This window comes from Acanthaster planci, linkage group LG03 (assembly GCF_054643075.1).
Source record: "Acanthaster planci isolate LZ-2023a linkage group LG03, COTS_SCS, whole genome shotgun sequence".
NCBI lineage: Eukaryota > Metazoa > Echinodermata > Asteroidea > Valvatida > Acanthasteridae > Acanthaster > Acanthaster planci.
Window position 1 is genome coordinate 19,286,017 of NC_141779.1, and position 137,500 is coordinate 19,423,516.

At 39.7% G+C, this 137,500-nt stretch overlaps 8 protein-coding genes and 1 long non-coding RNA gene across 18 annotated transcripts; 2 read left to right on the top strand and 7 right to left on the bottom strand.

Moving 5' to 3' along the window:
* Positions 1–7,404: 7,404 nt before the first annotated feature.
* LOC147799705 (uncharacterized) lies at positions 7,405–16,159 on the top strand. Of its 2 annotated transcripts, none has more exons than XM_087134789.1 (6): positions 7,405–7,522; positions 9,071–9,258; positions 11,237–11,572; positions 12,189–12,545; positions 13,030–15,347; positions 15,476–16,159. In XM_087134789.1, exons 1-6 carry the CDS (start codon positions 7,476–7,478, stop codon positions 15,743–15,745), a joined length of 3,516 nt encoding a protein of 1,171 aa, XP_086990915.1. In that variant the 5' UTR covers positions 7,405–7,475; the 3' UTR covers positions 15,746–16,159. The 2 variants fall into 2 exon arrangements, with proteins under 2 accessions (XP_086990915.1, XP_086990914.1); XM_087134788.1 differs by having other exon boundaries at positions 7,409–7,522; positions 8,905–9,258.
* A 130-nt stretch (positions 16,160–16,289) lies between these two features.
* Positions 16,290–36,197, bottom strand: LOC110973136 (uncharacterized). 3 transcript variants are annotated; one of them, XM_022223695.2, is made up of 28 exons: positions 35,961–36,197; positions 34,986–35,068; positions 33,796–33,971; positions 33,108–33,323; positions 30,597–30,719; positions 30,008–30,115; positions 29,390–29,635; positions 28,924–29,154; positions 28,599–28,691; positions 27,777–27,890; positions 27,019–27,255; positions 26,591–26,686; positions 25,880–25,972; positions 25,467–25,574; positions 24,719–24,826; positions 23,970–24,062; positions 23,328–23,429; positions 22,723–22,950; positions 21,878–22,126; positions 21,550–21,699; positions 21,041–21,160; positions 20,851–20,901; positions 20,474–20,598; positions 19,800–19,867; positions 19,490–19,662; positions 19,072–19,252; positions 17,974–18,189; positions 16,290–17,687 (listed from the first exon to the last, which is right to left on the bottom strand). In XM_022223695.2, the coding sequence occupies exons 3-28, from the start codon at positions 33,863–33,865 to the stop codon at positions 17,630–17,632; spliced, it is 3,657 nt and encodes a 1,218-aa protein (XP_022079387.2). In that variant the 5' UTR covers positions 33,866–33,971; positions 34,986–35,068; positions 35,961–36,197; the 3' UTR covers positions 16,290–17,629. The 3 variants fall into 3 exon arrangements, with proteins under 3 accessions (XP_022079387.2, XP_022079386.2, XP_086990916.1); XM_022223694.2 differs by lacking the exon at positions 34,986–35,068; XM_087134790.1 differs by lacking the exon at positions 35,961–36,197 and having other exon boundaries at positions 34,859–34,997.
* A 2,046-nt stretch (positions 36,198–38,243) lies between these two features.
* On the bottom strand, positions 38,244–41,663 carry LOC110991257 (phospholipase A2 AP-PLA2-I-like). Its single transcript, XM_022256565.2, has 4 exons — positions 41,509–41,663; positions 40,642–40,798; positions 39,355–39,491; positions 38,244–38,890 (listed from the first exon to the last, which is right to left on the bottom strand). Exons 1-4 carry the CDS (start codon positions 41,549–41,551, stop codon positions 38,742–38,744), a joined length of 486 nt encoding a protein of 161 aa, XP_022112257.1. The 5' UTR covers positions 41,552–41,663; the 3' UTR covers positions 38,244–38,741.
* A 9,859-nt stretch (positions 41,664–51,522) lies between these two features.
* On the bottom strand, positions 51,523–57,122 carry LOC110991246 (phospholipase A2 AP-PLA2-I-like). Its single transcript, XM_022256550.2, has 4 exons — positions 56,977–57,122; positions 53,009–53,165; positions 52,689–52,825; positions 51,523–52,197 (listed from the first exon to the last, which is right to left on the bottom strand). The coding sequence occupies exons 1-4, from the start codon at positions 57,017–57,019 to the stop codon at positions 52,049–52,051; spliced, it is 486 nt and encodes a 161-aa protein (XP_022112242.2). The 5' UTR covers positions 57,020–57,122; the 3' UTR covers positions 51,523–52,048.
* An 11,619-nt stretch (positions 57,123–68,741) lies between these two features.
* LOC110973077 (phospholipase A2 AP-PLA2-I-like) lies at positions 68,742–74,309 on the bottom strand. Of its 2 annotated transcripts, XR_015424841.1 has the most exons (5): positions 74,115–74,309; positions 73,418–73,574; positions 72,093–72,223; positions 69,521–70,949; positions 68,742–69,296 (listed from the first exon to the last, which is right to left on the bottom strand). XR_015424841.1 is itself a non-coding variant. In XM_022223549.2 (4 exons), the coding sequence occupies exons 1-4, from the start codon at positions 74,155–74,157 to the stop codon at positions 70,801–70,803; spliced, it is 480 nt and encodes a 159-aa protein (XP_022079241.1). In that variant the 5' UTR covers positions 74,158–74,309; the 3' UTR covers positions 68,742–70,800. The 2 variants fall into 2 exon arrangements, 1 of the variants encoding a protein (XP_022079241.1); XM_022223549.2 differs by having other exon boundaries at positions 68,742–70,949.
* Positions 74,310–78,089: 3,780 nt separating this feature from the next.
* Positions 78,090–91,381, top strand: LOC147799706 (uncharacterized). The gene is made up of 3 exons (XR_015424767.1): positions 78,090–80,372; positions 80,978–82,211; positions 91,258–91,381. It is a non-coding gene; the product is annotated as an uncharacterized LOC147799706 (long non-coding RNA).
* LOC110973093 (phospholipase A2 AP-PLA2-II) lies at positions 85,065–95,048 on the bottom strand. Of its 2 annotated transcripts, XM_022223583.2 has the most exons (5): positions 94,996–95,048; positions 91,398–91,532; positions 88,958–89,114; positions 88,250–88,380; positions 85,065–87,026 (listed from the first exon to the last, which is right to left on the bottom strand). In XM_022223583.2, exons 2-5 carry the CDS (start codon positions 91,438–91,440, stop codon positions 86,878–86,880), a joined length of 480 nt encoding a protein of 159 aa, XP_022079275.2. In that variant the 5' UTR covers positions 91,441–91,532; positions 94,996–95,048; the 3' UTR covers positions 85,065–86,877. The 2 variants fall into 2 exon arrangements, with proteins under 2 accessions (XP_022079275.2, XP_022079273.2); XM_022223581.2 differs by lacking the exon at positions 94,996–95,048 and having other exon boundaries at positions 91,398–91,544.
* Positions 95,049–101,195: 6,147 nt separating this feature from the next.
* On the bottom strand, positions 101,196–109,928 carry LOC147799707 (phospholipase A2 AP-PLA2-II-like). Of its 2 annotated transcripts, none has more exons than XM_087134498.1 (5): positions 109,794–109,928; positions 108,086–108,214; positions 104,888–105,044; positions 104,280–104,410; positions 101,196–102,474 (listed from the first exon to the last, which is right to left on the bottom strand). In XM_087134498.1, the coding sequence occupies exons 2-5, from the start codon at positions 108,126–108,128 to the stop codon at positions 102,326–102,328; spliced, it is 480 nt and encodes a 159-aa protein (XP_086990624.1). In that variant the 5' UTR covers positions 108,129–108,214; positions 109,794–109,928; the 3' UTR covers positions 101,196–102,325. The 2 variants fall into 2 exon arrangements, with proteins under 2 accessions (XP_086990624.1, XP_086990623.1); XM_087134497.1 differs by having other exon boundaries at positions 108,086–108,226; positions 109,794–109,900.
* Positions 109,929–123,891: 13,963 nt separating this feature from the next.
* LOC110973095 (phospholipase A2 AP-PLA2-II-like) lies at positions 123,892–133,046 on the bottom strand. Of its 4 annotated transcripts, none has more exons than XM_087134848.1 (5): positions 132,893–133,046; positions 129,526–129,666; positions 127,058–127,214; positions 126,698–126,828; positions 123,892–125,584 (listed from the first exon to the last, which is right to left on the bottom strand). In XM_087134848.1, the coding sequence occupies exons 2-5, from the start codon at positions 129,566–129,568 to the stop codon at positions 125,436–125,438; spliced, it is 480 nt and encodes a 159-aa protein (XP_086990974.1). In that variant the 5' UTR covers positions 129,569–129,666; positions 132,893–133,046; the 3' UTR covers positions 123,892–125,435. The 4 variants fall into 4 exon arrangements, with proteins under 4 accessions (XP_086990974.1, XP_086990975.1, XP_086990976.1 ...); XM_087134849.1 differs by having other exon boundaries at positions 129,526–129,676; positions 132,893–133,021; XM_087134850.1 differs by having other exon boundaries at positions 129,526–129,689; positions 132,893–132,951.
* Positions 133,047–137,500: the final 4,454 nt, after the last annotated feature.

Here is a 137,500-nt window from a genome sequence, read left to right on the forward strand (position 1 = left end):
TCAATGGAGAAAAAAATTAAAAAGATCGCACAAACATTAAGGCAATTGTAAAATTAGGCTCTTAACTTCAATTGTTCAGAATGCTTTTATTTACATTATACTTATCATTTTAGTCGACACTCTGCCAGAAGAAACAAAGTATTGCGATGAAGACAACGTCCATAATATCAAAATGTAAAATGCAAATTAATTCCATATTTATGCTACAATAGGATTTACATTGTCTATTGTCGATCTTGAATGCAACAACTGCGCTGTTAACACCAATTAATATCACATAAGACAACTGATTCTATCGCATTTAAAATGGGTGGGGTGGGTATGCCGCGCGGAAGTTCTACACTACAAAACCCTCTCCGTTAGAGAATGGCATTGATATCATACATTTCTACTCCAAAAGAAGATGTGAACAGCTTTACACCACACGTCTAGCTGAACCAATCAGCAGAAAGTTTAAATGCACTGTCACGGTAAATTAACAAGTCGATTCTTTACATACAAGGCCACCACTTGTTTTTAGCATCATGATTCAAAGACTTGTGGCAGATAGTCACAAGTGCTGATACAAAAACGCTTATAGATGTATCCATCACTGACATATCGCATAAAGACTGGTTCATACTTTGCGGGAAAGTGAAAACGAAGTGAATTTGTGACATCAGATAAAATACCTGACCTGCGAATTCTCAGAAATTAAACACAATTGAGCACTATTTTGCTGGAAATAATCCGTATAAAACGTCCTTAAAAGTACTTTTTTTCGTGACTTTCACCTATAAACGCTGAGCAATATTTTTGCCTAGAGGCATATTTCAGGAAAATGCGAATAAGCGAATTTGACATCGCGAAGAATTTGCTGTGAAATCTAGAGTTGAAGTGTGTTCAACTTTTGAGAATATGTAGAGCAAATATTTGATCTGTTTGACGTCACAAATTCGTTTTCACTTTCGAGCGAAGTATGAACCGGCATAACCGCGGGTACAGGGTGGATTTCTTGCCAGATGGGAAAACATAGCATGACACTGGGTTAAAAAAGCAGTACAGTACAAATAATATTTTCTACAACTGTTGAGTAAAATGGGACACGTTTGCCGATACATCAGTAGACAGTCAGTGGTTGGGTTATCTGTCTGCTAAACAGTTAAGCGATTCACCTGGTACCCCAACGCTGGGGAAAAAAGCCAAGCGTTTTTAAAGTGATGGTGTGGTTGCAATCAACTAGACAGACAGGATTACTACGAGCATCGGCAGCTTTTGATTTGACTGCACACGCCTTTACAATCTTTTCTAAATCGTCTATTGGCAGTGCCATAAATCAATGGGTTAACTACACTGTTGATTAGAACAAGCAACGAAAGTTGTTCAATTATGTTCTTAAATGTCTGATTTTTTAACTGTGAAGGTGTGTGGGTCACGACAAAGTCCATCCAAAAGGGGAGCCAGGTCACCCCAAACACCACAGTGGTCATGAAGAGCATTCTTGTTGTCTTGCGCTGTAAGCCTGCAGCACCAACCCTTACAGGGGCTTGTCCTGCCCCGTGGTTGTGCTCTGGGTGAGTGCGTGGGTTGCCAGGTGAATCTGCTTCCGATTTGGCATTACTTTGGGGCGCTGTCTCATCTTTTGAAGAGGGAGTCGGTAGGGATTGGTTGTGGCTGGCACAGAGTTGAGTTGAATTTGACACAACTCGACAAGAAGGACCTCCATGACGATACCCTTTCTTCATGCCAGTCTCAGCATTTGTTGTTGAACTGGTGCTTGGCTGAATGATGAATGTTGACACCACTTCTCTGGCAGTCGTTATGTTTTGTTCACTAGTCCCCTGAAGTTTAGTTTTGTGGGGTTTTGTGGAGTCTGTAGTGTGGTGTTTGAGTCTTGGGGTGCGCAGTTCATTTCGCACAGCAGGTTCTTTGTTGGGCCCTACCGTAACATGTCTTCGGATGGCAGCATAAACCTTCCCGTAACAAATAAAGATTGTCAAGAATGCCAAAAAACACAAAACGCTCTCAACATAAAGTCTTATTGATATTACCAAGTGTCTGTTAGAAATGTCTGACGAGTAAATGCACAAAACAATATATGGGATTCGAATGAAAAGTGGAAACAGGGCTCCGAGCCCAGCAGCTATTTTAGCCCGTTTCGGAGTGAAAATGCGCCTCTGTGGACGGCACACGCAGTCGTAACGGTCGGCGGCAATAACGGTAGTGATACATAACGAAGAAGCAATTGGTACACTTGATGTCAACAGTAAGATACAAATTAAGTTATCTGCAACTTGCCCACCCAATTCTAGGGCACCTAAACAAATCGATGGGATTCTCAGTGCACAGACGGCAAGATCAGTCCATGCTAAGGCCATTATCAGAACATGGGTGCTAGTCCTACGAGCCTTGACCCAGTAGACACGGAGGATCAGGCAGTTACCCGGCACTCCAAGTAGAAACACGAAAGTGTCAAACACAAGCCGAATAGTCTGGACGGGATAATACCAACTGCTCCCTGTGTCATTAGAGGCAGACAGAATTGTCCCATTCGGCTTGAAAGTGGTCTCCATGGCATGGACGTGGTGCAAATCTATCTGCAAAACAATGTGACGGATGTCAGTAAAATGACGCAGTGCCGTATGAGCTGAGCGCAAAGAAAGTTGCCGGTGAGCACAACGAAACACCCAACGATAAAGTCCTAATGGAATCAGCCAATATTTTCCCCGCAAACAACGTGCTGGCTCACGATGCAGACAATGTCCCTTCACACCTTCGCTGGACCTATTTGTAGAGGCACCGTACATTCAGAATAATTGCCATGGAAACGTGTGTGCGCGGCGATATAAATCAACATGTAAATCAACCAATTTTTCATTCAGGTTTAAAGTCTAATCATTTTTTCCATTGTTATCTTCTTTTTGTCAAAGATTACGGTAAGTAACATTTTGGAATCCATCTCTGAAGTATTCTAATTTCAATTTTGAGGAGATTTTTTAAAGTTACATGCTGCCCGAGGCGCCCTTGTATGCCATCGGCTAAACCACGTTTAAATGTATTCATTATTCCACGCTTAATGTCTTAATCGTACAGCGCATTTGAACGTATCTATATGAAATTTGCGCTTTATAAATAAATAAGTTATTATCATAATTATCAAATGTTCCGTATTTGCTACCGTGGATCTCACATCTCGCATCTCCCCCCCCCCCACTCCGCGGATCCGCCTCGTACCCCGTGGATGTGACGTTTTATGTTTATGCACAATAAAACTGACAAATCCTAGAAGGATGTGTGCAGCCACTGACAGCGACGTATCCAACTTTTGGTGGAGGGGGGCAAATTCAAAAGCGAATGCGGCTTCGGACTTATAAAATATGTTGTTGGGGAAAAGAAAAATCAAAAGCCTTACGGTCCTGACATCACTGCTTTTATTTGCTGGTGTTTTCGTTTGGTACTAATGAAAACCTGCCCAGTGAGCAAAATTACTTTCAATGGTTTTCCACCATTACTATGGCTGAAGAAGAAACAAAGCCAATATGAAGAAGCGGTACCTAACGAGACCAGTGGAATATTAAAACCAACATACATATTAAAAAAATTAACTTGCACAGAAGTTTTCTCGTTTGAGGAAATTACTCATTAAAATAAATTGCCGATTTTGACGATATGACATTTGCCATCACGCCAGGCACACTCCGATATTTCGGGTTTAATGGTTATTGGTGGATAAAGATTGCGAATCACTAAGCATGAAACACAAAAGCGTGGAATATAAAGGTATTACCTTGCTCTGTGGTGTATGCGACATCTCTCAGACTTCGTGAAAAATTTGTTTTCAAATCTCCACATTTAAGAGCCACACTCGACACTAAAAGTTTCTTGCTTACAAGCAAGGAGAAGATTGGTCTCAAGCTGTGTAGGGACGTGAACTATGCTGATAAGTGAAACATCACTTTGTTGCATCATAATACAAGTTTAAAGGCGCTTTTTCTTATACCTTGTTGTTTTGAATGATGGAATGACAGCCAAGCGGGCAAGGCTAGATGGTTGGTTGGGTTACGCCCCAAATTTAACATCCCACCATTAGTTTAGTACGATTTTCTTTCTGTTAATTACTGGTGGGAAATCTGTCGAATCAAAGTTCGAATTGGAGCCTGCGAAAGTTCGATTTTTCCCCTCAAAAGACAGATCGGTAGGCTCAGGATAATATAGGCTTTCCCAGTCAATTTCGGCAAAGGAGCAGTTAAATTAACGACTGCGGAATTCAATTTCGAGCTAAATTGAATGGGACTGAGTAATGCCCATAGATGTTCTCGTGACATGGCCAAAGTACCGTTGCGTCATTCGACGTAAAAAACTAGCCATCCAATTTAACATTAAAAACCCATCCAATCTCGCAGAATCTTTCCTGCGTTTGGTCGTTAATATTCATGTTGGGCAGGCATTCGTGTCATTTACGGAATATAAAAAAACACATTGAGAATGTTGATGCCATCACCCGGCTGAAGTGTATACAGTGGTACAACCATACCCAAATATGTATGCCAAGATCTGTACTATATTCAATGTGAAATTGGTTATTGCAGAACGATTTAATACTTTTGTTCAGTTCCACTCTAACCACGGCTTTCCTATCACAGGACAATTTGCAGATCCATTTAATTCATTTGTTCCTCATTGTAACTCTGTATCTCACAAACCATTTTATTTTCAGCGCATTTTTAAGCTCAAGAACAGTATGTTCGATTTTCACAAAACTAGTGCCAAAATGACCACGAAGAGTGACTGTAACACTCTCCTAAAGGCTCAACTCATGAAAAATGCTTTGGTGCGATATCAGAAAAAATCTCTACGGAGGGGGCGAATTCCGTCCCCGATTTTCTTATGCTTAGAATTTGAGGAACGTTTCGCACGTAGGTGCATGCATGCATCTCAAGGCACACTGTGATGTCATGGCATTTTTGTCAGTTTTCAATATTCTGTTGGCCCTTAAATTCGGCGCATCACATGCATCGGAACATCCGGCACTTGGGTCGCATTATACTGGGTAGCATTTAAAGGTGTACTTTGCCACTGTTCTCGCCTGAAAAAATGTACCTCGCTCCCTGGTTTGCGTATATGAGGTCAGTAAATCTCCAAACTGTGAGGCTTCATTTCATTTGACTGTGAAGAGGCCGTCAACATTTCAAGCTTGACTGATACATGAGAGGGAATACGCGTTGTCATGACACTGTGAAACTGGTCTTCCTCCTATACCTACATGGCAACGTCATTGGGGAGCTTGAGAACTATAGCTGGCATAACACGCTGGTTCGGTGTTATATCGAGTGATAGTCAAGTATATCAACTGTCTTCACTCTTGACTGTTATTTGTACCAGCCATCAACTGGTGGGCCCCCCCAAAAAATTGCTCCACAATTTGAAAACCAATTTTTTTCACAAGTGTACACTGGCGTTAAATAATTTTAGAATTATCGAGACCTGAGGTATCTGTAGTGATTATTAAGTGGCTTATATTTGTGTCAGGGATTGGGGGATGGGGGAAGGCAGACATCAAAACATTGGCCAGCCATGGAAATTCGAAAAGCCATGATGCTAGGGCGCTGTTTAGAATACAGATGTTCCTCTGTTCATCTACTGGTATATGATAATTAGGTACACTTACACCTGAATTAACCTTACTGAAAGATATATAGGCTAGAATTTTTTTTTTTTAATTGTCCATTTTTCAGCGAACAATTCCTCGAAATCCGCCTTAAGGCCGATTCATGCTTCCCGCGAGATCAACCTCAAAGGCGAATTTGTGTTGTCAGATCAAATATTTGCGATGTGAATTTGCATAAGTTGAGAACATTTCAACTCATGCGACATTCCTGCTGCAAATCCTTCGTCATGTCAATTCGCTCCGCTTTCACATTTGCCTGCAGTATGAACCGGCCTTCAGATTTAATTTTACAACGAAGAGTGTGACGGCGGGAGAGGGAGCGATGATTCAATATGCTCCGGTCTCCCCCGGTCAAAAAGTGGGGGATGCTTACGATTTATGCCTGCTTCAATAATCGAATTGAAACAAAACTCAAAAATTTTCTGGTTGTGGCTCTTAACTAAAAGCGCTTGCCAGCACACCTTAGCTGCATGCATGTTGTCCGTCGACAGAATCTACATAGGACTACCAGCAACTTTTACCATCTCTGAGGTCGAGCTAGTGTGTGATTTATGAGTTGAATTTATAGTTTGTTACAACGGTTACCCATTGTATATATTTCACAAATACCAGTAATTCTTTCAACCTTGTTTGCGATTCGTTTTATCAAGAGACGGGCATTAAATATTTTTTAAAGATCTGATTTCAAGGATGTACCTGCTTCATCTGAGTTTGGGTCTAACTTTGAGATGGCTGTCCTTATTGTACAAAAATACCTTATATCCTAAAGGCTTTGTTTATTGTAGAGCACAGATTGCTAATATTCTTCACAATGCCTTATGATCCTATAAGAGAGGCTAAAAATAAATAATTAAATAAGCTCAGAAATATAAATACACAAACGACCAAAATAGGGAGGAAAGGTGATGCATGCTCCTGGCTTAACGGTTCGCTGCTCATGGTCTGGGTTAACAATTAAAGCCGTCAACATACCTTCAGTACCGCCCAAACACGCGAACTGAAAGAGTAGATATACAACGGAAACTAATCGCTATGTAGTTAATTTTTCTTTCTGAAAAATGAGTTTAACACTGATGGTAACGGTCCAAACTACCGGCACAGGCCAGCACGGAGTTGCACAGAAAGACCTAGTTTTCTTGAACGCTTCTATAACCCCATTTCCCCCAAATTTACGGGTTGTTACCACATTCGATAATTGATAGTGTTTTTGATGAGCACTGTTGGCGTGAAGACAGGTTTTTACCGACATGAACATGAAGAGGGCGCACATGCATTCTGTCACAATGGCCATGGTGGCGGTAATTTCACTGAATGGAAGTCAATTTTGAAAAATTACAGCAAATGCCTCTAATGTACACCACCTTTGAAAGAGAATACCGTCTTGTCCTCATTCTGTTTTGTAAGAAGTGACAATTGACCTCGGTGCATCGAACTTGAACTTGAAGATTGATGATATCGTGAACACAAATAAAATACTGGCGTGTCTGAAGCATTGCAATTGTCCACGGTGGGCAAACAGTAACTAAAAATTAAACGAAACATCTCTTAATATTTCGCTTTGCGTCATCAGTTGGCGCTTTGTGTCTTTACTTAAAATGCAGGATTGAGTTTTAGTCAATAAATTTTATCGCCTGACGTACAGCTTTCCCTTTACCAGGATATCTTAGGAGGTGTGATTTTAATGGTCGTTTTTTCCTTCGTATCACCGCTTATAAATTCTGTTAGTGATGCGTGTACATCCATTTAACGTTAAGTGTCTGCCACAAAAGGTGTCATGGTCAAGTTCTCACATTGACAAGTTTGGATCAGTCGCCAACATGCTGAAGAAATGTCTTTTGATCCTTGTGGGCATAGCATCAAGTGTTGTTGGCAGTGGTAAGTTAGTACAACTAAGTAATTGCAACGTTAAGGACAGATGTTTCGTCAACTCGCACGCATTAACTATTGACATCCCACTGTATTTGCGTGTATATAACTGATCATTTTGTTTCCATAAGCGACACTTTCCCCACAAATGCTCGGACTAGAACAAAGCTTTCTGAATTATTAGGCCAAGAGTAAAACCTTACGTGAAGTTTAGATGGACTATTAATGCTATATATCCACTCCAGTGCTCAATTACCAGTGATAGTAGACTGATTTTGGAATCTTCGTAGCCTTTGAGTTGAGGGAGATTTTAGCCTCAATTTGTTTCTGGTATTGGGTGGAGTGTTTTTCGCCCTGCGAAGCGACAAAATCAAACAGCACAGATATTGACCTTATACGGCCTCACTCCCGCAGGAAACCAGGAAAAACTGACAAACACGGGGTGGTGAGATATATGTGGCTGAGCAAATGGACACGGATGACGTTTCGCCTTGCGGATACTCCGGATAGTCCTCGTGATGAAGGGCAATATCCGATGAATCGATGAAATGCATTGTTTGTATTCTTTACGCTCTTCCTGCAACTTGGCTGAGCCTGGAAGTAGTACTTACGACTGTTGCATAGCAAATAGATTGGGCAGAGATCCAGGATAGGGTACCCCCCATTTTTCGTCCTGAGGCTGCGATCGTTCGTTTTATCCATGCAGCCATGCAGTCTGGATCCACTACCTCCGGTTGAAAGAGTTCAGTTAAGGGGCACCGTAATGAAGAGCGACTTACAAGGCCGTTCCATGCGAGAGATGTTAATTCCCTAAATATTTGTGATGTAAGATACAAAATTTATCTGTGGACTTTGGCGTAGAAAATCCCTCTCCATGACTTATCCTATATTCATACAATTTTTACGTGCATCAGGGTATTGTATTATCTTACACAGTGTAGTTGAAGTTCGCAGATACCACTGGTTCGCTCTTACACATGTAGGCCTGGAACAAAATACGACCAAAGACGGGGAACATCCCTTGTTATTTACATGGTCCAGGTCACGTGGGACAAATGAATTACCAGCTTGTGTTTCACAATTATTGAAGTGGATTAGTTTCTGCCGTTTCTACATGTAATGGTCACGCACCATAGGCGCAGTAATATAGCTTACTAAAAGGCCTCCTTGCTAAGTAGATGTACACACTGATATTTTTGTAAAGCTTATGTCGGGATGTCAAGCAAAGTTTCTCATATTTTTTGCACTTCTGTTTTAACACGCTATCGGAAAAATGGGTATGAAAGATCTACCTTGTTGTTCCTGTAGTAACCTTTCTTAACCATCCAATTTATTAAGGTATATTTTGAAGAAAGTGTCAAGACTCTTAAGGATTTCGGTTCGTTCTCTAGAGTTGAATATCACGACTAGGCTAGTTGGAGGCCCGTTTAGCAACGAAGGTCGACTAGAGGTGCAGGGTCCCGACGGGGAATGGGGATCATTCTGCCGTCGCACTTCGTCTAAAGATAATGCTGATGAAATTACCTCGATCAACGATCTGGCATGCGGCCTGTGCAGGTCCATGGGCTACCTGGGCTCATTCGAGGCTTCCAATCACCACGACGCGTATGGCAGGTCCGACGGGGTGATATGGTACCAGGGCGGCAACTGCCACTGCGGAGAGGATGTCTGCGAGCTACAGCCTTGGGCGCTGGACTGGGGCAGTTGCGACCATCGCTGGGACTTGAGCATGACTTGTTTGACAAGTAAGCTTTGATAGATGGGGGTGTCTTTGTCTTTATGGGTTGTTGAAATGGAAAATGAGGGCAATGGAGAATTCTGATCTGAAAGTCAGTCTTTTTAATGAAATAAACATAGGCATAGGGGCTACGGCCAGAATTTAATTAGCTTACAGAATAGGAATAAAGCTAAGACTCCGGGCTAACACCTTATTGCAGCGTTTAATGTCACCGTGTGCTGATCTTACGAAATTCTTCTCATGATGTGCAAATGCGTCACGTTCGTTTCATATTAACTTTGATATTTAGAAATCATGCAAATCCATTTTTCTTGTAGTGATATCCACAGACGTCCACATTAAAAAATGATCTCACCAATAATTATGTTGGATGTTTTACTACCCTTCATCACTCAGACCATGAATGTTTCCTTAAAATTGGAATGTTTTCCAGAAATCTGGAAGTCATCCTTTCTGCATGTGCTTCCTCTCCTAAAAACCGGGTTTGGATGCCAAAATTGAAAATTATCGTCTGGCTAGCAACTTACAGTTTATCTCGAAGATACTTGAGAAAATTGTTTGTGATCAGTTGCAATTGCATCTTACTTCGCATAATCTGTTTCCTACATTTCAGTCAGCATATCGTAATTTCATAGTACTGAAAATGCGTTGCTGAGGGTAAAAATGACTTGCTAATGCCTATGAACAATAAACAGGCTACCTTATTCGTTTTGCTAGATTTAAGCTCTGCTTTGACACACTTGATCACAGTGTTCTCTTGAGAATTTTGAGAAAGAACTTTGGAGTTGACGGCATTGTTTTGAGTGGTTCAAGTCATACTTGTCCAGGAAATCTCAGCGTGCATTAGTTAACATCACACTGTTGGATAAGCATAACCTTGTATGGGGGGGGGGTTCTTGCTTGGGCCCCTTGTTGTTTATTTTATATAGGCCTACAAGTGAACTTTTTGACATTGTAAAATCCCATAATCTTCAGGTCCACTGTTACGCCGATGACACACAGCTTTATATTTCATTTTCACCCGATGAAGCTAGAAATCAAGCGTCAGCCTTGTGTGTCGTGGAATAATGTGGAAAGGATTTACGTTCTTGGATGACTGTTATCAGAATTCTTGGTGATTGGTACTCGTCAGCTACTAGCTATAAAGTTAAGATCGATGGGGTTCAGGTTGGAGAATCTCTAATCAGACCTGCTACTTTTGCACGGAATTTGGCGGCGTGGTTTGATGTTAACTTGTCCTTGGGCGATCATGTGGTTAAAACGTGCAAGTCTGCATTCTACTTCCTGCACAACATTAGATCTATTAGGAAATATTTAACATATGGCACTACTGCAACAATATTTGTACACCTATTCGTAGTTGGACCTGCTCAGTTGATCAGTCCTTTTTACATGCTGCCCCATATCTGTGGAATTAACTCCCAGTAAAGGTGTGAAATGTCACGAGTTAGTAGACCGTTTAAGGCACTGCTAAAAACTCATCTGTTTAGGATCACTTTTGAGCTGTGATGTGTTTTTATCAGTATTTTAATGAATTTTATTGGTTTGCACTCTTCTGTGACGGCTTTAATGTCCTATTGTATCTGTGTACTTAATTTATTTGGTTTTGAAATCTGTGTGTAATTGTAACTTAATGTTTGTAGTGATTCGGTGTCTTTTGAATTCTGATGAAATTTTAATATTACACAAGTTCACATATATGTCATTGTCAGGTTGTACAGCGCATTTGAATATTTTTAAATAGAATTTGCGCTTTTTAATAAATTCATTTAATAATAAAGGTCATGTTATGCGTGTATATCATGATGTCATCACAGGGGAAAAATAGCCCCAAAAGTCTCTTTGTTTTTAATTACAAGATCACAGCAAATAGTTCTAAAGGGAAACACTCAACTGGCCTTATTTTGTTACAAGTCCCAGACACTGAAATCATTATTACATTTTGCTTCGTCTTTGAATCCACTGATTTTCTTTTCTTCCAAAAGCGGACCTCCGACTTACAAACGGCAGTAGCCAACGTGAGGGCTGGCTGGAGATTGGTCTCGGTGGCGACCGGGTGGTGAGCGTCGTAGAGAACCCACCTCACTCCCTGATCGACGCTGACCTGGTGTGCCTGCACTTCGGCTTCCCTCTGGCGCTGGCAGTGTTGGACGGCGTCGATCTGCCGAGACCCGCCGATCCCCCTAAGCCCACAATGGTGAAGTTGGCGTGCAAGGCTAATGAAGCGAGAATCACAGACTGCTTGAGTCGATCTGTCTGTAATAGTTATTGCGGTCGTGGTTACAGCCAGTCGATACCATTTGGCGTAAAATGTGCAACGGGTAAGTCTGAAATTGAACTGTAACATCACCTGTTGCTTTAATGGAAAGGTCCTCTCCATCAATTTCAATTTTATCTTCCCCCAGGTTTCTTTTTCAAAATTGTGTTTGTTTTGAATGCATTGGGTATAGGGAGATTTGTCTTCATAGCTTTCGTATAACCGGCAAAACGATTTTTGTATCTGACCCATGATTATCACGTTGGTAAGGTATGAATAATTATGTGATACTCAGGATTAATCACAGTCAGGGGTTATATGGTATCCTTCCTGAATGAAAATAAAGTCTCTGTTTTAATTAAGCCAGAGCTTTCCAGCTTTTGCAGCTATCCGCCCTAAGCAGAAGCATCCCCTCATTCGTTGTCGGGAGTGGTTGTAGGAGTGGTCATTTTGTTGGTAGCGATGCGACTACAACGCTTGCATCTCATATTTGTTTGTGAACTAGCGATGCACAGTTTATGCCACCAAAGGAGCCTCCGTTGTGAGGAAAATTGCGCCCTCTGTTGGTCCAGCTCGAGGCTCAAGGATATGAGTTTTGAATCTAATTAGCATAGGGCCTATGCCAAATCTAACAGAGTCACTAATGCACGTACATATTTCCGTCTCAAAATATAACACAGATGATGAGGTTCTCGCAGTGTCCGCAACACAAAAGGTATTTCCGGATGGACTGGAAGTCCGGCTTGGTGACAACCACGGCCAACTGAGCGGACTTTTACATGTCCGCCACAACAAATCCACTTGGGGTCGCGCGTGCGTTTACGGCACGGAGCAGACCCGGGCTATGGCTGAAGAAGCGTGTCTTCGCCTCGGCTCTCCCTACGTTCAGTCGACTAGTTTTCTCCCGGCCCTTGAGGGGAACGCTGGTTTGGAGTTGTTGTTCCGGGTTGATCGTCAGAGTAAAATACACTGGCTGCAAGTGGAGAAACACTGCGCGAAGTATGGAGGAAGAATGTTCAACGTGACTTGCAAAGAAGGTAGTGATATTAACATGATGTTCTTATTTATATCGAAAAAATAAAACTGGCTAACGAATTATAGCAAATGATCATTAATTTATAACGCCTAATTACTTCTGACATTTTGTCACATAGGCACCAAATCAGTGTCTCATATTATCTCATTAAAAGAAGATGTCATAAGAGGGAAATGAAACTATCTTATAGCATACATGCCACATGTAAATGTTTGAAACGTTGAACAGAAAAAATCTATGATAACAAGATTTAGAGTGTGAACAGTGAATTTCTAGAATAGTGAAAGACTAGAATGGTAGGATTGCTCTGGCTCACTGGACAAGGTAGTTTATTGGGATACTTCAGGGCGTCTTTTGTCTTATTCAGTCATAGTAGCTGTCACTTCTCTCAGATTGGCAACAAAAATGTTTCATTTTTCATCCTTCCGAGTCGTGCACAAAAAATTGTCGGAATGAAATAGTAACCGAGTTTTTGTTTCTGGCAGGATTCACACTGAATGGTATTACCGTGTTCCTCCCCGACTTTGCCACGTGTAGAGGCTTCTGCGGAGCGCTTCCCTCCATAGTGCATACTTGCGGATGCGACGCTCTCTGCCACGAGTTTAAAGATTGTTGTTTCGATGTAAAGTCCGCGTGTCCACTCCAGACCAACCAGTCACCAGCGAATGCCAACCAGACACAGGGTCTTCCTTGGTTGACCGGCAACTCGCTGTACTACGAGTGTCATTACGATGAAAGCCTCCGCCACTCCTACCAACTCGTTAGCAAATGTCCGCAGTCGTGGTCGGATGTCGCTGTACGGGAGTACTGCGAGGAGCCGTCCTTTCAACAGGCCATTCTCTATCATTCCAGGAATGAGACCTACATCCCTTTCAAGAGTGCCGCGTGCGCTCTCTGCCATAATCTTGCAGCAGTCCGTGTGAGTGAAGGTGAGCCAATCATTGTGCCTCCGGACGCAGGCACGCCGATGATATCGCCAATGGGAGACAACGAGAGTGTGACAGCTGCTTACTTCGCCCAAACGCCTATCGTTCCGACTCCGATTGTCAAGGAGTTGACATTTCATCCGATCGACAGCCAGGGGGACTCCGTACACCTCCGTGCCTGCAGCCTTTCCGGGACTGTTACCAGTGACTGCTTGTTGGTAGACACCTCCGAAGACTTGCGCGAGGCTTGCAGGGCTTATTCTGCGGAGGTTCGGTCAGGTCGGGACCTTCGCGCGTTTAAGAATCCGCACTGTGCTCTCTGCAATGGAATATCACAAGAAGAATTAATTTTGGCTCCTACATCCATCGATATAATTCCATGCTGTGACGGAGGAGACGGGTACAAACTAACATTATCGATACCGGAGCCAATGCAAACCAGGACATCCTTAACAATCACCATCGGAGAAGAAATCTCCTGTCTCTTGAAAGACTTTAAAGTAGTTACCAAGGTGGGCGAGGCCTCTCCTGATGCTGCTGCAGATAGCCCTCATTTTTCACAAACGGCATTTTCGGCGCTGGAATGTATTCTGCGAGCAGTGGCCTCCTTTCACATTGAATTAGCACTAGTTTTCAGTAACTCTCTGAAACAGCTAGCCTTGATGTCCAGGAACAGTACAGAAGACACGGCCTATGTGTCTAGCCCGGCGTATGCATATTCCAGTGAACTGGAAAATGTCGTGAGTGACATCCTCCTAACGGGTGATACTCGTGGCGACAAGGTAGAATCTTACTGGAGGAGAAAGTGCGATGCTACAGAGATCACGCTAAAAGAAGAGTGCGTGGTCCATGTAAATGACATCTCAGGCGCGGAATGTTTCCGAGTTGTGGGAAACGTAACCACAGCTACCATAAATGGTACCCAGTACATGTATCTCGGCGAAGGTATTTTTGTGACTCCTTCCAATGTATCCTTGTTTGTTACCTACGAAAAGGACCAAACAACGAAAACTTTTACAAAGAGAAAGTTTGCTCAAATTTGTGGGGTTGTTCCCAAGAATATGGGCTGCGATATTCTCCCGGAGGATCAAGCCGAATGGACTAAAGTTGCCGATCAACAGGTGATATGGTATCATGGGTCGGCACTGAATGAAAGCTCGTTTGTCATATTACCAGATGGTTATATTGTCGTGTGTACAATCACCACTGTGTCATACCCAGATCCATTCGAGGGCCCCGAATATGTTATACAAATGGTGTGCACATCTCTGTCACTCTTAGCACTAGCTGCCACCATAGTGACTTACTGTGTTTTTCCCTCTTTGCGGAACGCCCACGGCCTAACGGTGCTCAGCATGTCGGCGGCGATATTCATTGGCCAGTTCTTGCTTCTTTTCGGTTTGAACCAGACTGGGAACCACGTTTTCTGCACCGTGGTGGCGATCATCACCCACTACTCCTGGCTGGCAGCGTTTGCTTGGATGACTGCCATCGCCTGGGACCTGAAGCGCACGTTCTCAGCCCCTGTCGGCAGTCTGCGAGCTGCCCACAACAGTCACACCTTCCTTTGGCTCTCGCTGTTCGGCTGGTGCTCTCCGCTGGTGGTACTCATCCCGTGTCTCGTCGTGAATTTCTGCGACTGTACAGATCTCAGCTTCAGTTACGGCCGCAAGGAAACCAGAATTTGTTGGATCTCAGATGAAGCGGCCATCCTGGTTTCCTTCGGGCTGCCGATTGTCTTGTCACTCTGCGCCAATGTTGTTCTCTTCTCCTTAACTGTCAGGGCTATCCGGACTACTAAGAGAGCCTCCTCTTTAGTTAACGAGGACAAAGACAAAAGGACGGAAACCCTTCGGGAAGTGGTTATATATGTGAAGGTTAGTACATGGATCTGGAATAACCAGATATTTAATGTTGTGATAATGATTCGTTGTATTATGTTGTAAATACCGATATCGATGGACACAAAGTGCACTTTTTTGCAATCAAATTTTGTTTTGAACAGATATCGAGTGTCATGGGCTTTGCTTGGATCATCGGTTTTGTTGCCCTAGCAACCGACGTCAGCGTGCTCTGGTTCCTGTTTATTATCTCAGCTGCACTTCAGGGCGTCTTCATTTTCACGTCCTTTGCTTTCAACAACCGAGTCCGGGATATGTGGAAAAAAAAGCTGCGTCCAAAGAAGAAAGGGGCACATGTTGGTGGACCTGCCCCTTCTGATAAAGGTGTTAATGCTAACGAAGTGACTGATGGAACGGCCAGTGCCTCTGTTTAAATGTACAGAGTTATACCGTAAACTAGGGCACCGGTAACTTTGGTGCAGGAGTGTAACTCCTTTTGGGGTTGGGTGGGGGTGTATATCCCAAGCCCTTTCTGACCAGGGTTGGGCTGTGGATCATCTCCCTATATTTTCGTGGTAAGAAAAAAAGCTGATTCCGATGGTATTATTTGAACTTCCTAGCAATCAAAATGTGTTCAAAAAAGAAAAAAGAGAAAAGAGCACAAAATCTTTGAATACGCTCTATGATGTATGGCCCAGAGTGTGCGTGATGAACACCACCACCTAGTGTCATGTAATTTCCAGCTACCACCCTTGCCTTTCGAATATCCACGGTCGGGTAAGGTTTGTTTTAAAGCAATCCTGAACAAAGAAATAAATCATGGAAGGATCCTTTTCACAAAGCTATAATACCTAGATATTAGAGTTTTAGTACGGTGTTCCGAAGGTTGCAAGATCAAATTCTGCTCCAATCAACGGTCTTATCTTTACAATTCTTAGGAAAGTCAGTTTTCCAAGAAAGTGTACACCTCAGACGACGTACTTTGTGGAACGTCATTGTTCTAAAACGAATTCGATATGTGCATTAAAACAATAGTATATTGATGACAGATCATCAGTATAAACCAAATATTCATCTTGTGTTTTCGGTGGTGCTGGTTTAAAATTACATTTCCAGTGAACTAAATGGGACATTTAAAGGACCAATGACCGACATCTTGAAATATAAATTGTGTAAAAGTGTCGGTTGTGTTTAGGTCCTGAATATCCATAAGCAATGTAACTACTTGATACAGTTTGCTGGTCTGCATAATTTTTGTAATACTGGAAAACCACCAACATAATTAATATCCTTAGGTGAATAGACGTTTTAATGGATCTTTAAATGCAGAAAACATTATTCTAACAGAAAAACACGTGAAGCGGAACAATATGATAAGTCATTCAAAAAATTACACTTGGTTTAGAAACAAGATAGGTTTTTCTACGAACTTCGTCTACAAACAAGATGGGTCTTTTGAAAACAAAAACTGTACAACGATATGAAAGACGTATTAACACCTATTCCACATTAAAATACAGTCACAATGACTTCAAATACATGCCGAGATAACTAACTACTGCGAAAGATTTTCCTAAAGGAAGTTAATAGGAATTTCTGGGAATGACATCAGCTGACTGCAGAGGGACTGTCTGGTACAAGTACTCCAAAAATGAACCAAGGATGTACTTCTATATTAAACAGCATGTGCAGATGTAGGTATAATCATATCATTAAAATTGAATGCTTGTTTTGAAATTATTAAATTTCCGTATACAATGTGCAGAAAAGAGAGGGAGGGAGAAGAAAATGCTGAATATTTGAACTGGCAGAACTGAACTGTTTAATGAATGAAAGTTAAACAACGAATCAGAGCTGAATTAGTATTTAATGTCTATTAAACATATCGGTGAAAATACATCAGTTGATCTCAAATCTCTGAATTGATAATTTATTGGAATACTGGGTATAGGTAAAGGCCAAACGACAAATATCCGGAAGGTAAGGAGAAACTGTTGCATTAGAATTATAAATTATATGGAAAAGAGTAAAATGGTTCGAAACCATAGAAAACAATTGTTCATATTGACAATCGACATATCTACATTGGCCTCTCCCGTAAAATGTGAGACCTCCAAACATCTAAAAAGTCCAGCGCCATTTTGTTGACTCGCTCCAATCAAATGACCAAATGCTTCGGTGCCTCTCTGCAAAGGTCATCATAAAAACTACGTATATCCAGTGAGCACTGGAGTTAGCCCTATATTAATTTCAGGAAGAGTTTCATTTGTTCTGTAAATACAATCCCAAACCAGTAAGCAAGGAAGTTCGCTTCTATTCTACAGTTGTTTACTATCAACACTTTTTTCCATAGCAAAGTCTTCATTGATGTGACCACTGGAAAAGAAAAATACATAAGATCAAAACTCAGAAGCCACCTGATTCTTAAACTGATTATTCACGTCCCTCAAAGGAGGTTCACTCCATACGGGTAAGGCTACATGCCAACATGAAAACATCTTGAAAGACAAATGCTGGAGAGCTCTTTGCATTGTTTGGGAACAGTTAACAGAGTAAAAAGAGAAAAACTTTTTCATATGTGATAAACTAACAGGAAAGTCAAAAAGGATTTAAGTACGACGGTGCATTTATGTATTCAAGGTTAAATAACATTAAAGCTTACCTTTTTTCATGATATATGTCCTTTTTTGCATTCTTATTTCTTCTGAAGACAAAATACCCGATGGCTGCCAGGATGAGGAGAAGAAGGACGCCCCCTGTCACTGAGCAGGCAATGATGACTGTGAGGTTTGCCGGGGTATTTTTGTCACCGTTGTCACCTCCCCCGTCTGTGACAGTAACAGGTTCGCACTGAGGTCCCACTGTATTCGAAGGGCATCTACAAAGCCAGTGTAAAAGTGGGACTAAAATGCTGAGCTTTAGGCTCCAAGTGGGTCTATGCTGCTCTTTAACCTTTCACAAGCAGCCGCTGCACCTTCAGCGAAAGGAGTAGAAACTGCTTGAATGGAGACTAAAATACGGTACCTAAAATGATTCCGTATCGGAATCACTTCGTTAATAGAGCTGATGGTAACTGACACGACGAACGTTATCTGCCCCAGTTTTTAGGATCAAGTTCAAGTGACGACCACTTTGTCAAGCACCGGTCAAAATGTTGTCAGGTACCACCCAGTAAACACATTGTGCACGGGCTATCAGGCAAATTCCACCATTGGTGGTCAACATCGGTCGTCGCTCGAACTCGATAGTCAGTAGCGTCAGCAGTCTTGCGTGACATTGTTGGCTAAAGGTAAGTGAACCAAACAGGCCTTAAACCTAAAATAAGGATAATGGCCTGTAAGTAATAATTTGCGAAAAAATAAATATGATTCAAAGCTGTAACTGCCCCAAAGCACATCCCTGAAAAACGTTGTTGTACTCTACTGCCTTTGTCAGTAGTTTAGGATACATTGCCATGATTTCTAGATCTTATAATTTGTAACATTACCATAACCTTGTACATTTCTTCACTTGAGGAAAGACAAATTAATTGTCGTCAAAAGTTGCAGTTTTTCCTTGTCCTATTGTGAATAAGACGAATGTCGTCCCCATGGTCTTTATATCGTTAGCTTTACCTCATTTAGATTTTCATAATTCAGCAATAATGCCTTCCTTCCGTTTACCAACCAACACCAACAATTAACTTCCAAGACAAGCGTTTTGAAACAAAATTTGTTTCACTCTCAGAATTTCATGTTGTGTCTGAATGGGTAATCCTTACCTGCACTTGGGTTCGTAAGGAGGGTGGTGCGTGCATGTACCAGCATTGCAGAATTCCGTAGAGCAGAGTGATTCGCAAACGAAGAGGCAGCTTGTATCGTCCTCAGCCTTCATCTCTTTTAAGAAGAATCCGTCTCCGCAATCGGGCTTTTCAAGGGAGTTGCCGCACAGATTTGTCAACTCTTCAAAGGAAAATATAAAGTTTTAATACCACTCGGCGGTCTCCATTTCACTGGTATAAGAGTGCTTCCAGGGTGAGCCAACAGGGGCCATGCCTCCTCCAAAAACAGCCAAAATTTGTTTCAAAAACCGAGAGACAGGTAATGTTGGGGCCTCAGTATGTATCCCTAGCCATCAAGGGAGCTTTCAAAAATCACATAAAAGGATCTATAAAGACTTAAGCAGGTTACGCCACTTACCCTTCGGAGGGCTGCATTCTGTGCAATCGCTTACAAGTTTCAAGCCTCCTAGGTCTCCATCTGTGACACTGGAGGCCAGTGTTTGGTCATAAAACACTTGAGCAGATGTTGCCCTTTGACTCGACGACAATCGCGAATAGTCGTACACTGCCACGTGGCCGAAGCTGCCCGCTCTATATAAAGAAAGTGGCATTCTACAGACTTCTATTTCCAGGAAAAAAGGTTGGGTCCTCATGAAATTGACGATGAAAGAAAATCAGCCACGTCAATCTTAATCAAAATAACAACACTGTATGATGTCAAATCTTACCTCATTCTGTTCTGGTCAAATATAATTTGAAGGAGTGCTGGGGAAAACTCAGTGTACTTTTCCCGTAACTGGAACATGAAAACATGAGGGATTTTTGAGTTAGGAGCAAGTTTTCCTTTGTCTAATTTATTATTCACAACATCTGATTTATTAATGGCTGCACTAGAAAAATCAGTATGGTCTTACAGATTTAAACTTTGCACGGAAATGCACTTCGGATTAATCCACAAGAGTCTGAGCTCTTTGGTCCATTTGGCAGCTGGGAGTGGACGCCTAAAATCTTATCTGCTCCATGCCTAATTAAAACATTCATTGTCATTCTATCCATCAAGTTTTGATTCAACCTCTCGGAAGCGTAAACTAGTATCTTGATGTTGTTTCGTTGTTCATACTAATTTCATTTTTGTTCATAGTGCCAGAAATTTGAGCTTATGCGTGTGATCTACCTCCGGTAAATTGTAATGATTTTGTGCGTATACAGTTGCTGTAATATTTCTCTGCCTTCAAAGACTGAACAGAATGGCAACTACCAATGTAGAATTTCATGAAGTGGCTCCAGGACAAAGCAAACTTGTTTTGCACCTTAGCAGACTATGTCTGCACGGACTTGTCATAACCCTGTCTCAAGAAGAGGTAGGCCTATATGCATTAAATTGCTACAATGCAAAACTTGCCTTTTGGTTGAAAACAGTCTGAAGAATCTGGCAATCATCTGACATGGGATCATTTGCAAGGTCACAACCAAACATAGATTCACTGGCCAGTCTTACATCAACGGAAAACATTTTCTCGAGAGGTCCTGCAAAAACAAAGTTCATTATTCGTAGCAAATGAAACTTCAGCTACGATTAAAATGAAACATCAAAATTTGGTTGATACACAAAATACATTAGGATACAGAATGAGCTTTAAAATCAACATTTAACTTCAAAATACTTTTATGAGCAAGATACAGCTAAGCAATGATGAATAAACAATTATAGCAACGTAAATGTAACAAAAACAACTTAAAGTTAAGCTCATTTGCCTCAGAATATAGACTTTTACTTACTTTTATCAGCTTCCGGGTTGGAAATGTCTGGATACATTGGGTACGGATACTCTGTAGTGAAAAACGAATGCGATAAAAACTTACAACGACCATATGAGCTTTTAAATGATTTTCTCCGTACCTCATGAATATTCTTGAAGGTTTCCCTTTCTGGACACTCATCAACTTTTAAAAACAGAAGTAAGCATACCTCTGCAGGTAGTGCCGGACCCAAAGAATCCGTCGGAGCATTCACACCTGTAGCTGCCGACGGTATTTACGCATTCCGCATTGGGTTCGCAACGGCCCTCCTCATCGCACTCATCAATGTCTAGAACAACATACCGATTAAAAAAAAGCATGCTGTCATTGGACGAAAGAATGCTTAATGCGACAAAATCTCATTTGGATTGGGTAGAGGAACTGCTCCTATGTTAACTCTTTTATACCTTAAACCTCACCTTTAAACATCAAACCGAGGCTGTCATAATATACACGTTCAACTAGGACTTCATATTAGTGAAATGACATGGAAAAAATTCTTTTTTAGATTGTTGAGGACACAGTTCCTTCATACCAAAGTGGAACCACCATGTGGAACCACTCTTGAAAGGCCTAAACACACCTAAACATTTCATATTGAAAATATCCATACATTTAGGCATGAAATGATCTACGTATATGTAAAAATGTAGAGTGAAACCATAACTTGTAACCTACCTTGACATTTGCCATTGGCATCTGTCGTAAAACCACTAGAGCAGTAACAGACATACTCATCTTCATTCTCATCGTATCTGCACCTTCCGTTTGGATTGTTCTCTTGACATTTTGCACAGCTCAGTGTTGTGGGAAATCTGATTGTATTACCTGATTGAAGTGAAATAGATAGTACCGCTGTCTATAACGTTGAGGCTACTACGGCCTACGACAGGTCATGCATGGGTTTTAAGGCAAATACACTCGTGAAACAAATTTGATGATTAAAAGTTTTATGAAGACGAATTTTGATCAAAAACTTATTTGATGAGCGAAAATTTTTCCTTACCCCGAGTGTACACTGTGACTTCAAAAGTGCAGAATCCTAAGTTCATTGCCTGGTCAAACGCAGTGCACACCACAGTGGTCGCACCAGGTTGGAAGACGCTACCACTCCTTGGTATGCAGCTGGCTGCAATGGTCCCAGACACCTCATCTTCTGCCGTGACCCCTCCCCATGAAATCTGAGCAGTGTCCTTCCACCGTTGGTGATAGGGGTCTAGGTCAGGCGGGCAGTTGACCAGGGGAGCCCTTCCATCTGCGCAGCGGAAAGATAGTGGTTACTATGCTCCCTTAAAATACCAGCGTGCGCTGGCACGGTCGATGTCCTCATTCATCTTAGATATTTATGTTCCAAAGACGAAGCGCTTGCTGTGCCCTGGCTAGGTCTGCGGGGGGATAGTCCTGATGTCACCGCCTACATGGATTGGTGATTGCACCACCAATTGAGTCCTGTCCATTTCATCTGGTATAAGAGCGCTGGTACTGTTCCTACTTACCTCTCTATTACAAAGTTTTCGTCGTATTAGTTGGGTTTAAAAACTTAAACTTTGACCGTTGGATTTCTTATTAGACGTGTACATCACCACCTTAGCATGACGTATGGTGAATACTGCAAGCGCACAATTCTGTATAAGGCGCCAGCGCGACAACCAGCACGTGAACCTACAAGTATAATAGCTCACGTACGTGCGTTCAGACAAGTCTTTGCACAAGGATAGTAACTGAATGTTTTATACATGTAGTCCTTTGAAATTTCCCTGTGCTGACAAAATTAGGAAGTAACATTATCTAATTGAAGCAAATTATAGTCAATAGGCCTACTAGTAGACTTTGCATCAAGCAGACTCTCACCGATGAAAACCTTAAAGCTGCATGATGAGCTATTCGTTCCGGGGTCCGCGTAGATTGCTGTGCAAGTGACCTGAGTAGTTCCCACTGGGAATTGGCTACCGCTCGCTGGTTGGCAATCGACGTTTGCTCCAGACTCCGTTGGATTAGTCCAGGAAACTTTAGCTGTCGTCTGGCCCTCGTCCGGTCGTTTAATGATGTCGATGGGGCATTTGTATTCAAAAGTCACCTCTGGAAATTTACAATACTTGGCTTTTAGATCGACCTTCACATAATTTCAAAATTGACTGATATTTTCATTTGATTTTATTTTGATTATTAGAATATCTTTGGTATACAATCCATTATCTATTTGCTATACATTAAGCTTGGGTGCCCGAACTTATTTTAAAACACTTAAAGAAAAACGAGAATCAAAAATGAGTTTACTGAGAAAGAGAAAAACGAACTACCCTTATTTCAATCCTGATAAAACATCCTGAAAACAATGTAAACAATGGCATAGAAAAGTGAAAACAACATACTCGTCCCCGTCCCGGATGTATAAGGTTGGAAATTATCCCGAAAATTGAAAAAGTAGAAAGGGTTAAACTGACAGGAAATCTTACCGTCTGCGCATTCCTCTCCTCTCCAGCCGCTAGCACAATGACAAGTACACGTGATTTCGTCAAGTGTTCCTCCATTCTGACATACGGCACTGGTATCACACTCTGTCAAATTTTTAAGTGATTGATGAATCAAATTTTGGTCAGCTATAAAATTTAAATGCATATTTAACCAAATTTCTTTTCAATACGGACAATTCACAATAGTGTGCCTCCAAAAGTTTTCAACGCGCTGACGAATCAAATGGCGCGAAATTTGTCGACCCTTTTCAAACGCGCACTGGGTCGAAAGATATCGCATACTGTGGTTGGTCAACACGTTGCAAACTCTTGGAGGCGCACTATTGTGAAATGCCCGTGTTAGGGATTTAATTTTTTTTCGAAAACTTTTGGAAATTAAAGACTGTCAGTCTTGGTCTTAAAAATTCAGATTTTTCTGGTTTTGTCCTGGTAAATCGAAAACATGACATCAACACCAGAAGTACAAAGTATCTGGAACAAAGTAAAGTAATAACAAGTAAAGCAATGTTCTCTGTAAGAAGCAGTTTCCAGCAGTAATCAGAGCACTTCAATACCCCCAAACATTAGAAATATGAAGTTTCCACATTTTTGATATCCGAATATCTATGACAATTCTCAACACACCTGAACAGATGGGTGGTAAGTAGAAACCGGGACAATTACAGACGCAGCTGTCTGGCTCCTGGTCGCTGCCACCATTTTGGCAAGCTTTACAAGCTGAAAGAAATTGAAGAAAAAAGACTGTTCATTTGAAAGGTTGGAAACATTTTCAGTTACTCGACAGTTCAACAAAGGTTTTGCGGTTTTTAATTTTTTTCACATGTCTTAACTAGTCACCCAAACCGACTTCAAAAAAGGAACGAGAAAAAAAGCATTGAAAAATCTGTGTTAAGTGGCAATGTTTTCTATTGGTAAGCATATTATTATAGCGCCGCTTGGAAAAAAAAATATCATTGAACTCCAAAATGACTGCATTCATGAAAAGTTGTAGAATTAGATGCTACATTAATGAAGAGCTCCCTGTCATAGGTGTAGCTATCAATAATCAGTAGTGCAACCTGTCGATGAATTCATCTTAGTCAAATAAGTTTCACGACCCAGTTGTTTTAGTTAGTCACTGATCCTATATATGTGGTATAAGATATAAATGTTTAGTCTGGAGTCAGTCTGAATCATTGCAATCGTTGCGACAGGGTTGTTTGAAATGCCTTCTTTTTTCTACGTCGAGTCATTTTCTTCGCGTCCCTCTGAACAGAAGAAAAGATGACTAAAATTGCAACAATGTAGAAAAAAGGGGCGTGACTAAAAAGACAGGAGCTACTTTCATGTAAAGCTTCATGAACATTCAAACAAAAAGCTGAAAGGAACCTTACAGTCGCATTTGGGTCCCGAGTAGGCGGGCTTACACGTGCACTCTTCGTTGCTACAAGAACATCCCAGGCTGTCATTTGCAGAGAGATTTGAACATTCCTCTCCAAGTTCTGTACAGACCACACGGCCAAAGATAGTTGGATCAATACTTCACAGATCAGTGAATCATTTAAATAATACACAATTAATGTGAATTCTGTCCTTTCATTATTTAACTTTTCCTGTTGATATACCATTAGCAAAGGATCAAACAGGTTTTACGGTCTTTTGGCCTCAGCTAATTTGGCTGGGACCGGCCTAACAATGTGCACGGATGTGAGACGTATAATACTTAGAAAGTTGCCACTATAATTCTTCAGGATTAGTTCATTTGGGCCATTTCTTGTTTCTTGTTGATAGGAGAGGTTTTTAATCAAAGATTTAGAAGATGAAACCGCTATGTTGTACCTTGAAGTTCTGGTTTGGTGTTATTTTCCAAAACACATTTGATTATTATTTATTATTTTGGAGAGCGAGGGAAAAATCTAATTAAAAAACTCTAGCACTGATGCATCTGTCAAGCAAGACTGCAAGATGAACCGTGCCTCCTACATTATATATACCTAACTATATTAATTACAGTGTGTACTAATTTGAAAAAGTGACATACAATACGCACGTCTTCTGATCGCCCCCCTGTTTAATAGTGTTATCGACTGAATTCCCCTTCTGCCTCAAAACCCATGCTTCGTTTGAAAACAATGATCTTACTTTGCTCACAATGGCGGCCAGTCCAATCACCTTCACATTTGCAACTGCATGTATCCATAATGAAGGTGCCCTGGTTCATACAGTGATCAGCATTTGGCTCATAGCACTCTAATGACAAAATAAGACCAAGAACTTCTGGAAACTTGTAATACCGAATAAGGTTCTATCAAAACAACTCCACAAAAAATACAAAGAAACCAACTTCTTAAGCGACGGCATTCAGCTCTCTTCCAAATTATTCTTAACTATAATTGTAGATTGGTTTTTTTACATTCTGACAAATACTGAGTCTGCCGATCTATAAGGAAATACACCTTATTAAACACCAAGATATTTCAAATGACTCAAAATTCATTTAATTCCTGATAATCACTAAAACTACCGAGCTCCCACGGAGACAAAGGAAACATTACCATCACAGTCCAGACCATGATGCAACGTTGGGCATTGACACTGACACTGGTTTGGATCTTCACGGGTGCCTCCATTTTCACAAGTGCCACAAACTATCATCAAGCAAATTAATTTTGTTTCGAATTTAAAAAATAAAATCATCTGTTGATCAAACTTGCTTAAAATCAATGTTAAGAATTTCATTTTTAAAAACATTGAGCACAGAAGTAATTTCTTGAGAGAGGAAGCTCGCTCGGAATGACGTGCAGGCCGTTATGTTTGATCTGAATTAATTTTGATGCGTTCACGAGTGGCTTTTTCGAACAGGCTAAGGGCTGTGCCCATAAAAGTTAAAACACGTTTACTTTTAAATATCAAATCTTAATGACGCCGCTAACTGTAGGTAGTAAAACTGCACGCTCTACGGACGTTTCAGCACACTTCGAGCCTCGTTGCCTAACTTTAGAATTCAGAATCATTCACTTAGCGTACTTCTTCTCGTCATGAATATGGCTGAGATACCTTTATGCATGGCAGTAAAGAAATTGACATTTGCGGGAGTCGCATTTACAACAAATCGAAAGCCTATTTTGGGGCCAGGTGCGCTGCTGTTATACTTATGTTCACTTGCAGTGCCATGTGCGTGAAACCTGCGGTCTGACGTTACTCTATTAATGAATTTGTCTTAGTGATTTTCCTATATCAAGTCTTATTTTTTCCATTCAACATACCTTGGCAGTTTGGACCAACGTAGCCAGGCAAGCATCTACATCTACTTTGACAATTGTAGCAGTTGTTTCCGTCTGACTCGCAACCACTTCCTGAAACTAAATGATGGAAGGAAAAAAGACAGAACCCCGGGTCAATCTGTTTGACTCTGAAAGACTTGCCTTACCATGGCAGGAAATACAACATTTCTAAAAGTGTTATGAAGTAATGCTGAGGGTTATTTGATGGGCACTCCTTGCTTTACAAACTAAACCAATCCAAGTCAAATCAAACGAAACTATACAATCCAAAATGTTGAATGAGTTATGCTGTGAAGTTGTAGGCTAGTTTAAGATCATTCCAACAAGTATTTATATCTTTATAGTCAAGTGGAGGTTAGAATCTGAAACCTAACCTAAAGTAAACCGGGAGAATGGCGTAAAAAACGTACTTCTCATTACGGGGAATTCGCAGTCCAATTCCTTATTCCCCGAAGCATCCTCAGCAGAGCAGGTCACATCTGTTCGATAGGCGAGGAACTCCGACCCTTCTTCGGGGTAACACACGACCGTTGTAGGAACATCAGTATGGTTGTTATCCTTTGTCCACATAGGTCGGTAAGTCACCATAGTTTTCCGCGACCAAATTTCTCCAAATGGGCAGTTTGAAAGTTCAGGGGGCATAAAGTCTACGAGAAGATAATGAAAGTTACCTTTTCAAAGCAATCTCAATTAACTCCCTCCTGAAACGCTCTGTCGTCTTTTAATAAAAACAAACCTCTTCTCAGACCCAACACGGAAATGTTACGTGGTTTACCACAAAAACCCTAAATTCTACCTTAGATATGCAAAGTCTAGGCTTGTAGATGACTTTCCAGTAGTTTGTGACATGATTAGAGACAATCCCAGATATCTTTTCATTATAAGGGTCAAACAGGTTCACATGTGGAGTCACTTAATTGTGATTAATCGGGAAACACGATGGTGGTTTATGATTCACTCAAAACGTCGATTATGCTATCAGTGGAAATGAAAGTATTTCAGAAACACCACGAGCCTTTGTATGGTACTCTCAACCAATTTGAGAGAGTGCAAAGCCTTTCAATAATATATAACACAAGAAAGGGAACTGATGATAGCTCATGCGTCATAAGTCTAGGTTATTTCTGTATAAACTCTCATAAAAAACCCTGGTAATATTTTGTTTTACCAATTTCACAGCTTGCTCCCTTGAATCCATCTCTGCACGTACAATTGGAAACACCATTACAAACACAGCCTGGCCCCGGCTCACCAGAGAATGCGCAGATGCTACCGTCTTCGACTACGAAAACAAAGACGAAAACGATGGAAAACTAGGGATCTGTTTGAATTCGTTCCAAACTTGACAAATCATACTCCTGGCCTATTAGCCACTTAAAGATGGAAGCAGGCTGAAGCGACGTGGTATCACAATGAGCGGGGTAACTGCCACAGCATTTTCCAATAATGGAGTCACTGGGCAATCATTTGTCATTGTTACATGCCTAATAACTGTGGCAAAAGAATTAGAAGTGCTTGCGCTCCAACGCAAACAAAAAAGTGCAATGACCCCTCGCCGAGCCATTGGTCGTCGCTGGTATTCACCTGGTAATCGTCATGTACGTCTCTGTTCTTTAAAGTCTTTAACAATAATTGTTCATCAATCAACCTACAAACAGCCCTAATCTGGTCGCAATCTAAGTGCACACACAAAAATTATCTGTCGAGCTAGAATCTGACCTGAACTATTTGTTCATAGATAACCGTTGCTGTGAAACACTCGTTTCAAAATGAAACTTGACCGTTACCACAGAAAGGGTTGCAATAGTTCTGTTAGCTAATGCTGTTAGTAGGCTCTGCGCTATTTTAAAGCTTAAAAGATGGGACTTCGGGTCCCACAGTTGACGATGAATAAGCTTTGTAAGTTAGGAGAAAAACTTGGCAAAATTTAAATGAATTTGAAAAACGGAGAGTGTATTGATTATAGCAGACCAAAGGACCCAAGACTTACCTGTGCAGTCGATACCACTAAATCCATCAGCACAAGAACACGAATTTCCATCACATTCGCAGTTGATGTCACCATTATTGCAAGAACCTCCATCTAATCATTCATATAAAATTTTTAATGTCTGTAACTTTTTTGTGAATAATTTTGTTTCATTTGAGACCATAAAGACATTGTGGCATTGTAAAGGCATTAAAGTTGCAATCTTAAAACTTGACGAAAATATTTTAAAAAAGGTGCTTGGACATGAAACTTCACAACAACAAAAAACAAATCAGCTTGAACTATCCCACCAGGCAGAGATAGATTTAAACCACAGAGCATTCACCTAGGTATATCTGGAAGGTGCAGTTCTCTTCGGCAGCGTTACCGGCCTTGTCGTGGACGTAGCAGTTCACATTAGTTACGTAGTCGGTGAGTTCTTCACCGGGCGCGGGTTCACACGTGACGTTAAGAGTGGGATGGCTGTTGTCTACAGCCATATCCACGGGCCATTCGTGTCGGAAGTCGTTGGTATGCATGTTGCCGGGGCAATAGGGAATCCGTGGTGGAACCAAATCTTGCATTTTGGGGCAAAAAAGAAAGAATTAGTGAGTGAGATGAGAAACTGAATAAAAAAGGACTTTCGAAGTTAATAACTCCTCTAAGGTAATGGTGGGCAGTTATATACTTGCCAAGTCTTTATCGAACTCTCAAGCTATTTTGGAAGGTGGGTAAGGGATTCTATAAGGGAACCTTGCTTGAGAATTGAAGTAAAACTTCGACAAACACCAGTGTAATCATTCTAAACTCACCAATTACAACTTTAAACGAACAATCTGCTCTGTTGCCGGCACTGTCCCTTGCCGAACAGGTTACTCCATGTACTGTCGTGTTGCCTGTACCAGCTGTCACCACAGTGCCGAGGGGAGGGCTGCATTCGATGGCAACTTGATTCCCGTCATTATCAGTAGCAGTGAAAGAGTCGTTGCCAGGAAGCACGACAGATTTCTGAACGGTGTAAATATCCTGGGGGCAGATTATCTCGGGAACCTGGAAATCTAGAATCGTAAAAAAAATCATTATTAAGACCCGTATCAACAACAGCGACTCGTCGACGCCAGCAACAGCAAGGAAACCAACAATTATGACAACGACGATGACAACAACAGCGACACGGTAATAAAAGCAACCGACTCGAAGATAGACTTTTCGCAGCTTTTGTTGGACAGTTGATACCTCCAAATTGATTACAAGATACCCAATTGTCTCTTTTTCGAGCAGAGGCTCTGAAAATCAGGGTTAACTGAGTCTTCATTTGCTTCAACCCGGAGAGAAACTGGGCTATCCCTTGCCTCGATCTTGCCTGAATCTTTTAAACCTACTGATTCACGAATCCTTCTCATGTTGATTTCATTTTAGGAAAAACTCACCAAGCTCGCAGCTTTCTCCTTTGAACCCCTTGTGGCATCTGCATGGGCCCGCGTTGCAATCGCAGGACGAGGGGGTGTTGCTTGTAGAGCATTTGTTGCCATCTAGAACTACGATTTCAATAGAATTGAGCTTGTAATATGGATGCAGAGCCATTTAGAATTACAACTAGCTAAAAGGGTTTTGTTAGTAGGAACATACTTTTGGATCTTATAAGGATGCACAATATAAACACAGCACTGACTTAGTGACTTGCATCAAAAAAACAGTTGAGTCAACCGGTAGCTACAATCGCGTTAAACGCGTTATGAAGCTACACCGGTGAAAACTAACCATTTTCTTCCTCGTGGCTTTTGTGATGTTCCGTCTCAAATACATCTTCTTTAAAACCATCTTCTGCAATATCACCCTGTTCTATTGATTTCAACACTGGGATGAAGGTGAAGACTGTAAAGGGAAGTTTTATATAAATCTTGTCTGGTATACAGGGGCAAGCTGGTGTGGATGCCGTATATCGATAGATGCCTTTAGGACGTCAATGATTTAGGAAGTGGTAAGAGTGCGCCCCTTAGGTATGTCTTTTCATCCTACCTTGGCATGTCAGACCGCTGTAACTGTCAATGCACCCACAAGGATAGAAAAAGGGGCGGTACATGCTACAGGAACATTTGTCATTAGCGTTGTCTGGACGCTTGGGGCATCCAGCACCGTCCGCTGAAATGTTCAAAGAAAGGTTAGGGAGCGTATAGTCATACATGTATTTGAAATCTTCATCTGAAAAGTTCAAAATCAGTCTTTTCTAGAATGTGAAAACGTCTAATAATGCTCCCTTATTAGTTCTTTTATGTGGCTGGTTGATCTAAATAAGTTGAAACATTTCAGAGTTTCAATAAATATGTATTGGACGGTTTGACATTTAAATCCTTGCCATTATTGTTTGTAGAAAAGTGTAACCGGAGCCCAAACTCATGGTAATAAAGTGAAAGGAAAATTAAAGTTTTGTATGTTAATACCTAGTTCGTAAAGAGAATTTCCGTCTCTTCTGTGAATCGTTGCTCACTTATCAGTGTAGTAAGTTAAGACACGGTTGGTTGAATTTTTCCGCATTGATCCATTTGTGTTCCCTCTTATATACAAAGCCAATTCTGCAGTATCCAATTCAAATATTCCAAGTTACCCATTTCACCTCACCACCTTCTCGTTCTACCTAATGCCGGGATCCCCCCCAAACTCTGTTGTTACCTGTGGTTTGCGTTGTGCAAGTTGCACCTTGGCACCATTTTTTGCCCGTTAGAGCTGAATTGGTATACTTTCTACGCTATTAAGTACCGGGTTGAGTTTAAAGCTCAGGATACCAGTACCTTGGCACAGATAAGAGGGGGGGGGGGCTCCAATAACGAGGTCATCAAAACGAATGGACGATCAGTTCCCCAATTACCTTATAATTGTGTGTGCTGAATATTAAGGTAGACTTGACATACCCGGGGAATTAGGACACATGTGCCTCGGCTATATACTGCACTGTTTTAGGTTTAGGGCAACTATGACTTCAGGACAACGATCGTCGTTGAAATAAGATATGTTGACATATGCAATCGCTCTTCATAAATCGGGTCTATAAACGGTTTTTACGCTTGCAGTCATTTGGTGCATGCCTGCATTGCAAGGGATAGTATACCTTCATCTGTTTTATATTACAATTTCTTTAAAACACTTATTGGTACAGATTTCATATAAAATTGGGTTGCTCATGCGGTATGAAAATTAAGCGATTTTTGGCTTTAACAATAAACATTTCTCACATCATCAGGCAAATGTCAGTAGTTTTTTTTTGTTAAAAATGCAATTCTTCAAAATTGTCATTAGTATGGGATATTCAGCCAAAGTACGATAAGTAAATTACTGAAGGGACATAAAATTCACTACTAGTCGTAAATATTTGTGCAACGTCGTGAATTTATTGAAAACCTGTCGCGAATGTATTTGAGACGTAACGAAATTAGTCACGACTAATCGCGAATATTTTGCACGACTAGTGGTGAATATTTTTTGCAATGCCCTGAATATATTTCATGACCAGTCGTAAATTCTTTTCCGACGACGTGAATATTTTTCACGACATGTCATGAATTAATTTACTAGTTCAAACTTCGTTGCGAACATCTTTTCAGTAATTTGAAGAGTTCGATATTTGCCCAACCGGCACGAAAAGGCTTTCTATAGGCCGTCCAAAACAGGCTTCCAGAGCTACGGCTACATAGGTTTGTTCTCTGTGCGTCTCCGCGTATTTCCAAATGTGGTGAATGACCTAGACCTAGTTCTAGGAAACAGCTTTGGACGCAGCCTAAGTCATTATGTGGAAAGCAAACCTTGCTTTTCTGAGCCATGTCATTTGCCAGTGCCTGTTTTTCTCCCAATGCGTCGCACAACCACGCAATAGTACATGTTTAATACATGTATACATATGTATACTTGTGTGGTAATTCCTTTGTTCTCGTGTACAAAACTCCCATATAACACGAAAAAAAAAATTCAAACCAAATTCAGTTTCCTGGGTTGAAATTTCGACAGTATGACCCTTATATAAAACACTTCAATTTGCGAGGGATGAATGGCACTTGAAAATTCCTCCTTTTTGAGTAAATTTGAAATATCTATTTCGTTAAATTCTTGTGGGGCACCATTATAGTACCCCACAAGGATCAAAACGGGCCTCGTTGGGTACCTTCCATTGTTCCGGTACCCCACAAGGCACCATGTACAAGCGCACGTGTACATGCATCATTGCGCGCTGTACTGTGCAGAAGTTCAAGCCAGGCTAGACAGGCACTTATCATCATGGATTTGCCATTTATATTAGTGAACGTACCCTCCAAGCAAATCGGAAAATATTCCCAACTAGTGGAGAAAGAATGTGCGACGCGGCGAAAATATTTGCCACTAGTCGTGAAAATATTCACGACGTCGCACAAATATTTGCGACAAAAATATTTGTGAATTTAAATGTCCCTTTAGGGCCACCATAGACATACAATTATTTGATTTTGCTTAAGAATTAGGTAAACAATATGTTCATTTCATTACTCAGGCGTGTTTACTCACGTAAATATATGTTAAAACTGCAAGTCGCTATGTAACCATCCCAGTCTTTGGCAGTGCAAACCACTTTTGTAGTGTAAGCCGTGTACAGTGTGGGCTGATGAGAATGATCGCATTCAACATTTACGCCGAGTCCTGAGTCAGTCCTTGCTGTAGGAAGAGCCCATTCTGCTTCGCCTGTCTTTGAGTAAATGTTCCCTGGACAGTTTTCAATGGTCACTGAGGTAGAAGAAGTAATCAAAAGAAATACATTTTTAATTACTACATTCAGTATCTTCCCTCTTGTTATGTATAGGATGTCCATAACAGGGCAATGAGTTGGGATAAACTAGATTCTCATTGATATAGAAATGCATTTTAGCCCTTTTTCCCTTTGGACCAGATGCCAAAAGACCACGTTTACTGGGGATGCTGTTAGTATGATGGTTACCCACTTCCATGGATGAAGAGTGCAATTCCTTCGGGTCCTGATATACAGAATGAATGCTGGTAGAAAACACTGCAGCTGAATTCAGATAAGCTGCAGTTTATAACCTCTCGGAGCTTCCATGAAGAACCTGCACGACCCCAAGTGTCTCACCGAGGTTTCACCCTTGGTTTTCATTGGTGATAGGCCGTAATGAATTCATTTGCATAAAAACTTAGAAGCGGTTTGGCACGGATGTATTCATTCTACTGTACATCGACTCACCTTGCGACACAGCACTTTGGACCAATCCGGCAACAAATATTAGTTTGCAGAGCTGCCCAAGCGCCTCCATTTTCGCTGCACTCAAATTCAGTATTGACGATAATTAAACAAAAATGATGAATACCCTTCCGACGAGCCAAGGTCAAGGTGCAATACCGGGAAGGACTTAGTCGTTGCTGCGTGTTAGATAAATCAACCCCCAAAATACTATTAAAACACAAACAGAGACCCACACATACAGAGATTAAATTGTGATTGGAGCACACCTAAATAAGCAAATTGTGACAACTTCTATTGTTATAGAGTCCAAACTTTCAACGAAGTCAAAACGATAACGACTGGAGGTAAAGTGTGCACAATTGACACTAGTTGTACGAACATTGCGCGTATTGACTCATACTGGAGAAAAAATAAGCTGTAAGAAGCGATAAAATGACAAAGCCTCTTCGTGAGGTGCCTGTAATAGCACCAAGGTTAGGGGACAGTAAGCTGTCCATAAACTGACCAAACCTTAATGGATCTCAACTGATCCGGACATATTAGATGTAACCAATATCTCTCGTAGAGAATGTCCGAGGGTGCCAGCGGTTTTGTGCATCTAGATCTGTACCGCGCGATCTTGTGTTGCTAGCTCCCTCTGTGCCGTTTCTTTTGTTTCATGCACTCCTCTGTGTAGACTCGAAATAATTAAGTCGTTTGTCGGTCGTTTTTGTCGTGCATAACAACCAGTGCAAGCCAGCATGCCGCGTTGTTTTACAATAAGTGGTGAACCAGTGAGGTAGTCGGGTACTTTTTGAGAACCAAGTTCTCTACCAAATATTTAACTAGTTAGGAGGGAACAAAGCTGAACTACATTGACATTTGATGGTACATGCATAAAGGTAAGATTACAAAGCAATATAATGACTTCAGGCCTTCACTGTTTGGTTAAAATTAACTTGTAGGAGAAAAGTACTCGGAAAGTACTCGGCCGAGTACTTTCCGGCGAGTACTTTTCTCCTTAAAACTTAAAAATTACACAACTGGAAGTGTCTGAAGTCTAACATTTATTTTGTAAACTTACCTTTGCACATTTACCATCAAATGCCTATGCACTCTGGCTTTGTTCCCTCTTAATCAGTTCAGTATTTTGCAGAGAACATTGGTACTCGGAAAGTACTCGACTACAACACTGTGCTGAGCCCGTTCACCTTTCCCCGCACGTCCTGCGCAAATTCGGCCCTGACACGACGCGTGGTTGTGGGTTGTTCAGTAGTGGGTCTATTCTGGTACTCTGTTAAATACAAGATGTCCCCGAAGAAACTAAACCTTGAAGAAAGGGGTTAATATCCGAAAAGTAAAAGCAGTATTTCTTTCTAATGACACCTCGATGGTATCCCTCCTGTCATGCAGGACTGAACACCATCGTCTTGAAAATGGGGCATCCGAACTCAGATGTAACACTTTGGATAAACCAGTAAATGAGGTTGCCCTCTGTCATGCTTGTCCTGGTTGAAACACTGAGTTTGGATACCACATTTTCAAGACAATGGTGTTCAGTCATGTTTGACAAGAGGGATACCATCAAGGTATCATTAGAAAGAACACTGCTTCTACTTTTCGGAGATCCTTATACATTATAATGATATCTCATGGTTTAGGCATATTAACCCTTTTCTCAGGGTTTGTTTTTTTTCTGGCTCACCTTGTACAGCCTCACACAAATATTACCAGAGCAAACGCAGCTACGGATTAAATTGAGGGTTGTGGGGTAGGGTATTTTGCAATAATTGTACCGGTGATTTTTATCGTTTATGCCACATCATGAAAACTGTTATCTGTCCTTCTACAACGGCTAGTGTGATTTTATGATTATGCCACGTACGCAAGTTCTGCTCTATCGTCTACTGGTATCAGTATTCACTGCTTTTCAATCTTTAACTTTTCAGATGTGGTTTTCATTAAAGAATGTTTTATTTGAAATATGGATTTCTGCTAACCACAGTAACAGGGGATGAAGCCAATGGAGCCCTCCATCCCACATTTTTTTACCCTCTGATGTACATTTTGGAGGGGGAGGAGGTAGTGGTAAGTCTACGTTTTTTACACTTATGAAAATGATGAGAATTATGGACTGCCCCTAAGTGACAAGTTCTACCACCCTTGAAATAGAAACCAAAACTAACCTCACAATGAAACAGTAGAACCAACAAGCGACAGATTCGCAGCTAAGCCGTGACACCAAACGAAGTGAGCACCAATCTGTGGTTGGACGGACGTCTTTCTCATGACACGTTGCCAGTAATGGGAAATAAAGTGCTTCCATCAAAACAAAATTGTCCAACTTTTCTGTCTAAGTCCAATTGGTTTAACGTAAATTCACAGTTAGTACCATCATTATCATCCTTCCTCCTAAGTTATATAAGGTACAATGGTCATGTTTACAGAGCTCAATATGCATGTTACCACCTTCGACCCTGAATCAATTTGTTATACCCGTAACGTAAACAGACATTAAGATGCAGGGAAGGCTTGGGTGGGGTGCGCCCTCTCTAGATCCACCACTGAGGGTCGGCAGACAATAAACATCAGTGCGAGCGGCAGGACGTATGTTGAGGAAAATCTACATCAACGCACTTCCTTACGTCTTTGAGTTACCGATCGACGAAGGAGACAAACCCTTTATGCATCACTTCCCCCGACCATGCTTTCAGTTTGATGGAGTGTTACTGTTTGAAAGTATGCCTTTAAATTCACAAAAGTATACGAATTATCCGTAATCACTTGATTATTCGTTGAATGTCTGAATAAATCACGTTGTTGTTGAGGTTACCGGCAATCTAATTGTCAGGTGTCCTTGTTGCTGTGTAATGTCTAATTGGCAGAGAGCGTCACAGTCATCATAATCGGTGGTATATTACCACCAAAACAGATCTGCTCCCTCGAGTGATCTCAGGACCGAGGAGGAACCCAAGTTTAGGCTAGAGTCGAGACCCAAACCGGTTTCAGACTTGATCCTCCAACTTAGGATAGGCTTGGGAAACAACCACACCGCCACATAGACCTACTTAAACAAGTCCCTCTTTTTGGCACGACAGTCTAAGAATTTATTATGTGTGGTCGATATTTGTGATTGTCACAACCTTCACTGCAGGAAAGTGGAGAAGACTACATTCTTCTGACAGCACCACTGCTGTTGAGCTCTTTTCCTGGTGTTGCGATCCAAGTTGATCCAAATTTCTGAAGATTCGTCTCCCCGAAAAGGCATTTTTTGAATTCATGCACGTTTGTAAAACCTGTAAAAGACTCCGTAGTCATTTGTTCGCCCCCAGTCAGTGCCTATACGCTCTTAGCATGTACGTTCCAAAACAGCCAGCGCTGGGTCAGCACCTCCGTGCCGTCTTCTACCGGTCTGCTCCTCGTCATCGCTGGACCCAGGCGGAGGCTCCATGAAGAAGCCGAATCTGGGGGATCGACACGATCCCGGCCCGGTCCACAAGTGGACCGGGCAGGGATTTGAACCCGGGCCGCAGAGCTGGAAGGCAAGGAAAGAACCACTACGCTAACCTGACTCCACATTTTTACTTCTATGATTTTGCTTGTCCAAAACTCACGCTGTTTTTGCATGAGAAGTTTAAGTTGGAAAAAAAAGCAAAACAACCAAAAAAACAAAACAAAACAAAACAAAAAAACAAAAAAAAAAACCCAAACACAAAAACAAACAAACAAACAAACCAAACCAAAGCAAACCAAACCAAAACACCAGATTTACTTTGATTTATGTTATTGCTTTGCTAGTTTAAGTTCATAAATAAATGTTATTACAAATTAGTTCCTCTGCCGTCCCTTGCCCATATTTTAGTGTCCTTGTTCTGTCTTTTGATTTTCTTCTACCGTGCGTTCTCCGTACCAAACACTGGGATAATATTTTTCCAAACATTAAAGTGCAACACTTCTGGATGCCCATAACACGACGATACAGCAATCATTTCACAATCGCGCTAGCCATGCACCTGTACTTATATTCACCAACGTCTTTTGTGAGTGATACCAAGTCCTGGGTTCATCTTGCGGGAAAGGGGACAGAAGAGCCTGTGGTCTCGAACATGACTTGTTCGGCAGTATTTGAGCCCAGGCAGACCTTTTTTTTTTTTTTTTTAGTTATTAGTCTGAAAGTGATACGCACTCCTGTCAAGATGACTTAATTATGTACATCATCCTATTGTACTCCTGTCATTATTGGGATCTGCGCATGTGTCAAAATGCCTTAGGGAATTTGTAGTGGTCATTAGCTGGGCTGAGGTCCGATGTCAAATCTGTCCCTGGTACGAGTTTGTCTGAACATTAGATTGGGTCATACTGTCGCAGGACTGGGTCTGTTTAGTGGCTGTCTTTACCGAGTGTTCACATACACCCTCAGAGAAACTTCATCCACCACCTTTACCCAACAAACCATTACATTCAAAATCTTTGCGTACAGCATAGTCTATTTTATTATTCTTAAATTCACCGACAATTTGAACACATCTTAATTCAGTTCCTGTAATTCGTTTTCATTTTTGTGTAAGATAGGCATTGCCTTTATTTTGTGAGACCCATGGTGAAAGGCACACACTTATATTGTTTTCATTTCCTTCATATTCTTTGAAGCAATGGGTAGTATGTAGAACAGATCCCTCCATGATCATTGGTGATCTGACAGCAGCAAACCCAAACGCATATATGCTTCAATAAAAACTGTTTTCATATTTTACTCCTTGCTTCATAAATGAAATAACGTTCGGAAAAAAAATAATCTGAGACACTCTGATTACTTCAATTAAAAAAAAATATTGTGCGCCCTTTACCCTTGTTTCTGCCAAATTGTTGCCACATTGATTAAACAAGTACGTTTAATATAATTTCGGTAATCTTGATAAAGTTTTCATTGCTTTGGCTTCCACTCAAGGAATCCAGCAGCATACGAACTAGCAGTTGTCGTTATCGTAGTCGATGAGCTTGGGATTGAAGGTAGACCGCTTGTCGGCAAAGCACTGCGCCCCAATGCGGTCGCATTCACACATGAAGGCTTTGCATTTGGTTCTTATGACGTACCATGGGTAATCCTCCTCTTTAGCTGTAAAATGATAAAACTGAAGATTAACGGCTGAGATATGGAAAAATATTCTCAAATGACGCAGCTACCCTGTCCTGTGTTAGCTGGTGTGAACATAACTGGAGTGTGTCCAGTTGATCATAATCAGGACAAGGTATAGACCTCTCTCACAATCCCAATGAGGTCTTCAACATACCCCTGAACAAATGACTACAGACACTACATTTGCATACATCAGAAAACCTTACCCAACACAAAATGAGCAACGAGAGCGTTGAATTCAGTCGTATACACTTCTACGAATTAAATTCATTGATGAAATGGAATTTTGGTAAACAGATTTCACTTTCGTTGTTTCACTATTTAAATATTATTGTTCATTTGAAGTAGCGTAGTTGTAACTACATGACCACAGGTGTGTCCAACTGCAGCAAATTATAAATCCAAATGTAAAGAATATATCAAACTGAATAATTATGACTTACTGCATTTGATGGCACAATTGCCAGATTCGTCGGTGTATTTCTCGTAGTCGTAAATGGTGCCATAAGTTTCTATGGCCCAGCAACCGATTTCGTCCGTTTTGGCTCTCCCGTAACATTCATCGTGCAGTTTACAACAGCTGAATAGAAAAAGAAATGTAATTTGATTAATAAAAAGGTTTTTAGGCCCATATCATGTATAGTGGAGGTGGATTCAGGGTTTTTATTGACTTACTAATTTGCTGTAAGGACTAAAAAAACATGCCTGTGACATTAAAAGGGAATCCGGATCTATTCTGTTTTATAGGGGAATTATGTCTTAGAGTGTTGTCTGTGTTACTACCGCATATCTCATTTGGCAGAATGCGCACTTCAGTGTGGCAGAGGGCGTGCTTTGTGTGCGCGGCAATGCAGCCCAACGCGACGAGTTAGCAGGCCGAATGTATCTATCACAACCACATGCCAGCAATCTGCACAGAATCGCAGGGTTTTCAGGGTTCAAAAACATAATTTGGGATGAATGAAGCAAACGTACGACTGTCATCATTGGACATATAAAGTGGTTTTTCAAGGGCTTAAAATGAAGTAGGCTTGGGCCTTATTTCTTCAGTTAAAAGAGCTTCAAACCAGATTCATCTCTATGACCAAATATCAATTTAATACTTGGCTTGTCTCAGGGTTATGTTACTGTCTAATTGAAGGTTAAAGTTCATGTAATACATTATTGCCAGAGGCTCAATCCTGTAATTCACCACTTTTATGTTCACATTTAGCTTTTCAAAGCAGCCTACCAGTCCAACTCTAACAAGGGCGGGCTACTTGAGAGGAGGGACTGATGACGCACTGCTTGAACCCATGTGTCAAACCCATGCAGTGCTTGTACATGTGTACAGACGGATTAAAACTGCTATCAAACGACAGAATCCTGTCCTCTTGTTTGTTATGACTGTATAAGTTGGATAGAGCCCAGGATAACAGTCCTACAGTCTGTCTAGTAAAAGGATGCTGCAGCCATTTCATTGCATACCTGGCCGACACAAAGCAATATTCACTGAACCAAGGAGTAAACCTCAAACCATCTTGAGGGATAAGCCTTTGAAATATTGCACTCCCGCCCTAAATCGACCAAGTGTGCCATTTAGAAATTAACCGGAAAATGACAACTATTCGCATTGTTTTTAGGCCTAATGTGTGATTAAATGAAGTCGTTTTGTTTTTGTTGAACCTTAAGGAAAGAGCGTAGCACGAACCAGCTTGAAAGGGTTGAAAAAAAGTTGTGGTATTACGTACGTGTCAGTTTCGTCCAGCGGTGTGCCCTCCCCTCCATAACCACAGTAACAGCCGTAGCCGTTGTATTCTAACCCTTCAAAGTACCCGAGGTCTCCAAGGCACATGATCATCTTGCCAAATTGGTACACGTTCTGAATATCCCCTGTTGATGCAGCCCCTGTCAGGTCAAAAAGCACACAAGTATTGGTTGCATTTTATGCAATCCGTTAGACTTTAATAAAGAAAATCTGACATGTTAAGTGTAAGACGTATTTTATAAAAACTCATGAAATCTTAAACAGTTCACACAGCCAGCAAATTATAGGAAGCTGCAGGAAAGGCAACATACAACTATATACTGCATACTTAGAGACCTCCCATGGGAAAAATCTATGGTTCGCAACAGCCAATATTATGATTTGTCTGACGATCGGTTTGAAATCCAAATATATTAGGAATTCATCTACTAATTGATCATTGGAAGGGTTCTGTTGTGAACATTACGATGTCTACTACGATTACTTTTGTTTCGTCCTGTTCCATTGGTCAAAACCTTTAGTTTCAGGAGTTTATAAAGTATTCCATGATAGATAGATACTGCAGTAATGCGTAAGGTATGAGTGCGTTTATGTTGGTACATACTATAAGTTGTTACAAACATTTTGTAAACTAATTTGCAAATTAAAGTAAAAGAACGTGCACCCTCAATTGATGCAATGAGAATGAGCTATTGGCTACAAACGTACTCGCTAGAGCAACTGTAGACGCCAGGAAAACAAAAATCTTCATGATGACGGAAACATTTTGGAAACTAATTTGCAAATTAAAGTAAAAGAACGTGCACCCTCAATTGATGCAATGAGAATGAGCTATTGGCTACAAACTTACTCGCCAGAGCAACTGTAGACGCCAGGAAAACAAGAATCTTCATGATGACGGATTGCAGATGATGGCCGAATCAATAACGTCGTGTCAGTTACTCGAAGCTTATGGTATGAAAAGCTTCCAGGTCAGTGATTTGTCTCTTGATGCTAGACTGGCTTTTATACTTTTTTGTCCCATGGGTTTTCCATGAGTATTCAAAGACTACAGAATTCACAAACAATGAAACCAAAAACCTCGAAATTGTATGAGCTTCTTAAAATAGCCGAGAAAGAAAAATCGAGGCAATAAGATTCTTATCCCCAATTTATAGACTGATTTTGATATTGCATATCAAATGAAATTGGTAACAGAGCCTAGTTTGTACACGGTTGCTTCGAAATCTAAGTCTATTATGTTCTTGATCTCACATTATCAATAAGAGCAGAATGAAGGGCAAAACAATCAATAGGCCTACATTTTTCGACAGCTGAATACTGACAAAATGCTTTCCCATCACAGCCACAATAATTAACCACAGGAAAAGGATACTGAATTGATTAACAAAATAAGCGCATTGCTTTATTCTCATATCCGTCATATCGGAATTTGCACTAGAAAGTATAGATTACTTCCTGATTATGATTCACATTCCTTTTTTAAAACTCAATTAAAAAGATTAATTGCTTTGACATCTGGTTAAGTTCTGTGCATGCTTGGAGTTGTAGTAATTAGGTGTATTTGACAAAAGAACTGAAGCCCGGTGAGAGGAAAATTGGAACAGATATTGAACAATTTATTGTGTAGTTGAGTTTAACTGTCATTCCCGAAATGGAGGGAGAGGAGCCAGCAACCAGACCAGCAAGCCAGCTTATGACGTGGGCGAGATGCTTGAGAAATATCAACTCAAGCGAAGCATCTGGCCCTTACCAAACACCATCCTGGCTTCTCAGAAAATTCTCAGTTTATCTTCTTAAACCAATTTGTGCAATAAACGGTAACACAGGAGTGTTATCCTGGGGTATGACAATCTACGAATATTTTAGCTCTTCCTAAAATCCAACCTAAATCATCAATAATGAAAGTGATATCCTCCTCGTATCTATCCGCCTGCCAAAATGTAGCAACGTATGTTTATAAAGATTTCTAGAAAGATGAGCTTCGCCAAGACATGTAATTTGATCCAACTCTTAATTGGACACTTGGCATCATGAAAGTGGTGGGAAAAAACATACTGTTAAAGTTCGACTGTCGTTCAACAGATAGCTTCTGACCACATAAACCATAAAGCTGTTGGTTAAAAAGTTGGTTTATTTTTCAAGTCCCACAGAAATTAGCTCTACATCTGATTTTGTTGGTCCAAATCCTATCAGTTGCTCTCAGAACCAGTATGAAAATTGGCTGGCAAACGCGTGTTTAGTAATATGTACTTTAAATTCGAGCTTACAAAATAACTCGCAACTGCCAAGGAGAAACAAAAGTTAGCCTGCTGGTGCTTAACCAAATTAATTAAATAAAAAATTGCCTGCCGAGTTTATGAATAAATGTTACCATCAAAGTGTATTCAAGATAGGAATCGGCTACGTGCATGGACCCATTGGCTGTGAGGGGCAAACGCCGGCGACCCAATTTTCAAAGCCCACGCAGCTGTGACTGACAAACTTTGACGTAGAAAAACCACAGGGAGGTAGAACTCAGCGCAGTCGTCAAGAAGAGAGACTGGAGGTTTTGCAGTCCACGCTGAGCCTCTTTGTAAACTCATCACGCACCAAGGGTTGTGAATTTCAAGAATCGAGCATTTTTCTACCTACTGAAGTCTGTTTTTTTTCAACTACCACCTGGCCTTATGCATGGCCGCTATGCATGTATGCATGCAATGAATTCACTTCATCAGCCCCCCCCCTTTCAAATTACATTGACTTTAATGAAAACCTAGGAGTTGGTCTAGTTGAAGATGATTTTGATTCGAAATCTGCGTGTGCCACTTTCAGTCTGTCGACACTATTTAAATCGTGTTTACCGTGTCTAAAATAAAGTATTTGTTCCCTCTTTTCATGACACGATATGGACCACTATAAGATAGTTGTAGTAGTTTTTGACCGAGTCGACACGAACAAAAACGTGTGCAAGTGAACAGATCATCAGGAACATGGTTTGGACACTGATTACTTCGAGGTGATGGTAAGTGAAGCCAAAACATATATGGTGTCGCAAACGATCTACTTAACTATCTGGGTCAACAGATCATGTGACGGAACTATGAATTTTCCAGGCAGTCTTAATGTCAGTAATAACAAAACTACATTGAATATTGTTTATTTTGGGAGCAGAGCTTTAAAAAAATAATCCAACAAATCCAGTTATATTTTATTGATGTATCTGACGGTGGAAACTTTACCACATTGTTTCCTCCCATTACAGGTACATAGGCCTATAGTTTCCAGATAGGTAGTTCATAGACTTACAATATGAAGTAAAATGGTATGTAAGTTATTCTTTTACACTATGTAAGTAGTGACAGTTGACCGATGGCAGGTCCTTACAAACTTCACTGTGTATTGAGAACCACATAATGACAGGGAGAAGTCTGAGACACCTGGTGGAAATGGGTGTGCGGGTCCCATGTAAGCAGTCCACTAACGTTTGTGCCATATATGAGCTGCAGATGCATGCTTAAAGTGACGTTTATTGGGGAAAATCTGAATCGATTCATGCACCTACATCTTTGAAGTATGCTTATTTATTGACGGAAATGGTCAAAACGTTCATGCCTCGCTTTTACCGACCATATTATCAGTTTGACGACTTCGTGGGTTTGTAAGTATATCTCTAAATTCATATTTTCTCATCACAACTGTTTTTAATCCGCTGTAATAAAAGATGGCAAACGATTGTTAAATAGAATAGGGGGTTAAATAAACTTGCAAACAGTAATCACGTGACAATTTTGTCTACAATAGCCCCTGTAGTAATTTCATCACTCTCAAACTTCAACAACAACAACGACGACGACAACAAACAACCACAATAACTACATCGACCACATCGACCACATCGACCACATCGACCAGAACGACCACAACGACCACATCGACCACATCCACCACATCGACCACAACGACCACAACGACCACATCGACCACATCGACCACATCGACCACATCGACCACATCGACCACAACGACCACATCGACCACATCGACCACTACGACCACAACAAGAACAACAAAAAACAATAATGACAGGAATCAGTCACTACATTCTAAAGGTTCACAATCAAGGGAAGTGGAACGATTCCAAGTCAACGCTTTCTGTAATGTTGGCTCTCCATGGACATCTTTGAATAGGCTTAAGGTTTACATTTAAGATCCAAAAATCCTTTAAGGAGAAAGAACTTCGGTTCATTGTATAACGTCATGATGTTAACGACAGAGGAAGAGTGCCTTATTTGAAAACGCTGTAAAGTTTGGGTATAGGTGAACTTTCATGATTGATCCACGCCGATTCTTCGTTGATGGGGAGGACTTAAGGCTAGTTCATACTTCACGTGAACGCGAAAGCGAAGCTAAGTTGACGTCATGACAAATTTGAAGTGACAGTTCGCTCAAGTTGCACGAATTCACAACAGAAGTATTTGATCTGACGTCACAGATATACGCCTTTTTATTGCTTTCACACCAAGTGTGAACTGGCCTTTTAATTAAGACGGGGGAGCAAATGTTTCACATGTACCTGTAGTATAGAAATACGGGCGATTCACAATACTGCGCGTCCAAGAGTTTACAACGCTTTGGCCAATTACAACGCGCGAACTCTGTCGACCCCTTCCAAATGCGCAAGCGGACCATGCAGTTCGTAAGTGACTTCGTCATACACGTGCCACGATTTGCAGGCTCCCATTGAATAATGACTGAAATTGAGCGTTAGCTTCTCGTTCCATGTAAACGGCGATCAATGCACGTAACTCTATGTTAAACTGATGTGACGTCACACTTACAAACCGGATTGGGTCGACAGATTTTGCACGTTGTGGTTGGCCAACGCGTGTTTAACTCTTGGAGGCTAACTATTGTGAAACGCCGGTATTGTAAGTTTCCTAAACAAGTCGTTTGTCTACATTTTCAGTATTCTGACGCTGTTTTGTGGCCGTTTAATTATATAAACGTTGCACGAAACCCAGGAGCTTGTGCTAGGTGTAATGGCTGAATGACCTCTAGTCTTGGTTCGAAGACCTTGTAGTTTATTCAACGACACAAACATCATGCGACAAATTACACGAACCGTCACTAGACGAGTCGCTATCACAGGAAAGGTGGAGCGGTTGTACGCAAAAAAGAATGTCACAATGAATCGCATAAGCTATGCGCACAGACATATAAACACGTAGACCACCAGTTTTGCGTGTATAACCTTGATTTTAAAAAGCGTGGTCAAGCAGTGGGCGAAACGATGAATGGCAGCGCGTACATTGCAAATTGCGCGTAACACACTTAGATTGCATGCATTTGTTAACATGTGTTTTAAAAAGACGCTCCTTTTGTACTCTTTTGTACTGCTATCTCTTCTTTTCAAATGTTGGGACCGCATTTTTTTGAATCTGCAATCGCCAGATTAACTAAGAAGAGGACTTTTTTCCACAATCAGAAAATGTTTTCATATCATTTTATGGCCAGAATTCTTCAACTGTGTGTAAATTCCCTGTACCGATGGGTGAATTTGCCTACACTTTTGGATTTAGTTTAGTGCCGTCTCGACTACGGTACCCTGCCGTTGTCTTGAATAGGAGCTGCCCGTCTGTGTGTTTGTATGTTTAATCTCCATTATAAAAACTGGATAGGACACGGCTCCTTCCATCTTGGGTTTAAAAGTTTGAGTTACGATCGTCACATACCGGCGTGCCCGCGACATGTATGGTGCGCAAGGGGAAATTAGTCGGTCTGAAGAATGTGCTGCTCCTATTTCTTTAAAAAAAAATCATACAGATCGTAATAGGCCTGACCAATAATGACCAATGTCGGAAAGTGGCGTATCTTGACGTATAGTGGATTTTATTTATATGTAGTTGTTTTTGACAATACAACTGGTTGTCCAAACAAAATGTATTAGGGTGTGATCGGTTTCTAGTCAAATTTATGTTGGATCTTTTTACTGGAAACTATTCAGTAAGATGTATTTATTGACATCATTTGTTTTGATATCATGAGCAACTTTCCAAGCGTAGAGGATGAATGATATTAAAGTGATCTTGCTGATGCATAAGGTCCTAAATTTTGCCCAAGTGTGAAATGGTTAGCTTGTTGGTCTATTATGCCGATCAGTGTCTACGCTCATTTCACTTGTATAAACCTGTAACTTTTAAAGTAAAATACTGCTCTGTTTTTACTGTCTCAGTATTCTGTTATAATTTCAGTTTGTTGTCAAATCTGGAAACACGCATTTTTATTTGTGTATTTGGCGAAGAAATAATTTAAATTAAGGAGGGGTTTTCTCTAATGTATCAAAATCAAAGGCGTTTAACTTTATAGACCTGCAGTCTGTAATAAATTGAGGTGTGTAAAACAGAAAAAAGACTTTGTACCTAGTCCAGTGTGCATTTTGTACTACATGTCAGGGTGCTATCAATATGTACAGTTCTTTACGTCATACAGCTGTGCTTTTCGTTGCTTTTTGAGAAAAAAAAAACCGTCCGCGAAAACAACGCTCCACAGTAAAATCCTTCTGTTTTCTGTCCCGATTCTATGGTTTTTTATTTGTTTGCAAATGAGCTTTAATATAGGGAAAAAAATAAAGATCCTCGGCTCTTACTATTAATTTGTAAACTTTAATCTGTACTACGAAGATTGCACTCATTCAAGATATATCTAAGACTGCACTTAAAAGAACATCTCTGAGCTAAGACGTTTGAGATTGATTTATACAGCATCCAAACATACCTCTATGTTCCAAAATACGCATGCGCAGAAACCCGCAAACCCTCGCCGCCAGCTGCCCACATTTTCCGAGTCCTCACCATGCGTAAGCGTGAACATGTCCCAGTCAGTCTTATAATGGAGATCAATGCATATAAACGCCATGACCGCCAGCGCCGTGCGTGTAACCGTGATTTTTTGGAAAAGTATGGGAGCAACGCACCTATATTGTTTACATATGCCCCCAAAATACTTTCACTTATTTGCTTTTTGCTACTGTTATCTCTCCTTTTCACAGGCCCGTTGCCTGACCAGAGACGGGGGGGGGGTTCGTCAAACCCAAAATGGAACTTGTGGCACTGTGAACACATATTTTTATACAAAAGACTATCTTAATGTGCTTTGGAACACAACATTAACAAGTTCCATTTTGGGGCGAACCGAAGGATGCATGTAAGACTTGTATAGGCCCCTAACTTCAGTTTGTAGGTTTACAGCGTGTTGTAAATTGGCCTGGTACATGAATTTGCTCTTCACCCAGCGCGTTGAATTGGGCGCTGGGTGACAAGCGAATGATAATTATTAACATTATTATTTTAAAAAAGTGATACATTGTAGTAAATCATTATTACCTGTACTCACCTAACTAAAAATTGTAGTGGGTATGTGAAATCGAAATTTATTAATCAGAATATTTGGAGTTTGATTAAATTTCACCTTTTGTGAAATTGGAGGTAAAATGGTGCTCCACACACAAACGTTAAAAGCAGTTAGGCCGCGTTAGGTATATTCTACGCGGTGTTTAGTGACTGATTTCATTCTTCAAATGCTGCCTTATAAGCCTCCCGGAGTTCAGTATAAACTGCAGAGCTATTTTCAGAATGAGAAACAGTGTATAAACTGTGGCTTATATTCGGAAAAAATGCGGTATATTAGTATTAAATATATTAAAAAAAAACAAAGCAAAAAAACAAAAACAAATATTAAAAATATTAAAAAAAACACCCCCAACAGCGGAACTTGGAAGAGCGGGGGTTCGTTTGAACCTTCCGAACCTTCCCCCAGCCAACAGGCCTGTTTCAAGTGTTGCAACCGAATTGATTCCAGCTATATAGGCCTGATTAGGTAATTATAGGAATTTTTTTTACAATCAATTTGCTCCATAAACTTTTAAGCTTGGGAATCTTCAACATGCATTTAGTTTGTGTAGGCCCATCTGTGCATGCTCAATAGTGACATAATGGTCGTCGGGCTGAAAAAAATATTCTAGCAGACGACGCGCATCGGTGGTGACCTGTGTGAGGGATTTGTACTGCCCTTCCCTTGAAGACCTCGCGTGTGAATGAATTGCCAGGAGTCTATCAAATGGTGCTATTAAATAGCTTCTAGTAAGAAAGATCGCCGGAAAGTATATAATCAAAGAAAGTGGAGTATGTCAATTTTACAACAAAGTATAATTAGGAAAAATTATCGTTTCTTTACCTATTAAACTTTGTGTCTACTTTTCACAATTTTGCCGAGTTTACCTTCAAATAACTTTGTACAAAACAGGTTATTTTCTCTAGGAAGATAACAATTTTTTAAAATTCACTTCATTTTTCATTGGAACCCATTTTCGTCATTTTCCGTGTTTTTCACCTTACTTAGTGCCCAATTTTCACACTTTAGTCGAATTCCCCTGAGATCATCGGGGATATACTGTTTGGAAGACTGATAATTTTTTGTATATATCGGCTCATTTTTTCAAGATTGAGAGCCATTTGTCTGATATGCGGTTTGTTTTTCGTGCAGATTCAAATTTCTGCTCTGAGTTTGGCAGCAGTCAAATGTCTAGATTATGGGCATGGTGCACACGTAAACATACCTGGATACGAGTGCGTTTGGGTACGAGTTGACCTACTGCATTGCACGAATACACGTCAAATTGCCTGACTAAAAGGCACAAACAAAAAGTTTCCGTTTTCATCCATACGGTTTCCTTCTTGTATGATACTTTCTCATTAAAGTATTCATGATATTCTTCACCATTCACAAGTAGAGAAGTGTCAGGGAAATCTCAGCAGAACTAAAAACAAAACCTTTAAAATGTTAGCTTTGCTTTCAACTTCTGACTCTGTGCGTGACAAAAACGGCCAAAAATTTGGCAGATAATGGATTTCTATAGTGTGCAAATTAGCAAAAGGGACTTTGGATATTGAAATTCCAGTCGGTATGGAAAAGAGGGGCAAACAACTTTATCTGAGCTTGATGTTGATCAATTACTTTTGGGGTCCTCCTGCCGGAGTCAAGAGCCATTTTACTGGCTTCTGTCGCTACTGTGGATTCAGTGCGCATGCGCACAACTGAGTGAGGGGCATGAACATTATGTGTCAACTGTGCGTAAATTCCCTACACCCAGGGTTGAATTTGCCCATAGTTTTGATTTTAGTCGGGCGCCGCCAAGATCACGAATGTTCATGTAGTTTTGAATGCGATCTGGTGGTCTATGTGTTTATATCACTAATCTCTATACACTGGATAGGCAGCTCAGCAGTAACTGTCTGTGTGTGAACTGAAGGGACCGAGAGGCCATCTTAGGATATTCAATACAATCCAACTTCAGTCCATTTACTAAAGTGCATTCATGCATGGCGCTAAAGCCGGTAAAAATGCCATTGTATTGAATAACCTAAGATGGCGGCACAGTCGCTTCAATTCGCAGAGCAGAGCTGCCTATCCAGTGTACAGAGATCAGTGGTTTATATATCTGTGCTCAGAACTGAAGGGCTGATACATTTGTCGCCACTAAGAGTCTCAATGTCTCCCATTGCACACACAGCACAAATATCGGATAGCAGCACTGCGAAAAGCGTTTTGGACCCAAGACGACATGACGTCAGGATCTCTGGTCTTGGCACCACCGTCACTTAAAGAAAATGGAATGGACTAACGTTTTCAGGAAGCACCGGGCAACTTTTCTGAGCTATCGTTGATTGGATAGCATTTCTTTGAACATTGGTTCAGCACGTCCCGGTGCACACTGGCGGATACATATTGGGAGAGGCAGCAAACACCCCACATTCACGCCTGCCACGAACTTGTGTGTATATACACAAACTTTTTGTGGATGAGATATCAATAGGACTTGAGGCTATGCATGGCGAAAGTACTAACTATGTGAAGTTTGCGGTGACACCATGTAATCAAATACTCTCTTTGAGTGTGTGTGGTTCTGAAAAGAACCGGGGTTCACTCGACGTTTCGAACAGTGTGCTCTGTTCGTCTTCAGGAGAAAGAGTCACTCTTTCTCCTGAAGACGAACAGAGCACACTGTTCGAAACGTCGAGTGAACCCCGGTTCTTTTCAGAACCACACACACTCAAAGAGAGTATTTGATTACATGGTGTCACCGCAAACTTCACATAGGATGAGATATCGTCCTGCAGCACCTTGACAGCATGCAGGCCCATATCCAGGGATGTTGGAGGTCAACGGCTTACATTTAAGGGTTGCAACCCTCCTGGTATATACCATATAAGGGTCTTATCTGCGAAAAATACGACCCCCCCCCGAAAAAATTGAACCCCCAGCAAAAGTTATGGATCTGTCCCTTGTAACGGGACGACCGAGCCTGTGGTATTGAACAACAATTCTGTTTGGCAGTGTTTGAGTCCAGGGTGTGCCTTTTCTTTCGCCAATGGCGGGTATTCTGCCAGTGCGGAGTCAAACACGGCACCAGGGCCGCCATTATAGTAAGACACTTTTAACCAGACCTTTCTTTTAACCAGACACTTCTCCTTTTAAAAAGGAGAAGTGTTGGCAATAGACTGAAAACAGTATAGGTTATTAAACTGACATACTCTTGTCAAGACAACTCATCTACATCACCCTATGATACTTCTGTTATTCACCCGTTCATGTTTCAGAACCCTATTAGGGATGTGGTCGTTAGATAGGCAGTAGTCCGATATCTAATCTTTCCATCAATATATAATACTGTACCATCAAGCAGGTCCATTGTCTGGGCCTGCTTAGTGGCTGTTTTTACAGAGTACGGATGCACATCCGCCCTGAGAGAAACTTAATTACCACTTAACCAACAAGCCACTGCTTCCTGCACATTAATTAAAGAAAAACTATAACACTTAAGATCTTAGTGTGCAATATAGCTCTATTTTATTACGTTCACCAACAACTTGAACAGCTCTCAATTCGACACCTGTTAATTGTTGTCATCCTGGTGTATGAGAGGTCAAGCATTCATTTTCAAAAAGAAATATAGGACCTATGGGTAAAGGAACACGCTTACAGATCATTTTGTTATTCTTTTCCTTTATTTCCCTCGCAAGTGAACACGCCATGATCACGCTTGGTCTGATGCGTGCAAATCCAAACGGCTACATGCTTTTTAAAAATTGTTTTCAGGTTTTTTTGCCTTAGTCAACAGATAAAATACCGTTCACAAAACCCCTTCAATCAAATTTCCTCTTATGACAAGAACACAGAATTAAAAGTATGCATTTTAGTTATTTTTTCATTATTGCGTGTCCCCTTAACCCTGCTTCTCCCAAACTTTTGCTAATGTACGTTGATTAGTTAAGCAAGTAATTTAATTTCAGTGATCTTGATAAAGTTTCCATTGCTTTGGCTTCCACTCAAGGAATCCAGCACCATATTAACTAGCAGTTGTCGTTATCGTAGTCGATGAGCTTGGGGTTGAAGGTAGACCGCTTGTCGGCGAAGCACTGCGCCCCAATGCGGTCGCATTCACACATGAAGGCTTTGCATTTGGTTCTTATGACGTACCATGGGTAATCCTCTTCTTTAGCTGTAAAATGATAAAACTGAAGATTAACGGCTGACATATGGCAAGTACGGAAAAGCTCTCGTTACGCAGTTACCCTGTCCCGTTTGAGCTGTTGTGAGCATGACTGCATGTATCCAGTTGTTCCTAATCAGGACAAGGTAAAAGGCCTCTTCCAGGCATCTCAATGGGGTCTTCAACATACCCGTGAACAATGACTGCGGTATATATTTGCATACATCAAAAGATTGTGCCCAACATAAAATGAGCCACGAGAAGGTTGACGCCATTCATGATCACACTGCGACGAAATAAATTGATGAAAGGAAGAGAACTGCTCACTTATTTTCAACGTTTTCTACACTTAGAGTCGTTTTTATAAATGTATTTTCACTAATTCATTACTATCTCTTATTCGAATTAAGTGCCCTTGACTATACACAGAACGTGTGCCCAATAATAATGCAGCAAAGTACGAACCCAAGTGCTAAGAATGAATATAACTGATGGCTTACTGCATTTGATGGCACACTGGCCAGATTCGTCGGTATATTTGTCGTAGTCGTAAATCGTGCCATAGGTTTCTATGGTCCAGCACCCGACATCTTCCATAACAGCTCTCCCGTAGCAGTCGTCGTGTTGTTTACAACAGCTGGATACAGAAATGAAATTCAACTGAAAAATTATGAAATTCAACTGAAAAATTGAATTTATGATTGGCTGGAAGAATCACTGAAAACATGCCCTGTGACATCTAAAGGGAATCTGAAACCATTTTCTTCAAGGGGGGAATGTCAGCTCGAAAGGGTCGGCTAGAACCTGTGGTATGACTCACTCGTCAGTTTCGTCCATTGGTGTGCCATTCCCTCCGTAGCCACAATAACAGCCATAGCCGTTGTATTCTAACCCTTCAGAGTAGCCGAGGTTCCCCAGGCACATGATCATCTTTCCAAATTGGTACACGTTTTGAATCTCCCCTCTTGATGCAGCGCCTGTCAAGGCGAAACAAACATTATTTGGCTTTTTATGCTGCAATAAGCTGAACTTGAAGAAAATCTTCTTAACCTGATATATTAAGTGTAACCGCATTAAAAAAAAAACTAATGCCATCTATCAATCTTAAGCAGTGTACACTGTCTGAAAATTATTGAAATTTGAAAGGTAGATGATGTGCAACTATATATTTTATAGTGAGACACTTCCTCAGGGAGACGAGGAATATCTGGTCTTGAAGTAACCATCAACATGATTCGCCTGATGATGTCTACTACGATTACTTTTGTTTCGTCCTGTTCCACTAGTCAAAAATGGAGGAACAACTGTCATACAGTGCACCCTGTAACATAAGTTGAGGCGGCGGCAGTGACAATCCTGCAAATTATCAAAGCTTTTAGACCATTCCATGGTGGACTTAGATACTGAAGTGCGTAAGGCATGGGCGCAGTAAAGTTTAAAAAATGCAGATTAAAGTAAATCCATAAATACCTTGGAGAGTTTCCCCATTCAATAGCGTGCAACGCGACCGTTCTTTAATAAACACTGGCAATGAGGTTATTCGACACGCTGCGTTTCAGGACGGTAGTATGATGCTGTATGCTGTGCATTTAGTCAAAATTGATTATAAAGGAAAACATTTTTCTTATGGGACTGCGGCTAAGCCATCGACCTCCCTCTCGAAAAGCAAGCAAAAAATAAACAGAAAGTTCAAGTATATTATTTCCCAGGTCGGGGACCAAAACACATTCTAGCGATGACGCCAGACTACTGATGCATACGCTGTTCGCTTGTGCAAAGACGACACATTTTTTAAAGGTATTTTTAGATCACGGTTTGCAGATGACATCGGACTCTTTATTGGCCCAAAACGGCAATACAATTCACAGGAAATATGCTAACCCAGATCTAAACGAAACTTCCCTTTCATTTGGTATCTCCATAAGCGATCCAGGAGATTTTTTGGTCGAATCTGGCACTGGAGGTGTTGAATTTGTTGGTTAGACGAGTTCCTTTAAGTCGATGGAAAGGTTTACGCGAAAAATAAAGCTTTGCCAAGTTTGTTTTATGCATGAAAATGTTGCCATTAAAAATATCCAGCGAATCACGGTGGAAAATTCTATGCTTATTGCGGTGATTCTCCAAAATAGCGATCGCAAACAATTTTGCCACAGACTCCAACGATAACATGGTAAACAGCAACAGCAGCCATGTTAGCTGCTGGCATTGCAAATTTCGTTATTTTCCCATCACCTTGCAGGGCAATGACATCATTATCAAGTAATCAAATGGAAATGATGTCATTGCCGCTTGAACAACGACATAACTAAAAACTAGGAATGTTGCTGGATTGTTTTCGGAATTAACTGACCATTTCATTTTTAAATAACCCGCTTCAAATTTAACATGTTTTTGTGTATGTTTGTCTCTTAAATTCATTTTCACACATACTGGCTACGGTCTAGTCTTGGTTACAAGACCTTCCAGTTGTTTTTTTTTTTGACACGACCAAACACGTACACTGTTAGAGGGCGCTCTCGCTATACGAATTGTTATCGCAGGAAGGTCTTGTACATTTTGCTTTCATTTCTTATGTTTTTTGGTGTTTTTCCTCGACTTTTCGAGGAAGTCAATCAATAGCCTCATTTGAGCCTTATATTGAATTATTCACATAAGTTTAAGGTGTCACTCAACCGAAAACTGAAAACGAAATGGCGTCCCAATCTCGATTTCTGCACAAAATGCCATCTTTAGGTTGTAACATACCTTTAAGATACGCCAATAGATTATTTTTTGTAACAACTTTTCATATTCATCTATTCGTCTATCATTTACCCGATAAGTTTCCAGGTTGGGGAAATAATAGACCAAATTTGCAGTGCTCAAGCGAGCAGGGACATCATACATCGTGACCGTACCGTGGTGCAACATGCCAAAAATTAAAAATGGCTCAATTTCTTTTCTTAAATGCGCTCATGGCAACATTTTGGCTGTACTGAATGCTTAGCTGTGAGCATCGGTAAACACCCGTCCACTCTGATGTTAATTTATGTTTAAATTGGAAAACGTAGTTTGTAAACACGAAGTATGTTAGAGTCACAACTTCCACTGATCATAAGTCATGTAATATAAATAATGCACATCTTTCTTTATTACCATATCTGTTGCCGCCCAAGACATTACAAAATATCCAAGACCTTCCTGTGCTGAAGATTCGTAAGGTGATGCGCCCTTTACATATACATACGCGTATGTACAGTGTATTACGTGTGATGGTTCGAGTCGTGGAACAAATGGAAAGTCTTGCAACCAAGACTATCTACAGTCTTGCTTGGGCAATATTTGTTCAGTGTGTACAAATTTGAAAATCCACCAAGACCCACAATAGGTTGTGCCAGTAAATGTGATGTCCAAACTGTCCACGTGTTTCCCGTCTGATTTCGTTGAGTCAAAACTAAAAATGTTAACAACAAAATGAAGTGAAGTCTTAATTTTAATATTATACACTTACAGGAGACATTGTACTGAAGTTCATTGATATATTGAATAAATGTACCAAGCACAAATGAGCACAGCTATAAATAAACAGCTTAACTATAACTACGGCAGTTTTTTTTTTTTACCGTAGATCACATTAAAAAACCCGAGGTCGAAACTTGACAAAGATTTACATTTAACAACTACTTTCTGGGATGACAAAATCAGTTTTAACTGAGAAGTTAGAACGATTAATTTTTATAATTTAGACAATGTTTCTTTCATAGCGTTGACTTTGAATTTCCTTGTTTTTTACTTCAGAAACGTCAGCTCCCTGTTTCTCGCTTTGGTATCATCTCTGCCCTGTTGAAGAATTGTGTCACTCATATCACATCGTCTACCACACAATTCGGGTGCGTCTTCAGATCTAAAAAACACAAATCATGGTTTTCTTGGAGATTTGTCTGGGGAACTTTGGAGAAAATAAACGACAAATGGATCATTCACTTTCAAACGATCCCAACTTTGATATGGTGAAGTATCACATACAAAGCCCGATGGGCTAGACAGACTGTCATTAACTATTTAGGCCTACAGTCAAGCATTAAAAAGTACAAGAAACTTTCTGAAAAGCTGCTCCTTGATTTACCAAGCTTGATTTACCACCGATCTCTGGCAATTTACTGCTGTGCAAATCCAGACCATTATTCTTTCCAACTGTGTCCACTCCGGGAGCAGAATTCAGCTCTCTTCGAAATCCGACGACTGAAGTGCAATAACTTTAACCAGTTTTTGAAAAAGTTTGTTTGAAAGTGCACGCAAAAAATGCAACACTCGTTATTTACCCTCCTGAAAACACGTATACGCGGTACGAGTTTCGGAAGATATGTTTTATCCAGTCTTTATACTGGACATCAGTGGTTTTAATCCATTTCTGAGAGTCTTTGTGCGCTACGGCTTGCAGAACCTACCGTGCGCTCGCCAGGTCCATTTAAAGAGGTTCTTCTGGACAACTCGCACGAGGATCAATACCGTAAAATGTAAGTAGATCCTGGAACAAAACCTTGAATATTTATCGCATATTGACTACTTTCCACTCACTGACTAAAACGGCATTGATGAATGAGATAAATATGCACTTTGTCGGTCTTCAACTAATTTTTGATACCGTCAGATCAGGAGAAAGAATGCCCTCGCCGGTGGGTCGGGCATTATATTTAGTCGCGTCCATTCTCCTGATCAGGTCTCAAACGTACAAATATTTATTCCCGTATTAATTAACATGCACCGTCAACTGATACAGCGGTAATGAGCTATTGGCTACAAACTTACTCGCTAGAGCAACTGTAGACGCCAGAAAAACAAGAAACTTCATAACGAAGGATTGCAGATGATGGTCGAAATAGAGAGTTAGCTTCAATTGCTGGTTGCTTGTTGCATGAAAAGCTTCGAAGTCGGTGATTTGTCTATCGATACAAGACTTGCATTTATACTTTTTTCCTCCATGGGTTTTCCACATGTATTCAAAGCCTATAGAAATACCGGTAACAAACAATGAAGCAGTTAAGCTGAAACAAAACAAGATTTTATAACAAACTCCAATGAAATCGGCAACAGAACCTAGTTTTTCCACGGTTGCATCCAATTTCAAGTCTATCCTGTTCCTGATCTTATGCTATCAGTTTAAGCAGAACAAAAACCAATCAATATGTATCGACAGCTGACTACTGACAAAATGTTTTCCCATGGAAGAAGGATATGGTTGGATATAAAACAAAAAAAGTGCTTTTTATTATCTTAATCCATCATGTCGGACTTTGGTGGCACTACAAAGTATACATTGCTTCCTGAAATTGATTCATATACGCCTTTTAATTAAAACTGAGTTGAAAAGAATTTTTTGCTTTGATATCTGGTGAGAGAGCAGATGTGAAGTTCTGTACAGGCTTGAAGTTGAAGCTTCCAGGGCTTAAAGTCACTAAACTATATGAAGAGTTACTTACTACTAAAATGCATTCTACAAAAAGAATGAAAGCTTGTAAGCAGAATGATGAAGCCGACATTTAGCAGTTTCTTGAAGTTGAGTCGAACAGTCATTCCTAAAATTAAGGGAAGATTATACGGTTATACGGGCAATAAAGGAAGCAAGCAAGCTTAGGAGCAGACAAGAATGGAAACAAGCAAACAGAGCAGGTAAGTACGGATCGAGGCAAATAAATAACAATATAATCGAGATGCAGGCAATTTAATGAACAAACCAACAGATGAACAAAACACAGACTAAACTAGGGAAGTGTTTGGCAAATACTGGACAACTTGCAACTGTGGAGGTTACAGCGGGCTGATGATAAAATCTACTGAAAGTTGACTCAGCCGATCAAACTGCTACTGGGCAACTCCTAGTTATAGGAACAAAAGGCTGCTGCTCTTCCTGTTTAATGAGCTTTGAAATACTCTGCATCAACACCCGCTGAGCCAAGTATTTCCACCATTCAATGACTATTATTGAGGAAACTACCTTTCTGTTAGGTTTCTGATGACTGATAAATAGCTGGGTCTCAGAACCACGGCATGCAGCCTTTCATTCCAAATAGTGTACTACTGATATTGCACTGGATAAATATGCGCATACTTAAAGGCTTCAGTGAGCTCCCTTGATATCGTGGCCAGGCCTATGCTGCTTATGTAATCTGGACGGTACAAACTTCAGACAGCTATACGCTACTACTAAGTTCCTTATGCTAATGTTCTCAAGAGACAAAACCCTTCCTAAGGTAACTAATCCCAAAAGAAAGACAGTGTTAAGGGTTAGCATCTTCACAGACAACTGAGCTCCAGGTTGCAGACTTCGAATGTAATATGACTACTGGCTCCTTATCCCAAGTAAGAGCATACTTTGGTCTCTTAAAATTGAAAAAAAAAAGCTTGCATATTTTAATTCTGGAAATTGACTGACTAGTACACCTCCATCTAGACCTTAATGTCCTGTAACTTAGACTTTCATCTTTCCCACAAGCCACCGGGGATTCCATTATTTCATTTGTAGGTGAAAAACAGGATCATACGACCCCTTCTATGACACCAGCTACACCAAGCTGTCCATGCAGACTCATACTGTTTGGGTGTTGACTCGCTGTAACTGTAAAGCATGACCTGAACGACCTCTGACGAAAAATCTGTGGCTTCGAACTGCCTCCTCAAAGTAACCATGCTGACATGTGTAGGGAATTGCTCAGGGGATGTGGTTGACCCGAAAGAGGCTACGTGACAATGTTCTCCTGGTGCGGGAGGAGAATTGGTTGTGCCATGGCTAACTTGAGCAATAACGAATGGGTACAAAGCTTGAGTTGTCGATGTTGGTGCTATTACAAGGACTGTTGCCTGATTTACTTCTACTTTTCCCAACACTTGTGCTAAGACACAAAAGGGTGGAAACGTATATGTTTGTTCTCTCATCCATGATATTGAAAACATGTTTATCGCTACTGCCCCCTGATAATTTATCCTTGAGGTAAACAAGTCGGTTGTCGGATAGAGCTCTAGCCTCGTGCATACTTGAAGAACGTGAGTGCTCAGCACCATTATTTGTGTATATATCATTTGTGTCTGTCTACAAACAGTCGTGATTAGGAATCCGTAATGAGGTTTTCTGTGCGTGGAATGTGGTATGCTGCGAGTGTGATTTCGAGTTCCATGCACCACTTCTACATTTCTGTTGCAAGGTACAGCGGTGAGGCGTGTGTCCCCCTTTGTGCTTGAAGTAAGCTACTGCAGTTGAATTGTCTAACAGCATCACAATGTGGCACTTCTCTTTGTCCCGAGTAAAGATCTGATGTGCCTGGGAGGATGCTAGTAATTCTAGAAATTGATGTGATGCTTATTGTCCGATTCGTTACTCGTAGTCGTAATGACGGCGTAAGTTTCTGCGGTCCGGCGCCCGACGTCTTCCAAAACATCTCTCCCGTAGCAGTACGGTCGTCGTGTTGTTTGCAGCAACTGAATAAATAGAGAAATGGAAAAGTTCGGAGCTCATACGGCTGTATAATTCATAGTGTAGAAGAATTAAGTTTTTTTATTGACTTAATAATTAGAGGACAGTATGTCTTGCAGTATTTGCTGTCTTATAGGTATTAAGTATCCTGCCTATGTACATTTAGTGCAAAGTATGCTGGTCATTTCAGTAGAGCAAGAGTTTGTGCATACCTGACACAAAGCAATATTCACTGAACCAGTGAATAAACTTCAAACCACCTTTAGTGATGGGCAAGATTTGCTTTGGAAGTATTACACTCTCTTCTTCATATGCCAAATTTTATGTAAGATATGTCATTCAGGAATTTACCAGAAAAAATGAAAGATATTAGCACTTTTTTGGAATAAGCCTTGTAGCACGAACCAGCTTGAAAGGGTTGATTAGAAGCTGTGGTATTACTCGTTAGTGTCGTCCAGCGGTGCGCCTTTTCCTCCGTAACCACAGTAGCAACCATAGCCGTTGTATTCTAACCATTCCGAGTAGCCTAGATCTCCCAGGAACGTGATCATCTTGCCAAAATGGTACACGTTCTGAATCTCCCCTGTTAATGCAGCGTCTGTCAGGCCAAAGAGCAAGAATTAGTCATACAATCAGGAAGCAAAACCTTTGTAACCTGATACATTAAGTGTAGCCGTTTATATAAACTTAAACTTTAACATTTACAAACCCTGCAAGTTATTAAAATTTGAATGAATGATTAATATTGTTGAGCTAAATATTACTAAAACACTTCCTTTTGAAAAAAATCTTCGAATAGTAGACAACATGTTTTGTCTGACGATCGGCATGAATATCTGAATGTGCCGGGAATTCACATATGAAGTGATCAAAAGAGCGCCGGTGTTAAAATGACGATGTCTGTAGCGATTAATTCTGCTTCGTCCCGTTCCTTTAACCAAAACCTGAAGTTTCAAATTGGGTGAACAGCAGTCTTACTAGGCATGATTCAATATAAGTTGAGGTGACAGCAGAGACAATCGTAGAGACTTATCAAAGTTTCAAACTATTCCATGGTGGATGGATACGGCAGTGCGTAAAGTTTGCGTATGGTTGAGTATATGATACATAAAGTTGTTATATTTGGAAACTAATGTGCAAAAAGTAATAGAAGATACACCCACAAATAACGCAACGTGAATAGGCTGCAAACATACTCGCCACAGCAACTGTACACGCCAGGAAAACATGACGGTTGAAATACTGAAGTATAGGGTAACTGCTAGCTGCTTGTTCTTTCAAAAAACTTCGAAGTTGGTAATCTGTCTCGCGATGCGAGGCTTGCAATTAAACAGTTTTGCTGTAGAAATAAACATTACAATACAGCCTCGAAATAAAGAAGAGAAGCAAAACAGTACCAAGTAGATAATTATCCCCAATTTATTGAATGATGTAATGCAAAAGTTCAAATAAAATCGGCAACAGAATCCAGTTTTTACACGTTTGTTTAGAACTGCAAGTCTCTAATGAAATTATTTTGATCTCATGTTATCAATAAAAGCAGAAGAAAAAGCGAGAATATGGTTAAATATGAAACATAAAAAAGTTCTTTGGCTGTAATAAGGAGTAAAGATTACGCCCATAGGCCTACCTCCTTTAAAAACCTAATTAAAAAAGTTACTGTTTTGATATCTGGTGGTAAAGCATATCTTTTGTTCGAGCTTGGAGTTGTATCAGGGGTTTAACTCTAAACGAGTCTATAACTTCAACTGTGTGAAAATTGATATCTTCACTTCGTTTGATGAGGAGATATACAATATCACAAATGTCATTTTAGTAATACCTCGCGCGGTAGCCTTTGCTACCCTTGCTGAGGATATTTCCAGCCTTGGTGCTCACGGTGAGGTCATCATGGGAATCTGTTTCATTATGGTGTGCCACCAACAGTTTGCAACGTGTTGAACAATCAGAGTGCACAAATCGTGTCAGCCCTTTCCAACTGCGCATTAAATAGCCAAATAAAAACAAATCAAAATATTTTAAACTTTTTTTTCATTTATAAGGAAATAAATTTAAAACAATGTCCGACTTTTAAGAAAAATTCTGATGTTAAACCCTTTCAGCCCCAGACGTGTCAGCTGGGCTCAAAGTAGCATGCGTGTTCTTTACCAAAGAACCTTTGTGTCCCACCATTTCAGTGTCACTACGTTACCAACGTTCCTCTTTGCAACACAGACCAAAATGCCAGCAACAGGAATGTACATAGCACTCTCGCCCGTTTGACATCGTCTCAAGCGTTCTGATTGGACGATATGGCTTGGAGACGCGCTTGATGCGTCCCTACAAAAACCGCAAGAGGCGAAATGGCCGGGGCTGCGGACATTGTCGAAGAAATTTTAGCAGATCGTGGCTCTAAAATACTCTCGGATGCAACTTCCTCCTCGTTCTCATCAGAAGGCAGTTATGATGAATTAGTTGCAAACACACCCTTCACCACATCAAAGCCACTAGGCATCCCCGAGCCGAACTTCAGGTAGGCCTAAGGCATGTACAAATGTACAGCCTTGCAACTAGACAGTCTAGTATCAGTCATTCATATCATAACCATTACAATGTTTTGCATTTTCTAACCATTAGCAGGCTCGCCATACTTTTCCTGATGTCCCAAATGTGTCACGAATCCTAATTGCTAATCAAGGAAAAAGAAGGATTCCAATCTTTTTTGTTTAAACCCGTAAATGTACTGTGCCGTCTCAATACAGATTAACTTGTCATGGTGTCCCAGCAGAAATTAAAAGATCACCCTCAATTAACTGACATATCGTACGGAAAATAGAACACGCTTTCTTTGGCAGAATACCACTTTGAGAGTGTGCGTGTATATGACTAAAGGAGTGGTGAATCAAGATTTAGTTTACAGGCAGTGTGTGTGAATAGGCATTTCAGTCCATCCCAAATTAGGGAAGCCCGATGTATCACCTCTTCAATAAACAGCTGAATAAAACAAAGTTGTTAACACTTTGTAAATATTGTTCTTATTAGTCCTAATATTATTCTTCAATAACGCAGGACTGGATGGCAAGCAACCACCACTTACCAAAATCCACAACCTGTGAACTTCACGGGACCGACTGGGTGTAGCCAGAATTTTAGTCATCTGTCACCCCTATAGATATTTCAACTCTTCTTCTGTGAAGCAGTTTGCAATTGCTGGTAAGGGAGACCATCCGATAAGCAGATCAGACGCTATCTGCAGATCCGATGTTCCTGAAATGAGGGCCTTTGTCGCACTGCTGCACCCGATGGGCATCAACAAAAGGCCTAGCTACGCAATGTACTGGTCCAGGTGCGAAGTTCTTCGAAGTCCTTTGTATCTGTCGGCAATGTCTCGCGCCCGATTGCTGGCAATCCTTCGATTTCTCCACCTTGCCGACAACACAGCAGACGACTCTCCCCGTGACAAGCTGTCTAAAGTTGGTCCGCTACTGGACACTGTAGTTCTGTTGTTTCGTAGGATCTATAAGCCCAGACGAAACCTCTCACCGGATGAGACTATCATAATGTTTAATGGTCGACTCGATTTTAAACAGTACCACGCAATTCGGCCAAACATGGCTTGAAATGTTTTTTCCAAATCATCTCGCACTCTGTTGCGTACGCTAAAGTCAACCATCAACCCAACCTTACAGCATCAAGCCAAATTGTCACTGACTTACTGAAAAGATTGGAAAACAAAGGCCATGTTGTTTTTATGGACAATTGGTTCGCTAGCCCCACTCTTGTGCACAAGTGGTCCCAGCTAGGCTTTGGAGCTCGTGGAACTGTGCACTATACCATACAATGAATTACAGACAGTGCAAACCCTAAGAAGGTCTCCATGAACCGACATGATCCACCCCAGTTTTTTTTTCTCTAAAGCAGGGCAACTTTGTGTTGTTTGCCTGGACGCCCCCAAAATGTGTAACAGTTCTGACTAATTATGGCGACTGCAAAAGTGACACTAAAGACATTCGTTGCAAAAAAGTTCCACCAGACGTCGTACAATCCAAAGACCTGCTGTCGTCAACGATTATATAATAAGTAAATGGGCGGAAGGACTTAGCATCACAAATGTGTCAGTACTACATGCATCGTCATAGATCCCTGACATGTTTGATATCTGTTTGGTTAATGCTACCATCGTGTACAACAGCATCCTTACAAAGCGTCGACTCACTAGCTTGGATTTCCGGTTCCAGGTCATCGATGAACTGTTGTCCGCCTGCAGGACGAGCAACTCAACACCACCTGCCCCTGAAACTGCACTTCTTTCAAGTGGACATCATCCCGGAAGAAGTAGGCAAGGCCAAAATCAAAACTGGGTTGTTTGCATTACGAGAACCCAACGTAAACAGACTCCTGTGATTTGTAAGAATTGCCAGAAACCAATGTGCCTATAATACCATGCTTTGAAACATTTCACAGTGTGCATTAACGTAGACTTGGGTAGTTTAGATTGCACCCACCTTCAACCACCCCCCATTTCCCCCACCCCCCATTCCAATGTTTAAGTGGATCGCCATGGATGCGCACCAGCCGTTAACGCAACATTGGAGGGGTTAATCTGATCTGATAAGGTTAATCTAACCTTTGCTGACAAGAACTGCGTCATGTCAACTCGACTGAATCTAGAACCCAACCACTGAACGTAAGTAAACCTTTGCAGTGTTGTACAACCTCGTTTTCACTTGAGCACGGGAATGAAAACAAGCATGAACGAACAAAGAGACATAGGAACGGTAATGCGGTATATATAGTTTTATCAATATCCAGGTTAATTTTTCCAAAAGTTACTCAAAGAGGACAAAGGAAAAATTCTGATATGACTGTTTCGTGGGGTGGTTTCATTTTTAGAAATTATTCTTCCAAAATTATCGAACGTTATAGGACGACCCAATATAAAATCCCCATAGGCGGAACGCACGAACGTTTCAAAATCTTGCTGCGTGACCTTTTACCTCGGGCTCCATATGGCGTTTTTACATATACTGGCAGTCATCGAAAATGGAGGTTAAAAATTCATTTCACTAAAAAGTAAGACATTGACTGTAATAATAACACTTCACTGGCGTGCATATTTTATGATGGATGTATTGAGCCCTGGCTGTGTTGTTCAGGGCTGGATGTTTAAATGCGTTTTTTTTTTCACACATGTTAGCCTACGGTGCAACTGCTCTAACATTTTAGAACGGTGGCGGGCACGCTCGATCGACGACCATTCGCTGACCATTGGGTGAATATCACTGGTAACTTTCATACAGAATACATCCCAGGTACCAGAAAAAACGACCAGTTGCTCGAAGTTGCCTCAACTGCTCTTTTCACCATGCTCTCGAGAACTTCCAAAAGGCCAGGGACTTAGGGTGTATGAAGAGAAAAAAAATATGTGAATTAATACTCATAGCTGAGGAAAAAATACTCCCATTATTATAAAGGAGCAGTAAACGTGTTTTCGTTTCTTTTTGGCCAGTTAGGCAGACAGCAGGAACTTCTTTTGAGCCCATAAAATCGCACCAGGGAATCTTGGTGTAGCGCAATGGCACGACAAAACCACACTGAGCTTACAAAGCAGGCACTGCATTGTAATATCAGTGTTTTGTACATCCATTGTGTAATATTTGTTAATGCATCTTTGATCGTTCGAGCTAATACTACAGACACAACTAGTGCTTCGCTGGAACATTAAAAGCGTATTTCTGTCAGTCATTTTCATTGTTATCATATTTGTTTACTGGCTAAGTTGTCAGCACCAATCTGCAAATAGTTTGCGCTTCGATTTTACCCAATCCATCCGATCTTACTACCCACCGCCTCTTATAAGTAGGGTTTGCACCATGCCATGAGTAGGTCGGCATCATAGAATCGTAGCAGGACTACATTCGCCAAGCTTGTAAGCATGGCATGAAAAGTGCCCCCTTGAAACACAACAGAGAGCCACTGCTGCGGTGCAAGAGCTAAACTGGTCCAGCTTTACAAGTGGGCGGGCGAAGTCCATGCTACGATCCTATGATACCGACCTACTCATAGAATGGCTTATTTGGTGTGCAACCCTACTTAGAAGTAGCGGTGGGTAGTCGGATCGGGTGCCCCAATCGTCATCGGTTCTTAAATTACAAATTAAGAACTAAGCATGAGCTAATGTTTAATCACATTTCTACGTGCCCTGGCAGAGTTTTGCGTCATCATCACATGATCATTGCTAAGATTGGACCATTTCAACCATGTGTTTTCAACCATGTGTTCACATTTTTTAAACAACTGGCGATAGTAGCAATCCGTAAGAAAGCCAAACTTGACCATACCCGCTTCCTTGTTAAAGCCATTTGTGTAATACTTAATTCACAGTAGTAAGGGTGTACCCAGAAAATGGAAATCTACTGATCTTGTAGACCATTCCTGAATCAAAACCTTTCATCATCAATTGAAAAGAAATGTCCTCGTATCTTTCCGCAAGTTTTGGCTATAATTTTGTAGGTTGGGTTTGTAAATGGTAAACCTGATGTGCATAGACAATCTTTCCCACGACGTGCATACAATAATGCAACTCAGATCAATAACCATTGCTTTAACATAACGTGCACGTTTTCAGTTTTTACATGCCTGTGATCGTTTGTCCCTATTACGGTCAAATAATATTATTACATAGGACACACAAATCACATTCTCCCGCTAGCTTTCTGAATAAAACAAAGAATTCACTGAATTCTTTCCACACGGCCAACACCAGATTCCAAGGGGGGGGTCTTAGCTCCTATTTCACTCGAAGTCAGTAAACTATCTGCTGTCGGCGCCAGCGGCCAGAAGGCTCCAGACACGCTGAAAATAAGAGCCATTGACTCAGTGGCCTGGTCCACTTTCAAAAGAGGGGAGAGAGTAGTTTCGTCACAAATATATAGCAGACAAGTGGCAGTAGGGATTCTGTGGGAGCAGCATTTTATGCACAAACATATGGGAGTGGAGGTTTGCCCGCCCTGTTTCAGTAACTTCCCGGATCAGCCCATGATTGACACCCCCTCTTAAAGTAGCATCGTGCAGGGATAAAGTTATATAGAAGTCACGGGATCTGGATTAAATCATGTTAACCTTTGGTAGAACGAACGCACCACGTGATTTCTGGCCATGCTTGGGACAATCTCCCACTTTAAAGGGAATTTGTCTTTATTACCCATATCATGATTAAAGAGGCAGTTTCTCTTTGCATTTATAGATAAAAAAGGTAACACTGGGAGTTTAGTTCCACCGCAAGAATATTCACAGTATTAAAACAAAATAGCTTTGATGAGGGCAGCAAACAAGTCTAGCGATTTGATGATGTCATAATTCTCTCGTCCCCCCAAGAGTTTCTTGACCTTGTGGCGATCACAAGAGTTTTTAGACACAAGAACTGAGAAACACTGGTTATAGAATAAGTTGCATGTTATTCTCGGCCAAAGACCGAGACCATGTGCCTGAAATTCATCAAAACCTTACTCCGGTTCAACTTGGGACGGTTCATCCTTATCGTACAATCCAATGTTGATCAACATTGTCGATGGAAGACCAATGCCAAGTCGCTCTCACTTTCCGATCTCTTCATGGGTAAGTGCGAGCTTGCACAGCGCTCACGGACGTGGGGCGTTTGCCCAGATAAACACTCATATGATAGCAGAGCCTTGTTTGACATCATGAAAACCGGCTTCTTCTGGATGGTCCCGACGACTTTCGTTTTTAGTTTGCCTGATATAAAGGAGGACTTCCTCTCGTGCTTTGATGTCAGTAGCAATCTTTATTCAGTTTTTACCTACTAGATTGTATTAAACATAACTAAATCTAATGAAAATTGAAATTATTGGAAAATGTTATTGGAATTATTAATTTAATTTACCTTAATTTGGACAGTTGTATTATCAAACTGATAGGGAAAAATTAATAGGTGAGGGAAGTTTTGACTGTCGCTTACCAGAGTCAGAGCTCCTGATAAAATTTAAGAATCAATCCTGAAGTCAAAGGATACTAGGATTAGAAGCTTTTGTTTTTGGAATAAAACAAAGAATTAAACCCAGCCAGGCAATGTCAGCATGCTTGGCTACATAATGCCGTACCACCAGGCACAAAGCTTTTATGGGCTTCTTATTTTTTTCATCATTGTGGTTACTGATTTTTATTCTCCTTTACTAGAGGTGAAATTATGTTAATGATACTACATTTTATGATGTGTGTAAATACGGTGATGGTGGACCCGTTCAAATCGCGTGGAATAAGCTTGTTTAGGAAATAAGTGCCAGGAAAGGAAAATTGGAAGAAATGTTTGTGTGTTTTTGGAAAAAATATGAAGATCTCAGGAACAGCTATAAATACCCCCTAAAATGCTGAAAGCTCAGAGGAAATAGGGTTACACATATACAGCATTTGGTCTATCTAGCACTAGTAGCAGTGGCGTAAATTTGTGCCGGAAATAGGGGCTAGGGATTTAAGGGGAGGGGGACTAGGCCGGTAATTGAAATTTGAAAAGCGGAGGGGGGCTCAACACCATAATTACGAAACTATGTTCATGATGTAAATGAACGTATAAATATGTATTATATTTACGTAAAATCAGAATGGATTTTTTATGACTTTTTAAATAGTTTCCCTTTTGAGTGATATTGAATACTTTAGTTGTTGTGAGCTTCAAAACATTCTCTCACAACAAAAAAGTGAGTGTGGGGAATGTACCCCAACCAACCTGGGACTTACGCCCATGGTTAATAGTCTTTAGTACTCGGGACAACTGCGCTGAAGACAGGTAGAAAAAGGAAGCTAGATGATGTAAATTTTAACGCAGTCGCGAAGTCTAGTTTTTTGCTGTGGTCTTATGTTTTATAGGCCAATCTTTATATCATGCCTTTTCCATGCAGCCAAGTTGTGTTATCAGGGTTCTCACCGTTATAAAAAGGGTATATATTAAGTATGGAGATGCATGTAGCAGTGATGGGGTGCAAAATGCCTGTTTTTCTTTCTAGTGTTGCAAGGAGCCTGCTAGAAGTTTTTGTGAACATCGGAGGTTCTCAATGCCAGGTGCATTCGTGTGCACGAATTCAGAAATGAGAATCAAAATTTACAATCCAAATTATTGCAAGCCACTGTGAATTTCTTTATTGCTATGTACCTTTACCCCCTAAAATTATTAACCTAAGATCCGTCTTTTCTACTAAAGCCTGAAAGTTGACCTCTGGTGGCATGCTTTAGGAACAAATGAATAGGAAAAATAACGTTCAAGCATTTTAGAATTCGTCCTATTTTTTTTGTTCAGTTGCTTGTTTAAAAATCCAACTCGGAAAAGGCCTTTGGAAAATATTTGCTAGGATGTCAATTTGCAGAAACTGAAGAAATTAGCTGACCTAAAAAGAGAAATACCATGCCAAAAATGGACCAATCACTTCCGAAAGTGAAGAACAGTCCAATTCAGCGATCTTGTACGTAGTTGAACATTTACGGTTTGAATTTAGTATGGTAGTCCGTTGATAAGAACCGAAATAAAAACAGATTAAAATATTTTATGGAATTTTCTAATTTATAAGGTAATAAGGTTAAAGGAATAATACACCTTCACGAAATATTCTAATACTTTATTTAAATGTTACTGCCAACAACTGCATTACGTCAATTCAACGAAATCTGGAAGCTATCGTCAGCAGGTAGGCAAATCTTTGAAACATTGTACAATCTCGTTTTCACGTAAGCTCTAGGAGTGAAAACAAACGTGCACGAACAATGAAACCTATAGGTACCCAGATTGTACAATGTTCCAAAGATTTGCCTACCTGCTGACGATGGCTTCCAGATTTCGTTGAATTGACGTAACCTTTACTGGCAACAACTGCGTTTCAATTCAACGAAATCTGGAACCATCGTCAGCAGGTAGGCAAATCTTTGAAAATTGTATGATCTCGTTTTTACGTAAGCACTAGGAGTGAAAACAAACGTGCACGACAAGGAAACCTGGGTACGATATCGTCGGACGTGAAAGGTCGTTAATTAAATTCGTTTTAACCCATGGCTTTTCCTAAATATTACTTCAGGAAAACATAAGTGTTTTGCTGGGTGGGTTTTGATTAGAAAATATTCTTCCAAAAATTATCCAACGTGATATATAGGACGACCCAATGTAAAATCCCTTGGGCGGACCGCGCGAGGGTTCCTAAAGCTTGCTCCGTGACCTTTTACTTTCAGGTTCTAGGCCCTATTCAATCTTCGTAAATGATGAGCTGCAAACTCAGCATGCGTGTTTGGAATTTAGGGCCTAAGGACGACAAACACAAAATGTCAGAGAGCTCGACATCTTTTTGCCACAATTCAGATTGATTGTTGCAAATGGCGGTTAAAATCGCTATACATATTAGCCATAGCCAGAAATATTTTCAATTTGTCTCGTGTGTAAATCTGTAATGACAATTTTCGGAAATGAAATATCGCCAAATCGTTTATGAACGTACTGTAACCGACCGTTAATATATCTTTTGTTACCACTAGAACAGCCTCAGGCGCCGGCGGATCCGGTTTTGGCAGGCGCAGGAAGGGTTTGGCAAAGTTCACGGGCGGGGATTGTTTACAATCTGTTTTGGAGCAGAGTCGGAACGGTGTAGTTGTGGTTCTGACCGCAGTGCGGAAAGCTGTACGGTACATTTTGAGCGAATTAAAGAAACTTTGTTTATCGTTGTAGATCCTGTGAGTTGTTTCCCCTTTTTGGTGTTTATATCGGGTAGATTTAAGTGAAAAAGTACCCTCATCCCCAACAAATTCTAACAAAAGGTTTTTCAACGGATTTCAGCCCTACTTGATGTGATGAGCGACAGGCAGAAAGTCTATCAAATTCTGACCACTTTAAAAGCCCCCCCCCAATAAAACTCCTTCCAGTGGTCGGAATTTGATAAACTTTGTGCATGCCACTCATTGGATAGAACTATATTCTGCTGAAAAATCTTTTGTTACAATTTGTTGGGGGTCTAGTTGCTGATTAGGAGGACAAGACCCCATAACACTAAAGTACTATATGTCAAAATTGTGAAATTTTTTAAGCAAGTCATATTTTCTAGTTAATTTAGTCATTAAGTTAATTCACTACTTCGGATATTTGTCCATCCTTGGTCATCTACGGTGTACAAGTCAGGTATCAGCCAGCGTATTGTCTAGCAGGTGCTCTTGTCATAGTTTACGTAACCGCGGTTGAAGGTGGACCGCTTGTCGGCGAAACATTTCGCTGCCTTGCGATCGCAGTTACAGATGAAGACCCTGCATGCTTTTCTTAGGGAAAGCCAACCGTATTGGGATCTTTTCTCTGCAGAAAAAATAACCAAACAAGACCCAAAATAAACGAGAAAGAAAGAAACGTGCTCTTTCATAAAATTTTCTTGATCAAGCGGATTTAATATGATTTTAATTATGGGTGATGCCTTTAACTCGGCGCATTTTCATAACAGCTCGTGCTCGTCGATGTCCGGGAGCTAAAAAAATTCAACGCTTAGGCCTACTCGAACCCGTGATCTCCTGCTTACTAGTGCAGATATGTTAACACTCGGCCACCGAGCTCGCCGGAATTGGCTGGAGGGTCCGTGTCAGATATAGCAGTGGGCAAAACCCATAATTAAAAATCAGCATTTCCCTTTGGAAATAGATTTAGTGTATAAGTCTTTCTTAAACTCAGTTTCGGCATTGGTTTGGTTGATATCTATAATCTCAATAAAAAACGATGCACAAAATAAGTTCGGACTGCTGCGTTTTTATAAAGAATTAGAACAAAATGTTCTTCATGTATTATAGATTGCTTTGTAATCACTCATTAGTAAATGGGGCTGCAATTCACAAGTGTGAACTTGGAAAAGAAAGAAACAACCTGCAAGCATTGTTTATAATGTCCGAACTTAGCATGATATGTCTCGAAGATTTCTGCAAGATATACAGTAACCAAACCTGAACTTTCCATTGTCGTCAATACAATCCAAGGTAAACACGGTTGCCTTTGTAGGCAGCAAGCGAAGGAGGATTTTATATACAGCTTTAACCCAAGGTGTGCACTGGACGACCAGTCTACGTAACGCCAGTTCACAAATGTACCCGCAAATGATACATCCATCTGTTTGATCTTGTGCTTCCCGTATAAGATTTAAATTTCCCTCACCTGTCGATAGGCTAATATCGTCAATCTTAATGCCATCTAAAAGTCCCAAGCTACATCATATATCACCTCTTTGGTGTAAACCTTCAGGAGCCAAGGGGACTCGTAGCAGGAACAGTGTACATCCACGTTACGTTGAGGACATGTGACCACCTTACATTGAGGACATGTGACCCCTTTACGAATCGACTGTTAGTATCAATTCAATGGGCGCCAACCATAAACACTGAGTAATTTGCCACGTGAAATAAAACTGCACAGTATCAAACCGTTCACATGATCAAAATCTGTAAATATATGTCTTACTGCATTTGATGCCACAGCGCCCAGACTTCCTGTATTTCTTGTACTTATAAGGAAGGGTGTAGGTTTCCCACGTATAGCACTTGCCCTTGTCCACAGCTCTCTTGTAACAGTTGTCATGATCAACGCAGCATCTGTCGAGGAATGCATCATGTAAAGTGTATGGGGTAACTTTAGTATACCGAATTAAAGGCCAACTCATACGATAGGCGAATGTGAAAGCCAAGTGGAATTGAAGTGACGTGAGAGCTTTGCAGCGAACTTTTGCGAACTCAAAAACGCGAATTAGCGACGTAAAATCAATATTCGCGCTGAAAAAATTCGGATACGACGTTTAAACTATACAGCCAAATTTGGCTGCAAAGCTTTTGTGATTTAAGATAATATGCTTTGCTTTTACATTCGCCTTAACAATATGAAACAGTCTTTATTATTGCGCTTAGTTGCTGACAATGATTCGGTGCAAGATCAATTGAGACGATTTTTCCAAGCACTATCAATGCTCTTATTGTATACGTGTTCGTGAATTCTGTGTACCCATTTATTGGGATTTCGGTAACTAGTCAAAATTATCCGAAAAAAGGAAAAAATATAATAGGACAGAAGGTCTGAGATCCCACTGGGACCCAAGTCCTTAGAAAAAAAAATGGTTGAAAATAAAGAGAAAAATTATTCGGCTTTGAATTAATTTAATTGTCATTTTTGAGCATGGTATGTTCATACAGTTTAACACTTTGATTAACAGCATTGTCGTCATTATGATCCACTAAATCGATGGCAAGTTTTTACAGTACAAGGAAATAAAGCTGTGTTACCGGTATTAAATTTAACCTGGGTTATAATAGAAGAATGGTAGCGGGTAAGGTTTCTAGGTTTCAGTAACGTGCAGAGTGCACACATCCTAGTGACTGCACAGTACAGCGTTTATTGTAGAGATTCCGGATTTATTCGTTTCTTTACTACGATTTGCGAGGAAATGATTTATACCGTTTTAACTCTTATATAATATAAACAATTATCAACTGCAGAGATAAAGGACGGAATTATTTGAAATGCATACTGTACCTCTGATTAACCGGACAAGCTCAAATTGTAGCATTTCGAATTATAGCGAGAAAAGTGCAATATTTTACATCACTACTGTTAGTAAACCCACACAAAATAATACAACAAGATCGGCCCAGAAATAATTTGTTCAAAATTTAATGGATTGCAGGCTTCCTATTCCATTTTCGTTTGAAGTTAGAAAAAAATTTTGCTACCACTGAATCTACTTGCAAATCAAGTTACGTTTTCTGCAAATTCAACTTAATGATCGCCATACTAACCTGTCAGTGTCGTCTAGCGGTGTGCCACTCCCTCCAAGGCCACAGTGACAGCCGTAGCCGTTGTACTCCCAAGCCTGTGACAAGGAGAGATCTCCTAGGCACATAACGAATTTGCCGAACTGATACACGTTCCTAATTTCTCCTGTTGTTGCAGTGCCTGTCATAACAAGTGGACGAAAAACGCATTAACTGAGAAATCAAGCTTCTTCACCAACGATTTTGTAAAACCGGTTTTGTTGAACGAATTGTAATATAAAAGGCATTGAACGACAATCGTACGGAATGAGTTTATGGGTACCACATGGTTCAGGACAAAATGATGACTACAAAAACAAAAACGAACAAAAATTCATTTCTTCATCAGTCTAACGTTGACGGTGAAGTTCATGCTTCCACATTAACCCCCCAAAGTTCAGATTTACCGCGGATACCGGTCCTTTGTTGAGGCCTGACCCTTTTTGTTGGGGGAGGTCATAAAATCGCCTTTTTCTGGTCCAACAAAACTCTGCCTTTGGTCATGTTTACCCTTTGACGGGTGATTTTGGCCAGGAAGAAAGATTCAAACCCTTCGTGACACGCATTCTCGGTCAATCTGGTCTGAGAATTCTTAGAAATTCATGCACTCTTGAAGGTGTAATTACGCCGTCCTATGTTTTTGAAAGAAATCACGGAGAGATGAAAAAAAGGTTCAACTTACTCGTTAGCGAAACTGCCATCGCCAGGAGAAGAAAAGTCTTCATGGTGAAGATTAGAGGAAGCCAGGTCAGTGCAGGTACAAGGCCGATGTTTGGATGCCGAAGGCTGAAAAGGACACGTCCGCTCCTGGAAACTTGCTTCCTGTCTCATGGAAACGATTGGAGTCAGTGGTTAACCCCTAGTAGTGACTACAGTATTTACATACTTTCACATACCGTTATTCTCTTCCAATTTTTAGCCATTGAAGTGACCGTAAAACAAACCAATTTCTATACAATAAAAACTCTCAAAAACACATATACCAGCAGCAGTAAGAACTTTCGCACGAAACGAAAATAGCATGGACTTATTCAACGTAAACTGGATTGATTTCGATCAGTTTTAATCTGAAATTTAATTCCGGCCTAAGCTTTTTAACCCTCAATTCTTTTCATAGAAAACAAGGATGCAATATAGGTTAACGGCTAATGGAATTTTGTTGAGCTAAATTCTAAGAAGATGCGTCCAATTACAAAAACAGTCAACTTTACTGCTGTAATTATCGGAAGTTTCCAATTTCGGGGGCGGACCGGATAAATAGGGCATAAAAGCGGGTAGACTTTGATAAATATACAACAGTGAAGAAAACAACGTTATTTTGTTTACAACTGATGCAGCAAAAAAGCAGTGCAGTTCGTTGGAATTTTCATCCAAAACACGGATCTCTCTGTAAAAGACCTTTTAATTCAGTACGATAAAAGTATAATATCCATTCGATGCATAGGCCTAATATTTGAAAATTGAAAACAAAAATAATGCAGAACTTTGTCAAAGATTTGTATAAGCTCTGGAACGACTAGATGAAAATTGAAAACACATCCTATGTCTTCAAGAAGTGCAGAAAATATACAGTGTAAAAAAGGAAACTATCACAAGAAACGTTTTATTAAACAGACACTTTTTAACTAAAGAAACCTTTCCCTTTGTTAGAAGTACTACCAACGATGCCATCTTTTTGATTGATTTTGTCATGATTTTTCACCGTCTGATTTGTAATAGTGCATATTTGTTTTGCTACCCTAGGGTGAGATGAGGGCGCTGTAAGTAGCTGGGAAAGAGGATTTAAAATTATTCGGCCAACATTTATGATATTGAAAAACCAAATGTGATGATGGTTGTAATTTGCAGTTATACTGGTGGTTATGGTCTTTACTTCCAGTGTAACACGCTTTCCCCCTAATCGTCACCACGCAGGCAACGCTATTGGGAACTCAATGTTTTGCACTTGTTGGCTTTTTCGCAATTTTCAGGATTTTTTTGGGGGGGTCTTCTTTTTGGGCCCAAAGCCCGTAGACTTTGCACACGTTTTTTCTGTGCAGGACTTTTGCCATTAATCTTTGTCACAAAGCATTCCAAGTTTGCACAGGCATAGTCATTATTGCATATACGTATACCGAAACATGACGTCATGATGACGTCATCAAGTGATTTATTATTGATTTTTTAAATATTTATTTAGCCCATTCACTTTGTACACGTTTTTGAGGCACTATTTCGGTACTTTAATAATCGTTGATCGTCGTCAAAGCTACAGCATGCACTGACTATAAAACGAAGATAATACTGAAATATTTATGTCATGATGACGTCATCAAGTGATTTATTATTAAATATTGAATATTTAAATTATCCGTTAAATTTATGAAAATCCATACAAAATCAACCGTGACTTACCGCAACATTCTGTTTGCAGCAAGTGGCAGGGTAAAATGTGGTCTTGAATTCATCTCGTGTGGGTCATATCACGTGACCCTTCTGGAATTGGTCTATTGTTTAAATTTGGTAATAGGTATCAAGTTGTTTTCAACTGTGTTAGTATGTCGGGGTAATGTATTCTTCAGATCATCTACTGATGACATCACCTAATTATCAAGCCCCCTCTAGCGACAGGCTAAAAATTAAAAAAAAAAAAGATTTTTGAATAGATGACCGTGGCGAAGTTTGTCCAAATCGCCTGAAAATTGGTGTAGATGATCATCTTTACCCTGTCAACACGTGTGTGAAGTTTGGGGCTGATGACGTTATCAGACCGGAAGTTACAATTAAAACTTCTTTTATTCTTCAAAATTCGGTAAAGAAATCAACCGTAAGACATATAAGCGTGATTTGTGCATGAGATGACAGCCAAAACATTGAAGTCAGCAGCATGAAATGCATAACTGGTACACCTTTCCACACACGTGAAGTGCCGTCGACAAAAACCCCTAAAATATAAATTGCCAACTCGAAAATCCAATTTGCATGCTGTGCATATGCTACTGTGTGGACGCCCAATATCTGCCTGCAGCATAGGCGGCGCACAGTGCGTAGGGCATATACTGGGGACTTGGAAAATGCCAACCTGTTGCTGCCGACAGCAGATTGCATTGTAGTATGGAACGTATTGTTGTATTATTTATTGTATTGTACATATCTTATTGGGTTGAAACCTTGCAGGTAGTTAGGAAGGGAAGGTTTACAAATGAAAATTGACCTCACGTGATTACAATACCAACAGCAGACGAGTCACGTGACATTAAATGGTGCCTCAATTAAAATACTATATCTCCTGAAGTGCATATCCAATTTCGTTCAAATCATGCAGATATCTTGAAAGGGAGTGCTTTACAGGAATTTCGACGTTATGTGATAATGACGTCATCAGGAGACAAGTCAACAACAACAACAACAACATTTATTTCCATAACGCCATATAGAAAAATAATATAAATTAATTATCAGAAGATAAATTTAGAAAAATATTACTATCATATACACACAGAGAAAAATAATTATCAGGAGATATATTTAGAACAATATTACTAGTACATACACACAGAGGAAACTTGAGAGGGATATATACATAGATGGAATGAAGATAGCAATATGGGGCATCTTAAGAAGCTGGAAGCTATATCTATCTATCTATATATAAGATGCCCTGACAAAACAAAACGAGATCAATCGACAAACTAATACATTGACAGAAAAACACTCGGACTAAGACATACACGTGGGATGAATGTTAAAACAAAACGATGAATACATTAAATGTTAACAAAACAAAGATTGGTGATATCGTAAATCAAAGCAAGAGCAAGAGAAGCGCTATGTAAAATAAGAAATGGAAAAAGACAGCTAATTAATTACAAAGGAAAAAGAAAACAACAAACTTGCAGTTAAATTAGGTTGCATGTTTTGCAGGTTATGGTCAAGTGTATGAATATGAACATTCTGAAACATTTTGAGCTGTGCCCAACAAAGCACTTTCCTTCACACAAAAAGGCGAAAAAGCCCCGTATTCTGTCCTTGAGACAGACGCAATTCCTCTAGTTTTTGTTTTTTCTTCTGCTCAAAAGCCCGTTTCTTTTGTACACTTTTTGTCACCCGCCACTTCAGTGCTTTTGCAACTTTGGATATTCATCAAACTAATACCAATGAAGAATCCTTTTGCATAAATGGTCATGATGACGCCATCAGGTGATTTAGTATTGATTTTTACAAAGTTATATAAGCCCATTGACTTTGTACACGTTTTCAAGGCACAATTTGGGTTACTTTGCGATCCTCAATCGTCATCAAAGTTACAGCCCGTGAAGGACTAAGATTAAAAATCAATGCTTATTTTGTGACGTCACTGTGCCGTCATTGTCTTATTTTTCAATGGATTTTTGAATTTTTTATTTTCCCTGCATGTTTTGTACACGTGTTTCTAATTAACAAAAATGAACGAGTAATCCTTTACTTCGGCTTCAAGATTACTACAAGAACGAAAGAGAAACCGGGGTACTTTACAGTGGGTAATTAATTAACATGATTTGAAATATGCCTAAGAGTCCAAATATGAAGTAATATTTCATAAAAAGTTGTTGAGTTTAAGCACAAATCACGCGACTTAAACTTAAAGGAGCAGTGTTTCAGCAAATGAGTTTAATGGCCCATTGATTTTGTATGTGTTTTTGGACGACAATTTTGGTAACTTCAAGATGTTTGATCGTTGCCAAAGTGTGGGCAAACAAAAACCCTGATACAAGATTTACTGCAAATGAATGACGTTATGATGACGGCATCACTTTTTATATTAGTTTTTGAATATTTAATTGTTCCCCATAGGTTTGTACACGTTTTTTCTAATTAACACTAGTGAACGAGTAGTTCTTACTTCGGCTCATGATTACTACAAGAACGAAAGAGTAATCGGGTACTTTACGCTGTGTCATTCGATCTGAAATATACCTAAAAGTCTGAATTTGAAATAATATTTCCTAACATTTGTTCAGTTTAAGAGCAAATCACGTGACATGGACTTAAAGGAACAGTGTTTCTGCAAACAACTTTACGGCCAATTGACTTTGTACAAGTTTTTAAGCCACAATTTTGGTAACTTCGTAATAGTTGATCGCTGACATCGCTGATTTGAAAGGGGGGGGGGCTTGCCACGCGCCAGCCAAACCATACCACCACCACAACGGCCCAACAAAAATAACACTTCAAAGACAGCCGAAAGAGGCCTCTGACAAGTTCCAGACAGCTGTCACTGATAAAGAACATTCCACTGCCTGCCCCAAACACCGTTTTGTAAACAACCCATTAGAATGTGCACAAAGGAACAATTTAGCACACAATCCTACGGGAATTGCCTGGAGGCTGGCTCAAGGCCGTCTGGATTTTTTTTGCATTTTTTTCTTGCTAGGGGAGGCCGTGGCTGTAAAATGACTAAAGCAGGTTTTTCAGCATGTTCGGGGGTAGGATATGATAAGTAGTCGTGGAATTTGGACTTAAAAAGAAATTAAATGTTAATTAGCTCCAATGGACTCGCCAAAAGAGGCCGCTCCCTCTACCGAGGGGTAACTTCCAAATCAAGTAAAAGAAAACTAGTTTTATTTTTAAATAAATTAAAAAAGTTCTGTTCCTATTTAGAGAGATTATTTGTTGAAGTATTGTAGTGTGAAAAGATGATGGTACTTTCCCATTCACTGACGATTCGTCTCTGGTGACTTGCAATAACTCCTGGTTGGAGTATGTAAAAAAACTGCCCTTTTATGTCCGAGAATTTGATTATGAGCGAAGATAAGAATTTTACCAATTGTTCAATTTATTTGTTGGTTGACTGGTGCGAGTAGAGGACTGTTTTTCAAATCCTCTAGGTAACAATAGCATGCTTTCGTTCCTTCGTATGGGACTCATCAGTTGCATTATGGGTGATTCCAGAGACGCAATCGTACGAACTCACAGGTGGTTGGGGACAGAGTTTGTGTGCCAAAAATACGCATTTATTGTTGTTATAGCCAGCCCGTGGATTTCGGTTTGTTTTTCAGCGAGGGAGAGCAGTACATTGAGTGTTGCGTTTTGTTTTGGCCGTTCAAAGAAGCCCGAGCCTGTGGGGATTGGGTTGGGCTCTGTTATGTTCAGTGGTAGTTAAGCTCTCACTAGTTTTTCTAGGATGTTTGGGCTTTCCTGAAAGCAATGAATGGAGGTTTCGGAAGGATTTCCGAGGATATAGCATTGCTTTGAATAATGTGCCCATGTCTATTTATTGTTTGATATGGATCACAGTGGAAAACATCTGGTTGGGTTGTAGGTGGTAACGAAGACTGGTTTGATATGGTTTGTGCGGTTCGCTGTATCCTTTGTATTATTTATTAGCTTTAGTGTTTGGCATGAATTTGGTGGCTTCCAAGTGTTCTTCTAGTGTTGCACTACGTGTTGATTTTGGATGCTGGGCTTATGGAAGTTTGAAAGGATGGATTTTAGATCTTTTTTGTGCATTTGGAATGCAATACTTAGTCTTCGATTGGTGCGGTTTGGTTTAGTGGGGTTGGGTATAAAGTTGAAACCTTTGCCTCAAGTGGTCTTTTCGGTTTGTGTTAGTGCCGCTTCGGATAGGTCGGTCATACATGTGTCATATTGTTCCGCTAATAAATGTACCCGGTTGGATTTGGTAGTCTTGGCTTTTGTGCATGTTGTAAAGAAACTGTTCTTTTTCCGTTGAATGCGTCTTCTCTTCATTGTTTATGTAGCCCAATGTGCTGTGTTAGTGCGCCCTCCTGCGATATTACAATAGCCATGCATTGCACTTCACATTAACGCGTACAATGACCGCCATGTTCCTGATGTTTTGCGACAGTTCTGACAAAAATATACAAATACTGATCCCAAATCAGCATGTGTTATAATGGCGTAATCTTCAATTTATCCAGCAAACTATATTGATTCTTTTCATGTGATCATTGGCTCTAAGGTGAGTTTATAATTATTAGAAAATATGATTAAAAATACCTTCCTGGGAAGCCAATTGGTCTGAGTGTGTTATAGTTCCGGGGGCTAACGTAAAGCATATCTTCCAATGCATATCGGGACCATGTGTACATGAAAGAGGCTTAGCCAAAACATGACAAACATATATAAAGCTTTGTAATTGTTAAGCGATTTGGCCTATATAGATTGATAAGGGTTTTTTGGTACAGTAGTTGGATGACATGTTGCACGAGTTATTCTTGTTCATGTTATAAGTGTGTTCTTTAAGTGTATTTTAAGGAGAGATGTCATGTCAATCCCCACTGAGAAAGATTTAAGGGTCATGCATACATATTAAGGAGTCACTGACCATGATGCATGTGAAAAGGCATGGCTATGTGTTTATAGCTGTTACTTAGTTGGTCCTTCTAAATTGCAGGTGTACTGCTAGTTTCATAATTTCAGTACATGTGTATGTAATGTCACTACATATAATATGTTGATCTATTGGAGTATAATTACTTCATCAGTTTGTTGATCTTTGGGAAGAGGGCATGTGTATATCATTACATGTACATGTATACAGTGTATGTTTTATTTGGCCCTCAGCCCCAGGCTTTTCAACTTTTACCTCCCGGTAGACGTCACTGCTGTTGGTGTGTGCTGCGTCCAGCTTTGGATTTCACCAGTGAGGCAGCGCATCCAGCCTGAGTGGTGACTGTTGACGCTTGCCCACCTCAGGAAAAAAAGTATATGTCGGTGTAGGCCTATAAGCTACCAAGCCATCGAGTTTTGTCGTTGAAGATAATTTCCATAAGCTAACACATAGAGGTAACCGTGGTGGATCAAGGAAATGAAAACACAGCCGCACTTCACTCTCCACACACGCTGGTCAAGTAAATTTAGTAAATTTAGACCAAGCACTCCCTGAATATCCAGAGCAAATAAACTATGCTGATACACAAGTTAAATTCTGTGTTATAGACATTCAGTCGATTCGAAATAAGACCCAAGAATTTGTAGACTTTGTTGTTAATTAGGACTATGATATCGCTGCACTCTGTGCGACGTGGTAAACCGATGAATGATGCGATAGTCCGAGATCTAACGCCAAGGGGATATACTTTTCACCATGTTCCTCGCCATCGCAAGACTGGCGGTGGCGTTGGTATCCTAGATAGAGGAACCCTGGCTCTGACGATCCACAATATAGACGAGTGTACATCTTGCAAATCTCTCTATGCAGAGGTATTGAGCAACTCTCGTTCGATACAGTTGGTTGTTATCTATCGTCCGCCTGATGTAAGGGATGTGCAAGAACAACCACGACCTTACAGTGTCTTTTTAGATAAATTGACTTAGATGATTGACCCATCTGAAGTCATTTCATGGGTGATTTCAATGTGTGGACTGAGGACGAATGATACCAAGAATTTAGAACGTTTCAAGAAGTTATATTTTGTAACGAGTTTCGTCAGCTTATCAATGAATCCACCCATTAAAATGGCCGTACTCTCGATCAAATAATAACCCATGACACCAATGGATCTGTGGTGAGTGATGTCCACATACACCCAGGCCTGTCTGACCATTTTGCTCTTTGTGGTACTGTAGCTCTCGGATGACCGCCTCTTCCATATAAACTCCTCCCCACTCGCAGCCTGACGACCATTGACAAGGAGAAGTTCTGAAGTGATCTTCATAGCATACTCTCAGATACTGACGTCAAGGCTGTGGATCTTGACGTGTGTATCCTCTGCTACAAAGCTGCTGTGCATGAGCCGTTGGACAAATATGCTCCTGTGAGAACACGCAGGGCTGCCATCAGAGAAAACACCAACAGGTATGATTGCACAATAATGCCAAATATCTGCGTAGACGCCTAGAGCTGAAGTGACGTAGGTCAAAGCTTGAGAGGGAACGGGCACTGTATCATTGGCAACATATTTTTTCAAGAAACTGATCTAAGATGCCAAGAAACTGGGACTCTGTGGCCGAGTGCTCAGGAGACCAGAAGGCAAACACTTTACTCCACAGGAAACAGACTCCCGGTCTTCTTACTGGGTTTTCTGACCATGTGCTTGCAATTAATTTTCATGACAAAAATGTTAACATTTGTAGAAGCACTGCAGATCAGGTAGACCCAGTTAAAGTTAACTTCCAAGCGCCACCGTGTGATCTTTGTAGTGACTCCTTTAAGTTGGCGTCTGTTGATGAAGTTAAAAAGATTGTAATTTGGGCTCCAACGAAGCATTGTGATCTTGATCCGTTACCAACGGTCTTACTGAAAGATTACATTAATATTTTTGCTCTGTTTGTGACAGATCTGGTAAATAAACCAATTGTAATGGGCCATTTTCCTGACAGTCTTCAAGTTTACCATGTTAGGCCATTGTTGAAAAATTCAGTCTAAATAAGAAGAAAATAAAAATTTCCTCCCGGTGGCTTACTTAAAATTTCTTGGAAAAATTATAGAGAAGATTTCCCGTATTTTAATACTTACAGGCATTTTCACCAGGCCATTTTATGTAGAGACTGTTTTGCTTCGTGTTTGAAATGACATAGTGCCATGGGTGATGGAAATATTTGGACGCTTCCGTCCATGGGTAATGGAAATATTTTGACACTTCTGTTATTAGATCTCAGTGCATTATTCGACACTGCCGATTATGTCATTATACTAAGGAAACTGGAATCTAAAGGCATTGGCTTTACAATATTGTGAATCATATATCCATAACAGAACTCTTAACTCTTTCATACTCAGTGCCTCAAGGCTCGGTGCTTGGGCCTCAATGGTTTTTCATTCAGGTAAATCCAATTCGGAATATTGTTCAACGTTTCAGCCTCCAGTACCGCATTATGATTATGCCGACGATTTACAACTTATATCTGCCAATTAAACCCGTGCAGCACGTTGCTGATAATCACCCGGCCAATATTGAGGCATGCATGGGCCAGATTTTTCAGTGGATGGAAGCAAATATACTGAAACTAAATGTAAACGGAATTCATTTTGCTGGGATCAAATGGAACAGCTAGTTTAAGTAACAGTTTGTCATATCACTGTCGGAGGCTTAAATTAAATACTGTTTCCCGTTCAGCAAATTCATAACCTTGGTGTAATAATGGACTCTGGGATGACTTTTCAACCACACATCATATGTATTACAATGCACAGCACACCATCTCCGAAAGCGCAACAAAATTAGGCAATGTCTGTCAAAAAAGGCTACTGAGCAACCATTTCATGCTTTTATTACCTCCTGGTTGGAGCTATGCAATTCTATTCTCAAGTTTGGTATACATCAACAGCACTTGAACAAACTTCAGCAGAGACAAAACGATGCAGCACGACTCATAGCTTAGACTATAGACGTTATGCTTATATAACACCTATTCTTCAACATTTCCCTAGCTCCTTATAAAATTCAAAATGGTGTACAAACTCCTTTACTTAACATATCGTCCATTACACCAAATTTCCCCTATTTGTTCACACTGCTGGCTCCGTACCCATCTAATTGCCCTGGTCTTCGATCAGCTAATCAACATCTTTTGGCTGCACTGAGCAGTGTCGTAGCCACGGGGGGGGGGGGCTGGTGGCACGTGCCCTCCCACAAAATTCCAGTGTCCCACAGGTGCCCCCCACTGATAAAAAAAGCTCTGGATAGATATTTAACAAGGCTAAAAAAAACTGGCCCCCAAAAACACACCACGGAAAACTGGTGCCCCCTTTGTGCCCCCACTAGTAAAATCCTAGCTATGGCACTGGGACTGAGATCTCGTGGGTCCTGGGGAAATAGATCACTCCGCGTAGTTGCCCCACGTCTGTGGAATAACATCCTTATTAATAATATCCAGTCGTGCATGTTACTTAATGCCTTCAAAAGGTCACTCAAAACACATCTCTGTTATAATGCTTATGCTACTGTGTCTCTTTTTAGATGGATGTGTGCACTTTATAAATATCCATTATTATTACATCGACAGTGTTGATCAGGCAAGTCAAGATAATGTCAACACTGGATCGTACGATACAGTTGAATCGTCCCAATTTGAAGCGGAGTAAGGTCCCGCTGAAATTCAGGCAGATGACCGCAGTTATTCATTTGCCGAGAATTGCCGGCGAGGAAACAGACAACCTATTACGGCTGCTAGGTCAAGAAACTCTGGGATAACCATAGCCGTATTATCACAAGGTCCCGCTGAAATCCCGCTGTAAGGTCCCGCTGAAATTCAGGCAGATGACCGCAGTTATTCATTTGCCGAGAATTGCCGGCGAGGAAACAGACAATCTATTACGGCTGCTAGGTCAAGAAACTCTGGGATAACCATAGCCGTATTATCATATCATCGATTTACCCTAGATTTGTTTGCCGCCCCCAGCAACATTTGTTTTTTTAACTCTAAGCATTCTAGCGTTGGAACTGAACTCCCAAAATGAAGATTTTTTTATAAATACGAAGAGAAGCTGCCGCGTTAGTCATGATATCGGTACCAATGACCAATGTGACTGATCTATATGTGACAAAACACATTTTGATATAAATGTCGCGACTATCAGATGACCATGGGGCAATGTTACATGCACCACGCTTCGGGTAGGAAGGTCTGCCAAATGATTAGTTACGAATGGTAAGGGCCGGGCAAAACAGTGATAGACGACAAACTTTGAGGCCAGAAGAGTCAGATATATCGCACCATAAAAGAAACCAATTAAAATAATTTAATCATTGATTTGCTCCAAAAAGTGAAGATTGACAGAAACAAGAATGAATACGAAATTTGACTCCAATGCTATGAGCAGCGACAATATGCAATGACTTTTACATTGACAAAACGAAATGATATATAACTAGGAAATCTCTATGAATATCTGAATTTATGCAGTATAATTATCTGATTATAGTTAGTTACGCTAAGTTCCATTCAACTAAATTGCTATTTAGATCGACTCGGTTCAATTCGACTAATTAGATTCCCATTCAGTTTGACTCAGTTCAGTTCCCCCAAACGCCAAGCTAAGGCTCTATAAGTCGGTATCAGGCCCACCAAAAGTCCTAGTGAAATAATACATCCAAGAGACCAAACCGGATTTTAGTTCTACAACAATTGTTCTGAGCGTACCATACTGTCATGTTTGAGTACAATGTATTCGACCATGTGACTGAACATAAAAGTGTGCCGTGATGTTAGTCGACAGATCAACCATAGAATACCCCTTTTATAATAAAAAAAACGCACTCAAGATTCACACAGAGACTAATAAAAATGCGTGAGTGTAAGATGTAATTTGGAAAGAAATGCCATATTCGGAAAGGGGATTTGAGAATGATTGGTCAAGGTGTATCTTATGAGAATGCCTTACAACCTATGAAACTAGAGACATTGTAAGATTCAGGATACAAACTTGAGTCCCCTCTTTCTGCATACTCTGACAACACCTTAAGGTATACATTACGTCCACCAAGATGTAATGGAAACAAATACCGAATAGATTACCCCCACGGTGTGTGTGTGTGTATGTATAATCTTCAATGATGTGAATAATTTTAATTCTTCTACTTTTGTTCATGTCAAGTCTGGTTTTCTGGAGCCTCTCTGTCATTTTGCTTGAGGAGTTGTTCTCGATTTTTTAACAATGGGTATCAAGTTTTTGTTACTAGCCTGTCAAATCAAGCAAAATTGTGAGATGTAGTTGCGATAACTAATTCATAAATAAATACTGCAGATTTTAGAAATTGTTACGGCGATCTTGTCTTTAAGTTAATTCAAAGTATGCATTTTTTGACAACCAACAAATTCGGTAGATCTCAAAAATGAAATCAAAATGTTGATTTATTGAATGTTCTCTTATCCGATTGGTGTAACTAGGGCTTGCAGTGTCTATAATGGTGAATTCAGGGAGGGGAATGTCATGAGAGGTCGTAAGTTTTTTGTTTTTCTTTCGAGTAATTGGAGAACAAGCATCCTTCTCCCTGTTGTTTTCTGCCTGTCGAGTAAATCACCAAAATTTTCAATTTTGAATGTGAAAATCAAAATGAAATCTCCATATGTTTAAAAGTGGTTATTGCTAATTTTTCTTACCAGTACTATCGTCAACAAAAGATCTTGACAAACTTAAAAATCCGTCTTGCAAATGACAAGCCCACTCGTCATGCGCCGTGTGGAATGTGGAATTTTTCAGCTTGGTAATAAATGGGAGAAGGAAGTCTCCAATGGTCGTGAAAATTGCTGCCTATCAGTACTCATTGCCAAAACATTTTCCATAATTGTGTCGTGTGTAAATCTTAAATTCGTTATACTTCAATAAGGCTCTTGTAAAATAAAATGTCACCGTATCGTTTATATAGCTACGACTGTCGAACTCTAAAAGGCCTTTTTTTCCCAGAAAATGTCGTTTTCATCATGATTTTGTTAATACGTTAATTCATTACTCCAGATATTTATTCAATCTGTTCTCAACCAGCGGCGGTATGCAAGTCATGTACTTATTCAAGAATTGACTAGCAGGTGTCCTTGGCATAATTGAGATATTTGCGGTTGAACGTAGGCCGGTTGTCGGCGAAGCACTGCGCCGCTTTGCGGTCGCATTCACAGATAGCGGCCTTGCATGCTTTACTTGGGACAAGAGAGTTGTAATCACCCTCTTCCCCTGCAAAACAAAACAAGAAAAAAGTTGTTCTCGTCATAAAGCATTTGTTGCTCGTGTGGATTTAATTAGGTTTCTCGAAACCATGCACTTCTCTTGAATTGGGTAAACGGATGCTTGCAGGTTGTATTCGCTCTCTTCCCCTAGACGAAATGGAAGAAAATAAAACTTATATGTGTTTGTAGGCAAACACGGGCTCATTTGGCCACTTATAACTGGCTCACATATAGACTACATATATGTAGGTTACATAGCCCTTGTATACAAAAGGGATGTCGCATATAACTTGGTTTGTTTAAGATATATATCGAAAAGAATATTAAAATATGCAAATTTTAACAAATAAAAACCACCTGATGATGTCATCATGACGTTATCTTTATCTATAGCACAGGGTATGCACATACCAAATTTGAACCCAATAGGGCTTGTACTTTTGGATATATAGAGCTGTGAACATTGCACATGTAGGGCGCCCTCACATAACCACCGTATAACCACCGTTGACGTCATCATGATGTCACCTACATTTGCATCAATACACGGCCGACTAGATTCAGCCTTGACTTGTATTTTTGGATATATGCAGCTGTGAATATTGCACACAAAGGGCACCTTTACATGTCCTCTGATGACATCATTATGACATGCCCAGGTTCCACAGAGGCACAACGTACGTTTTTTGAATCATACAAGCGTTGTTAAAAACAATTGAAATTAATAGCAAAATGTCCCCTGAAGATCCTCGGTTAATAAATCCCAGAAGGGTAAACTGTCTATATCTACATATGTATTTTCCATGTTCATGTTCAGGTAACACCGTTGCCCTTGAAGCAATCAAGGGAAGGAAGATTTTTTTCATGTAGTGGTAATATGTCAACTCTACTCAAATTTCAAGTCATTGTCAATGATCCTATACGCATTTCTTTGGGTAACAGTAAATTTGGGAAAACCTTAGGAAAAGTGCATGAAAAATTCGGAATCGAGAACGTTTGATACTGCAGTATTCCTCAAACGGGCGTTGTACTATACAAGGCTACAGTGGAATTCGCTTTACTGTGCAGACGTCATAGTGCCACCCATTATAGGTGCCCATGATGTTGGATGCTCAATAATATCAATATATGGAATGGGAACCAATTGTAAATGATCAGCAATAACTTCCCAAACGAAATATTACCAGTAGTAAACAATCAACAGGGTCGAAATATGTAAATATATCTCACAGCATCTGATGGAACAGCTCCCAGAAGATGTGGATTGGTCGTACCAATACGTGGTACCGTAGGTTTCGACAGACCAGCACTTTCCCTCTTCCACGGCTTGTCCGTAACAGTTGTCGTGAACCTCGCAGCATCTGACAAGAAATACAACTTTTGTTATAAATTAGCTGGGGTAACGTGCATCACTTACACTTCCTGCTTATGAACACACACCATTATTTCTTCGCGATATTACTGACAAAGTTTTCCCACAGACTGGTTTCAAAATGATAAACAGTGGAAGCAGCACTCTTAAAAAGAGTAAAGTCCCTTATTACACCACTCCAAAAGAGTGGAAACCACTCTTGACGGAATGCAAACCCATCAAAACGAGTAAATGTCAATATTTCAGTAGAGTTGTCCGTTATAGCTCCATTTGTTGAGTTCTATATTCACTCAACGAGTGGTTTTACACTATAAAGTAGTCTTTACTTCTTTGGACACATCCTTTTTGGCAGTTCTGGCAGAGAGTAGGGCGCGTTCTTGGATGCAATCATCTAATTTTCGAGTGAATTCAATCAAGTTGTAGCGATTTTTGAAACCATTGACTTGTAACTTTCCTTTTATATTTTCATTTAAAAGTAAAGTTCATGAAAATTTGGCTGGTGCTGAACCTGCTTACAAATCGACCTGGGTTTCCTGCAAATTAACCCTCTAGATTCCCATTCCAACCTGTCAGTTGCGTCCACAGGTGTGCCTTTCCCTCCTTTGCCACAAAAGCAGCCATAACCGTCGTATTCCAACCCTTCCGTGTAGCCAATGTTTCCCAGGCACATAACAAGATTGCCGAACTGAACTAAGTTGGTGATTTCGTCCGTTGATTGAGCCTCTGTTATGGAAATGAGCGGACCAAACTGCATTAACTGATGAACTTCTGTTTTTCATATTGCCAACAGACATATACAAGAGAGGGGACACATTATAAGACATAAGACACCTTATTAACTGTTGTCATCTTTTAATCCAGAATTGAATAATGCGTAACCCCATTAGCAAAAAATCAAATATACTCAGGACAGTTTAGGCATTCCTTCCATAGAGCCCATCACGTGGCCGTTTTAAACGATGTTGTGTGCGCCCAAATCTCGTAAACAATTATGATATTGTTTACGACTTCGAGCAAGAGGCACAAACTACATGGGTACAGGTTGTTTGAAAAAAATAGAAGTACAATACAGACGATTCACAATAGTGCGCCTCCAATAGTTTGCAACACGTTGGCCAATCACAACGTGCAAAATCAAACGCGCATTTGGTCGAGAGATATCAAGCATTGTGACTGGCCAACGCGTCGCAAACTCTTGGAGGCGCACAATTAATTATTAACTTATTTATACCTACAGTTTAGTCATACTCATTGGTCAAAAGCTACGTGAACAGTCTTGAAAGGCTGATATGTTTCAGCTGAAAGTTTAAACTTTGAACGTCTGATTGAAGAGCAGTTTGCATACGAAACGAGGGCTATATAAATCTGAGGCATGCGGACAGCTGTTTCATTTCATGAAATATAAGTCCTTTTCCCTTTTTGGAACAGTAAAAGAATTATCATGGTAGGATAAGATCCATTCCTATCGTATATCGTGATTCTAGAACAGAGAAATAGTAAGACCGTTTGCAAAACTAATCATTTTTGTCGCAAACACTTTCTCTGAACAAAGGTTTTCAACGCTTAAGCACTATTTTTCAAGGTCTAAAATAAAGAATTTCAAGTTGTCCAGAAATATTCAAAAGTGGGTTGTGCTGGAGGAATTTTTCATAAAGCTTTAGCTAGATATTTTCTCTTCCCAACTGAATCTGATCACTAATGCAATAACTCCTGCATTTATGGTATACCGGGGTCTATTTGCCATCCTAACATTGAAAAGAAGGTACAAAAATCACACTACACAGCCCCAGCTTACATGGGTTTATTATACCTGTCATGTACACAGGCCTTGTACACCCACACACATTTTAGTGCACTCTTCCACAGCAGGTATGGGAAACTGTCCTCAAATTGAGCAAATGGGTGAAAAGGGGAACAAGAGATCGGCGGAAATTGGAAATATTTAGTGACCATTTTGTGCCTAAACTTGGTATTCACGTTGCATCACCTTGCACAATTCTGTCTTTTGTTTCTTGCTTTTCTTATTCAGTTTTAACCTTTCTGAGCACAAAGGACGGGTTTCGACCCAATTGGTGCATTAAAAAGCCTTTTTAAATAATTGGGCTGAGTAGAGGGTGCCTAGTTGGCTGACTTTTCTGTATGGTTTACAAGGTCTGGCAAGTAACCACTGCACTTGTTTTTAAACCGTTCTTTCCGCCAGCAGAATGGAAGTGAAACAAACGATAAAGCAGGAAGCACAAACCACACACACGTCTAAAGAGTGTCTGACAAATTGAAGCAAATTATTGAAAGAAAGTGTTCAAACATTTTTTAAAAACTTGTTTGGACTCTATGGCTTGAAAGGTATTTATGAACGGGGAATAAAATAACATATTCTCCACCGGCTCATGATAATGGACGCTTATCTAATATTCCTCAGCACTTGCTAATCGCATTCTACGCCAACTTAGATTAACTCGGCATGTGTGCACTAATCTCGATAATAGCATTGTTTTTACGATTTCTTTCAAGAGGAACATATCTACCACGGAAAGAGGAATATTTGACAAAAAGACGAGCAGAACAAGATGGTTGAAAATGTGTAATTCTTGAAACGTGTTCTGAATTTTTTACTCAAAGGCATGGATGAATGGGGATGAACAGTGCTGGGTCTGAACTATGCTTCATCCAAAGTGAGCAATACAGATTCGATTTAATCTAGGGACAACGAAATAATTTAATCCCGCTCACGTTGTTATTTTTTGGGAGAAAAAAAAGTCTGAAAATAAGAACTGAATCAAAAAATTGGATAGAAAAAAGTCTTCATCCATACATAAATCTCCTACGCACAAAGCAACCTTGAGACTCCACTTTGCTTTACAAACAGATGAACGACCATTGTGCAGAATGAATGTTTGGGTGACTACATGGTTTCAGCGACAATTACGACAGCGAAAACAAAGTCGGCCTTTCTCTGGCAGTTCAAGAACTTAATTAAGGAGGGATAAAGAAAGAGGTTTGACTTACTGGCTAGAGCAACTGCCATCGTTAGGATAAGAAAAGTCTTCATGATGAAAATTGGCGGAAGGTTGAGCCAGTAGATGGTGTAAAAATACTGGTTGGGATGCTATGTAAAGTGCAACCGTTTCTAACCAGCTTCCTCTGAAAAGGAAACTTTTGGAGTCAGTGGTTAATTTATGCAGTGTAGCGGCATATACATTTGGTGTCATTATTTTTCTCAAATTTCATCCATTAGGGCTATTGGAAAACCAAAGATGCAACACACTCCATGACATAAAATATATGTATTCCAAAACAGATGTGTCAGTATAAGCAAGAACTTCGACATCAGTATGAAGATTATTAAACGGAAAGTCCTTAATTTCGAATAGGTATCAACCTCAAAGCACAATACCTCCCCAAACGTTTTTCATTCTTACTTGTTCTTAATGTGTTACATTACAAAATGGTCAAATATCACAATCATCGAAAATACAATCAAAATTTCCAAATGTTTTATTCACTCTAGCCATTGTGTACACCATAAATTGTTCATTGGTAAGTTACTGCTGAAGTAACCACAGGGACCAGTTGTAACAATTTTGGGGCTGTGATCTTCTGAAATTTGAAGTTTGAGTTGATGCCACTTCTGAGACTTTAAAGTGTTGAGTTGAATTAATTGATGTTGAATAAAAGTTTCATTTTGCCAGTGGCGTGAGTGCTTTGTGTGACATTATTTTTACTTTGAATGAAGACTGGAGAAAAGTTTGCGGCATGTGTATTGTTTTAGGTTTTATTTCTGTGTGACAAGACAAATCTATAGGGACTTAACACACAAACTGTATAGAAAATGAAACACAAATGTTAGGTGTAAATTCCATGCTTTAGGGTGTAGTACTTAAGTGACACACATGAAGCGTTAAATCATCATTTAAGGGTCAGTGCAGTCAGTGTCTTCATAACAGCAAGTTTTGTCTTAACCTTCACTCTGACACCCACGGGTGTAGTGTTCTGATAGAATTTTATAGAAGTTGTAAAAGTAATATCTATGGTGTTTAATTTAACCTCTTCTTTTAGGGGTGTTACTTCCTGACCATGAAATATAAATTACTTTAAAACATAATTGGAAAGCAGTCATTCCTCTGACATCTAGTGATGAAATACAGAAATTGAGTCCTGTTTACTCTTTCACAAGCTAGGATTTGTAACTTTCTTAGCAGAACCTACTTTTGGTAATAGGATTTGGAAAAAAGAATGAGAACTAGGGAGAAGAATGTCACAGCAGATTTTTAGAAATTTCTCGTAGTTGAGCTAAACATCAACTCCTAAAATGGATAGAGGGGAGTAAGCAAGCTTACTAGCAAGCCAAGAAAGCAGGAATTGGGAAGAGGCAAGCAAGCAGGGGAGCCTAACGGGGAGGTAAGTAAGTATGCAAGGAGTCAGTAAGCGCTCACGCACACAGGGGAGCAAGTGAGCAAATAGTCGAACTCAGACAAACGAACAAAATAAGCAAATCGTTACCATTAAAAAAAATCTCCAGGATGTTAGTGAATGTAGATTTATCAAAAGACTGCCTTTTCTCAGGTGCAACAAGGCATTCAATTTCGCACTGATGTGTGAAAGAAACAATGTGATTTAATAATAACAATTTAAGCATCGATAGGGAACAAAAGAGTGCAACTGTCAGGTTATGTTTGCATGTGTATAATGACAATATTATGCTTGTGTAAAAACAAGTCTTGGATATTGCAACCCTACTGCTGGCGGCCATGTACACTCTTAAGTAGAAACTAATTAGATTTCTAATAAGTAACAGTGAATTTCAGAAACATTTATATAAGAAAGTGCATTTCAAAGACTTTCTACCAACAAAAAAATAATATAACTAATTCCGTACGTTTCATCAATTAGAAAATAAGTTTAGTGAAAAGTACAAGTCCAACGTTAAATACAAAAACCAGTCTGCATTATTCCATGTATTTATTTTAAATCAGACGTATCCAACCGTTTCTACGTTATCGACTGTTATCAATACTGAAAACACTACTATAAAGTAAACTGTTACCCTAGTATTTGTTCAAGAAATTTTTGGCTCTTGAAAGGCCGTTACTAACTATTTTTTAATTGAAGTGCACCAATAGTACGTTATAGTTTCGGGGCAATTTGAAATGGTGTTAAATAAATTGTACACATACCCTTCTCACCACTTTTACTGTTATTATAATAAAAGAGATACAATCCCGATACCCCAATATCATCGGAGATGCGGTTCAAGGTCTGGCCTGATCCTCATCTATACCATAAGCTAAGCAAAACAGTACCTTTGGACAGTGAGAATGAGGTTTTCTTTCGACAGAAAATAATTATAAATGATTTTTGTGACGGATGTTTCCGTTCCAAAATGTCTGTATTCAAACAATTAAAATGGTTTTCATATTCAAACTCATGTTACAAAAAATTTATTACAGGGGAATTCCTAATTGTTGCATGCAATCAATTTAACAATCTACTGTTAAACTGATAAAAAACGATTAAATTTGGCAACAATGCCTTCGTTCAATTGAAACGATCCACAACATAAAAGGTGTTAATTATTATTACAGAAAGTTTCGGGCTGTTTCAGTTTTGGCAAATGAATATAAATAGCAATTTCCGAACATATAGTGTGTTTTGTTTTCCTGTAAGTTGTACTTAAACCAGAAGCTGATTTTTCTTCCTTACTGAAGGGGATTAATGTGATATTGTGAGGAAGAGGGATCGAACCCTAATTCCTTTTGTGTAGAAAAAAAACTGCGTTGCACACCAGCATTTAGGCGGCTTTCTTGCTTTTCACTTACTTTTCAGTGCCTTTAGTCTTACGTTTCAGTGATAGGTCTTACCCGTTTCTATACGCATTGTATCCTTGTATTTATGTGAATGTTTGAAACTAGTACTATGATGTTTTATCGGCTTCTGATTTGTTAGTAATTGACAATTTTCCTTATCAGCTTTTTGTTATTCGTTTTACATCTCACATAAAGTGTATTATAAATTTGCAAGTGTTTTTGAAATGTTAAGGCTCTACAGAAGACCATCGTAGGCAATGCTGGATAAAAATAATAAGCAAGAACAATCATAAAACAGGTTTCCTTTCAGCTTCAACGCATGTCCTACTCTGATTTGTAGGAACTTAGCTAATCTGTAATTTGAAATTTAAGCGCTGTGGAAAATAACATCCAATATTACTAAAAAGGGTGTAGGGCTCTGATTATTTGTTTTGCTTCTTTTTGCGTCAGCCTAAATTGTAGATAATTGCTCTACAATAAATGTCCAATGTTTCAAAAAAGAAAGAGGGATTCGCTGTGCAAATCTATGCAAATGTGAATGTTTGCTAAATCAGAGTCTCATAGAAGAGGCATTTGCTGTTCAAACCTAGGTAGATGTCCAATACGCCACAAATAAACAAAACATCTGCTGTTCTTAAATACTATGTGATTTTCAAATGTTCAACATAAAACAACGTACCTGTCGTGTCAAAGAAGCAGAACAGTTAATTAATGTACATGTAGCTATAATTCAACTCTATAAAAGTTCAGTCTTCGTCTTTTATGCCTCCGACTGTATCGACTGAATGTTTTAAACTTACCCGAAACTTGGGAGACAAAGATTTGATCGTTAAGGTTGATCGTCAGACAAGGACCAGACTTCGTTGGAAGCACCCGTAGCCTATATACAGATCTTTTTTCACCCACGTGACTGGATTGCCCTTAATGGAACCAATACCACCATGTGTGGACCGCTTTAGATACGGTGATCGCACATAGTACGGGCGGCTTCAACCACGTGCAAGCGCACGTGCGAACACTGCATGTGCGCTCTTCTCACATTGAGTGCGATCCCTCTTTATTCATTAAAAAAATGAACTAAGAATAAGTATTCGTTTTACTTTCTTAGACAACAACAAAAAAGGCACTTAAACAACCATTCCAAGATCGCAATTTCCAGTAACAGAGATCTCGACCAAAAGATGTCCAGCCTTGTTCACTAGGGCCATTATATTGGCGGGGAATGAATACACTGCAAGAAATTGCCCGCCTCCCCCCCAAAAAAGAAAAACCAATTTATTGAATTACCCTCATGAATTATTCATTATTTAAATGTGCAACCAAGAATTTTCATATTCCTTCATAGGAAAAGAACTTATTTACATGATATAAATTTTAAAATCTTACGGCCAAGGACTTGGGCAGGCTCTGTACCGAAGGACTACTCTACAGGTGGCAAAAACAGATATTTGATGATACAAATAAGCTGGAAGTTGAGCTCATAGTGCTGATGTCAGAGTAACAATTTCATCACCTTTCCTCGTAATCGTATTTGCCCAGTCATGTATGACAGTTACATAATGGATGTGTACAGTTTCCACTTTCATACGTCCCTCTATTTGAAAGTTGCACCGATTTCCGATAATTTGTATTTAGAGAGACGTCCTTTTTATGGACACCCTGTAAATTTGCAAAAACTTGGTAAAATATTACACTTTGTATTTAAAATAAAATTAATACTTTACTTACACAGGGTTTCTTTACTTTTAACCCCAAAATAGTGTACAATTTACCTACTCGCTTTTACCGAGTTAAAAGGTAAATTTACTGCCATTTTTTTAATGTAACCTTTTGCCACACTTTTAAGAACTTACCTTCTGTGTAAAATTTTACACAACCTGTGTACTTTTCTTCGTGTGTAGTAAAAGTATTTTCTCAGGTGCTGTAACATATTAGTCCTAATAACAAGAGCCATGTTACGCCGGAGGGGGGAAGGGAATTCCACCCCCGCTCCAGAATTTTGGCTGCTCCATGCATGATTTTTAAAAATTCGACATGTGTGTACAAACACACCGCATCAGAACAAGGTGACTCTTAATTAAATTCACTATTAATTTCAAGTTTCGGTGATATCACGTTTAAGGCAAAATGCGTTACGTTCCAGCCCGCATGCATTGAGTACGACAGTGGAGAAGTGTAATTCTTTTGGCTGGCCTGTCTCGGCAAACGAGCAGTATGTCGAAATGACAGCAAAGAGTTACCAAAAAATCATTAAGGTTCGGCTTATGTTGCAATAATGGCATAAAATGTAGAGGGGGGGGGCTGATTCCACCCCAGTTCTACCCCAGTGCTACCAACTCGAAAAGAAGCATTGGCAACTATCTGGTTCGTAAGTGTGACGTCACTCCAGTTTAAACCACGCCCACTGCACATGCACTGCACATAGAGTTACGTGCATTGTTCGCCGTTTGCATGAAATTTGAAACCGGAAGTTAACGGGTAACTTCAGCAACCGTCCAATAAGAGACTGCAAATCGTGGCGCGTCCGCGTGTATGACGAAGTCACTTTCGATCTAGATACCTCTTGGAATTATTGCTGGTGTGATGAGTACAGTGTCAGTGATTTCCACAAGAATTGATAAACTTGTCTCCAAAAAGTTGATAAACATAAAAATCAAATAAAAAGTAAATTACGCAATGAGTTTAAAAACTGACAGCTGAGAGAGAGAGACGCAAATTCGAGGAAACTTTCTGAAGGTCGATGGCGAACCTCTCGAATACAGTGAATGTAGCGGGTACAAGGTCCAATTAAATTTGACGTTAAATTCTTATTTGCCTTCACGTTACGCATAATTTAAGTCAACATATTAAACTCTTTTAACTCTATGAGTGATAGACTACCGTATCAACATTGAGATAATTAATTGCTAGGCATAAAGTCCAAGGTTGACCTTGGCACTGCTACAAAATTTTTTAAATATATATTGTAAATTAATTTTTCAAGAGGCAAACAATTCAAAAATTAATTTGCAAAGAACAAACAACACAAAACGCAATTAAATGGCTCAACCTTGAACATGAACCGTACACGCTATCACAGATATTACAATTAACAAAATTAACAAAATGCGGAAGGATGCGTTATTGCGTTGTCTGACGCTCTACATCAAATATATCTTCGAATGTTTGTCTATACTCCGGATAATATGAGTTATTGATATAAGACATTGATCCACCTTAACACGAAGTATCAGTGGGACAAGTTAATGCGTTAAGAACACACTACAGAGTTGAAGTGGTTTAGGAATAATTAAAAAAACCAAAAACCAAAAATCAAACAAACCAAAAAACCTCAATTCTATAACAACGTAATTGGAACTATTTTTTTAATATTCCTTAGCAATGCACAATAGAACGATTGAGAGACTAAAATCAACAGATTTTCAAGATAACCTATTCGCTCAGGATCCTACTGATAATTCTCACATTTTAAAGTAAATTGCTAATGAAGGATAATTTGTAATTTTTCTTTTATCAAGACATTATTTATTGAGTTTTAAATCAGAGGGTATTGGAATTTTTTACACACTATACTTACAAGGTTAATATACTAAGAATTGAGTGCAATATTTTTACACTCGTTTGCCGAAATGTGTGAGAACAGAACTTAATACAAAATGCCCATTAATACACACAAAAACCACAAAACATGGAAAAACGCTGAACCTCAAAACCAAACATCTACAATAATTAAAATCAAGTGCACCATCTCCTATCATCTCATTTTCTTATTTAAACATTGATAATAAATTATTGATTTCCTTAAGAAGCCACAGATTACATATCAATAATACAATATATTGTCAGTCAATAAAACCACAAACGTGTCAGCAAAATAACACTTGTGACTTTGTAAATTCTGTGTACGAATTGCTTTACTGACCATTTGAATCATCCAAGTCAGACTTGCAGCTCTAGTACAGAACACCAATTGGTGTACCCCTCTAACTTCACGTTGACCATGTTTCCATAATCTACACTCTAAAAACTTCCGGGTCAGATTGACCCAGAATTGGGTCCCATTCAGCATGACGGGTCAAATATGACATTTCTGGGTCAAATATGACCCGAAATTAGGGCAGCAGTACTCACCCACACACCAATCCACCCCTGTTTACATAAAAAGTGTGGACATTTCCTTGTTATTCTGTGTTTAAAAACTTGAGGAAAATGTTCCTTTTTTCTCCAACTAAATAACTCCTTCAAGCTGGATTTCTTATGATGATTTCCCTGACTGTTCCTCTTCATTTTGCCACGGATAAACTTGACCCCAAAATGCCCTGAAAGTGTTTTGAGAGAGAAGAATACATTACACTAACCTTACATACACAGTGTGGACTTGTGAACAAAAGATTTCCACAAGAAGTAAGAAAGGAATACATTCTGTGAACTTAAGCACGTCCACAGGACGTCCAGAGCAGTCAAGGAAACCTTTACAAAAATCCAACTGAAAATCGTGTCCGAGGTTCAAGAAAAACAAGTATTTTCACTGAGTTTTGTTAACTGCACGAAAAGAAAGGAATGTCCACAGAGGGTATGTAAGGTAAGTGTGGGTGCGCTTGTACATTGTGCTACCGGAATAGTAGAGGGTACCCCACAAGGCCAGTTTTGATCCTTGTGGGGTACTAAAGTGGTACCCCATAAGAAATAGATATTTCAAATTTACTTCAAAAGGAGGAAATCTCAAGTGCCATTCATCCGTCGTAAATTGAAGTGTTTCATATAAGGGACATACGGTCGAAATTTCAACCCATGAAACTGAATTTGGTTGGAATGGCAGTCATTTGAATTTTTTTTCCGAGTTGTGTGGGAGTTTTTACACGAGAACAAAGGAAATACCCCACTAGTATACACATTTGTGTATTTGCCTGCAACTGGGGACCCCCTATTGTTCCTCTTTTGTTTGTACCTTAACTTTTTTACAAGACCACCCATATGTTTTGTACACAGTTGTCAATCGGGGACCCTCTGTCAATCGGGACCTTATTGTCCTCTATTGTTGAGGGTCCCCAATTGAATGCAGAAACAAACTCACCCTTACATGCTTGCGCTTGTGTGTGTGAACATGTGCGAGTCCACACAACGCCATCGCACCCTACATTATGTGGACTTCTTTTAGGAACTGCACATGACCGATTTTGAGGGTACTTTGCATATACGTAATGAGGCTGAGAGAATTCGTACCATGCAAGCAGTTGTTTCATCTCAGGAAATGCAAATTTACTGGAAATACATATATTGGTCCAATACATTATCATTGTAGGATTAGGCACATTCTTACTATATGTTCTGAAAACAAATTAGAGAAAAGGTGTGCAAAGCTTGTGGTTTTTGTGCAAAGGTCTTTTCGTGAAAACGTATTGGCACGATTTTGGAAGGTCTGTGTGGACGAGTTTTTATATTTACCAAAACTCAACACCAAACCCGTTAACTCCCATATTAATCTTCACCCATGCGGGCTTAATAACATTGTTATTTTTCATGTTATTTGTTGCCTGCATTGTCGCCACCGAAAATTGAATCGAATTGGATTAAATCACAACCAAGGCGCTTTCCCGGACCATTAATCATGGTCACTGGGATGGGTCTTTAACCCAAAAAAAAGAAAGAAAGAAAGAAAGAACTTCCCATGAGCTGCTGTTCGTTTACATTTCTGTGTGTCTACATGTGCCAGTGATGGTATTGTTGTATGGGTGGATTCAGCCATTATGCCAGATTATTAACTGAAGCAACTGATGAATGGGTCAACCCGTAAAGATGCCACGGTCGATCTTACCTACACCAGTATGGGTGAAAATTGCAACAAACCTGAAGTTGGTGCAGCCCTTCGACTGTCTGATTATCACGTTTGTTTTTGTCACCTTTATTAACCGTCTTTTATGCTAAAAGCTGGGTATCGGACAGAAAAGGTCAGATGCATTAGGCCTATGCAGAGAGCCAAGTTTCTGTTTAGAAAAATGAATTTCAGGAAACATAGTGGACATTTCTCTATCGTGCCTCGTAGTACACGTTTAGCGAAAAGTATGAAATTACCAACCGGATTTCAACTCTAATGTAAAAAGCGCGCTGTCCATTTCAATTTTTACCACGGTAACAGGTAATGATTTTTTTTTTTTTTTTAGAGAATCGATCATGTTATGCCACAAAAACGCATGTACTGGATTGGCAGAACATGAGCGTATATTGTTTGTCGTGGTACGTGACCAATGGGGCGCATTAACTCTTCCAGAATTGAAAGTATTGTTTCCTGCACGTGTATTGACCTAAACTTGGGTACGAAGTTGTACAGCAGGCTGCAGTGTGGTTCCCTGACCAAAGGTTCCCTGACAACTTTAGATAAATCTTAGGTCAGGTATTGACCACGGATATGAATAGTTCATGATACAATATGTCAAGGGTCACATGAAAGCCCTGGGTGGATCCTTTGTTTATATGTACATGCAGGCTGTTAAGGTTGGCAGTCACTTTGAAATCTTGAATTAAACTCCCAAAAAATGCGTTAAAAGGCAACATGAGCGACTGAACATTGCAACATTGTGTTACATGTGGGTAACAAGCAAAAGAAAACATATACCTTTTATGCGTACATACACGGCCCGGAAATACCCGAATATCAATTATGCTATCCAAATGTGGACGGGGGCAAGTTCAGAATATTTGGTTCTTGGAAGACAATGAAATGCACATCGCTACCAACAAAATGAACACTCCCGACCAACATGGCACTTTTCAACTGGTGAGTCCTGCTCAAGGCAGATACGACGAGTGGGATTAGTATGACTGTTGTTCCAGGGTACATCATTTCTGATCGTGTTCCCAGAATCTGTCCTGCTCATATAATGTGTGCAGCTAGATTATTTGGGTTCCAAGCCTCACTTTCATTTTTCTTAAATGTGGCTAAAAGACATTTTGATATAAATACTCACATATTTTTAAAAACAATTCATCAGCATAAACAAACTTTTGATTTGCGATAAACCTTTATTTGTATTGCTTTCACTTTTACTCTCTGGGTCCCAAATAGGAAAGTTAACCCCCCTTTCCATTCAATATGGCCTACTCATAAAATATCTATTCTATACCTGCTTCACACAGTCTGCATTAGAGTTATTACGTATTTCAAGTTTTTCATGGTTCTCTTAGGAGAAATCAATCACATTTGCTGGAATCTAATCAGAAAGGGGCTCTGAGAGTTATTGCTTGCGGTGTATTTTATGAGGATTATTTGAATAAGTCTATTTTTTCTATTTTCGTTTATGCCAAGTGTGATTTCCTAATGCCATTTCCCATGAAAAGCTTTTCTAGATTTTTTACAATTCATATCACGTTTTTGTTACCAAGCTGCTACTTGCCAACCATCAAACTTGACAACCTCCAAACTTGGTAGATCCAAAATTAAAATAAATGTTGATGTTTTGGATACCCCTGTTACCAGGGTTCTGCGAAGTTAAGTTTCGGGGGGAGGGAAGCTGAATATGAGGAAAAATCGCAAAATTTCCTTTTTCTTTCAAGTTACAGGCGTTCCTGGAAGCGATAGATTTGTTGGGATTAGAGGACCAACATCCCCCTCCCTGCAGTCTTTCCCCATGTCGTGTAAGTCAACAAAATTTGGGCTTTGAAATTTCGAATTTGAAAATCAAGATGGACTCTCCCAATGTTTGTAAGCCGTTAGTGCAAGTTTTCTTACCGTTACTATCAGTAATATAAAATTTTGAAAAATTTAAAGATCCGTCTTTCCTCAGATGATGAACCCACTCGTTATGCGTGTAGGATGTGGGCCTCAGAACGAATGTTTTGTCATTTTTGGTTTTGTAATTATCAGGAGAGGAAAGTCTAAATGGTTTTTAAATTGCTGGATATCAGTTCTCATTGCAAAACACACTCGTCATAATTATTGTCTTATGTGTAAATATCTAATTCCTCATACTTTATAAAGTCTCTTGTAAAAATTAATGTCACCATATTGTTTACGTGGCTTCTACGGTCAAATTTTGAGTCATTTTTTATGATTTTGTCAATGCGTCAGCTCTTACTCCAGTATTTATTCAATCTGTTCTCAACCATCTGTGGTGTGCTAGTCAGATACGTGACTTAACAGGTGTCCTTCTTGTAGCTGACATATTTGCTGTTGAAGGAAGACCGGTTGTCGGCGAAGCATTGCGCCGCCTTGCGGTCGCATTCACAGACAAAGGTCTTGCATGCTTTACTTGGAACAAGAAAGTTGTAATCACCCTCTTCCCCTGCAAAACAAAACAAGAAAAAAATGTTCTCGTCATAAAGCATTTGTTGCTAGTGTGGATTTAATTAGGTTTCTCGAAACCATGCACTTCCCTTGAATCTCAAATCAAAAGGCGCCTTTTCTTCTTGCGTTAGTCTTTCGCCAAGGCCATCGTGGCGCTACCCGCAAATCTTTGAAGCGACTGGAGAGAGACCTGCTGCTAGATACTAATGTACGTGCGCTGCACAAGATGGATAATGCCGGTAATGTGTTGAGCCACTGTTGCCTTAGCGGAGGGCTATTTGTGTAACTTAATCTAAGCTTGTATTCTTAATCATTACAAAACTACAACTGGTAAAGATACTAAATCTTAATATGTGAAAGTAGTCAATTTTTTTTTTTTTTTTTTTTTGATTCTGAATCTGAAATTCTCCTTCTACGTGGAAAAGCCCTGCCAAAAAATTTATCAATTCTCCGTAGTTAGGGAACATGATTTATATGTCAACACTGCAAATGCTGTCTCCTTTGTTTTGATTACTGTAGGAACCCGACCGCAAACGCAAACGTAGTGCACGCACTACGTTTGCGCGAGTTCTAGTGAAGGTCTGTTGCACGCCTGCGCAATTGGCCTATGGGAGGCCGTGACTGGTACCCGGCTTGAACACGGCTGCTATCGAGCCAATATACAAATGTCGGATCGGGGGCTTCAGACTGACCAATTAACCCACTATTGCTTACAACTGAAATGTTCATATTTTGTTCTGCTTGACATTTCGGTTTATAAACATGCATTTGCGACACAACCTGTTATTTTATAAGAATAACCTCGGTTACCGTAACCCGGTTTGTATATGCATGATTCTATGCATGATATGCAACGATCTCTCTTTGAAGTGTTTAACATTTGTTTGTAGGGTTTTATTGGTTAAATATGTATAAATACACAATATTGTAGAGATCCGATTTCTATTAAAATGGAACGGTAATTTATTTTTATAATTGAGGAAAAAAAAGAGGGTTACATTGTGGGCATGATGATCGTGATGAACAGGCGAAAGCGATGCTATACTGATCGGGAACACAGTACGCAGAGGTACGTAGTACTGGCGCGCGCACATGCGGTAAGTAGCGATCACGCACAAATCGTGCTGTTTGATGCGCCTTTCCTTTTTTTATCGGTAAACTAAACACACAATCAGCAAACTGAATTCGTAATTGGCAGTGACGAGTTGGATTTTATAGCAATAGCCAGACTAGAGGCTCGCTCAACATTGAATTGCCTGATTTCTCCTCTTCACGTTGGTCTGAACACCGATTAAGATTTCAGCTGAGAACATGTGGCCTTTTTTATTCAAAAATCGAGTAAAACCTGTAAAAGGTAGTATTTCCTATGGGGGTCCAAAGGAAAAGAAATGCCTCTCCCGTGGGTTTGCTCAACTTTTTTCCATATATGTAAAAATATTTTGATTGACCGAGAATAAATTATGGCATTTTCTTGTCCAATTGTGAGGAGCGTTTTGGTTTTGTTCGATGACCCCGTAATGCATTATCAAGTGCATGTAGTCTGGTTCCACAATCCTCTCACACAAGCGGATTCGTAAACTCCATTAGGAATTGGACACCGGGTCTGCCACGTATACACACATATTAATGCACGCTGTTCACTTAAATGTGCACCCGTGCCACCCATTACGTGCCCATGGTGTTGGAAGCTCAATAATATCGATGGAATGGGCACCAATCATAAATAATCATCAACAACTTCCCAAGCGAAATATAACCGGTAGCAAACAATTTACAGGATCGAAATATGTAAATATATCTCACAGCATCTGATGGAACAGCTCCCAGAAGACGTGGATTTGTCGTACCAATACGTGGTAGCGTAGGTTTCGACAGTCCAGCACTTTCCTTCAGCCACAGCTCTCCCGTAACACTCATCGTGCACTTTACAGCATCTGATGAGAAATACATCAACTTTTGTAATAGGGGTAACGTTGACGTGCATCGCTCACAGTTTGGGCTTAATATTTACACGTACCATTATCTTCTCGCGATAACTGGTAATGATTCTGTGCCAATTCCTAAAGTTGGACTGTATTTTAATGAAGAAGAGTGAAAAATGCATCACTCACAAAGAGCGAATCCCTTATTAACAAATGGAGTGAAAACCAACCTTACAAAGTGGATGTCTAGTTTTATACAGAGCTGTCCATTATGGCTTTAGCTTTTGTAATTATATTCACTCTTTGGAGTGGTTTGAGTGAGCTTTTCACTAGTTTGGCTTTAAAGGGTAGGACGCGTTCTTATATGCAATACCACATATACACATGTTTGTGAATTAAATTAATTTGTTGCAATTTTGAAAATATTTGCCATGCAGCCTTCGTTTCTCTTTTTTCCTGCAAATTAACCCTATCGACTCCCATTCCAACCTGTCAGTTGCGTCCACGGGTGTGCCTTTCCCTCCGTAGCCACAATAGCAGCCATAACCGTTGTATTTCAAACCTTCAGTGTAGCCGATGTTTCCCAGGCACATAATCATCTTGCCGAACTGAACTAAATTGGTGATTTCGTCCGTTGATTGAGCCTCTGTTATGGAAATGAGCGGACCAAACTGCATTAACTGATGAACTTCTGTTTTTCATATTGCCAACAGACATATACAAGAGAGGGGACACATTATAAGACATAAGACACCTTATTAACTGTTGTCATCTTTTAATCCAGAATTGAATAATGCGTAACCCCATTAGCAAAAAATCAAATATACTCAGGACAGTTTAGGCATTCCTTCCATAGAGCCCATCACGTTACTTCAGCCTCTGTTGCGGAACGAGCAGACCAAACTACATTTACTGATTAACTTCCGTTTTTCATATTGTCAATAGATTGATAAAAAACAAGAGAAAGGGTACATTATGACTTCCCGTTATAAACCAAACACGCTGCAGCTGTTGTCATCATTTACTATGAATTCAATAATGCGTAATGCAATTAGCAGCAAATCATAAATACGTAAAACATTAGTCATTCCTTGGGCCTATAGAGCCTGCCAAATGGTCGTTCTTAAACGGTGGATAAAGTACCGGCTGTGTGTATGGAGGAAAAACAAAAGAGGAGTAACAACTCCTGCTGTTCGAAGTGCTCTGATGGTCGCCGCCCAGTCAGGCAAATAATGGAAAACATTCCAAAAAAGTCCAATTATACCTGCTGATTGCGGCTTACCCGAACAAGTGCATGCGATTAACTTTAACTTATCGCGGTGATCAGGATACAGAGAGAGGAGAAATATCTCCAACGTAAGATCTTCTTTTGCCATCGTGAATAAACCTTTTGTTTATTTTGAAACACTGTTCCATAATTCTCAGAATGAAATAAATCACTCCACACACACTCACTTTGTTTGTTTTTCTGCCAAAGCTTTGTTTTATTTCCAAAACTTGCTGAATATTGCCTGATACCAGAAAGGGGGGGGGGGGCAAACTCGCAACAAAATCGCATTTTCATCCGGCACACCTAACCAGCCATGAAAAAGGGCACAACAGGCCCACCATAACAGTGGCCCACAAGACCATGTTAATATTTAGGGCACACCAGATCATCACACGTGCAATGGTGGCGCTCCAGGCCAACCATAAACATGGCACACGAGGCCATCGATAGGCCACACCTGGCCCACCATTATACAACTCTAAACATGGCACCCCAGACCATGTTAATGTAACAATTATAACACACGTGGCTCACCACATAAATGCTGAATAACATTCGGGCATACCAGACCCTGAAACCTGTAAGCGCCAACAGTCATGTTAAATCAATACCAATAAGAACTCTGTCGTGAAAACACTAAACCTGAACTATTAAACCTGCAGGCACCCAGTGTTCCCCCGTTAGAGTTATGGGAGGAACGGTCCTTGGTGAACTTCCATGCAGCCATTCGAGTTCCTGCCACAAAACATTGAAATTACTGTCATAGTGCCTCCATTGTATGCTAGAGCAACTGTAAATGGTCAAATAAATGTATTGGTCATTATGATTATCTCTTGACAGTGTCTGTCGAATTCCCGCCCAAAACTGCTTAAAATGTGCCACGATAACTGATGTTTGCGCAGAATACAATTCCCCGAACTGTACCACCGGGAGGAATAAATGGCTCCGGTGGGCATCCAGGAAGCACTAAACCAATGATTGGCGATCATGCCAAGCACAATGTCAAGATTCCCTTCTCACAAGGTATTTATCACAAGGCGGAGATAGGGCGAAGGTGGGTAATCAAAAGTTTGAAAGCTGCAATTGATGTTTACTCCATAAAGACTGTGACAAAACTGAAATCAAAATTACGTCCCCTAAATTCATCATGCCATCCCTCAACTATAGAAGATGTACCGCCTAATTCTCAAAGTCCCCCTTCTTGGTAGTTAAGCATAGGGCAGATTCCTCAGTTTTTCTCGTCACAAATTGCAATGTAATTGGATTAACTGGTTTATCAGCTTCACAGAGCCATGCTAACACAGAGTACTGCTTGTAAATTACAATCCATTCAGACTGTTACACATAGGAGAACTACACACATAATTATGTTACAGAAAACCAAGTGCAAAGACCTCTGTAAAGTAAGTTTCACCACCCTGTCTACAGCAATGACAGATTACAATGGATATTCATAATAAAGCTGCCACCAAAGCAGCTGATTGACTCTCTGCCACAGCTCGGGATCCCTTGGTGGCACAGAATTGCTAATGGCCTTATACACATGCAGCTATTATTATGCATAACCCGTGCATGTACCAAAGACCATCTTTCCATTGCGCTATGTGCAGTTTTCCAGTTGCTTTGGCATATATTAAGCTTCAAACTGTTCCAATTATTTGTGTTATTTGCAGTTATTTTATTCAGTGCAGTTATTTGTGGCTAACCAATTAAACACTAATTATGAAGTCTGAGAATAAAGCATTTGATCACTTAGTGATAAACTGTCTTATTCATTTAAGGGTTTTAATTTATTTTTGTCCCTCCAAACGTCAGTTTTCAAAGACTTGAAACGAATTTGACTAAGACTAACCAACAATATATTGACCACCACTCGAAAGCTAACTTCATAAAAAAACCAATATGCGCGATTTCATCACAGGAGTGATCCTGTGATCACAAAATATACACTTTTGTATAAATGCCGTAATAAAAGTGGTTCAAATATAACATCTTGGGCATTAATTCCCAAAATAACTCCAAAAGAAACCGTTCGAGAAGGACAGAAACTGACATGGACATGAAGGGCACACGGCCTAGCACAAGGAGCAACTGCGTAATTAAATTAGATTCTGTTGTGAGATCATTCCAAGAACAAACAGAGACATGAATATTCAGTTTCCTATACTTTTCTTATAGTACACAGCGTTTGAAGGGTGTATATTAACAGCAAAGATTTGCTCGGCGATCATAGGGTACAAATTAAGGGTCTAATGGTTGGGAACCACATTACATACCAGACATTGTGCAGAATGAATGTTTGGGTGACTACATGGTTTCAGCGACAATTACGACAGCGAAAACAAAGTCGGCCTTTCTTTGGATTTGGCAGTTCAAGAACTTAATTAAGGAGGTATAAAGAAAGAGGTTTGACTTACTCGCTAGAGCAACTGCCATCGCTAGGATAAGAAAAGTCTTCATGGTGAAGATTGACGGAAGGTGGAGCCAGTAGATGTTGTTAAAATACTGGTTGGGATGCTGTGTAAAGTGCAACTAACCTGCTTCCTCTGACAAGGAAACTATTGGAGTCAGTGGTTAATTTCTGCAGTGTAGCGGCATATACATTTAGTCTCATTATTTTTCTCAAATTTCAGCCATTAGGGCTATTGGAAAACAAAAGCTGCAACACACTCCATGACATAAATATATGTATTCCAAAACAGATATGCCGGTATAAGCTAGAACTTCGACATCAGTATGAAGATTATTAAACGTAAGCTCCTTAATTTCGAATAGGTATCAATCTCAAAGCACAATACCTCCCCAAACGTTTTTCACTCATGCCAGTGTATTTTGCACTCTTATAAAGAAAATAATATTAAGATTTCAGAAGCATATGTTAAATAAATCAAAATGCGCATTTTTTTACGTTTTCATTAAACAAAATTTAATCGAAAATGTTTTGTAAAAAGTAAAAATCCAACGTCAGTGCATTAATAAAGGTATTCATTTCCATTCCACCTGATTTAATCGAGTCTTTGTTATACCCAAAACAACACTTTTACAGAAAATCATCAACCCAGAATTCATTTGCACCATTTTGGTTTTAAAATCGACACGAATGGTTTGAATTGTGGTGCCCGGAATGGCCCCCTGATATCGTCATTGACATGGTACAAGGATTGGCCTGGTCCTCATTTTTACCACAAGTTTGGCAAAGCATTAATTTGGAACTGTGAGAATGATCCTTTAATTATAATGTTTCCGTTACAAATTGTGCATTATAAACAGTTTTGCACGGAAACATATGTTACATTAAGACCCAGTTTGCAAACATTTTATTACACGGGAGATGGCTAATTTTTGCATGAAATCATTTTTACAAATCTTCTACTTTCAATAATTCTGCGTTTTATCAGCAAAAGCGTATTTTACTTAATTTTTATAGAAGTATCAAAATTTGGTCTTTCTACCACATGAACTAAGTGAATAATTCGTACAGAAGGTGTTCAATGGTTTTGGCAAACAAAAACAAACTGCAACTTCCTACGGGTTTATTTCTAACTATGTGAATGTCAAATGTCTAATAAAATCCTTGATGTAAAAACTTATCCGAATGTTCACTGCTCAGAAAGAGGTTTTTGCTGAACAAACCAGAGTGAAATACAATGGCATAACTAGGGAGGACACGGGGACACGTTACCCCAGCAAATGCCCGTGCCCCCCGTTGGAAATCCATGCAGCTGTAGGCCGCTGCAGCTCATTGTCTTTTGGTGCTCCTTTGAAAAATGTGTGCAGCCCCAGGTGCCCGGACATAAATATCCCTCGTTATACCCACTGGTCAAATACCCAGTATTTCAAACGAGAGACATTCGCTGCACAAATCTATCCGAATGCCAAATGTCCAGCATCTCAAAAATGAGACATTCACTGTACAAACCTCTGTGAATGTCCAATGTGTTTCCAAGAAATACGACATTTGCTGTACTTACCAAGTGAATGTCCAATATAAAACTAACTTCACTGTTATATCTAAGGTGCTAAATTTACGCTTTTGAAACTACAAGCATTAATCAAATAGCTGTTAACCATACAATCAACATCTTGGATGTCTCTTGCAGTATCAACTTAAAGTTCTAAACTTACCCCACAACATGGGAGCCAAAGGTTTGATCGTAAACACTGACGCAGACAGACTGTAGTGTTTTTAAGCGCCCTGGGGCTTTTATTGGCACACGTGGAAGAGGGCACAAACCGTGTTGGCACTCTTCCAGTAATGAGTACAATCGCTCGTTATTCATTGAAAAAATTAACAAATACTGGGAAAATGAGAGGGCATATTTTGCCCTGGCTCTATTGGACTTAACGACTGGAAGTGAGACATTGCCGTCTACACCTCTTAAAATTATTGCTAGCGTAAGTGTCAGTGATTTCCACAGGTATAGGGACACTTATCTTTTCATAAATGATACGTGTGGAATACGAAGTAAAGTAATCATTTACATTAAAACTGACTGATGAAAAAAAGCTTTAAAACCAGATCAATTTAAAACTTATAGAATACACTAAATGTTGCGGGTACAACACCCACATAAGTTGGACTTTATTTGTTATTTGCCTACACTTAACGTTGATTTTGAGCACGCATATCGACAATATTATAACTCTGCGAGTGATAAAAAACCGCATCAACATTGGAAAAATTCATTTCGGGGTAGACAGTCCAAGAGTTCACTTTGAAACTGTTGCAGGTAAAAGTTAATCGATAATTTGTACTAAATTTCAATAACTATACTAAACTCTCACTCAAACACTGCTAACATTAATTTCCAAAGAATAAACAACACAAAAGGCAATGTAATGGCTCAAGCTCGAATATGAACAGTACACACTATCACAAATATCAAATTCATCAAAACAAAAATTTGGAAGGTGCTTTATCACGTTGTCTGATGGTCGATAATTTTGGCCATGTTGTAGATGATATGCGATTAAAAATGCTAATTAAGCTTACTTTTCAAACTAATTTTTGATTTTCGAGCTAGAGGGCATCGGTGAAGAAATTAAATCAAATTTCCTGACTAATTGTTACCTGTGTACATAATGACTAAATGAATAAAATGAGTATTCTAGCAAATTTTTGCGGGATTCTGAAAAGTATCGGATTCTACCAGAAAAAATGCAGCAGATATAATATTTTCCACTATTTTTTAAAAAACATATGATCAATTTGTTGAATTTATGCGTGACGGGGCAAGCTGAACAGTGAATGTGTTGAAATTTTCTGGTGCCCTGGTCGAATTACAAACGTTATCACCAAAACATTTCCAGGCTCGACGCAATCTAATTTCCCTCAGCCTTAAATGATCAACGGCTTTTACATGCATCAATAGCCATACATGTAAGTCTAACTTGTTGAACAAATATTGCATCGTAATTGGGTAATTGTTTGACGTGTGTATGTGATCTAAAGCATTTATAATGCATTATCAGTGGTGGTTTGACAGCAGAACGTTTCCATAAAGTTAAAGCTGGAGTACATTACATAATGTGTTTGCAATGGAAGGTCCAAGTACAATGGACACACAAATGACGTAATTACTGACCACGTCGAAGGGGTAAATAGTAATAAGTGCATCCTTTGCCTCACCCACGATTGACCACTAGTAACAAAACATAATTTTGCATCTTCGCGGTGATTTTATACGGGAGGTTAACCTGGAGATATATTTGAGCAATCATTTAAACCTCAAAATACAGTGAAATTAAGTTACGATTAAAATGCATTAAAATGTTTTTCAGAGGTGTAATTCCCTTGTTAGTGACCATAATTCTTTACATGTCATTACGATGCTGCTAGCTTGTTATTATGCATCTAGAAAGTAGCTTCTCAAAGAGCTATTTTCAAGGATTGCCCATGACTGGTTGTCGAATAGTTATTGTAAAGCGATAAAAAACAAAAAAAAAACAGAGCGCCAAGTTTGGCCAAGACAGGGTGTACTATCATAGCTACCAGCAAAAAAGAACACTCCCGACCAACTTGGCACTCGTTCACGTGACGAAGGGGTGCTTCTGCTTAAGGTGGGTGTGACGCCTCCTTTTCCTGAAGCTTTTGCTTTGCAATTAAGATACCTTCCACAGGTCAACCCTGACCTGCTAGGGGACATTGCTGTGTGTTTTGCAAAATAAGCGACATTCTGGGGCCGAGGTGGAACCAGAATCAACCTGTGAAGATACACGAAAGCAAACTATGATGAACTCACTGTTATCAAAGCTGGAATGGACCTTATTTTCGAGCTCGTCATTTTTGATCTTGTTCATCGTCTACGTGCTCCAAATTGTTAACCGTCTAAAGGAATGGTATCAGAATATCTTCGATTTTATGTGGGTTTAAGCCTCACTTTCAATACTTTCCAAGTCTTGCGTCAAACACCGAGATGTGCCTTGTCACAAAAGGATTGTGGTTATGTGCCAGCCCAGACGGGTGAATTTTGTCATGGACGTGATGACTTGGAGCGGGTTTTGTGTCACCGTCGAAGATACGTATTATCACGTGAGAAACAATGAGAAAGGTAAATGGTTTAAGTAGAATCCAATAAGCTAAAAATGGAACCTTAGCTGAGCATGGCACAACTTGGAAAATGGGCTCTCGCTATATTTTAAAGGTTCACAGAAATAGAAAACATTTGGTTCAAGAATGTCTCAGAAGTCACATGATTTGATCGTTCTCCTAGCTGCCACACATTACCTGATCGAACTCCCGTGACTTTTCCTAACTTTTCTCCACTTAACTATTAAAAGGGGTGTCATATATCCATTTATCCATGGGGTCCATTTCCATATCCATTTCCATATGTTTGTGCACAAAACACTGCTATATTATGACAATGCACACAATACCTACTCCCCTCTAAAATACTCCTTCCTCCCTTTGGAAAATGCATCAGGCCAATGTCTGAGATGCTTGCCAATGTGTCTAGACGCTTGTGGTTGGCGCCAGCACTGTAAACGGATAGTGCGTTGACCTGGAGTCCTGGATAAGCCCTTGTGATTGACAGGGCTGAGCCTGGGTCTGGAGAGGCTGGCCACGTGGCATTATTTACACTGCCTAGACCTAGCTGTAGCGCTATGAAGGCCCTGGATGAGCGAGTCACATTGATTCAAGCATGCATAGCGGGAATTTCCCGCGTATTTTTGGTACCGCCGATGTATTTCCGTATCGTTGAATTCAGCGCCCTCCACTGCAGACCACGCCCCCAAAAAGGACACTCGCCCACAAAACATACTGATAAGTCTTTCTAGGAGAGCCTCCGTCTGATTTATTTTGAAAGAAACAGAAAAAAAACATTGAATATGGACCGTTTAACGAATCTGAGACAATCTGGGCACAACGTTCTGCATTAGTGTTAATAATTGACGTAGGTGCCTCCCTAGGATCACCCCACTGCAGACCACGCCCCCCCCTAAGAACACCCCCCCCCACAAAACATACTGAGAAGTCTATCTAGGAAGGTTTCCGTCTGATTTATGCTGAAGAAAACTGAAAAGACATTAAACCAGGGATTGCTTTATCCACAAATAAATCTGAGACAATTTTGGAACAAGGTGCTGCGTTGGCCGTTATATTGGACAAGGTGCCTCGCTGCAGGGTTTTAAGAAAACATAATAAAGCCTTTCTGTGGTGTGACCTGACAAAAGTCGTGTGCTGTCTTTTCTTAATTTGTCACGTATATTCATAATACAAATCAAAATTTATAATATTGAAGGTTCGACATAATTGCAGTTCTCTAATTTTAAAGTCGGAGGTGCCCAAACAAAGCTTTAGAAGTGCATACATATACATGTATTGTGCATTATACCATTCAAGACTATGACACACTTTGAGATGGAATTATTAAAAAAATTGCAGGATTTTTTTGGAGAACGTTTGGGATGTACAGAACCTCACAAATATGCATTCAAAAAGTATTCCCAGCATTACTGGAACGGAACTCATTTTTACATCCTGTTTCTTAGTCTCAGCTGACGGCCTATTTTGGAATTGTTCAAGAGAAGAAACAAAATTTGCTTTATTCTCGTAAACCCAGCACTTAACAAAAAATTAACAAATTCCTGAGAGGATTTTTTATAAATTTAACCCTGTAATTTCCGTGTACTTATTATGACTACAATTTCTTGGAGAGGTTTTGTGAAGTTGAAATAGAATAATGTTTGCCAAATTCACTAACCTGTCCTGCAGCATGCATCAATGCAAGTGTCCTCTTCGTGGATGAGAAGCTCCATGAGCTTCTTACATTAACAGATTTTTGATCACCGCCATTGTTATTCTGGTCTGAAAATATTTCACAATCTGGCTTATTAGAATAAAAAAAAGAAATGCAAAAAATAGAGTTAATTAGTTTTGTACAGTACAGATACCAGGGGGCTGTGATATCCAAAATGGAGATGAAAATGTAATAACTTACTGACAGCAGGGGAAAAACAATGTACACGTAGGAAACTTCGCTCAATGTACTCCTGATGTAATTATGTTTCCGACCGAGGCCCCCTTTGTTAGAGCAAATCATTTTGTGCTAAAAATGGCATCCAATTCCCAATCAAATGACTAATTCGTACTTTGGTGTTATTATCTGGAATGGGCAATGCGATTATGAAACAAGGCTTTTAGACAAATGTCCCTAAAAGATTAATCTCACCGGTTACGTTGATTTAAAACAGCACATTTAATTTAGATTTAATGCTATTTTTCTAAAGAAAATTGCATAATGCAAAGGTAAAGGAAGCAACTCTAATGAACAGGACAGCTATGAAATCACAACTGACTTAAATAAAGATTACTCAAATATAAAAACGCTACCGATAGACTAATTTTGCACATTTTGTCATACGTTTCTCCACAGAAGAAGAAGAAACTCAGTTATGGGTGGTCATTCGGAAGGTTCAAAACAAAATGCTCAAATTGTACACGACTACAGAAGAGCAGAAAAAAGAGCACACTTTACGCTAATTCGTTTTCAGTCATATTTAGTTTACAGTCACTTAGTTCATAAGCTCATGCTGCAAGTACTTAAATTATTTTTTATATGTAATTTGTTTACCTCCCACTAAGCACACTCTGTCCTGGCCCCTCTCTCTTCGATCTGTTCCTTTGTTTTTCTCCTCCCAACCCTACTTCTTGTTACATGTGGTTACATCCTGTGCACTTTCAGCACATTTTCATTTGCCTCTGGAAAAAAAGACCATGCTAAGATCGCAACGTCAGGCCCTATGCTATTTAAACTTATGTAACTGTGTACAATTATCACATCCCATTCAAATGTAAATTACCACATTCTTTTCAGTTCCAGTAAAAACAAGTACCTATATATGTTTTATTGTAACACAGAGTAATGTGCATGGAAACAAGATGGGCCGAATGTCCACGGCTTTTTTTCTCTTTTTTTTTTTTTAGTTTTTGGGGCTATGGCCAATTATGCATCATACCATCATACATCATACAAAAATCAGTGAATCTCAAGTGTACCTGCAAAACGAAATTATTCATCACAAGAATTGCTGTTTGTTCTATAAATTGGTGAATGGTTCTTTATCTCAAATATACTGACAGAATGCACTTCTGATATTCGCCACAGCCAAATTGTGCAGCAAGGTGTAAGAAATAATTTTGTACGTCATTATATATGCAATGAAATGAAAAATAAATACATTCAGTAAATCACATGAAAAAAGGTCGGATTGTGGCCACGCTGTCAGTGATTGTTGTATGGTGTTCACGTAAGTGGTGATAATACGCCTGGTTATGATGTGCGTGTATTTGCGACGCAGAGATCAGCACTTGGCAAGTTCACTCTGCATGTACAATTTTGTTTTACTTGATTCAGTAAGAATAGTTCCACCTACATGTCTAAGAATTTGTTTGTAATATTACAACCATGACTGTGTTCAAAAATGAATCTTCATATCCAATCCGCTAAATAACGTGTCTTTAGCCTGTAAATGTGGCTAGTGCAAATAGGCGGCCTATACAGTAGTACTTTCAGTCCCAGACGAGAATGGACGGCCTTCAATAGTAAGCCTTTCAATCCCTGACGGGAATGGACGGCCTACAATTGTAGGACTTTCAAACACAGACGGGAATGGACGGCCTTTAGTTGTAGGCCTATATTTTATTGTCAATTGCTTATTGGTGGGCGTGTTGCATAATTTAAGACAAAAATAACTAAACATGCATTTGATGAGTTGTAAAACTTTGCAAAGAATTTCTTTTCAACAGAAAATAAATTCAACAAGAAAGAGGAAATGGATTTCACGAAAGAACATGTTTATATTTGAAGTCTCGATTTCTTAAAATTACTCTCATCGTGCTTTTTTCTAAATTTTCTGTCAAAAGCGTTTCTTTTTTGCAAAATGTTTGTCAAATTAAGCCAAAAATCTGCTGAAAATATTTTACTATAATAGGACACTTTGAGACGCATGATGGTGGCAAACAAACCAGCCCTTTCTCGCAGTTGTACGCGTGGTCAGAACTAACTCGCATGCCCAGAACTGCACGCGCATGCCCACATCAACCAGAAGGGACCATAATTTCTGCCACTACCGAGCGTCTCAGAGTCTGCTGTTATAGTTCAGGTCATTTCACTGGAAAAGTCCAGTGTCCTGACTATATGTTCTATTTGACTGTGTACCTAAATGCTGCAACTGATCACTTTTCAACCCTCATACCAGTACCTTTTTCTCATGTGGTGGTGCTGTACATTTACGAACAGATGAGGGCAAGTATAAACAAAAACATTTGCTGATTATTGTGCGATTTTCCCTGGTAATTTTGGCAAAGAATGCATTACGGGTACCTGGCGAAATCAACCGGTGGATGTCAGATAATCGTTGTTCGAACTTCCACTGAACTGCTCCTTTCAATTATGCTCTTTTAGAAAATGTCGCTCACACGGACAGCACATTATTTTCGAAAACATGAAATTAGCTTTGTTTTCAATTTCCATATGGCGACCAAGTAAAAGGTTTATTGTCGTCAGCAAGAACAGCAAAAGTTGCAATTGTTTCTGGTAACCGATGTGGTAGTTTAGGAAATTGGGTTCTTGAAAACCCTCATGTTTTAAAACTTTTTAACCACCTCTCAAACTAAGTGGCTAAAATCTTGCACCCATTTAACCTCAGATTATCTTTTAACTTGTTGCTCCTGTTGGCGTTTCATTTCCTGTAATTCACCTCTCATATCCTTAACGGGTTTCATGTTAGTTTGAAATGTTTCTTTTTTTTTTCAATATTATCCTTGAACCACTCCAAATCTGAAGTATGATCTTGACCCATTCATTATTGCTCTTCACCAGTTCAACTGGTAGGCCTAATATGTGTTGGATTAGATATTTATCTTTAAAAATTGCATTTTATTTAGAACATGACCAAACGTATCAAACATCAGACAACGTGATAAAGCATCATTCTAATTTTTTGTTTTGATGAATTTGATATTTGCAATGGTTTGTACTATTCATATTCGAGGTTGAGCCACTTGATTGCCTTTTGTGTTGTTTGTTCTGTGTAAATTAATGTTTAACTATTTGAGTGAGATTTTTGCTCTGTGTAGTTCCATGTACTTTTATCTGGAACAGTGTCAGTACAGTTCCATGTACTTTTATCTGGAACAGTGTCAAGGTGAACCCTTGCACAATCTACCCTGCAAAATATTTGTGCCGATGTTGATGCAGTTTTATATCATTCGCAAAGTTATAATACCTTCAATATGCCTACTCAACATAAACGTTACCTGCTACATTTACTGTATTATGGAAGTTCTAAACTGATCTTGTTTTAAAGCTTTTTGAATTAATATGTATGCCCTCTCAGTTTTCCGTTAGTTTTAATTTTAATGCTTACTACAGGAGGTCAGCCTGGAGATATATTTGGTCAATCATATAAAAACCTAAAAATACAGTCAAATCAAGTGCTGATTTAAGCATTATAATGTTTTTCAGAGATGTGCTCCGTTTGTCTAATTCTAGACATGTCATTGCAATGCTGCTGGCTTGTTATTATGCATCTGGAGAGTAGCTTAATAATAAACAGCTATTTTTGAGGATTGCCCATGACTTGTTGTCAAATAGTAATTGTAAAGCATAAATAAATAAATAGGCACCAACGGACTGAGTGGAGCCAGACTCTGACAATGATTCCTATCAACGAAGGCTCCTTTGTTTAAAACTGCACATGGCAGGTTCACGGACGACTATGAAATGCACGTGTTGCGATCGCGTAGTTACTAACAAAAATGAACTCTCCCGACCAACATAACACTTTTTCAAGTAATGAGGGGTTGCTTCCGCTTAAGGTGGACAGGACACCTCCTTTTGCTGAAGCTTTTGCTGCGCATGATGAAATTAACTAATACAACACACACTTAATATACTGTGGAGAGCATTTTGTTTATTAATGAGTTGACGATTCAACGTAATACCTGCCTCCCCAGGGGGATGTTCGGCATGGCTTTCACTGTAGCGTCTTGCCCCGTCAACAAATAGGTACTTATGTATCAGCAGTAGGCTATTATCATAAGATTAAAGGGTGGCCCAATCCCGCTGGGGATTTTCTGGTCGCGAAATTATTAACTGTTTTGTCGCAGGGATAATCCAAGTGGTGATGAACGGTGACCAATGACCTTATCGGTATTGACCCATATCTTTAAGGTTTGTCACACTAGCTATGAAGATGCTCTTTTTCGTGCTGCTATGTTATGCACATTCTTTGGGTTCCTACGCGTTAGCGAGTTTGCCGCACGCGCAGTTTCAAAAACTCACATGCAACGTTCATCCTGATTGCTTCTAACTGCACTTCCTGGATGTGGAAGGTGACAATGTGCCAGTGCTACTTTCTTGAAAGCTGACAAATGCTAATCAAACGGGTCCTCAAGTTAGTTGCTTAGTGCGATTAGTTGATGAAAATGTTTTCCCGGTCCGTGCACTAATATTCTTCTTAAATTAATATTAGGCTGAAATTGCCCAGCGCTTTCATCTGTCACGTAGGGGGCAAACCCCCAGCAAAGTACCAATCATCGTGTGCTCGGCAGAAGGGCGTAAGTGCTTAGGCCCTTTTTCCAGGAAGCATGATCACTGCCCTCCCCCCCAAAACAAAATCCCAGCAAAAGGACGAAAGTATGCAACTATTTTATTGTAATGAAATATGAAGATTTCTTGGCAAAAAGAAAAAGAAAAAAAGGAAAGTCCTATATTAAGTTGTTCATAGGTTGCTTTTTGTACAGGCCAGGTTGATTTTGTAGTAAATTATATCATTTTTTATTAATCAGATTAATTTGATTTTTTTTTCAACAAAGACGCTTGCCCACCTCAGGAAAAAAATATATGTCGGTGTAGGCCTATAAGCTACCAAGCCGTCGAGTTTTGTCGTTGAAGATAATTTCCATAAGCTAACACATAGAGGTAACCGTGGTGGATCAAGAAAATGAAAACACAGCCGCACTTCACTCTCCACACACGCTGGTCAAGTAAATTTACTAAATTTAGACCAAGCAATCCCTGAATATCCAGAGCAAATAAACTATGCTGATACACAAGTTAAATTCTGTGTTAGAGACATTCAGTCGATTCGAAATAAGACCAAAGAATTTGTAGACTTTGTTGTTAATTAGGACTATGATATCGCTGCACTCTGTGCGACGCGGTAAACCGATGAATGATGCGATAGTTCGAGATCTAACGCCAAGGGGATATACTTTTCACCATGTTCCTCGCCATCGCAAGACTGGCGGTGGCGTTGGTATCCTAGATAGATCAACCCTGGCTCTGACGATCCACAATATAGACGAGTGTACATCTTACAGATATCTCTATGCAGAGGTATTGAGCAACTCTCGTTCGATACAGTTGGTTGTTATCTTTCGTCCGTCGAATGTAAGGGATGTGCAAGAACAACCACAACCTTACAGTGTCTTTTTAGATAAATTGACTTAGATGATTGACCCATCTGAAGTCATTTTCATGGGTGATTTTAATGTCTGGACTGATGACGAGAGATACCAAAAATGTAGAACGTTTCAAGAAGTTCTATTTTGTAACGAGTTTCGTCAGCTTATCAATGAACCCGCCCATTAAAATGGCCGTACTCTCGATCAAATAATAACCCATGACACCAATGGATCTGTGGTGAGTGATGTCCACACACATCCGGGCCTGTCTGACCATTTTGCTCTTTGTGGTACTGTAGCTCTCGGAAGACCGCCTCTTCCAACTAAACTCCTCTCCACTCGCAGACTGACGGCCATCGACAAGGAGAAGTTCTGAAGTGATCTTCATAGCAAACTCTCAGATACTGACGTCAAGGCTGTGGATCTTGACGTGTGTATCCTCTGCTACAAAGCTGCTCTGCATGGGCCGTTGGACAAATATGCTCCTGTGAGAACACGCAGGGCTGCCATCAGAGAAAACACCAAAAGGTATGATCGCACAATAATGCCAAATATCTGCGTAGACGCCTGGAGCGGAAGTGGCGTAGGTCAAAGCTTGAGAGGAAACGGGCACCGTATCATTGGCAACATATTTTTTTTCAAGAAACTGATCTAAGATGCCAAGAAACAGTATTACTGGGAGTCTGTGGCCGAGTGCATAGGAGACCAGAAGGCACTTTTCCACGTGGTTAAAACTTTACTTCACAGGAAACAGACTCCCGGTCTTCTTACTGGGTTTTCTGACCATGTGCTTGCAATTAATTTTCATGAAAAGAATGTTAACATTTGTAGAAGCACTGCAGACCAGGTAGACCCAGTTAAAGTTAACTTCCAAGCGCCACCGTGTGATCTTTGTACTGACTCCTTTGAGCTGGCGTCTGTTGATGAAGTTAAGATGAAGTAATTTGGGCTCCAACGAAGCATTGTGATCTTGATCCGTTACCAACGGTCTTACTGAAAGATTACATTAATATTTTTGCTCTGTTTGTGACAGATCTGGTAAATAAACCAATTGTAATGCGCCATTTTCTTGACAGTCTTCAAGTTTACCATTTTAGGCCATTGTTGAAAAATTCAGTCTAAATAAGAACAAAATAAAAATTTCCTCCCGGTAGCTAACTTAAAATTTCTTGGAAAAATTATAGAGAAGATTTCCCGTATTTTAATACTTACAGGTATTTCCACCAGGCCATTTTATGTAGAGACTGTTTTGCTTTGTGTTTGAAATGACATAGCACCATGGGTGATGGAAATATTTGGACACTTCTGTTATTAGATCTCAGTGCATTATTCGACACTGCCGATTATGTCATTATACTAAGGAGACTGGAATCTAAAGGCATTGGCTTTACAATATTGTAAATCATATATCCATAACAGAACTCTTAACTCTTTCATACTCAGTGCCTCAAGGCTCGGTGCTTGGGCCTCAATGGTTTTTTATTTAGGTAAATCCAATTCGGAATATTGTTCAACGTTTCAGCCTCCAGTACCAGATTATGATTATGCCGACGATTTACAACTTACATCAGCCAATTAAACCCGTGCAGCACGTTATTGATAATCACCTGGCCAATATTGAGGCATACATGGGCCAGATTTTTCAGTGGATGGAAGCAAATATACTGAAACTAAATGTAAAACGGAATTCATTTTGTTGGGATCACAGGAACAGGTAGTTTAAGTAACAGTTTGTCATATCACTGTCGGAGGCTTAAATTAAATACTGTTTCCCGTTCAGCAAATTCATAACCTTGGTGTAATAATGGACTCTGGGATGACTTTTCAACCACACATATCATATGTATTACAATGCACAGCACACCATCTCCGAAAGCGCAACAAAATTAGGCAATGTCTGCCAAAAAAGGCTACTGAGCAACCAATTAATGCTTTTATTACCTCCTGGTTGGAGCTATGCGATTCTATTCTCAAGGTTGGTATACATCAACAGCACTTGAACAAACTTTAGCAGAGACAAAACGATGCAGCACGACTCATAGCTTAGACTATAGACGTTATGCTTATATAACACCTATTCTTCAACATTTCCACTGGCTCCCTATAAAATTGAAAAAATATCGTCCATTACACCAAATTTCCCCTATTTGTTCACACTGCTGGCTCCGTACCCATCTAATTGCCCTGGACTTCGATCGGCTAATCAATATCTTTTGGCTGCACTGAGCAGTGTCGTAGCCGGGGGGGGGTTGGTGGCAAGTGCCCTCCCACGAAGTCCCAGTGTCCCACAGGTGCCCTCCACTGATAAAAAACCCCGGATAAATAGATATTTAACAAGGCTAACAAAAACTGGCCCCTCAAAACACACCACGGAAAGCTGGTGCCCCCTTTGTGCCCCCACTAGTAAAATCCTAGCTATGCCACTGGGACTGAGATCTCGTGGGTCCTGGGGAAATAGATCACTCCGCGTAGCTGCCCCACGTCTGTGAAATAACCTCCTTATTAATATCCAGTCGTGCACGTTACTTAATGCCTTCAAAAGGTCACTCAAAACACATCTCTGTTATAATGCTTATGCTACTGTGTCTCTTTTTAGATGGATGTGTGCACTTTATAAATATCCATTATTATTACATCGACAGTGTTGATCAGGCAAGTCAAGATAATGTCAACACTGGATCGTACGATACAGTTGAATCGTCCCAATTTGAACCGGAGTAAGGTCCCGCTGAAATTCAGGCAGATGGCCGCAGTTATTCATTTGCCGAGAATTACCGACGAGGAAACCGACAGCCTATTACAGCTGCTAGGTCAAGAAACTCTGGGATAACCATAGCCGTATTATCACATTGTGACGGAAAGTGTATAGGGCTAGAGCTAGTCTAATTTTATTAATGAGTTGAAGTGCACGTACCTGATTGGCTAGTGACTTGGTAACGTGTGCTGGCTAGGCATAGCGTAGCGCTGTGTGCACATGGTCGTGCTACCGCAGTGAGTGCTGCGATCGCATTATAGGTGGTTGCGTGTTGGACTTCGCAGAGTGAAGTTGGTGAGTTGGCACGGAGCTAAGGCATTGTCAGCGCTGTGCGAAGCGTTGCGTGGTGCTGATGCGTTGCAAATACGTGGTTGTATAGACTGTACGTGGCTGACTAGTGTGTGTGTAGCTGACGCGTTGCAAGTACAAAGCTGTGAGAGCTGTACGTTGCTGACGCTGGCTTGCATGCACGTTAGGTGAAGCTCGTACGAAGTTGTACAAGTTGTACGTTGCTGACGCGGTGTGCATTGTTGATGCAGTGCATGTAGTGTGCACAGTTTACACAGAGGTGCGTTGCTTATGCAGTGGTGAATTGCTGACGTAGTGTGACTTTGTTGATACGCTGTGTGTGGTTGATGCACAGTGAATGGCTGATGCGCATGGTGCATAGTTGATGCATTGGCGTATTGCTGCTGCGGCCCTACGCTAAATTAGTTCTCAATCCAATTAAGTAAATATACAGGCAACCAAACCAATCTCCCAATCACTTCACTGTACATTTCATTTGTTGATTTGTGTTGATTATTGTTGAATAAATTGAACGTCCTGTACCGACAGTTCTTCTGTCAAGAATTACTTTCTTTACAGGTTGATTGTGTAATTTAACAGAGACTAATTAACACTCGGTCACAATCGGCGGTATATTTCCTCCAAAACGGTCCCGCACCCTTTGCCTTGAGGTCGCTCTGTGTGGTCTCTCGTCTGGGGAAAAGCCTTAGGTTGGGAAGATCGACTCTGCCACTAATAGTGCTTGGTTTGATCCCATCAACTCAGGGTAGGCCCGGGGATGCCCGCCACAACATCATCGATTTACCCTAGATTTGTTTGCTGCCCCCAGCAACATTTTTTTTTTACTCTGAGCATTCTAGCGTTGGAACTGAACTCCCCAAGTGAAGATTTTTAGTTAGTCATGATATCGGTACCAATGACCAATGTGACTGATCTATATGTGACAAAACACATTTTGATATAAATGTCGCGACCATCGAATGACCATGGGGCAATGTTACATGCACCACGCTTAGGGTAGGAAGGTCTGCCAATTAAACGATTAGTTACAAATAGCAAGGGCCGGGCAAGACAGTGATGGACGAAAAACTTTGAGGCAAGAAGAGTCAGATATATCCCACCATAAAAGAAACCAATCAAAATAATTTAACTATTGATTTGCTCCAAAAAGTGAAGATTGACAGAGACAAGAATGAATACGAAATTTGACTCCCGTGCTATGAGCAGCGATAATATGCAATGACTTTAACATTGACAAAACCAAATGATATATAACTAGGAAACCTCTATGAATATCTGAATTTATTCAATATAATTATCTGATTATAGTTAGTTAAGCTAAGTTCCATTCAACTAAGTTCCTATTCAGATCGACTCGGTTAAATTCAACTAATTAGGTTCCCATTCAGTTCGACTCAGTTCAGTTCCCCAAACGCCAAGCTAAGGCTCTATAAGTCGGTATCGGGCCCACTAAAAGTCCTAATGAAATAATACATCCAAGACACCAAACCGGATTTTAGTTGTTCAACAATTGTTCTGAGCCTAACATACTGTTATGTTTGAGTACAATGTATTCGACCATGTGACTGAACCTAAAAGTGTGCCGTGAAGTCAGTCGACAGATCAACCATAAAGTACCCCTTTTATAATCAAAATATGCACTAAAGATTCACACAGAGACTAATAATGCGAGAATGTAAGATGACAATTTGGAAAGAAATGCCATATTCGGAAAGGGGATTTGAGAATCATTGGTCCGCTCTTTCTGCATACTCTGACAATACACTACGGAGTCAATACAAATACATCCACCAAAATGTAATGGAAACAAATACCGAATAGATTAACCCCACGGTGTGTATGTATAATTTTCAATAATGTGAATAAATTTAATTCTTCTAGTTTTGTTGATGTCAAGTCTGATTTTCTAGAGCCTCTCTCTCATTTCCCTTGAGGAGTTGTTCTCGATTTTTTAACAATGGGTATCAAGTTTTTGTTAGTTGCGATAACTAATTCATTAATAAAGACTGCAGATTTTAGAAATTGTTAAGGCGATCTTGTCTTTAAGTTAATTCGAAGTATATATATTTTTTATGACCACCAAACTCGGTAGATCCCAAAAATGAAATCAAAAATGTTGATTTAATGAATGTCCTCTTATCCGATTGGTGTAACTAGGGCTTGCAGTGTCTATAATGGTGAATTCGGGGAGGTGAATGTCATGAGAGATCGTAAAATTTGTGTTTTTCTTTCGAGTAATTGGAGAACAAGCATCGTTCTCCCTATTGTTTTCTGCCTATCGAGTAAATCACCAAAATTTTCAATTTTGAATGTGAAAATCAATATCAAATCTCCATATGTTTAAAAGTGGTTATTGCCAATTTTTCTTACCAGTACTATCATCAACAAAAGATCTTGACAAACTTAAAAATCCGTCTTGCAAATGACAAGCCTACTTGTCATGCGCCGTGTGGAATGTGGAATTTTCAGCTTGGTAATTAGCGGGAGAAGGAAGTCTCAAATGGTCGTGAAAAATACTGCCTGTCAGTACTCATTACCACAACATTTTCCATAATTGTGTCGTGTGTAAATCTTAAATTCGTTATACTTCAATAAGGCTCTTGTAAAATAAAATGTCACCATATCGTTTATGTAGCTACCACTGTCAAACTCTAAAAGACCTTTTTTTTCCAGAAAATCTCGTTTTCATCATGATTTTGTTAATACGTTAATTCATTACTCCAGATATTTATTCAATCCGTTCTCAACCAGCGGCGGTATGCAAGTCAAGTACTTATTCGAGTATTAATTAGCAGGTGTCCTTGGCATAACTGAGATATTTGCGGTTGAACGTAGGCCGGTTGTCGGCGAAGCACTGCGCCGCCTTGCGGTCGCATTCACAGATAGCGGCCTTGCATGCTTTACTTGGGACAAACCGGTTGTATTCGTTCTCTTCCCCTAGACAAAATGGAAAAAAAGAAGAAAAAGAAAATAAAAATTATATGTGTTTGTAGGCAAACACGGGCTCATTTGGCCACTTATGATGGGCTCACATATAGGCTACATATATGTAGGTTACATTGCCCTTGTATACAAAAGGGATGTCGAAAATAACTTGGTTTGCGATATATATCGAAAAGAATATTAAAATATGTACATTCTAACAAATAAAAAACAACTGATGATGTCATCATGACGTCACCTTTATCTTTATCTATAACACAGGGCATGCACATATCAAGTTTGAACCCAACAGGGCTTGTACTTTTGGATATATAGAGCTGTGAACATTGCACATGTAGGGCGCCCTCACATAACCACCGTATAACCACCGTTGACTTCATCGTGATGTCACCTACATTTGCATCAATACACGGCTGACTAGATTCAGCCTTGACTTGTATTTTTTTGATATATACAGCTGTGAATATTGCACACAAAGGGCACCTTTACATGTCCTCTGATGACATCATCATGACATGCCCAGGTTCCACAGAGGCACAACGTACTTTTTTGGAAACCGCAGATATATCATACAAGCGTTGTTAAAAATAATTGAACTTAATAGCAAAATGTGCCCTGAAGATCCTCAGTTAATAAATCACAGAGGGGTAAACTGTCTATATCTGCATATGTATTTTCCGTGTTCATGTTCAGGTAACGTTGTTGCCTTTGAAGCAATCAAGGGAAGGAAGATTTTTTTCATGTAGTGGTAATATGTCAACTCTCCTCAAATTTCAAGTCATTGTCAATGATCCCATACGCATTTTTTGGAATAACCGTAAATTCGGGAAAACCTTAAGAAAAGCGCATGAAAAATGTCGAAATCGAGAACGTTGGATACTGCAGTATTCCTCTAACTGGCGTTGTACTATACAAGGCTACGGTGCAATTCGCTATCCTGTGCAGACGTCATAGTGCCACCCATTATAGGTGCCCATGATGTTGGATGCTCAATAATATCGATGTATGGAATGGGAACCAATTGTAAATAATCAGCAATAACTTCTCAAACGAAATATTACCAGTAGTAAACAATCAACAGGGTCGAAATATGTAAATACATCTTACAGCATCTGATGGAACAGCTCCCAGAAGACGTGGATTTGTCGTACCAATACGTGGTACCGTAGGTTTCGATAGACCAGCACTTTCCCTCTTTCACGGCTTGTCCGTAACAGTTGTCGTGAACCTCGCAGCATCTGACGAGAAATACAACTTTTGTTATATATTAGCTGGGATAACGTGCATCACTTACACTTCCTGCTTATGAACACACACCATTATTTCTTCGCGATATTACTGACAAAGTTTTCCCACAGACTGGTTTCAAAATGAAAAAGGGTGAAAGCAGCACTCTTAAAAAGAGTAAGTCCCTTATTAAACCACCTGGGTTTCCTGCAAATTAACCCTCTAGATTCCCATTCCAACCTGTCAGTTGCGTCCACAGGTGTGCCTTTCCCTCCTTTGCCACAAAAGCATCCATAACCGTTGTATTCCAACCCTTCCGTGTAGCCAATGTTTCCCAGGCACATAACAAGCTTGCCGAACTGAACTAAGTTGGTGATTTCGTCCGTTGATTGAGCCTCTGTTATGGAAATGAGCGGACCAAACTGCATTAACTGATGAACTTCCGTTTTTCATATTGCCAACAGACATATACAAGAGAGGGGATACATTATGATGTCCCGTGAACGATACACCTTACTAACTGTTGTCATCTTTTAATCCGGGATTGAATAATGCGTAACCCCATTAGCAAAAAAAAAAAATCATACTTACTCAGGACAGTTTAGGCATTCCTTCCATAGAGCCCATGACATGGCCGTTTTTAAACGATGTTGTGTGCGCCCAAATCTCGTAAACAATTATGATATTGTTTATGACTTCGAGCAAGAGACACAAACTACATGGGTACAGGTTGTTTGAAAAAAAATAGAAGTATAATACGGACGATTCACAATAGTGCGCCTCCAATAGTTTGCAACACGTTGGCCAATTACAACACGCAAAATCAAACTCGCATTTGGTCGACAGATATCGCGCATTGTGACTTGCCTACGCGTTGCAAACTCTTGGAGGCGCACTATTACCTATTAACTTATTAATACGTACAGTTTAGTCATACTCATTGGTCAAAAGCTACGTGAACAGTCTTGAAAGGCTGATATGTTTCAGCTGGAAGTTTAAACTTTGAACGTCTGATTGAAGAGCAGTTTGCATACGAAATGAGGGCTATATAAATCTGAGGCATGCGGACAGCTGTTTCATTTCATGAAATATAAGTCTTTTTGGAACAGTAAAAGAATTATCATGGTAGGATGAAATCCATTCCTATCGTATATCGTGATTCTAGAATAGAGAAATAGTAAGACCGTTTGCAAAACTAATCATCTTTGTCGCAAACACTTTCTCTGAACAAAGGTTTTCAACGCTTAAGCACTATTTTCAAAGTCTAAAATACAGAATTTCAAGTTGTCCAGAAATATTCAAAAGTGGGCTGTGCTGGAGGAATTTTTAATAAAGTTTTAGCTAGATATTTTCTCTTCCCAACTGAATCTGATCACTAATCGCAATAATCCTGCATTTATGGTATACACTTGCGGGTGTAATAATTGAAAACGATGTTAATTAAGTTGTCGAGAAGTTCTTATCGAAACCGGGGTCTATTTGACATCCTAACATTGAAAGGAAGGTACAAAGATCACACTACACAGCCCTAGCTTACATGGGTGTATTATACCTGTCATGTACACAGGCCTTGTACACCCACACACATTTAAGTGCACTCTTCCACAGCAGGTAGGGGAAACTGTCCTCAAATTGAGCAAATGGGTGAAAAGGGGAACAAGAGATCGGCGAAAATTGGAAATATTTAGTGACCATTTTGTGGCTAAATTTGGTATTCACGTTGCATCACTTTGCGCGATTCTGTCTTTTGTTTCTTGCTTTTCTTATTCAGTTTTAACCTTTCCGAGCACAAAGGACGAGTTTCGACCCAATTGGTGCATTGCAAAGCCTTTTTAGATAATTGGGCTGAGTGGAGGGTGCCTAGTTTGCTGACTTTTCCGTAATGTTTACAAGGTCTGGTTAAGTAACCACTGCACTTGTGTTTAAACCGTTCTTTACGCCCGCAGAATGGAAGTGAAACAGACGATAAAGCAGGAAGCACAAACCACAAACAAGTCTAAAGGGTGTTTGACAAATTGAAGCAAATTATTGAAAGAAAGCGTTGAAACATTTTTATCAAAAAACTTGTTTGGACTCTATGGCTTGAAAGGTATTTATGAACGGGGAATAAAGTAACATTTTTCCCACCGGCTCGTGATAATGGACGCTTATCTAATATTCCTCAGCACTTGCTACTAGCATTCTACGCCAACTTAGATTAACTTGGCATGTGTGCACTAATCGCGATAATAGCATTGTTTTTACAACTTCTTTCAAGAGGAACATATCTACCATGGAAAGAGGAATATTTGACAAAAAGACACGCTGAACAAAATGGTTAAAAATGTGTAATTCTTGAAACGTGTTCTGAATTTTTTACTCAGAGGCATGGAAGAATAGGGATGAACAGTGCTGGGTCTGAACTATGCTTCATCCAAAGTGAGCAAAAAGTTAGGAAAAAATTTCATGTAAAATTTGAAAATAAGAACTGAATATAAAAATTGGATAGAAAAAAGTCTTCATCCTTACACAAATCTCCAACGCACTAAGCAACCTTGAGACTCCACTTTGCTTTACAAACAGATGAACGACCATTGCGCAGAATGAATGTTTGGGTGACTACATGGTTTCAGCGACAATTACGACAGCGAAAACAAAGTCGGCCTTTCTTTGGATTTGGCAGTTCAAGAACTTAATTAAGGAGGTATAAAGAAAGAGGTTTGACTTACTCGCTAGAGCAACTGCCATCGCTAGGATAAGAAAAGTCTTCATGGTGAAGATTGACGGAAGGTGGAGCCAGTAGATGTTGTTAAAATACTGGTTGGGATGCTGTGTAAAGTGCAACTAACCTGCTTCCTCTGACAAGGAAACTATTGGAGTCTGTGGTTAATTTCTGCAGTGTAGCGGCATATACATTTAGTCTAATTATTTTTCTCAAATTTCAGCCATTAGGGCTATTGGAAAACAAAAGCTGCAACACACTCCATGACATAAAATATATGTATTCCAAAACAGATATGCCGGTATAAGCTAGAACTTCGACATCAGTATGAAGATTATTAAACGTAAGCTCCTTAATTTCGAATAGGTATCAATCTCAAAGCACAATACCTCCCCAAACGTTTTTCACTCTTACTTTTTCTTAATGTGTTACATTACAAAATGGTCAAATATCACAATCACCGAAAATACAATCTCCCTTTGAACTATCAAAATTTCCAAATGTTTCATTCATGCTAGCCATGTGTACACCATAAATTGTTCATTGGTAAGTTACTGCTGAAGTAACCATAGGTACCAGTTGTAACAATTTTGGGGCTGTAATCTTCTGAAATCTGAATTCGAGTTGGTGCCACTTCTGAGACCAAGTGTTGAGTTGAATTAATTGATGTTGAATAAAAGTTTCATTTTGGCAGTGGTGTGAGTGCTTTGTGTGACATTATTTTTACTTTGAATGAAGACTGGAGAAAAGTGTACGGCATGTGTATTATTGTAGGGACTAATATTTTATAGGGACTGTATAGAAAATCTGACACAAATGTTGGGTGTAAATTCCATGCTTTTGGATGTAGTAATTAAGTGACACACATGAAGCGTTAAATCATCACTTAGGGGTCAGTGCAGTGCAGTCAGTGTCCTCATAACAGCAAGTTTTGTTTTAACCTTCACTCTGACACCCACGGTTGTAGTGTTCTGATAGAATTATCTAATATCTGTGGTGTTTAATTTAACCTCCTCTTTTAGGGGTGTTACTTCCTGACCATGATACATAAATTACTTTAAAACCTAATTGGAAAGCAGCCATTCCTCTGACATCTGGTGATGAAATACAGAAATTGAGTCCTGTTTACTCTTTCAAAATCTAGGATTTGTGGCTTTCTTATCAGAACCTATACTTTTAATAATAGGATTTTGAAAACAAGAATGAGGACTAGGAGAGGAATGTTACAGTAGATTTTTAGAAATTCCTCGTAGTTGAGCTAAACATCAACTCCTAAAATGGATAGACAAGCTTAGTAAGCAAGCTTACTAGCAAGCCAAGCAAGCAGGAATTGGGAAGAGGCAAGCAAGCGGGCGAGCCTAACTGGTAGGTAAGCAAGTGTGCAGGGAGTCAGTAAGCGCTCACGCAAGCAGTGGATATGGCAACCCTACTGCTGGCGGCCATAAAGTAGAAAATAGTTAGATTTCTAATAAGTAGCAGTGAATTTCAGAAAAAAATTGTATAAGAAAGTGCATTTCAAAGACTTTCTACCAACAAAAAATCAACATGACTAATTCCGTACGTTTCATCAATTAAAATTTAATAGAAAATAAGTTTAGTGAGAAGTACGAGTCCAGCGTTAAATACAAGAACCATTCTGCATTATTCCATGCATTTATTTTAAATCAGACGTATTCAATCGATTCTACGTTATCGACTGTTATCAATATTGAAAACACTACTTTAAAGTAAACCGTTACCCTAGTATTTATTCAAGACATTTTTGGCTCTTGAAAGGCTGTTACTAATTGTTTTTTAATTGACGTGCACCAATAGCACGTTATTGTTTCGGGGCAATTCGAAATGGCGTTACATAAATTGTACACATACCCTTTTCACCACTTTTATTGTTATTATAATAAAAACAGATACAATCTCGATACCCTAATATCATCGGAGACGCGGTTCAAGGTCTGGCCTGATCCTCATCTATACCATAAGCTAATCAAAACAGTACCTCTGGACAGGTTTTCTTTCGACAAAAAATAATTATAAATGATTTCTGTGACGGATGTTTCCGTTCCAAAATGTCTGTATTCAAACAATTAAAATGGTTGTCATATTCAAACTCATGTTGCAAAAATTTTATCACAGGGGAATTCCTAATTGTTGCATGCAATCAATTTAACAATCTACTGTTAAACTGTTTTTTTTTAACAAAAGCGATCAAAATTTGGCAACAATGCCTTCGTTCAATTGAAACGATCCACAACATAAAAGGAATTAATTATTAATACAGAAAGTTTTGGGCTTTTCAGTTTTGGCAAATGAATGTAAATAGCATTTTCCGAATTTGTACATATAGGCCTATTGTGGTTTTTCTTGTAAGTTGTACTTAAACCATAAGCTGATTTTTCTTCCTTACTGAAGGGGATTAATGTGATATTGTAAGGAAGAGGGATCGAACCCTAATTCCTTTTATTTTGAAAAAAAATTGCTTTGTAAACTATTATTGCATTGTACACCAGCATTTGTGCGGCCTTCTTGCTTTTCACTTACATTTCAGTGCCTTTAGTCTTACGTTTCAGTGATATGTCTTACCTCTTTTTATACGCATTGTATCCTTGTATTTAAGTGAATGTTTGAAACTGGTACTATGATGTTTTATCGGCTTCTGATTTGTTAGTAATTACCAATTTTCCTCAGCGTTTTGTTATTCGTTTTACATCTCACATAAAGTGTATTATAAATTTGCAAGTATTTTTGAAATGTTAAGGCTTTACAGAAGACCATCGTAGGCAATGCTGAATAAAAATAATAAACAATAACAATCATAAAAACAGGTTTCCCTTCAGCTGCAATGCATGTCCTTGTTACTCTGATTTGAAGGAACTTAGCTAATCTGTAATTTGAAATTTACGCGCTGTGGAAAATAACATCCAATATTACTAAAAACGGTGTAGGGCTTTGATTATTTGTTCTTTTTGTGTCCGCCTAAATTGTAGACAATTGCTCTACAATAAATGTCCAATGTTTCAAAAAAGGAAGAGAGATTCGCTGTGCAAACCTATGCAAATGTGAAATGTCTCAAAAAGGAATATTTGCTAAATCAGAATCTCAAAGAAGAGGCATTTGCTGTACAAACCTAGATGGATGTCCAATACGCCACAAATAAATAAGACATTTGCTGTTCTTAAATACTATGTGATTTTCAAATGTTCAACATAAAACAACGTAAATGTCGTGTCAAAGAAGCAGAACAGTTAATGTACATGTAGCGATAATTCAACTCTGTAAAAGTTCTGACAGCTTCACGCAAGAATCAAATAGACGATAATCATACAGTCTTCGTCTTGTATGCCTCCGACTATATCGACTCAATGTTTTAAACTTACCCGAAACTTGGGAGACAATGATTTGATCGTTAAGGTTGATCATCAGACAAGGACCAGACTTCGTCGGAAGCACCCCAAGGCTATATATAGACCCTTTTTTCACCCACGTGACTGGATTGCCCTTAATGTAACCAATACCACCATGTGTGGACCGCTTTAGATACTGTGATCGCACATAGTACGGGCAGCTTCAACCACGTGCAAGCGCACGTGCGAACACTGCATGCTCGCTCTTCCCACATTGAGTGCGATCCCTCATTATTCATTAAAAAATGAACTAAGAATAAGTATTCGTTTTACTTTCTTAGACAACAACAATAAAAAGGCACTTAAATAACCATTTCAAGATCGCAATTTCCAATAACAGAGATCGAGACCAAAAGATGTCCAGCCATGCTCACTAGGGCCATTATATTGGCGGGGAATGAATACACTGAAAGAAATTGCCCCCCCCCAAAAAAAATCATTGAGTTATGCATAATCCCTCGTGAATTATTCATTATTTAAACTTAAGTCATAGGAAAAGAACTTATTTACATGATATAAATTTGAAAATCTTACGGCTAAGGACTTGGGCAGGCTCTGTAACGAAGGACTACTCTACAGGTGGCAAAAACAGATCTTTGATGATACAAATAAGCTGGAAGTTGAGCTCATAGTGCTGATGTCAGAGTAACAATTTCATCACCTTTCCTCGTAGTCGTATTTGCCCAGTCACGCATGACAGTTACAAAATGGCCGTGTACAGTTTCCACTTTCATATGTCCCTCTTTTTGAACGTTGCACCGATTTCCGATAATTTGTATTTAGATAGATGTCCTTTTTATGGACACCCTGTAAATTTGCAAAACATTGGTAAAATATTACACTTTGTATTTAAAGTAAAATAAAAAAATGCAACTTTACTTACTCAGGGTATCTGTACTTTTAAACCCCAAAATAGGGTAAAATTTACCTATTCGCTTTTACCGAGTTAAAAGGTAAATTTACAGCCATTTTTTCAAAGTAAACTTTTGCCACACTTTTAAGAACTTATCTTTTGTGTAAAATTTTACACAACCTGTGTATTTTTCTCTTTGTGCAGTAAAAGCATTTACTCAGGTGCTGTAACATTTTTAATCCTAATAACAGGAGCCATGTCACGCCGGAGGGGGGAAGGGAATTCCACCCCCGCTCCAGAATTTCGGCTGCTCCATGGATGATTTTTAAAATTCGACATGTGTGTACAAACACACCGCATCAGTACGAGGTGACCCTTTTAATTAAATTCACTATTAATTTCAAGTTTCGGTGATATCACGTTCAAGGTAAAATGCGTTACGTTCCAGCCCGCATGCATTGAGTACGACAGTGGAGAAGTGTGCTTCTTTTGGCTGGCCTGTCTTGGCAAACGAGCAGTATGTCAAAATGACAGCAAAGAGTTACAAACAAATCCTAAAGGCTCGGCTTATGTTGCGATATGGCATCAAATGTAGAGGGGGGGGGCTGATTCCACCACAGTTCTACCCCAGTGTTACCGATTCGAAAATAAGCATTGGCAACTAAGTGTGACGTCACTCCAGTTTGAACCACGCCCACTGCAGTTACGTGCATTGTTCGCCATTTGCATGAAGTTTGAAACCGGAAGTTAACAGGTAACTTCAGCAACCGTCCAATAAGAGCCTGCAAATCGTGGCGCGTCCGCATGTATGACGAAATCACTTTCGATCTAGATACCTCTTGGAATTATTGCTGGTGTGATGAGTACAGTGTCAGTGATTTGAATTGATACAATTGATAAACTTGTCTCCAAAAAGTTGATAAACATAAAAATCACATAAAAAGTAAATTACGCAATGAGTTTAAAAACTGACAGCTGAGAGAGAGAGACGCAAATTCGAGGAAACTTTCAGAAGGTCGATGGCAAACCTCTCGAATACAGTGAATGTAGCGGGTACAAGGTCCAATTAAATTTGACCTTGAATTCTTATTTGCTTTCACGCATAATTTAAGTCAAAATATTAAAACTCTTTTAACTTTATCAGTGATAGACTACCGCATCAACATTGAGATAAATTAATTGCTAGGCATAAAGTCCAAGGTTGACCTTGGCACTGCTACATAATTTTTTAAATATATATTTTGAATTAATTTTTCAAGAGGCAAACAATTCAAAAATTAATTTGCAAAGACCAAATAACACAACACGCAATGAAATGGCTCGACCTTGAACATGAACCGTACACGCTATCGCAAATATTACAATTAACAAAATTAACAAAATGCGGAAGGATGTGTTATTGCGTTGTCTGACGGTCTACATCAAATATATCTTCGAATGTTTGAGTTATTGATATAAGACATGGATCTACCTTAAGAAGTATCAGTGGGATGAGAAAATCTGTTAAGAACATACTACAGATTTACAGTGGTTTAGGAATAATTAAAAAAACCAAAAAACAAACAAACCAAAAAAAAAACTCAATTCTATAACAACGTAATTGGAACTATTTTGTTTTCTTTTTTATTCCAATGCACAATAGAACGATCGAGAGACTAAAATCAACAGATTTCCAAGATAACCTATTCGCTCAGGATCCTACTGATAATTCTCACATTTTAAAGTAAATTTGACAATGAAGGATAATCTGTAATTTTTCTTTTATCAAGACATTATTTATTGAGTTTTAAATCAGAGGGTATTAAAATGTTTTACACACTATGCTTACAAGGTTAATATACTAAAAATTCAGTGCAATATTTTTACACTCGTTGGCTGAAATGTGTGAGAACAGAACTTCATACAAAAAGCCCATTAATACACACAAAAACCACAAAAACATGGAAAAACACCGAACCTCAAAACCAAACATCTACAATAATTAAAATCCAGTGCACCTTTTCCTATCATCTCATTTTTGTATTTAAACATTGATAATAAATTATTGATTTCCTTAAGAAGCCACAAGATTACATATCAATAATACAATACATTGTCAGTCAAGACCTTAACTTCAATAAAACCACAAACTTGTCAGCAAAATACTTAAAACAACACTTTAGACTTTGTAAATTGTGTGTACGAATTGCTTTACTGACCATGTTGGAATTATCCAAGTCAGACTTGCAGCTCTAGTACAGAACGCCAATTGCCGTACCCCTCTGACTTCACATTGACCATGTTTCATAATCTACACTCTAAAAACTCCCTGGTCAGATTCACCCAGAATTGGGTCCCATTCAGCATGACCCTTTTCCGGGTCAAACATGACCCGAAATTGGGGCAGCAGTACACACCCACACACAAACCAACCCCTGTTTACATAAACAATGTGGACATTTCTTTGTTATCCTGTGTTTAAAAACTTGAGGAAAATGCTCCTTTTTCTTCAACTAGGATAACTCCTTCGAGCTGGAATTCTTTTGATGATTCCCCTGACTGTTCCTCTTCATTTTGCCACGGATAACCTTGACCCCAAAATGCCATGAAAGTGCTTTTCAGAGAGAAGAATACATTACGCTAACCTTACATACCCAGTGTGGACCTGTGAACAAAAGATTTCCACAAGATGCAGGAAAGGAATATGTTCTGTGGACTTAAGCACGTCCACAGGACGTCCAGAGCAGTCAAGGAAACCTTTACAAAAGTCCAACTGCAAATCGTGTCCACGGTTCAAGAAAAACAAGTATTTTAACTGAGTTTTGTTAACTCCACGAAAAGAAAGGAATGTCAACAGTAGGTATTTAAGGTAAGTGTGGGTGCGCTTGTACATGGTGCCTTGTGGAGTACCGGAACAGTGGAGGGTACCCCATTAGAATTTCACGAAATAGATATTTCAAATTTACTCAAAAAGGAGGAATTCTCAAGTGCCATTCATCCGTCGCAAATTGAAGTGTTTCATATAAGGGACATATGGTCGAAATTTCAACCCATGAAATTGAATTTGGTTGTAATGGCAGTGATTTTAAATTTTTCCGAGTTGTGTGGGAGTTTTGTACACGAGAACAAAGGAAATAGCCCACAAGTATACACATGTATGTGTTGGTGTGTGAGTTTGTTTCTGTATTCAATTGGGGACCCTGAACAATAGAGGACAATAAGGTCCCCGATTGACAGAGGGTCCCCGATTGACAACTCTGTACAAAACGTATGGGTGGTCTTCTAAAAAGTTAAAGTACAAACAAAAGAGGAACAATAGGGGGTCCCCAGTTGCAGGAAAATACACACTTATATGTGTGGACGCCCAATATCTGCCTGCAACACAGAGGGCGCACAGTGCGTAGGGCATATACTGGGGTTTTGGTAAAACGCCGACCACGTACTGCTGACAGCAGATCGCATTGTATGGAATGCCAAAAAGGACAAATGTTTAAGATATCTAATCTCTTGCCTTTTCCGCGAAAAGTATAATGTTTCGTATTGTTTATTGTATTGTACATGTCTTATTGGGTTGAAACCTTGCAGGTAGTTAGGAAGGGAAGTTTTAAAAATGAAAATTGACCTCACTTGATGACAATACCAACAGCAGACAAGTCACGTAACATTAAATGGTGCCTCATTTAAAATACTATATCTCCTGAAGTCCATATCCAATTTCGTTCAAATCATGCAGATATCTTGAAAGGGAG

Coding starts and splice junctions, on each gene's coding strand:
- LOC147799705 (XM_087134788.1), top strand. CDS start 7,465: ATGCTGAAGAAATGTCTTTTGATCCTTGTGGGCATAGCATCAAGTGTT. Junction 7,523..8,904: donor ATCAAGTGTTGTTGGCAGTG/GTAAGTTAGTAC, acceptor TTCGTTCTCTAG/AGTTGAATATCACGACTAGG. Junction 9,259..11,236: donor GAGCATGACTTGTTTGACAA/GTAAGCTTTGAT, acceptor TTCTTCCAAAAG/CGGACCTCCGACTTACAAAC.
- LOC110973136 (XM_022223694.2), bottom strand. CDS start 33,865: ATGGAGGCGCTTGGGCAGCTCTGCAAACTAATATTTGTTGCCGGATTG. Junction 29,636..30,007: donor AGGAGAAAGCTGCGAGCTTG/GTGAGTTTTTCC, acceptor TTACGATTCTAG/ATTTCCAGGTTCCCGAGATA. Junction 28,692..28,923: donor CACCTTCCAGATATACCTAG/GTGAATGCTCTG, acceptor ATGAATGATTAG/ATGGAGGTTCTTGCAATAAT.
- LOC110991257 (XM_022256565.2), bottom strand. CDS start 41,551: ATGAAGATTCTTGTTTTCCTGGCGTCTACAGTTGCTCTGGCGA. Junction 40,799..41,508: donor GTCTACAGTTGCTCTGGCGA/GTAAGTTTGTAG, acceptor TTGACCTGACAG/GGGCTGCATCAACAGGGGAT. Junction 39,492..40,641: donor CCGCTGGACGAAACTGACAC/GTACGTAATACC, acceptor TTTTCTATTCAG/CTGTTGTAAACTGCACGATG.
- LOC110991246 (XM_022256550.2), bottom strand. CDS start 57,019: ATGAAGTTTCTTGTTTTTCTGGCGTCTACAGTTGCTCTAGCGA. Junction 53,166..56,976: donor GTCTACAGTTGCTCTAGCGA/GTAAGTTTGTAG, acceptor TCGCCTTGACAG/GCGCTGCATCAAGAGGGGAG. Junction 52,198..52,688: donor CCAGTGTGCCATCAAATGCA/GTAAGCCATCAG, acceptor ATCATTTTACAG/CTAAAGAAGAGGATTACCCA.
- LOC110973077 (XM_022223549.2), bottom strand. CDS start 74,157: ATGAAGACTTTTCTTCTCCTGGCGATGGCAGTTTCGCTAACGA. Junction 72,224..73,417: donor CCGCTAGACGACACTGACAG/GTTAGTATGGCG, acceptor ATTCCTCGACAG/ATGCTGCGTTGATCATGACA. Junction 70,950..72,092: donor GCGCTGTGGCATCAAATGCA/GTAAGACATATA, acceptor TTTTTTCTGCAG/AGAAAAGATCCCAATACGGT.
- LOC110973093 (XM_022223583.2), bottom strand. CDS start 91,440: ATGAAGACTTTTCTTATCCTAACGATGGCAGTTGCTCTAGCCA. Junction 89,115..91,397: donor GATGGCAGTTGCTCTAGCCA/GTAAGTCAAACC, acceptor TTTCCATAACAG/AGGCTCAATCAACGGACGAA. Junction 88,381..88,957: donor CCTGTGGACGCAACTGACAG/GTTGGAATGGGA, acceptor ATTTCTTGTCAG/ATGCTGCGAGGTTCACGACA.
- LOC147799707 (XM_087134498.1), bottom strand. CDS start 108,128: ATGAAGACTTTTCTTATCCTAGCGATGGCAGTTGCTCTAGCGA. Junction 104,411..104,887: donor CCCGTGGACGCAACTGACAG/GTTGGAATGGGA, acceptor ATTTCTCATCAG/ATGCTGTAAAGTGCACGATG. Junction 102,475..104,279: donor GAGCTGTTCCATCAGATGCT/GTGAGATATATT, acceptor TTTGTTTTGCAG/GGGAAGAGGGTGATTACAAC.
- LOC110973095 (XM_087134848.1), bottom strand. CDS start 129,568: ATGAAGACTTTTCTTATCCTAGCGATGGCAGTTGCTCTAGCGA. Junction 126,829..127,057: donor CCTGTGGACGCAACTGACAG/GTTGGAATGGGA, acceptor ATTTCTCGTCAG/ATGCTGCGAGGTTCACGACA. Junction 125,585..126,697: donor GAGCTGTTCCATCAGATGCT/GTAAGATGTATT, acceptor CATTTTGTCTAG/GGGAAGAGAACGAATACAAC.